This window comes from Macaca nemestrina, chromosome 20 (assembly GCF_043159975.1).
Source record: "Macaca nemestrina isolate mMacNem1 chromosome 20, mMacNem.hap1, whole genome shotgun sequence".
NCBI lineage: Eukaryota > Metazoa > Chordata > Mammalia > Primates > Cercopithecidae > Macaca > Macaca nemestrina.
In genome coordinates, this window is record NC_092144.1 from 63,880,726 (window position 1) to 63,983,716 (window position 102,991).

At 51.1% G+C, this 102,991-nt stretch overlaps 3 protein-coding genes across 4 annotated transcripts; all 3 read left to right on the top strand.

Moving 5' to 3' along the window:
* The first annotated feature begins 29,022 nt into the window (after positions 1 to 29,022).
* On the top strand, positions 29,023 to 39,675 carry LOC105497022 (myeloid associated differentiation marker). Of its 2 annotated transcripts, none has more exons than XM_011767690.3 (3): positions 29,023 to 29,213; positions 32,927 to 33,011; positions 36,776 to 39,675. In XM_011767690.3, exon 3 carries the CDS (start codon positions 36,778 to 36,780, stop codon positions 37,744 to 37,746), a length of 969 nt encoding a protein of 322 aa, XP_011765992.1. In that variant the 5' UTR covers positions 29,023 to 29,213; positions 32,927 to 33,011; positions 36,776 to 36,777; the 3' UTR covers positions 37,747 to 39,675. The 2 variants fall into 2 exon arrangements, with proteins under 2 accessions (XP_011765992.1, XP_011765990.1); XM_011767688.2 differs by lacking the exon at positions 29,023 to 29,213 and adding an exon at positions 30,605 to 30,745.
* Positions 39,676 to 45,579: 5,904 nt separating this feature from the next.
* On the top strand, positions 45,580 to 70,672 carry LOC105497021 (protein kinase C gamma). The gene is made up of 18 exons (XM_071087767.1): positions 45,580 to 46,047; positions 46,546 to 46,577; positions 47,538 to 47,620; positions 53,015 to 53,126; positions 53,251 to 53,382; positions 54,717 to 54,873; positions 55,543 to 55,677; positions 56,024 to 56,111; positions 56,398 to 56,427; positions 60,664 to 60,816; positions 61,147 to 61,335; positions 62,797 to 62,888; positions 62,983 to 63,045; positions 63,176 to 63,314; positions 65,975 to 66,055; positions 67,597 to 67,704; positions 69,325 to 69,465; positions 69,714 to 70,672. The coding sequence occupies exons 1-18, from the start codon at positions 45,878 to 45,880 to the stop codon at positions 69,900 to 69,902; spliced, it is 2,094 nt and encodes a 697-aa protein (XP_070943868.1). The 5' UTR covers positions 45,580 to 45,877; the 3' UTR covers positions 69,903 to 70,672.
* A 1,759-nt stretch (positions 70,673 to 72,431) lies between these two features.
* Positions 72,432 to 102,501, top strand: LOC105497325 (calcium voltage-gated channel auxiliary subunit gamma 7). The gene is made up of 6 exons (XM_071087768.1): positions 72,432 to 72,527; positions 75,574 to 75,798; positions 77,287 to 77,373; positions 78,133 to 78,273; positions 100,516 to 100,661; positions 101,082 to 102,501. The coding sequence occupies exons 2-6, from the start codon at positions 75,603 to 75,605 to the stop codon at positions 101,337 to 101,339; spliced, it is 828 nt and encodes a 275-aa protein (XP_070943869.1). The 5' UTR covers positions 72,432 to 72,527; positions 75,574 to 75,602; the 3' UTR covers positions 101,340 to 102,501.
* Positions 102,502 to 102,991: the final 490 nt, after the last annotated feature.

The following is a 102,991-nucleotide window of genomic DNA, read 5'->3' on the forward strand; positions in this document are numbered from 1 at the left end:
TTCAAGCGATTCTCCCACCTCAGCCTCCCGAGTAGCGGATTTCAGGCACCCGACACCACACCCGGCTAATTTTTGTGGTTTTAGTAGAGACAGGGTTTCACTATGTTGGCCAGGCTGGTCTGGAGCTCCTGAACTCAGGTGATCCACCTGCCTCGGCCTCCCAAAGTGCTGGGATTACAGGTGTGAGCCACCATGCCTCGCTTTTTTTTTTTTTCCCCTTTGAGACAAGAGTCTCACTCTGTCACCCAGGCGGGAGTTCATTGGCGTGATCTCAGCTCACTGCAACCTCCCGGGTTCCAGCGATTCTCCCACCTCAGCCTCACAAGTAGCTGGGACCACAGACGTGCGCCACCATGTCCAGCTAAGTTTTTATAGTTTTGGTACAGATGAGGTCTCATTATGTTGTCCAGGCTGGTCTCGAACTCCTGAGCTCAATCTGCCCACCTCAGCCTCCCAAAGTGCTGGGATTACAGGTGTGAGCCACCGAGCCCAGCCTCAGGGAGAAGTATTAAGGACCTCACATAGGGCCGCTATTTTTTCTTTTCTCTCAGTCACAACAGTGGCATAAGAGGGACTCTGTGGTAGGCAGGATAATAGTCCCCAGAGATATTCATGTCCTAATGCCCAGAACCTGTGACATTTCACCCTACATAGCAAAAGGGACTTAGCAGATATAACCAAATGAGGGCACTTCAGATGGGGACGTTATCCTGGGTTATCTGGGCAGGACCCGTGGAATCACAAGAGTCTTTCTTTTTTTTTTTTGAGATGGATTCTCGCTCTGTCGCCCAGGCTGGAGTGCAGGGGCGAGATCTCGGCTCACTGCAAGCTCCACCTCCCGGATTCACGCCATTCTCCTGCCTCAGCCTCCCGTGTAGCTGGGACTACAGGTGCCCGCCACCATGCCTGGCTAATTTTTTTTTTTTTAATTTTTAGTAGAGACGGGGTTTCACCATGTTAGCCAGGATGGTCTCGATCTCCTGATCTTGTGATCCACCTGCCTCAGCATCCCAAAGTGCTGGGATTACAGGCGTGAGCCACCGAGCCTGGCCACAAGAGTCTTTATAAGAGGAAGACAGGAGGGTTAGTGTAAGAGGGAGATGTGACTGAGTGCAATGGCTCACGCCTGTAATCCTAGCACTTGGGGAGGCCAAGGCAGGTAGATCGCCTGAGGCCAGGAGTTTCAGACCAGCCTGGCCAACATAGCGAGGCCCCATCTCTACAAAATATATGTTAGCAGAATTTATGAATTCTGATGGAGGAGCAAGTTTATGATTCCCTCTGTCTCCTGCATCATGCCAACTCTGTTTCATGCTTCTGATCAATTCAGACCTCTCAGACACACACACACACACACAAGTCTTCATAGCCAGGCGCAGTGGCTCACGCCTATAATCCCAGCACTTTGGGAGACTGAGGTGGGCAGATCACCTGAGGTCAGGAGTTCGAGACCAGCCTAGCCAACATGATGAAACACCATGTCTAAATTTTGTAAAAATACAAAAATTAGCCAGGCTTGGTGGCAGTCATCTGTAATCCCAGCTACTTGGGAGGCTGAGGCAGGAGAATTGCTTGAACCGGGAAGCAGAGGTTGCAGTGAGCTGAGATTGCGCCACTGCACTCCAGCCTGGGCAACAGGGCGAGACTCCATCTCAAAAAAAAAGAAAAAAAAAATTAGCTGGGTTTGGTGGCGGGTGCCCGTAGTCTCAGCTACTCAGGAGGCTGGGGCAGGAGAATCACTTGAACTCAGGAAGCAGAGGTTGCAGTGAGCCAAGATCGCGCCACTGCACTCCAGCCTGGGCAACAGAGTAAGACTCCGTCTCAAAACAAAACAAAACAAAACAACAACAACAACAGAAACCTTCACAGCTTTTTATGAGACATTCTCCCATGTCAAGTCCTTTCCAGGACTAATGTTCTGTTGCATGGCATGGAGCGGTTTTGAGCAGGGGAGGGATGGAGTCAGATCTGGGTTAAGGAAGATTCCTCACAGCCCCTGTGGAAGGCGGACCACACGGAGGAGGCCTGGACTGGGAGAGCGAGAAACTGAAGCCATGGAGATGGAGACAACGCCCGAGTGAGGGCGGGCGGTGGGTGTGTCCTGGGAGTGAGGGGATGGCAGTGATCATTGGAGGGGAGGAGAAAGGTGTGGCTCACCTGAATTCCCTACAGATCTGATTTGAGCGTCCTCAAGTGGCTCACGACCCAGGCTCCTTCCACGCCACTGCCGCAGGGGGCGGAAAAACTAATTTCTAGGAATTCGGAAGCGAGGGTTGGGAGAAGCTGAATCCACATCTGTCTACTTCATGCTTCCACTTTCAAGATAGTCCTTTCTCATGGGGAAAGAGGAGAATTGGCAACTTCTATAGCTGCTTCTGGGCTCAGTGCCATTTCTGGAAACACAAGAATGAATCTAAAGACAAGGAATGCAATTTTCCTTTTTTTTTTTTTTTTTTTTTTTTTTTTTTTAGTAGATGGGATTTCACCATGTCGCCCAGCATGGCCTTGAACTCCTGAGCTCAAGCAATCCTCCCGCCTTGGCCTCCCAAAGCGCTGGGATTACAGGCATGAGACACCACACCCAGCCCAATTTTCCTTTTTTTTTAAAAAATTTTTTGCTAGGCGCGGTGGCTCATGCCTGAAATCCCAGCACTTTGGGAGGCTGAGGCGGGTGGATCATTTGAGGTCAGGAGTTTGAGACCAGCCCGGCCAACATGGCGAAACCCCGTCTCTACTAAAAACACAAAAATTAGCCGGGTGTCGCGCACCTGTAATTCCAGCTACTCAGGAGGCCGAGGCGTGAGAATCGCTTGAACCTGGGAGGTGGAGGTTGCAGTGAGCCGAGATCCTGCCACTGCACTCCAGCCTGGGTGACTGAGTGAGACTCTGTCTCAACAACAACAAAAACTTAAAAATAAAATAAATAAAAATACAAAAGTCAGCCAGGCATGGTGGCGAGTGCCTGTAATCCCAGCTACTCAGGAGGCTGTGGCAGGAGAATCTCCTGAACCTGGGAGGCGGTTGCAGTGAGCCGAGATCGCACCACTGCACTCCAGCCTGGGCCACAGAGTGAGACTCCGTCTCAAAAAAAAAAAAAAATTACATATAGATGAAATATTTTATATAAGTTATAATAAGATGTATAAATATATAAATATAATATGTATATGAGATTGGCCCTCCCTAGACTTCCTGAATCAGAATCTTGGTAGGGCAGGGGCCATCAAACATATGTTTCTTTTTTCTTTTTTTCTTTTATTAGTGTTTTGAATAGAGATGACATCTCCTTATGTTGCCCAAGCTGGTCTGGACCCCCTGAGCTCAAGCGATCCTCCCACCTCAGCCTCCCAAAGTGCTGGGATTACAAGTGTGAACCACCGCGCCTGGCTAAATGCATGTTTTTATAATATAAAGCTCCCCAAGTGATTCTGCTGAGAAACATTTCTCTGTATCAGTACTATCAAGGCACAGAGAAATGCTTGTTTTTCTGTCAGCAGAATTTCCCTTTTGCCGTTCCGGAAGAGACCTGTTTCCTTTGAGGGAATACTTTGAAAAGTCACTTGAGTATGAAACCTGTTAACTGGAGAAATTTTGCAGTATGGTGTTTGCTTGTTTGCAGGTATAACTAAATCATTCAGGATAAAAAGGCGTTTTAGAAGCCATGTGGGGAAAGGCAGAAGGAAAGGAAATAGGAGGTGTCAGGTGCCTGGGAAGAACATTTGGTGGGTTTATGGAGATGACTAATAGGAATTTAAATTGCTTTACTAGATGGTGTATGATGAAAACTGTCTTCTATCCCAACCAAACCCATCATCAGTGAAATCTATGCTACTCGCTAACGTGTTGCAAACATGGATTTGCTGGTTTGTTTTTGTTTTTGTTTTTGTTTTGAGATGGGGTTTCACTCTTGTTGCCCAGGCTGGAGTGCAAGGGTACCATCTTGGCTCACTGCAACCTCCGCCTCTCGGGTTCAAGCAATTCTCGTGCCTCAGCCTCCGAGTAGCTGGGATTACAGGCGCCTGCCAGCACGCCCAGCTAATTTTTATATTTTTAGTAGAGATGGGGTTTCACCATGTTGGTCAGGCTGGTCTCAAACTCCTGACCTCAGGTGATCCACCCACCTCAGCCTGCCAAAGTGCTGGGATTACAGGCGTGAGCTACCGCGCCTGGCTTGGATTTGCTTTTACAGGCAATGTGACAAAATACTGTCTCTAACTGGCATTGACTGTCCCGTGGGAGGCCACATCTGAAGTTTCCGTTCCTCTTTGTTGTCACGTAGAGGGGACACCAAGTGCTACCCACCGTTCCCATCACCACCACCGGCATCACTAGCTCACCGCCAACCGGCTAGAAAATGGAAACGATCATGCTCCACGTACGAATGAGGAAACAGAGACTGAGAGGGAAGTTCTGACGGTGTGGCTTACACAGCAGCGCTGGAAAATGATGGAGATGACTCTGAAATCCAGGTCTGGCTCCAAACTTCAAGCAGCCAAAACCTTCATCAGTCTGTACGATGAGGCCAGCCCTCCAATTTGAAAGAGGGATAGGTTGAGGTCCAAAGTAGCAAAGTAGCAAAGTCACCTGCAGACTGTCACATAGCACTCAAAAGCTGCCCAGGGGCTACTCGGATGCAGTCTTTCTATTTTTTATTTTATTTTATTATTATTTTTTTAATGAGACGGAGTCTCACTCTGATGCCAGGCTGGAGTACAGTGATGTGATCTCAGCTCACTGCAACCTCCACCTCCCGGGTTCAAGCGATTCTTCTGCCTCAGCCTCCCGAGTAGCTGGGATTACAGGCACCCGCCACCTACACCCAGCTAATTTTTGTATTTTTAGTAGAGATGGGTTTCACCATGTTAGCCAGGATGGTCTCCATCTCCTGGCCTCGTGATCCACCCGCCTCAGCCTCCCAAAGTGCTGGGATTACAGGCGTGAGGCACTGCGCCCTGCCACAGTCACTTTCATCAAGGCCCGAGTGTAGGAGTTGTGAAACTTCCTGTGAGCCACGTCCTCACTTTTACCGCAGACCTTGGCAGGAAATTCATCCTGGCTGTGACCTTCCCTATGGGTTTTAGGAACAGTTGCACAGGTTCCAGCCCCACCACAGGCTCCACTATCCTTGTCCGGATCTATTGGAACGATTCAGCCACGGCTGATGATACTAAAACCTTTTTTTTTTTTTTTTTTTTTGAGGTAGAATCCCACTCTGTTGCTCAGGCTGGAGTGCAGTGGTGCCATCTTGGCTCACTGCAACCTCCACCTCCCAGGTCCAAGTGATTCTCATGTCTCAGCCTCCCTGGTAGCTGGGATTGCAGGCACCTACCACCATGCCTGGCTAATTTTTGTGTTTTTAGTAGAGATGAGGTTTCACCATGTTGGCCAGGCTGGTCTCGAACTCCTGACCTCAAGTGATCCACACCCCTTGGCTTCCCAAACTGCTGAAATTACAGGTGTGAGCCATCTCGCCCGGCCGAATGATACTAAAACTTAGCATCAGGGAGAAGTAGGTGGCACTTAAAGAAAATGTATTATGTTCCTTCCTTTTCAGACCAATAATCTCCCTCTGTATTTGCTAAGTTTCCTCAGAGAAACAGAATCAATGGAAGGGAGACATACACACACACAGCATTAGAAAGAAAGGGATTTATTATGGGGACCGGTTCACAGGCTTGCTGAGCCCTAGGAGTTGCACCATCTGCCATCGGCCAGCTGTAGAACCAGGAAGGCCGGTGTGGAATTCACTCCAGGACCGAAGGCATGGGAACCAGGCGCTCCGATGTCCTAGGACAAGAGATGGACGTTCCAGTTCAAAAAGAGAGGGCAGGTTGGACGCGGCAGCTCACTCCTGTAATCCCAGCACTTTGGGAGGCTGAGGTGGGCGGATTACCTGAGGTCGGGAGTTCGAGCTCAGCCTGACCAACATGGAGAAACCCCATCTCTACTAAAAATACAAAATTAGCTGGGTGTGGTGGCACATGCCTGTAGTCCCAGCTACTCGGGAGGCTGAGGCAGGAAAATCTCTTGAACTCAGGAAGCGGAGGTTGCAGTGAGCCGAGATTGCACCATTGTACTCCAGCCTGGGCAATAAAAGGGCGGGCCAGGCACGGTGTCTCAAACCTGTAATCCATTTTGGGAGGATGAGCCAAGAGGATAGCTTGAGCCCAGGAGTTTGAGACTAGCCTGGACCACATGGCAAAACCCCGTCTCTACAAAACATACAAAATTAGTTGAGCGTGGCTGCGCCTGCCTGTAATCCCAGCTACTTGTGAGGCTGAGGTGGGAGGATCACCTGAGCCCAGTAAGTCAAGGATGCAGTGAGCTGTGATCGCACCACTGCACTTCAGCCTTGGCAACAGAGTGAGACCGTGTCTAAACAAAACAAAAAAAAACCACCCCAAAACAAAAAAGGCAAATTTGCCCTTGTTCACTTGGCCAAGGTCACTCAGCCACAAGGTACGGGGGCAGACACTGGACTTGGGTCACACTGTAATCACAGCCGTCACCCCTATTCTGTCACATACAGGTGTCTGTCTAAAAATAAAATAAAATTACAATTACAATTACAAAAATAAAATAGGGCCGGGTGCGGTGGCTCACGCCTGTAACCGTGAAGTTACTTTGGGAGGCCAAGGCGGGTGGATCACAAGGTCAGGAGTTCAAGACCACCCTGGCCAATATGGTAAAGCCCCATCTCTACTAAAAATACAAAAAAATTAGCTGGGCGTGGTGGCGCATGCCTGTAGTCCCAGTTACTCAGGAGGCTGAGGCAGGAGAATCACTTGAACCTGGGAGGCGGAGGTTGCAGTGAGCCAAGATCGCACCATTGCACTCCAGCCTGAGCAACAAGAGCAAAACTCTGTCTCAAAAAAAAAAAAAAAAAAAAAAAAAAAAATTAAGACTGGGCACAGTGGCTCACACCTGTAATCCCAGGACTTTGAGAGGCCAAGGTGGGCCGATCACCTGAGGTCAGGAGTTTGAGACCAGCCTGGCCAACATGGTGAAACCCCGTCCCTACTAAAAATATAAAAATTATCTGGGCTTGGTGGTGCATGCCTGTAATCCCAGCTACTCAGAGGGCTGAGGCAGGAAAATCCCTTTAACCCGGGAGGCAGAGGTTGTAGTGAGCCGAGATTGCGCCACTGCACTCCAGCCTGGACGACAGAGCGACATTCCATCTCAAAAAAAAAAAAAAAAAAAAGAAAAAAAACAAGAAAGAAAAACCAAAATAGTACTATGTTTTGTTTTTATTTTTTTTATTCTTTTTTTTTTTTTTGAGACATGATTTCACTCTGTCACCCAGGCTGGAGTACAGTGGTGCAATCATGAGTCACTGAAACCTCAAAACACCTGGGCTCAAGCCATCTTCCTGCCTCTGTCTCCTGAGTAGTTGGGGTTTCAGGCATGTACCACCATATCTGGCTAATTTCTTTTTTTAATTTTTAGTAGAGATGAGATCTCACTATGTTGCCCAGGCTGGTCTCAAACTTCTGGGCTCAAGCAATCCTTCCTTCTCGGCCTCCCAAAGTGCTGAGATTACAGGCGTGAGCCACCGTGCCTGGTCCAAGACGGTATTACATTTTTGATCCAGGCTTCCTATAGTTTTATTGCCAAGAAGAGATATAATTTCTATAAAACAACTCTCCTATCTAGCTGGTTTTAGGAACACTCCTACTGGTCAAAGTTAGTCTATAAAACTACGGGGACCAGAGTTAGCTGTAACTACCTTAGGCTCCGCACATGCAGGTACTTAAGAAAATTAACGAACACTTCTTGTAAGGTAGAATGCATCTTTCACACCTGAGCAAATTGAGGCTTGGGTTACACAGCTCTGCCTGGGACACGTGATTTATTTTCTCTCCCTTTTTGTTTTTAAGACCTAATCTTGCTCTGTTGCCCAGGCTGGAATGCAGTGGCACGATCTCGGCTTACTGCAACCTCTGCCTCCCAGATTCAAGCGATTCTCCTGCCTCAGCCTCCCGAGTAGCTGGGACTACAGGCGCCCACCACCACGCCTGGCTAATTTTTTTGTATTTTTAGTAGAGACAGGTTTCCGCCATGTTGGCCAGGCTGATCTTGAACTCCTGACCTCAGTTGATTCCCCACCCTCCACGACCCTCGGCCTCCCAAAGTGCTGGGGTTACAGGCATGAGCCACCGCACCCGACCTGGGTAAGTGATTTCTTTCTGGGTAAGTGATTTCTTTCTGCCTGTCTAATCATTAACCGGTAACTGAAACTCAGAAACAATTTTAATCTGATGACCAATTTACCCAGCAGTCAATTCATGCAAGATACATTTTTTTTAAATTGAGGCTTCCGTGGATGGTGATAACCAAAATTGGAATGATTTTCATATGGGACAATGAAGAGCACCCCTTTTTGAGTTTTCTTTTCTTTTTTTTTTTTTTTTTTGAGACAGAGTCTCGCTCTGTTGCTCAGGCTGGAGTGCAGTGGCCACATCTCAGCTCACTGCAAGCTCCGCCTCCCGGGTCTACACCATTCTCCTGCCTCAGCCTCCCGAGTAGCTGGGACTACAGGCGCCCGCCACCTCACCCGGCTAGTTTTTTGTATTTTTTTTTTAGTAGAGACGGGGTTTCACTGTATTAGCCAGGCTGGTCTCGATCTCCTGACCTCGTGATCCGCCCGTCTCGGCCTCCCAAAGTGCTGGGATTACAGGCTTGAGCCACCGCGCCCGGCCACTTTTTGAGTTTTCTAGACTGACCTCTGACCTCTGTTTCGGAGGGCCTGGCAAGGCCTAGCCTGGGACTGCAGAGGATTTTGTTTTATTTCCTGCGGACTAAATTATGATAGGATTTTAGGCACCAGTAGAGGGCGCTGAGACACAGGTGGGCGAGCAGAAGGCAGGCTGTTCAAGGGGAAGTAAAGCTAATCGCGTTCCCTTTAAACTTTGAAATGACTCACCACTGAGTAAACTTGAGGAAGTGAAAGTTGATAGGAATAGTCTCAGTGAACAATGCCATAAATTGCCATGCAGCCAAGTGCCAAGCTCTGATAACAAATCAGTAAAAAATGCAAGTTAATGGATGCCATTGTTCCCTTAGCGGGGAATAAAAATATCTTCTTTGTTAAAGCCATTGATTACCAGCAGAGGGTAAGGCCTGTTCAGAAGGTCAGCCGGCAGTTTTGGAAATTAATATGGTCTCATGCATGAAAATTCTTAGGGTGATTCAACTCTGACAAAAGTAGCAGAGATGTTTTCTATTATTTATTTACCTTTTTGAGACGAAGTCTCGCTCCGTCGCCCAGGCTGGAGTGCAGTGGCAAAATCTGGGCTCACTGCAACATCTGCCTCCCGGGTTCCAGCGATTCTCCTGCCTCAGCCTCCCTAGTAGCTGGGATTACAGGCGCCTGCCACAGCGCCCAGCTAATTTTTGTGTTTTTAGTAGAGACGCGGTTTCACCATGTTGGCCAGGTTGGTCTTGAACCGCTGACCTCAGGTGATCTGCCTGCTTCGGCCTCCTACAGTGCTGGGATTACAGGCAATAGCCACCATGTCCAGTCACAAACTGTCTTATCAATGGCAACTGTCTCCTGATCTGTTGGCCTCATAATAACTGAATAATAAAACCTGTATCTTGCCAGGCTCAGTGGCTCATGCTTGTAATCCCAGCACTCTGGGAGGCCGAGGCAGGAGTATCACCTGAAGTCAGGAGTTTGAGATCAGCCTGACCAACATGATGAAACCCTGACTCTGCTAAAAATATAAAAATCAGGCGGGTGTGGTGGCAGGTGCCTGTAATCCCAGCTATACGGAAGGCCGAGGCAGGAGAATTGCTTGAACCCAGGAGGTAGAGGTTGCAGTGAGCTGAGATCGCGCCACTGTACTCCAGCCTGGGTGACAGAGCTAGACCCTGTCTCAAAACAAAACAAAACAAAACAAAACAAAACATAAAACCCCACCCCCCAAAAAACCCTACATCTTAAAACAAGAGGCAAAATTGCCCTCCATTGAGAACCACCTTTCTAGACTTAATCTGTTAGAGTCATTTATTTATTTTATGCAAAGAATAACTTTGCAAAGAGGAATGACTTTATATTTGTTCCAGATTATAAAATAATCTATGCAGTCTTCTGTGCAGGTTGAGATACTTAAAACTCTATCGGCAAAGGCCAGGTGCGGTGGCTCACACTTGTAATCCCAGCACTTTGGGAGGCTGAGGCAGGCGGATCACGAGGTCAGGAGATCGAGACCATCCTGACTAACATGGTGAAACCCTGTCTCCACTAAAAATACAAAAATTAGCCGGGCGTGGTGGTGGGTGCCTGTAGTCCCAGCTACTCGGGAGGCTGAGGCAGGAGAATGGCGTGAACTTGGGAGGCAGAGCTTGCAGTGAGCCGAGGTCATGCCACTACACTCCAGCCTGGGGGACAGAGTGAGACTCTGTCTCAAAAAACAAAACAAAACAAAACAAAACAAAAAAACGGCAAAGTCACAGCCATGGCTAATTATCGTAAGTTTGTTCGGCAAACTCACCTTCTTTTTGCAAACATAATTTACACCGTTTAATCAGGAGACTTTTTCACAAAAAAGATTCTAGCAAACATAGCTGTCCATAACCGTCATGGTTTCCAGGTTGCAAGTTCATAATCATTTGAATTATTCAAATGAGTCTCTAAATGCTACAAAAATATTGTCTTCTACAGTGGGAAGTTATGGTATAAATATATAGTTGATCCTAATTTCAGGACACTTGGTATGTAAATATTTGCTAACGTTTTTCTTTGTTACCTGCACAAAGACGAATGAGTAACCCAGTGCTCACTTACATCATAGCTGCTTTTTTTTTTTTTTTTTTTTTTTTTTTTGCTTTTTTATTTTTCTTTGAGACGGAATCTTGCTCTTGTTGCCCAGGCTGGAGTGCAGTGGCGTGATCTCGGCTCACTGCAAGCTCTGACTTCCAGGTTCAAGCAATTCTCCTGCCTCAGCCTCCTGAGTAGCTGGGATTACAGATGCCCACCACCACACCCGGCTAATTTTTTGTGTTTTTAGTAGTGACACTGAGTGACAGCTGTCAACTCATGTGCCCCATGTCTCGGGTATTCATGGAGAGCCCAGCTGGGCTCCATAACCCAGTCCTTGGGGATCTGTTTCCCAAATGTCTCTCTCCAAACGCTGCCGGCTGCCAGAGCTCATGTTTTACTCCTCTTCCCCTTGTTCACTCTCCTCCAGCACAGCGTTCATTTTACTCTTTTTAGAACAGGCAAAACACACTCCCACCTCCAGGCATCCGGATCTGCTCTTCCCTCCACCAGAGACGCTCTCCTTGGAGGCATTCGGGCTCCAGATCAAGCACTGTCTCTGGAGAGGCTTTCTGTCGTCGCCTCTCCTAGAATTGCATTGGTTACTCCTGCTCTCATGCCCAGCTTTTTTTCTTTATCAAGCACGTCACTGTCTGACATAGTGTGACATGTCTGTGTGTTCCTGTGGGTAATTATCGGTCTTCCCTTATAGTGCAGGAACCCTATGAAGACAGGCACTTTTTTGTTTTTAAGACAGGGTCTGGCTCTGTCACCCAGGCTGGAGGGCAGTGATGTGATCACGGCTCACTGCGGCTTCAACTTCCCTGGGTTCAAGCAATCCTTTCGCCTCAACTTCCTGAGTAGCTGGGACCACAGGCACATGCCACCATGCCCAGCTAATGTTTATAATTTTTTTGTAGAGACAGGGTCTTGTCACGTTGACCAGGCTGGTTTCGAACTCCTGGCTTCAGATGCACTGCCACCTCGGCCTCCCAAAGTGCTGGGATTACAGGCATGAGCCACCGTGCCTGGCTAAGGGGACTTTGTTCTTCTTCTTCTTCTTGGACTTTGTTCTTCTTCTTCTTCTTTTTTTTTTTTTTTGGAGACAGTCTCGCTCTGTCACCCAGGTTGGAGTGTGCAGTGGTGCGATCTCGGCTCACTGCAACCCTCTGCCTTCTGGGTTCAAGCAATTCTCCTGCTTCAGCCTCCTGAGTAGCTGGGACTACAGGCGCGTGCCACCGCGCTCAGCTAATTTTTTGTATTTTTAGTAGAGATGGGGGTTTTGCCATGTTGCCCAGGCTGGTCTTGAACACCTGGGCTCAAGTGATCCTCCCACCTCAGCCTCCCAAAATGCTGGGATTACAGGCATGAGCCACTGCACCCGGCCAAGAGGACTTTATTTTCTTCATGGCCCTATCTGCAGTGCCCGTCTGTACCAGGGCACAATACACTCTAGGATACTTGCCGAGTGAGGGAATTTCCCCAGTTAGCTAGTATAGTTTCATCTCTCCTGCTACCACCCAGGCAAGACCACCAGCGTCTTTCCCAAGGACCCCTGTCTTCTGTCCCCTTTTCACTTGACATCTTCACGAAGTTGGTATCTTTCCTCCACCCAGCAAGATTCTTTTAAAAACAGAAACCGGACTGTGTCATTTCCAATCCTAACAGCCCCTAATTGCTTCCTTTCCCACTTTGAACAAAAGCCAGATTCTTTACGTTTAACAGGAGCCATGATCTGGCTCCTGTTAGCCTTGGCTGCTTTCCTTCCTACCTCCAGGTTCCTCAGCCCTCCCTCTCTGATCCACCCCATTAGCCGCTGCGCTGTTTTTCATACACCGGAAAGGACGCCTTTACGCCGGGCTCTTAGGCTAACCCTTCCCTGTGTTGTAACATCCAGGCTTCCTTAGGATCTTCAGGTCGCCCCTCCTCCTCATTCTGCAGTTCTCAGCTTAGAGGTTACCACCTCAGCTTCCTCAAAAAATTAAAAATAGAAACACTGTATGATCCAGCGATCCCACTGCTGGGTAGTTTCCAGAGGAAATGAAATCAGTATGTGGAAGAGACATGTGGAATCCACCTAGGCTTCCACCAATGGATGAACTCGCCAAGAAAACGGGGTGTGTACGCACAATGGAATACTAGCAGCCTTAAAAAAGAAGGAAATCCTGGCTGGGCTCGCTGGCTCATGCTTGTAATCCCAGCACTTTGGGAGGCCGAGGCGGGCGGGTCATGAAGTCAAGAGTTCGAGACCAGCCTGGTCAACATAGTGAAACCCTGTCTCTACGAAAAATACAAAAATTAGCCGGGCGTGGTGGCGCACGCCTGTAATCCCAGCTACTCAGGAGGCTGAGGCAGGAGAATCGCTTGAACCCAGGAGGCGGAGGTTGTGGTGAGCTGAGATGACGCCACTACCCCCTGGCCTGGGTGACAGAGCTAGGCTCCGTCTACAAAAAAAAAAAAAAAAAAAAAAAAAGAAAATCTTGTCATTTGGAACAGCATGGATGAACCTGGAGGACACACAGTAAGTAAAGTCAAATACTGAAAAACAAATACTGCAGGATGGCACTCATATGTGACATCTGAAAACGTGGCACTCATAGAAGTAGAGTAGACTGGGGGTTCCCAGGGGCTGGAGGGAGTCTGGGGGTGGAGGGGAAGAGAGAGAATGGGAAGTTCTTTTTTGAGACAGAGTTGGCCATGCTGGTCTTGAACTCTTGACTTCATGACCCGCCCGCCTCAGCCTCCCAAAGTGCTGAGATTACAAGCGTGAGCCACCGAGCCCAGCCAGGATTTCCTTCTTGTTGCCCAGGCTGGAGTGCAATGGCACGATCTCGGCTCACTGCAACCTCCGTCTCCCGGGTTCAAGCGATTCACCTGCCTCAGTCTCCCGAGTAGCTGGGATTACAGGCATGCACCACCATGCCCAGCTAATTTTTATATTTTTAGTCGAGTTTCACCATGTTGGCCGGGCTGGTTTCGAACTCCCAACCTCAGGAGATCCGCTTACCTCAGCCTCCCAAAGTGCTGGGATTACAGGTGTTAGCCACTGAGCCAAGCCAGGGAATACAAAGTTCTTAGTCAGAGAATACAATGTTTCAGGCGAGGCACAGTGGCTCACACCTGTAATCCCAGCACTTTGGGAGGTCAAGGTGGGAGGATTGCTTGAGCTCAGGAGTTTGAGATCGGCCTGGGCAACACGGCAAAACCCCATCTCTACAAAAAATACAAAATTAGCTGGGCGTAGTGGTGTGCACCTGCAATCCCAGGTACTCGGGAGGCTGAGGTGGGAGGATCCCTTGAACACAGGGAGTTCAAGGCTGTAGTGAGCCATGATCACACCACTGCCCTCCAGCCTGGGTGACAAAGTGAGACTTTGTCTCAAAAAACAAAACAATACAAAAAGATACAAAGCTTTGGATACACAGGAGGCATAAGTTTTGAGATCCATGGAACAAGAAGGCGACTAGAGTTAATAATAATGAACCATATTCGGCCGGGCATGGTGGCCCACGCCTGTAATCTCAGCACTTTGGGAGGCCGAGGCAGACGGATCATGAGGTCAGGAGTTCGAGACTAGCCTGACCAACATGGTGAAACCCCATTTCTACCAAAAAAAAAAAAAAAAAAAATTGGCGTGGTGGTGCATGCCTGTAATCCCAGCTACTCAGGAGGCTGAGGCAGGAGAATCACTTGAACCTTTGAGGCAGAGGTTGCAGTTAGCCGAGGTCGTGCCATTGCACTCCAGCCTGGGCAATAGAGAGACTCCATCTCAAAAAAAAAAAAAAAAAAAGAAAAAAGAAAAATAATGAACCATATCTTGAAAACCACTGACAGTAGATTGTAAGTGCTCAAACCACAAAAAAATAAGTATATGAGGTAATGCACGTGTTAAACAGTTTGATTTAGCCACCCCACAATGTATACATATAGCAATACATTATGTTGTACACCATAAATACATACACTTTTCTTTTTTCTTTTTCTTCTTCTTCTTTTTTTTTTGAGACAGAGTCTTGCTCTGTGGACAGGCTGGAGTACAGTGGCATGATCTCGGCTCACTGCAACCTCCACCTCCCGGGTTCAAGCGATTCTCCTGCCTCAGCTTGCCAAGTAGCTGGGATTATAGGTGCCCACCACCATGCCTGGCTAATGTTTTGTATTTTAGTAGAGAAGGGGTTTTACCGTGTTGGCAGGATGGTTTTGATCTCCTGACCTCGTGATCCACCTGCCTCGGCCTCCCAAAGTGCAGGGATTACAGGCATGAGCCACTGAGCCTGGCCAACACTATACTTTTCATTTGTCTATTTAAAAAAAATCACTACTGGCCAGGCGCAGTGGCTCTCGCCTGTAATCTCAGGACTTTGGGAGGCCGAGGCGGGTGGATCACTTGATGTCAGGAGTTTGAGATCTGCCTGGCCAACATGGTGAAACTCTGTCTCTACTAAAAATATAAAAATTAGCCAGGTGTGATGGCCGGCACCTGTAGTCCCAGCTACTTGGGAGGCTGAGGCAGGAGAATCGCTTGCACCCAGGAAGCAGAGGCTGGCAGTGAGCTGAGATCATGCCACTGCACTCCAGCCTGGGCAACAGGGTGAGACTCTGTCTCAAAAAAAAAAAAAAAAAAAGAAAAGAAAAAAAGAAATCCTTGCCAATCCTGATATCCCAGAGATGTTTCCCAATGCCTTGCTCTTGAATATTTATAGTTTTATCTTTCACAGTTAGACACGTGAACCATCTAGAAATGTATTTGGGGTATGGCATAAGGTCGGGGTCATGGACCGAACACAGCTCCACAAAAATGTCTGTTCTCGACTGCAAAAAAAGCAATATGACTTTGTGCACAGATCGAGCGCATCTGTTTCTGAAATCTGTAGTATTCTGTGTCATCAGCCTGCATTTCCATGGTTGTGACAATACCACATTATCTGCCTCATTTCCTACCACAGTTTCTCAATCACTCTGAATTCAGCGGCACTAGCCTCATTGCTCTCGGATGAGCACACGTATTGTGTACCACTCAGGGCGCCTGTGTCTGGACCGGCAGCCTTTCTTAGATGCTTTGGGTGGTGGTTCTGTCTTATCCTTCAGCCGGCAGCTCAGAGTCCTGCCCTCAAAAGGCCTTTCCCTGACCGCTCCATCTAAAGTAGCTCACCCCAGTCCCCTATATCTTATTTTTTTTTAATAATGCACCAGAGAAGGTGATACAGGTACATTGACAGGCCTTCTTTTATTAGCTTGAGCCATTATTATTATTATTATTCTTTGAGATTATTATAATAATTATAATTATAACTTAATTAAATTATAATAATTATTATTATACACCCAGGCTGGAGTGCAGTGGCACGATCTCAGCTCACTGCAACCTCTGCCTCCCAGGTTCATGCCATTCTCCTGCCTCAGCCTCCTGAGTAGCTGGGATTACAGGCCCGACTAATTTTTGTAGTTTTAGTAGAGATGGGGCTTCACCATGTTGGTCAGACTGGTCTCTAACTCCTGACCTTGTTATCTGCCCGCCTTGGCCTCCCTAAGTGCTAGGATTACAGGCGTGAGCCACCGTGCCCAGCCTTATTATTATTATTATTATTATTATTATTAATTTGAAATGAAGTTTCTACCTGTCGCCCAGGCTGTATTACAGTAGGGCGATCTTGGCTCACTGCAACCTCCACCTCCCAGGTTCAAGCAATTCCCCTGCCTTAGCCTCCTGAGTAGCTGGGACTTTTGTATTTTTTAGTAGAGACGGGGTTTCGCCATGTTGCCCAGGCTGGTCTCAACTCCTGACCTCAGGTGATCCACCTGCCTCAGCCTCCCACAGTGCTGAGATGACAGGCATTAGCCACTACGCCTGGCCACCAGTCCCCTATATCTTTTTATGTTCTGGTACATTTTGCTATACAAAAACAACTTATGTGCGTGTTTGCTGACTCATTGTCTCTCTTGCATGTGTGAACAGAGCAGCAGCAATACTGTTTGCATGTTTTGTTCACTGGCCATGTCCCCTGGGCATAACCTACAGTAGGGAATTTGCTTTGGATGAAGAAAAATGACCCTCTTACACCCATTTAGGATGAACGCATTCTACCCTCAGAGTCCTCTAGGGGGCACCCTCACACGAATGCGCCCCTGCAGGGCACAGCTCTTGAGTTGCTTTTGTTTAACTGGCCTGCACCTGTTATTTTGTGTGTGTGTTTTGGTTTCTTCTTCTTCTTTTTCTTCTTCTTCTTCTTTTTTTTTTTTTTTTTTTTTTGTGATGGAGTTTCGCTCTTGTTGCCCAGGCTGGGGTGCAATGGTGCGATCTCAGCTCACTGCAACCTCTGCCTCCTGGGTTCAAGCAATTCTCCTGCCTCAGCCTCCTGAGTAGCTGGGATTACAGGCGCGCGCCACCACGCCCAGCTAATTCTGTATTTTTAGTAGAGATGAGGTTTCTCCATGTTGGTCAGGCTGGTCTCGAACTCCCGACCTCAGGTGATCCACCCACCTTGGCCTCCCAAAGTAATGGGATTACAGGCGTCAGCGCCCAGTCTTTTTTTTTTTTTTTTTAAAGATGGGGATCTTGCTCAATTTGCCCAGGCTGGAGTGCAGTGGTGCAGTCACAGCTCACTGCAGCCTCGCACTCCTGGGCTCAAGTGATCCTCCTGCCTCAGCCTCCTGAGTAGCTGGGACTATAGGCACAACCACCTTGCCTGGCTAATTGAAAAAAATTTTTTTTATTTTTATTTTTATTTTTTAGAGGCAGGGTCTTGCTATATTGGCAAAGCTGGTCTCAAACTCCTGACCTCAAGTGATTCTCCCACCTCAGCCTCCCAAAGTGTTGGGATTCCAGGCATGAGCCACCATGCACCAGGTCTGGCCTGCAGCTTTTAACTACACATTTAGAAAGAGAAACCACAAGTGGTAAAAGCCTGGGTTCTGCCCCAGATTACCTGAAATGAGCTATTTTTAGAGAAGCCTCCTGTGTGCAGGGGCCCATGCTAGGCCCCAAGGGCAGGCAGAGGTGGTTTTTTGGTTTTTTGTTTGTTTGTTTGTTTTCTTTTTCAGACAGGGTCTCACTCCGTCACCCAGGCTGGATACAGTGGTGCAATATCAGACCTGCAACCTCTGTCTCCCAGGTTCAAGGGATTCTCCTGCCGTGGCCTCCGGAGTAGCTGGGACTACGGGCGCGCACCACCACGCCCAGCTAATTTTTGTATTTTTAGTAGAGACGGGGTTTCACCATGTTGGCCAGGATGGTTTAGAACTCCTGACCTCAGATGATCTGCCCGCCATAGCCTCCCAAAGCGTTGGGATTACAGGCGTGAGCCACCGCACCTGGCCTAAGGCAGACGTTGTTGACTGGTCTAAGTTGCTGCCTGGAAGGGCCCCAGTCTCCTGCAGGGAGGGAGGGAGGATCCCACCGTGGCTCCCAGAATTTTGCTTCCCAGCAAGAGGCACTAAATCAATCCCATGCTTTAGGATGGTGGGCCCTGGGAGAAATCAATCTTGGCCTCCAAGTGTTCAGACTGTGTGGGGGATGCCTGCTATTTACATCTGTGAAATGGGGCTGGAGACCTTGGCCCAGGGATGGGCTCCATCTCATCTCCTCCTCGAAGCTTGACGGAGAAAAGCATCTACAGCCATTTGTTATCACTGGGCTCCTTGCCCGAAAGAGTATAAATACCTCATTTAAATATATACATACATAGTGATGTGTTTTGACTTGGTAATATATTTCAGGGTAGACGCAAGCCTCCTCAGCCACCCCTGTTTTCCAGTTGCCCACTGTTCCTCCCTTTCTGTTTTTACTGATTTCTTCTGTATCTTTCTGGAAATATCCATTGCATATATACACACACACAGATATATATATATATATATATGCACATATAAATGTGTGTGTGTATATACATATATATGTGTGTGTGTGCTGATATAAGACATTGTTTTAAGTATTTCACATGCATTGAGTCATGTAATATAAATATAATTTTATATTGCTAATATATTAATATGTCTAAAATGAGAAAATTACACAGGCCAGGTGCAGTAGCTCACACCTATAATACCAGAGCTTTGAGAGGTCGAGGCAGGAGGATCACTTGAGGCCAGGAGTTCGAGACCAGCTTGAACAACATAGGGAGACCCCTGTCTCTACAATGTATAAAATAAAATATAAAAAAATAAAACCGGGCTAGGCGTGGTGGCTTGCGCCTGTAATTCCAGCACTTTGGGAGGCCGAGGCGGGCGGATCACAAGGTCAGTAGTCCAAGACCAGCCCGGCCAACATAGTGAAACCCTGTCTCTACTAAAAATACAAAAAAAAAAAAAAAAAAAAAATTAGCTGAGCGTGGCGGCAGGCATCTGTAATCCCAGCTACTTGGGAGGCTGAGGCAAAGAGAATGGCCTGAACCTGGGAGGCGGAGGTTGCAGTGAGCCGAGATCACGCCACTGCACTCCAGCCTGGGCGACAGTGCGAGACTCTGTCTCAAAAAAATAAAAATAAAATAAATAAATAAAACCTGCCAGGCATGGTGGCTCATGCCTGTAATCCCAGCACTTTAGGAGGCCAAGGTGGGCAGATCACAAGGTCAGGAGTTCGAGACCAGCCTGGCCAACATAGTGAAACCCTGTTTCTGCTAAAAATACAAAAAAATTAGCTGAGCATGGCAGCGTGCACCTGTAGTCCAAGCTTCTCAGGAGGCTGAGGCAGGAGAATTGCTTGAACCTGGGAGGCGGAGGTTGCAGTGAGCCAAGATTGTGCCACTGCACTCCAGTCTGGGTGACAGAGCGAGACTCTGTCTCTAAAAAATAAGTAAGTAAGTAAGTAAGTAAGTAAATAAATAAATAAAACCCTAGCCAGGGGAGACAGCTGTGGTCCCAGCTACTCAGGAGGCTAAGGTAGGAGGATCTCTCGGACTTAAGAGGTCAAGGCTGCAGTGAGCTGTGATCATACCACTGCACTCTAGCCTGGCAACAGGGTGAGACCCTGTAATAAAATACATCAACAGTGATGTGTTTTGACTTGGTAATATATTTCTGGGCAGACTGTAAGCTTCTCATCCATCCCAGTTTTCCCATTTCCCAGCGTTCCTCCCCTTCTGTTCTTATTGATATCTTCTGTATCTTTTTGGAATATCCATGGCATATATATATATACGCACACATATAAATGTGTGAATATATACGTACTGATATAAGGCATTATTCTAAGAATTTTACTTTTATTTTTTTGAGACAGAGTCTCACCGTGTTGCCCAGGCTGGACTGCAGCAGCTGAGGCTCACTGCAACCTCCGTCTCCCAGGTTCAAGAAATTCTTGTGCCTCAGACTCCCAAGTAGCTGGGATTACAGGTGCCCACCACCACGCCTGGCTAAATTTTGTATTTTTAGTAGAGAAGGGATTTCACTATGTTGGCCAGGCTGGTCTTGAACTCCTGACCTCAGGTGGTCCACCCGCCTCAGCCTCCCAAAGTGCTGGGATTACAGGCGTGAGCCACCACGCCCGGCCTATTCTAAGAATTTTACATGCATTGAATCATGTAATATAGATATTATTATTATTTTTTTTTTTTGAGATTGAGTTTCGTTTTTTGTCCAGGCTGCAATGCAATGGCATGATCTCAGCTCACTGCAACCTCTGCCTCCCCAGTTCAAGCAATTCTCCTGCCTCAGCCTCCCAAGTAGCTGGGATTACAGGCGCCTCCACCATGCCCAGCTAATTTATTGTATTTTCAGTAGAGATGGGGTTTCACCATGTTGGCCAGGCTGGTCTCAAACTGCTGACCTCAGGTGATCCCCTGCCTTGGCCTCCCAAAGTGCTGAGATTACAGGTGTGAGCCACCACGCCCAGCCTGATATAATTTTATACAGCTAATACATTAATATGTTTATTTTATTTTATTTTTTTTTTTTGAGATGGAGTTTTGCTCTTGTTGCCCAGGCTGGAGTGCAATGGCGCAATCTCGGCTCACCACAACCTCCGCCTCCCGGGTTCAAGAGATTCTCCTGCCTCAGCCTCCTGAGTAGCTGGAATTACAGGCATGCGCCACCATGCCCTGCTAATTTTGTATTTTTAGCAGAGATAGGGTTTCTCTGTGTTGGTCAGGCCGGTCTCGAACTCCCGACCTCAGATGATCCGCCCACCTCAGCCTCCCAAAGTGCTGGGATTACAGGCGTGAGCCCCTGCACCCAACCAATATGTCTAAAATAGAAAAATTGTACAGGTCAGGTGCCAATTTTTTTTGTAGCGACAGGGTCTTGCTATGTTGCCCAGGGTGGTCTTGAACTATTGGCTTCAAGTAATCCTCCTGCTTTGGCTTCCCAAAGTGCTGGGATTACAGGCATGAGCTGTCCTGTCCTGCAGGCTCATTTTAACAATCAGCTCTCATGGGAACGAATAGAGCAAGAATTCACTCATTACCCTGAGAAAAGCGCCAAGCTCTTCATGCAGGATGGGCTCCCATGATACAAACACCTCCCACAAGGCCACAGGCCTCCAACATTCTGAATAAATTTTCTTTTTTCTTGAGACAGATTCTCACTCTGTTGCCCAGGCTGCAGTGCAGTGGCGCAATCTCGGCTCACTGCAACCTCCGCCTCCCAAGCTCAAGCGATTCTCTTGCCTCAGCCTCCTGAGTACCTGGGATTACAGGTGCTCGCCACCAAACCTGGCTAATTTTTGTATTTTTGGTAGAAAGGGGATTTCGCCATGTTGGCCAGGCTGGTCTCGAACTCCTGACCACAGGTGATCCACCCACCTTGGCCTCCCAAAGTGCTGAGATTACAGGTGTGAGCCACCGTGCCCAGCCCAGGATCAATTTTCTACATGAGATTTGGAGGGGACAAATAGGCAAACCATATATATATCCTTATTTTTGTGTTTTCTCACCTGTAAGATTGCATCCCCATGCATCATTTTGCATCTTGCCTTTTTCACTTAGGACTCCCTCCTAGAAAGCTTTTCATTTAGGTAAACAGATCTTCCTCATCCTTTTAAAAAGATACAGACACAGTTGCATTATCGAATCTGCCATCGTTCATCTCACCAGTCCCCTATAAGATGGAGTCTTGATCTATTTCCAGTCTGAGAAGTACATTCAGCAGGGGAGTTTTACAAATCAAATAGATTTCCTTCCTCGTTCCCCCCAAAAATGCAGCCTACGTCTTCAAAACAGAAGACTTCAGTCTATTTTGCTTAAGGATGACAAAAGTCACCATCTGTTAATCCAATCTGCATCACGAGGAAAATGCAAATCGTTTCATGAGCATGAAACCTCCTCTTGGGCTACATGAAGGGGAATTCCTGAGGGTCTCTTGCCATGCAGCAGGGAGAGCCTCTGGCTGTGGTGGCTCTTGTTTGCAGACCACAGACATCTCTGGATCCAAGAAGCAGAGGAGGAATGTGTTGAAGGACTTTGAGTAAAAGCAAAATAACCGAGTGCGGTGGTTCATGCCTATAATCCCAGCACTCTTGGGAGGCTGGGGAGGGTGGATCATCCGAGGTCAGGAGTTTGAGACCAGCCTGGCCAACATGGTAAAACTCCATCTCTACTAAAAATACAAAAAAAATTTAGCCGGGCATGGTGGTGCATGCCTGTAACCCCAGCTACTCGGGAGGCTGAGGCAGGAGAATTGCTTGAACCCAGGAGGTAGAGGTTGCAGTGAGCTGAGATCGTGCCATTGCACTCCAGCCTGGGTGACAGAGCGAGACTCTGTCTAAAAAAAAAAAAAAAAAAAAAAAACCCGCAAAGGATGCATGGAAAGGCTACGGAATCAGGCTCAGGAATGTGGCAGGAAGCCAAGAATAGACAGCAGCAAGAATGTTCCTAACGTCAGATGCGGCCACACCCCAGTGGAGAAGCCACCATTGCCACCGCCACCACTGGGCACTGCCCTCCTGACATTGACCAGTGACACCTTTGCCCTTGCAACTGTACTTTAATTTTTCTTTCTTTTTTTAAGACAGAGTCTCACCCCGTTGCCCAGGCTTGAGTGCAGTGGTGCAATCATAGCTCACGGCAGAATCGAACCCATGGGCTAAAGAGATCCTCCTACCTCAGCCTCCCAAGTAGCTGGGACCACAGGTGTACATGACCATGTCCAACTATTCAGTGTTTTTCTAAAAAAAAATTCACAGGGCCAGCTGAGGTGGCTCATGCCTGTAATCTCAGCCCTTTGGGAGGCCGAGGCAGGTGGATCACAAGGTCAGGAGTTTGAGAACAGCCTGGCCAATATGGTGAAACCCTGTCTCTACTAAAAATACAAAAAATTTAGCTAGGGCCGGGCACGGTGGCTCATGCCTGTAATCCCAGCACTTTGGGAGGCCGAGGCAGGCGGATCATGAGGTCAGGAGATTGAGACCATCCTGACTAACACAGAGAAACCCCGTCTCTACTAAAAATACAAAAAATTAGCCGGGCGTGGTGGCGGGCGCCTGTAGTCCCAGTTGCTCAGGAGGCTGAGGCAGGAGAATGGCTTTAACCTGGGAGGCAGAGCTTGCAGTGAGCCGAGATCACACCACTGCACTCCAGCCTGGGCGACACAGCGAGACTCCATCTCAAAAAAAAAAAAAAAGAAAAAAAATTTAGCTGGGCATGGTGGCCAGTGCCTGTAATCCCAGCTACTCAGGAGGCTGAGACAAGAGAATCGCTTGAATTTGGGAGGCGTAGGATGCAGTGAACCAAGATCACGCCATTGCACTCCAGCCTGGGTGACAGAGCAAGACTCTGTCTCAAAAAAAAAAACCAAAAACCAAAAAACATCAATACTAAATTTTGTCAAACACTCTTTTAGCACGTATAAGATGATCGTGCTGATTTTTTTTTTTACTTTGCTAATATGATAAAGGTGCATTAATTTTTTTTAATATTAACCATTCTGGGCTGGGTGCACTGGCTTATGCCCTTATCCCAGCATTTTGGGAAACTGAGGCAGGAAAATTGCTTGAGCCCGGGAGTTCAAGACCAGCCTGGGTAACATGGCAAAACCTTGTCTCTACAAAAAAACACCATGCTGGGCATGGTGGTACACACTTGTAGTCCCCACTACTCAGGAGGCTATGGAGGGAGGATCGCTTGAGGCTGGGAGGTTGAAGCTGTAGTGAGCTGTGATCACACCACTGCACTCCAGCCTAGGAGACCCAGAGAGACTCTGTCTCAAAAAAACAAAAACAAAAACAAAAATCCCATTTTGGCATTTCTAGAATAAACCCCAGCTGTTCACGTTGTATTATTTTTTACTCTACTGCTGGAGTCTGAATGCTAATACAGGCTGGCACACTCCAAAACACAGAGCTCTATTCTGAGCCTAAGGAGGCCACACAAAATGAAGGCTGTGCTACCCGCGCCATAGCCACAAAGAGCACTTGAAACCTGGCTAGTGAGACTGAGAAACCGAATTTTAAATTTTATTATTATTATTATTATCTTGAGACAGTTTCTCTCTTGTTGCCCAGACTGGAGTGCAATGGCGTGATCTCGGCTCACTGACACCTCTGCCTCCTGGGTTCAAGCGATTCTCCCGCCTCAGCCTCCTGAGTAGCTGGGATTACAGGCAGGAGCCACCACGCTCAGCTAATTTTGTATTTTTGGTAGAGACGCGGTTTCTCCATGTTGGTCAGGCTGGCCTCAAACTCCCGACCTCAGGTGATCTGCCCTGCACTACTCCAGCCTGGGCAACAGAGTGAGACCCTGTTGAAAAAAGAAAAAGAAAAAGGAAGCAGAAATGCATTCACAGGCTTTGCTGCTAGGTGGTTATTATTTTTTGTTTGTTTGTTTTTTTGTTTTTTGAGACAGAGTGTCAGGCACTCTGTCGCCCAGGCTGGAATGAAGTGGCGTGATCTCAGGTCACTGGAAACTCTGCCTCCCAGGTTCCAGTAATTCTTCTGCCTCAGCCTCCCGAGTAGCTGGGATTACAGGCGCACACCACCATGCCTGGCTAATTTTTGTATTTTTAGTAGAGACAGGGTTTCACCATGTTGGCCAGGCTGGTCTTGAACTCCTGGCCTCAAGTGGTCCGCCTGCCTCAACCTCACAAAGTGCTGGGATAACAGGCCTGAATCACTGCACCTGGCCAATCACTACTTTATGTCTCCAGAAAATTTTCTTCCTCCCAAAAAGAAACGTTCTACACTTGTATCAACCCCATCCCTTGAGTGTGGGAGGAATGTGTTACTTTCTTCTAACCAATACGGCATGGCAAAGGTGGTGCTTATATGTTGTAGAAGATTTCTTGCTAGCTGACACACCCTAGAGTCTCTCATCGCTGACTTTGAAGGAGCACGCACTGATGAGTTGATGAGTGTTTTAATTTTAATTTTTATTTTTTTGAGACAGAGTCTCGCTCTGTCACCCAGCCTGGAGTGCAGTGGCACAATCTTGGCTCACTGCAAGCTCCGCCTCGCGGGTTCACGCCATTCTCCTGCAGCCTCTCGAGTAGCTACGACTACAGGTGCCGGCCACCACGCCCGGCTAATTTTTTGTATTTTTAATAGAGATGGGGTTTCACCGTGTTAGCCAGGATGGTCTTGATCTCCTGATCTCGTGATCCGCCCGTCTGGGCCTCCCAAAGTACTGGGATTACAGGCGTAAGCCACCGCGCCCGGCTGAATTCCTTTTTTTTTTTTTTTGAGACAGAGTTTCACTCTGTCATCCAGGGGCTGGAGTGCAGTTGCGCGATCTCAGCTCACTCCAACCTCTGCTTCCCAGGCTCAAGCGATTCTCCAGTCTCAGTCTCCCCAGTAGCTGGGACTGCAGGTATGTACCACTAACACCTGGCTAATTTTTGTATTTTTATAGAGACATGGTTTTGCCATGTTGCCAAGGCTGGTCTCCTGAGCTCAAAACGATCTGCCCGCTTTGGCCTTCCAAACTGCTGGGGTTACGGGTATGAGCCACTCTGCCCAGCCCCTGATGAGTTCTAAAGTCACAAGGAAATAAATTCTGCAGCAAGCTGAGTCAATTTGGAAGCAGATCCTTTCCCAGTTGAGCCTCCAGATCAAAACTCAGTGCTGGGTCAGGCGTGGTGGCTCACGCCTATAATCCCAGCACTTTGGGAAGCCAAGGTGTGCAGATCACTTGAGGTCAGGAGTTCAAGACCAGCCTGACCAATGTGGTGAAACCCTGTCTCTACTAAAAATATAAAAATTAGCCAGTTGTGGTGGCATGCACCTGTGATCCCAGCTACTCAGGAGGATGAGGCAGGACAATCGCTTGAACCCGTCAGGCAGAGGTTGCAGTGAGCTGAGATCGGGCTACCGCACTCCAACCTGGGCGACAAGGTGAGACTCCATCTCAAAAAAAAAAAAAAAAAACCCAAAACTCAGTCCTGGCCAATACCTTGATTACAGCCTCACAGAGAACCCAGCTAAACTGTGCCAAGTTCCACAGAAACAGTGAGATAATAAATGCACACACATATAGATATGCATATATATGATATGTGTGTGTGTGTATTTTAAATCCAACGAAATATTCTTTGAGTGGGAACACTGACTATCAAAAAGAGAAGAAGAATTGTAATAGCAACAGTAAGGTTATGAGAAGAACATCTTTAGAGATGAAAAAGAGGAAAAGAAGAATTGACAGCCGGGCACGGTGGCTTACTCTTGTAATCCCAGCACTTTGGGAGGCTGAGGCAGGCGGATCACCTGAGGTCAGGAGTTCGAGACCAGCCTGGCTAACATGGTGAAACCCTATCTCTACCAAAAATATGAAATTAGCTGGGCGTGGTGGCCCATGACTGTAATCCCAGCTGCTCGGGAGGCTGAGGCAGGAGAATCACTTGAACCCAGGAGGCAGAGGTTGCAGTGAACAGAGATCGCACCACTGCACTCCAGCCTGGGTGACAGAGTGAGACTCCATCTAAAAAAAAAAAAAAAGAAGAATTGACATGAGATTAAAAACAAAACAAAACAAAACAAAACCAACCTCTCTGTTGTTAGAGGACAGTCCTAGAAATGTAGCCAGGTGGCCGGGCGCAGTGGCTCATGCCTGTAATCCCAGCACTTTGGGAGGCTGAGGTGGGCGCATCACCTGAGGTCGGGAGTTCAAGACCAGCCTGACCAACATGGTGAAAGCCTCACCTCTACTAAAAATACAAAAAAACCAAAAAACAACAAAAAAAAAACCAGGCGTGGTGGCGGGCACCTATAATCCCAGCTACTCCGGAGGCTGAGGCAGGAGAATCGCTTCAACCTGGGAGGCAGAAGTTGCAATGAGCCAAGATCACATCATTGCACTCCAGCCTGGATGACAAAAGCGAGACTCCGTCTCAAAAAAAAGAAAAGAAAAAACGCACACATTGGTGGTGTCAGACGTGTTGGGAGTGGAAACCAGTTCGTAATCTTTATCCCAAGGGAACTCTCCCCCTAAAACCTCTATTACAGAGAATGCTATGATGCCATGTGGTAGATCGGATGGCCACTCTGTGGCTCTGGATCAGCCTCTTTCCCTGGCGTCCTCAGGGCTTGCTCCATGAGCTCAGGAACAAAGTGGCCGAGGTGGACGACAACAGCTACGTCACCGATGAATGCCTACCTAGCTGGCAGTAGCAAGTGCTGAGCCCCCAGTGTGGTAGTTTCCAAGGAAGATCAGAGAGCCAAATACCTGGGCGTGTGAGGATTACACTGGGGCCCTTTCATCCTGGACTGGGCAGTGAGTTTCCTCCCTCGAATAAACAACTCTGGGCTTGTTATTTGCTTTTCTTGCCCTTTGCACTTCTGCCAACAGCAGCATCTGTGTCTGCACTGAATGGCCCTATTCACCCTCCTGTTACCCCGCACAGTATTGCTTCTGATCAAGGAGCTCCACATATTAGGAAGTCAGTGGGGGGCAGCGCATGTAGCCCGTTACCCCAAAGCAGCCAGCCTCATGGAACAGAGGCACAGCCTGTTTGAGACTGGGTTACAGGGCCAGTTTGGAGTCATCATCTTTGGGGTCAGGGGTGCTGCTTACGGCACGGGTAACCACTCTGAACCAGGGGCACATCCCAGATGATCCCAGATTACAGAGACCTGGGAACTCAAGAGTGCCATTTCTTTCTTTTATTTTTCTTTCTTTCTTTCTTTTTCTTTTCTTTTTTCTTTTCTTTTTTTTTTTTTTTTTTGAGACAGAGTTTCACTCTTGTTGCCCAGGCTGAAGGGCAATGGTGTGATCTCTGCTCACCACAACCTCTGCCTCCTGGGTTCAAGCGATTCTCCTGCCTCAGCCTCCCAAGTAGCTGGGATTACAGGCGCCTGCCACCACGTCCGGCTAATTTTTTATATTTTTAGTAGAGACAGGATTTCACCATGTTGGAGAGGCTGGTCTCGAACTCCTGACTTCAGGTGATCCACCCACCTGGGCCTCCCAATGTGCTGGAATCAGAGACATGAGCTGCTGCATCAGCCAAGAGTGCCATTTCTTAGGACCACACCCGATGACTCACTCTTCAAATTTTTGTTTTGTTGTTATTTTTTGCTTTGAGACAGTTTTGCTCAGTCACCCATGGTGGAGTGCAGTGGCACAATCTTGGCTCACTGCAACCTCCACCTCCCCAGTTCAAGCCATTCTCCTGCCTCAGCCTCCTGAGTAGCTGGGACTACAGGAGGCGCCATCAGGCTTCATTTTTTTGTATTTGTAATGGAGATGGGGTTTCATCATGTTGGCCACGCTGGTCTCAAACTCCCCACCTCAGGGGTGATCTGCCGGCCTTGGCCTCCCAAAGTGCTTAGGATGACAGAGGTGAGCCACTGCGACCGACCTTCACTCTTCAAATGTTTGCTTCCTGTTCCTGCTACCCTGAAGCCCGACGTTGAGGGGCCCTAGTGTCTACAGGGGAACCGCTGCCACCACAAGGAATAATACAGTAAGTTGTGTAAGTGGAGACCACCTCTGGGCCGTTTGGGGTACCTCGAGTGTGTCACTATGGGGTCAGGCAGTGACTGATTTAGGCAGGAAGGGAGAAAGATTTACTGCTACACTTGGGGCCAAGGAGGCCTGTGAGTGGAACCTAGAGGCGTCCCAGGGGAGTCTCCAGCTAACACCATGTCCCGACTCCCTATCCGTCCATAGCGCTCCCTCCTGGGACAAGGCCTGATCTGGACGCATTGAGACCTCCCTCCCCTGTGCAGGGCCCAGAATGACAGAGAGGGTCTTTACCTTCCTCTGCCCAACCCCCTCTCCACTCCTGCAGACCCCCCCCTTCCTGCAGTTCCCCCTCCGGCCCCTCCCCGCTCCGTAGGACACGTAGACCCGGATCCTCAGCTCCCGGACCCCTTCCTACTGCTCCCTTCGCCACTCGCGCGGCTTCCACTCCTGGTCTCGGCCTCAAAGCCTCTTCAGCTGTCGGCCCTGGAAGGTGCCCAGCGGCGGCAGCGCCAGACGCGCCCCGTTAGCTCAGCGTCGCTGAGCAGCCGCAGCCGCAGCCGCCACCAGGCCCCGCCCAGTGGCCGCCGCCAGCCAGGCCGCGCCCGGGACAACTGCAGAGCGCGGTGAGTGAGCGCGGCCAGAGGGAGGGACTCAGGCGTCCCGGGTCCCCGCCCTGCCCCTCCCCGGGGGCCCGACATCCCGACTCTCAGCTCCCTCTTTTTCTTTTGGCTCCGGCAGTGCGTTTTAGGGCCGCAGAGTCGCCTTTTAAAAACGCACCCGGCAGCCATTCCCTGCCCCGGGGACTTCGGGCCCACCAGCCCCTTGGATCCCTTCCCCTCTTGCAGGATCCAGGAATCCAGAGCCCCCAGCCCCAGCTCCAGCCCCATCCTCATTAAAATTCTGAGTCCCTCCCTCCATCCAGGAGTCAGGAATGTAGGCCAAAAATATATCTGCCTTCCAGACCCAGGCGGCTAGGCTTGCAACACCTGCTCTGAAAATCCAAGAGTCTGAGCTTTAATGGTTCTATTATTATTATTATTTACTTATTTTTAATAGAGCAGGGTCTCCCCCATGTTGCCCAGGCTGGTCTTGAACTCCTGGGCTCAAGGGATCCTCCCTCCTCAGCCTCCCGAAGTGCTGGGATTACAGGCGTGACCCACCGCGCCGGGGCCTGATTGTTCTTTTGAGTCAAGAATCTCGGCCTCAACCTAGGCATCCTGTGGAGCCCAGGAATCCGGGCCCCCAACTCCTACCGCGCTAGCTCCCGGGAATTTTGCCCCCAACACACCCCACCCCTATCCACTGTGATATCTGAGACCCGCGTCCAGCCGAGTCCCTTACCCTGCGGCGCCCGGTGCCAATGGGTACTAGGGGAGCATTTTGCTACCCCTTCAAGATCCTTAAATACAGGAATCTAGCCTCTGTTTCTTGGGGAGACCCAGCAGTCAGGGATTGTAGCCCAGAACCACCTAAGGCCCAGGAATACTGCTCTCAATTCTGCTGTCCCTCAGGGCTCCAAGAGACAGAGATCCTAGCCCACAAACCCCATTAAACTGAGGGGCCTGGTCCCCCAATCCGCTGCGACCCAGGTGTCTAAGCTTTCATCCAGCAAGGCAGGGGTGGGGGCGGAATAGACCAGGAAGGAGGGGGCAGGAAGGGAGCGGGAGAAAGGAGTGGGGTGAGACGGGGGTGGGGACCTGAGCTGGGGGGCTCTGTACTAAACAAACCCTAAACATGCGGGTTTCTATGGTAACGGTGTTCCCTGGCCTACCCTGGAGACTCCTCTAGGGCTGTGTCGAGGAGGGCAGCCCCCAGGAGTCTCCACGCCGCCAGCTGTTGTGTCTTCCTGTTTTGTCACCACGGCAACGGTGACCTCAGCTCTCCACCCTGCTCACTGGGGTGGGGCCGGAGCGCCGCGTTACTTTTTACCCGGGGGGCGTGGTCCGCTCTTGGCCCCGCCTCAGGGCGGAGCTGGGATAGCCCAGGCTCGGGGAAGTCCCAGTCCACCGCCCTGGCCTGAGCTGCGCCCCGCCCCGGCCCCGCCCCCGTCCCGCCCGCCCTGGCTCCCCAGCCCGCCAACCCCACCCAGCCCTCAGACCCTTCCAGCTGCAGCTGTCGTCTTTGCTTCAGCCTCAGCCGCCACTGGTTGCCTGAGGTGAGGTTGTGGGGACCCCAGAGGGCGTGAGCAACAGTCTAGGGTCCTTATGGCCAGAGGGAGGAATGGACTGTCTCAGAATATCTGGGTCCCTAGAAAGACTAGGGCTGGGCCAGGATTTTTGGGGTTCTGCAGAGAGGGCTGAGGACCCGGACTGTGGAGGTCATACGTCTGGAAGAGTGGGGAAGGGGACCTGGACTCCTGGGTCTGAGGGAGGAAGGGCTGGGGGTCTGGACTCCTGGGTCTGAGGGAGGAGGGGCTGGGGGTCTGGACTCCTGGGTCTGAGGGAGGAGGGGCTGGGGGTCTGGACTCCTGGGTCAGAGGGAGAAGGGGCTGGGGGTCTGGACTCCTGGGTCAGAGGGAGAAGGGGCTGGGGGTCTGGACTCCTGGGTCAGAGGGAGGAGGGGCTGGGGGTCTGGACTCCTGGGTCCGAGGGAGGAAGGGCTGGGGGCCTGGACTCCTGGGATGAGGGAGGAGGGGCTGGGGGCCTGGACTCCTGGGTCTGAGGGAGGAGGGGCTGGGGGCCTGGATTCCTGGGTCTGAGGGAGGAGGGGCTGGGGATCTGGACTCCTGAATCTGAGAGAGGAGGGGCTGGGGGCCTGGACTCCTGGGATGAGGGAGGAGGGGCTGGGGATCTGGACTCCTAGGTCTGAGGGAGGAGGGGCTGGGGATCTGGACTCCTGGGTCTGAGGGAGGAGGGGCTGGGGGCCTGGACTCCTGGGATGAGGGAGGAGGGGCTGGGTCTGCGGGAGTAGAGAGATGGGGACTCGTAGGTGCCCTAGTTGGAGGCTGGAATCTGGTACGTGGAGGTCCTTTAGGAAGGGAACAGCTTGGGTTTAGGAGTCCTGGGTTTGGGAATGAGAATGGAAGGAATTCAGAATTACTGACCCCTCCCCATCCAGGGGACAGACAGAATCGGAACTTTGGGCTCCTGAAAGGCCGAGGGAGGGGTGTTAAGATCCAGCCCCGTGCTCCCAAAGTGCAGAAGGAGCTGGGAAAGGAGGAGAGGACAGGGCTGCGTCCCGCATCTCTGGGTGCCGAGAGCCGAGGCTGGGGTTCTGGGGCCCGATTCTGAGCGTGAGCGATAGGTGTGGCGTCTGAAGTGGACGAGGGAGGACACTGAGGGGCTGGGTGTGGCCCGGGGAGTCCGGTGCTCAGCAAGGAATCCCGGAGGCCTGTTTCCACACCCTCCAGGCTCTGGCTGCGCATTCCTGAGCTCTGATCTCGGACGACTGCTGGAGGCCCTAAGGGCGGGGTGGACCCCTCCCCTCCCCTCCCCTCGGCGAGCCCCCTCCGCGGCTAGCCCACCTTCCGCGGGAGACTGAATGAGTGACGCCCTCGCTCGTCCTCCTCTCCTGCTTGGGACGGGGCAGTAGCCCGCCTTCTAGAGCACGGGACGCTGGGCCAGTCCCGATTTCCTTCTCCTTCCCGGGTCCTGGGGGGTCGTGAGGGCGAGGAGGTGCTCCCGCAAGCCCCGAAGCCCCCGCAAGCCCCGAATGCTCCCAGGTGCTCCCGCAAGCCCCGAATGGCGATCAGGGAGACCGTGGGAGGCGTGTCTGGGCCTCGGGCCTGACTCCAGCACCGCGTGCAGTTTCCAGCCCGGAGCCTGAGTCCCGGGTCCCTGCCCACTCCGGTCTTAGAGATGCTCTCGGAGGGCTCTCAGCCCATGTTTATAGGGATCCAGAAATACGGGCCTCCACTCCTCTCCTACTAGGGCCTGGGAGTCGGGGTCCCCACCCCCCGGAAATCCGGGAGAGGGCGGGCAGCCCCGGAGGCGGGCGGGGGTCTGGGCACCGCCTCCTGGTCCCTGACACATTCCAGATGGCTGGGCCGACTCGAAGCCCTTATAAGGCGCGGAGACTCCGGCTCTGGCTGGGCCTTCCGCCCCCGCAGCCGCCGCCCAGGGTTCTCTAACCACCGCCGCCTGCACCCCAGTCCCCCCGCCCCCGCGGGGTTAAGATCACACCCGCGCCCACGCCGGCCCGCGGGGCGTGCACTTTCGCTGGCTTCCATCGGCCGCAGCCCAGTTTACTGAACGGGAGGGGAAGGGGGCGGGGCTCGCCCGGGGTCACAGCCAGGCCCCTGCTGGGCTCCACGCCACGTTCCTGTCCCCGCGGGGCAGCGGATCTCGGGAGGGAGGAGCCTGTCCAAACGGACGCTAACGGCCTCCCTCCTCCTCAGGTGCTCTTACAGCCTGTTCCAGGTGTGGCTTAATCCGTCTCCACCACCAGATCTTTCTCCGTGGGTTCCTCTGCTAAGACCGCTGGTGAGTGGGCAGTGGGCTTGGACTCCTGGGTCTGAGGGAGGAAGGATTGGGTTCTGGACTCCTAGATCCTGGGAGAAAGACCAGGAAGCTTGGGCTCCAAGGAATAGGGCCCCAGACACTGAGATATCTGAGGAAGAAGCATGGCCAGGCCCTGGCTCCCTTGTCTCGGGGAGCTGCTGTGCTGGGACTGCCGGGAAGAAGTTAAGACCTGTGCTACTGCCCTGCAATGTGCCTGAATCTGAAAGGAGGAAGTTACTTTCCTGTGGGCTAGGAGAGGTCAACTTGGGTTTAGTGGTGTGGCTGCAATGAGACAGTTTACACCCTGAGGAAAGAACTGGGCACCTGGTTTCTAAGAGGACTGGCACTTGATTCCTGGGGGCCGTTAGGACAAGGAGGTGAAAGCTGTAGATTTTGCAAGGACAAAAGAAGCAAGTTGGTTTTCTGGAGTCTGGGGCATCTGGGATCCTTCAGGCTGAGGGCCCAGGGCCAGAGGTCTGACCCCTTATGACAGGACTGTGATGGCCAGGCGCAGTGGCTCATGCCTGTAATCCCATCACTTTGGGAGGCCAAGGCGGGCGGATCACTTGAGGTCAGGAGTTTGAGACCAGCTTGGCCAACATGGCGAAACCCCTTCTCTACTAAAAATACAAAAATTAGCCGGGCTTGGTGGCGGAAGCCTGTAATCCCAGCTACTCAGGAGGCTGAGGCAGGAGAATCGCTTGAATCAGGAGGCGGAGGTTGCAGTGAGTCCAGATTGCACCATTGCACTGCATCCTGGGTGACAGAGCGACTCCGTTTAAAAAAAAAAAAAGTAAAACAAACAAACAGGATTGTGAGGCCTAGAGAGTTCAGTGGAAGGGCCTGGGGTTCCTACTGGACAGTTGGAAATCTGGGGAGCTGAATTTCCCAGAAGCTGGGGGACCAGCTGGCTGGGTTTTGGGGAGAGAAGGTGGAGGCGGATGGACTCAGTGTGCGGGAGTGGGGAGGGGGAGGCTGAAACCAAACTTTTTGGGTTATAGTACTCCAGTCCTAAATTCCGGGTGGGAGTTAGACTGAGAGTGAAGGTCCTAATCTCCAAGGTTGGGGGTGGGGAGAGGAGGGGGCCACTGAGAGTTTAGGCTCCTTGCCAGAAGGGAGGGGAAATCTCTTGGTTTTCCGCGGCTGGGATCTCTATGAGAAGATATCCTTTATTGGGAGGTCGGAGCTCTTATTAGATGTGGGTCCCTGAGAATGGAAGCCTGGGGAGGTTGGGCCGTTTAGAGGCTGGAAATGTCTAGGTCACCGTTGGATAGAAGAAGGAAGTCTGCTCACAGGGTCTGGGGTGCAGAGCTCTGAATACTGAAAGAAAAGGAAGTTGAGAGATGGGGTTTTCAGAGTTCGTGGAAGACAAACGTTTTGTCCTGACTCTTGGGTTGTGGCAGGAGGCAGAAGGAGGACGCTTTATTATTATTATTATTATTTTAATTTATTTTTATTATTTTATTTTATTTTTTTGAGATGGAGTTTCACTCATGTCGCCCGGGCTGGAGTGCAGTGGTACGATCTCGGCTCACTGCAACCTCCGCCTCCCGGGTTCAAGTGATTCTCCTGCCTCAGTCTCCCGAGTAACTGGGATTGCAGGTGCATGCCACCATGCCCAGATAATTTTTGCATTTTTGGTAGAGACCGAGTGTCACCATGTTGGCCAGGCTGGTCTCCAACTCCTGACCTCAAGTGATCCACCTACCTTGGCCTCCCAAAGTGCTGGGATTACAGGCATGAGCAACCACACCCAGCCTATTTGTAATTTTAATTTTTTTTTTTTTTTTTTTTTTGAGTCGGGGTTGTTCCCGGCTGCACTGCCCAGGCTGGAGTGCAGTGGTGCAGTCTCGGCTCACTGCAACCTCCACCTCCTGGGTTCAAGTAATTCTCCTGCCTCAGTCTCCCAAGTAGCTGGGATTGCAGGTGCCCACCACCACACCCAGCTCATTTTTGTATTTTTAGTACAGGATTTCACCACATTGGCCAGGCTGGTCTTGAACTCCTGGCCTTAAGTGATCCACCTACCTTGGCCTCCCAAAGTGCTGGGATTACAGGCATGAGCCACCGCACCATATTATTATTTCTTTTTTTAAGGCAGAATCTGGCTCTGTTCCCCAGGCTGTTCCCCAGGTTGGAGTGCAGTGGTGCGATCTCGGCTCACTGCAACCTCCGCCTCCCGGGTTCAAGTGATTCTCCTGCCTCAGTCTCCCGAGTAACTGGGATTGCAGGTGCATGCCACCATGCCCAGATAATTTTTGCATTTTTGGTAGAGACTGAGTGTCACTATGTTGGCCAGGCTGGTCTCCAACTCCTGACCTCAAGTAATTCACCTCCCTTGGCCTCCCAAAGTGCTGGGATTACAGGCATGAGCAACCACACCCAGCCTATTTGTAATTTTAATTTTTTTTTTTTTTTTGAGACGGAGTCTCGCTGTATCACCCAGGCTGGAGTGCAGTGGCGCAATCTCGGCTCACTGCAAGCTCCACCTCCCGGGTTTACACCATTCTCCCGCCTCAGCCTCCGAGTAGCGGGGACTACAGGCGCCCGCCACCTCGCCCGGCTAGTTTTTTGTATTTTTAGTAGAGACGGGGTTTCACCATGTTAGCCAGGATGGTCTCGATCTCCTGACCTCATGATCCGCCTGCCTCGGCCTCCCAAAGTGCTGGGATTACAGGCTTGAGCCACCGTGCCCGGCAATTTTTTTTTTTTGAGTCAGGGTCTCACTGTCCCCGGCTGCACTGCCCAGGCTGGAGTGCAGTGGTGCATTACAGCTCACTGCAGCCTCGACCTCCCAGGCTCAAGCACTCCTCCCACCTCAGCATCCCGAGTAGCTGGGACCACATGTACACACCACCACACCCAGCTACTTTTTAATTTTTTTTTTTTTTTTTTTTGGTAAATGAGGTCTCCTTAGGTTGCCCAGGCTGGTCTCCAACACCTGGGCTCAAGCAATCCTCCTGCCTCAGCCTCCTGGAGTGCTGGGATTACAGGCATGAGCCACTCCCATGCCTGGCCAGAGGGATGGTGCTGTAGAGTACAGAGTGCTAAATGGCTGAGTTACTGAGTCCCTGGGGGAAGAAGGGAAAGAGGGAAGCCTGGTATCTGGAGTGGGAAGCAAACAGTGTAGTTGTACAGTAGTTAGGTCTCGAAAGAGAGAAGAATCTCTTGGGAAGGAGGAAAATAGGTGCCTGGACTCCTGCGTTCTGATACGGGTAGGGGAGGAGTGAGTCTAGAGCTGGAGGGGACAGGCTCATCCCTGTATGCGGAGGACAGTCCCCATTTGAAAACCCAAGGCTGGGCGCAGTGGCTCATGCCTGTAATCCCAGCACTTTGGGAGGCCAAGGCCAACGGATCACCTGTGGTCAGGAGTTCGAGACCAGCCTGGCCAACAGGGCAAAACCCTGTCTCTACTAAAAATAAAAATTAGCTGGGCGTGGTGGCACGCATCTGTAATCTCAGCTACTCGGGAGGCTGAGTCAGGAGAATCACTTGAACCTGAGTAGCGGAGGTTGTAGTGAGCCGAGATTGTGCCACTGCACTCCAGCCTGGGCCACAGAGCAAGACTCTGTCTCAAAAGAAAAAAGAAGAGAAAGGGAAACAAGAAAGAAAACCGGAAGCCCCACATCTTGGGAACTCCCTAACTAGAGCTCATATTCATTTGTCCCTGCGGTAGGCAATGGCTAAGGGACCTGGATTCCTATGTTTGTGACCTTGTAAGGACACTGTCTTTCCCCTTTTTGCAGCCATGCCAGTGACGGTCACCCGCACCACCATCACGACCACCACGACGTCGTCCTCGGGCCTGGGGTCCCCCACGATCGTGGGGTCCCCTCGGGCCCTGACACAGCCCCTGGGTCTCCTTCGCCTGCTGCAGCTGGTGTCTACCTGCGTGGCCTTCTCACTGGTGGCTAGCGTTGGCGCCTGGACGGGGTCCATGGGCAACTGGTCTATGTTCACCTGGTGCTTCTGCTTCTCCGTGACCCTGATCATCCTCATCGTGGAGCTGTGCGGGCTCCAGGCCCGCTTCCCCCTGTCTTGGCGCAACTTCCCCATCACCTTCGCCTGCTACGCGGCCCTCTTCTGCCTCTCCGCCTCCATCATCTACCCCACCACCTACGTCCAGTTCCTGTCCCACGGCCGTTCCCGGGACCACGCCATCGCCGCCACCTTCTTCTCCTGCATCGCTTGTGTGGCTTATGCCACCGAAGTGGCCTGGACCCGGGCCCGGCCCGGCGAGATCACTGGCTACATGGCCACCGTGCCCGGGCTGCTGAAGGTGCTGGAGACCTTCGTGGCCTGCATCATCTTCGCGTTCATCAGTGACATCAACCTGTACCAGCACCAGCCGGCCCTGGAGTGGTGCGTGGCGGTGTACGCCATCTGCTTCATCCTAGCGGCCATCGCCATCCTGCTGAACCTGGGGGAGTGCACCAATGTACTGCCCATCCCCTTCCCCAGCTTCCTGTCGGGGCTGGCCTTGCTGTCTGTCCTCCTCTATGCCACTGCCCTTGTTCTCTGGCCCCTCTACCAGTTCGATGAGAAGTATGGCGGCCAGCCTCGGCGCTCAAGAGATGTAAGCTGCAGCCACAGCCATACCTACTATGTGTGTGGCTGGGACCGCCGACTGGCTGTGGCCATCTTGACAGCCATCAACCTACTGGCGTATGTGGCTGACCTGGTGCACTCTGCCCGCCTGGTTTTTGTTAAGGTCTAAGACTCTCCCAAGAGGCTCCCATTCCCTCTCCAACCTCTTCGTTCTTCTTGCCCGAGTTTTCTTTATGGAGTACTTCTTGCCTCTGCCTTTCCTATGTTTTCCTCTTCCTGTCTCCCCTCCCACCTTTTTCTTTCCTTCCCAGTTCCTTGCACTCTAGTTCTTGGATGCATCTTCTTCCTTCCCTTTCCTCTTGCTGTTTCCTTCCTGTGTTGTTCTGTTGCCCACATCCTGTTTTCACCCCTGAGCTGTTTCTCTTTTTCTTTTCTTTTTTTTAAGACAGAGTCTCACTCTGTGGCCCAGGCTGGAGTGCAGTGGTTGAATCTTGGCTCACTGCAACCCCCGCCTCCCGGGTTCAAGCAATTCTCCTGCCTCAGCCTCCCAAGTAGCTGGGAGGACAGGTGTGAGCTGCCGCACCCAGCCTGTTTCTCTTTTTCCACTCTGTTTTTTTTAAAATCTCTTTTCTGGGTTTCCTGTTGGCTTTCTTAACTGCCTGTTTCCCAACCACCTTCTCCTATGTCCTTGGGAGCCCTGAGACTTCTTTCTCTTCCTGCCTCCACCCACCTCCAAAGGTGCTGAGCTCACACATCCACACCCCTTGCAGCCGTCCATGCCACAGCTCCCCAAGGGGCCCCATTGCCAAAGCATGCCTGCCCGCCCTCGCTGTGCCTTAGTCAGTGTGTACGCGTGTGTGTGTGTGTGTGTGTTTGGGGGGTGAGGGGTGGGTAGCTGGTGATTGTGTCCCCTTTCTCCCAGTGGAGGAAGATGTGCAGTGGACTTCCCCTTTAAATTAAAAAAATATATATATACATATATATGTGTGTATATATATTTTTTATATATATATATATTTGGAGGTCAGTAATTTCCAATGGGCAGGAGGCTTTAAGCACAGACCCTGGGTCCCTAGGCCCTGCCTGGCACTCAGTCTTGCCAGAGATCGGCTCCAGAATTTTTGCCAGGCTTACAAAACACCCATTGCCTAGAGGCCGCCTTAAAGGAAGCAGGGGCTGGATGCCTTTCATCCCAACTATTCTCTGTGGTATCAAAAAAAAAAATTCAGGGCCGGTCGTGGTAGCTCACGCCTGTAATCCCAGCACTTTGGGAGGCCAAGGCAGGCAATCACCTGAGGTCAGGAGTTCAAGACCAGCCTGGCCAATACGGTGAAACCACGTCTCTGCTAAAAATACAAAAATTAGCCAGGCGTGGTGGCACGCGCCTGTAATCCCAGCTACTTGGGGGACCGAGACAGGAGAATCCCTTCAATCCGGGAGGTGGAGGTTGCCGTAAGTCTAAGATGGCGCCACTGCGCTCCAGCCTGGGCGACAGAGCGAGACTCCATCTCAAAAAAAAAATAAAAAAAAAGGAGTCGGACAAAGAACCACAGGATGTTGAAGACAACTGTCTGAAGTATTTGTGAGGGACAGGGATGTGGCCCTCTGTGTTAAAAATAACGTGTCCTGCTTTGGCAAAGAGAAGAACACGGCCACTGCCCGCTTTCAAGGCAAGATCAGCCTTTTTTGTTTTGTTTTTCTTTCTTTTTCCTGGTCATGAGGACGAAAATTACTGAGTAGCCCTTAAAGAGGGAAGTTTCTTTTCAGCTGTTCTCTTTTGCCTGTAGGTGGGAGGGTGCGGATTGCTGCCGTCCTAGCTAGAGGAATGGCTTTGCTTGAATGTGTAGCGCACACGCATGGGTGTTTCTGTGTGCTAGTTGCTTCTTGCTGCTGCTTCCTGCTTGTCTGGGACTCACATGCATAACGTGAGATATATATATATATAAATGTATAAATATATATTTTATTTTTTTTTAATTCCCTGGAGCTTTTGGTTCCAATCAGTTCCTGTTGTTAGTCATAGAAGCCTTGTCCCTTCCCCCATTCCCGTATCCATCATGTTCTTTTTCCTTTAACTATCAATATAAAGATAAAAGAAGGACTTGTACTTTATTAATGGGGAGGGCGGCCAAGCACGGTGGCTCATGCCTGTAATCCCAGCACTTTGGGAGCCCAAGGCAGGCGGATTACTTGAGGTCAGGAGTTTGAGACCAACCTGGCCAACATGGTGAAATCCTGTCTCTACAAAAAAAAAAAAAAAAAAAAAAAAAAAAAGGGGGGGAGGGCTCTTGGAGAAGGGCAAGGGTCAGATTCTTGGGCCTAGTGGGAGAATGGGGTTGGGGGCCAAGACAACCTTGGCCTCATCAGAAGATACTAGCTGAGTCACGGTCTTCTAAATGACTTCCTCAAACCAGGAGGGCTGGGTGGGATAGAAACGAACTAGACTTCACCCTCCTCAGAGTCCGTCCCCTGAGCACCTCACAAATACAATGTCCCAATTTGAGTGAAGGAGCTTTCCTCCCAAATCACCTCTTCCTCCCAGGCTCCCCATTTCAGTAATAGCCTCTCAGAGCTGAGAACCCAAGCATATGGTGGTACCTTCCCCCCTCTCCTCAGTCAGTCCCTCATCAAACACTGTCTGTTTCTTCCTCCTAAATACCATTTCCACCGCCCTCTTCTCCAGGTTCCTGGCCCAGCTCGAGTTCCACTTTGTTTCACCTGAGCTACTGCCCCAGCCTCGTCCTCCACCATCCCACCCTGGATCCAGAGGGATTCTTCCCTCATGGAGATCTGATCCTGCCCTTCCCTGCTGAAGTCGTTCCGTAGCCCATGCCATATTGCCTATAGGCACTATCAAAGCCCCTGGGTCTGGCCTTCATGATCTGATCCCACCTACGTTCCCACTATCAGCTCCCTTCTTACCCTCCAGTCTAAGCCTCTGAATATACCTGGTCAACAGAAGACCTTCATAAAGATCAAATGAACTACTGCAACCAATCTCTGCCCCACAGAAGGCCATCTTGTCCATTTCTGTAGGGGCCAGCCCTACGGGGCTTAGCGGGTGTTCTCCCCGTGTGCGGAGATGAGAGATTGTCATAAATGAAGGCACTAGACAGAGATAAAGAGAAAGCAGCTGGGCGCAGGGGACCACTACCATCAAGATGCGGAGACCGGTAGTGGCCCCGAACGGCTGGGCGCGCTGATATTTATTGCATACAAGACAAGGGGGCGGGGTAAGGAGGGTGAGTCTTCTAAGTGGTTCACAAGGTGAAGCAAGTCATGTGATTACAGGATGGGGGCCCTCCCCTTTTAGGTAGCCGAAGCAGAGAGAGAAGGCAGCATACGTCAATGTTTTCTTCTATGCACTTAAAGAAAGAGCAAAGACTTTAAGACTTTCACTATTTCTTCTACCGCTATCTGCTACGAACTTCAAAGAGGAACCAGGAGTACGGGAGGAACATGAAAGTGGACAAGGAGCGTGACCACTGAAGCACAGCACCACACGGAGGGGTTTAGGCCTCCGGATGACTGCGGGCAGGCCTGGATAATATGCAGTCTTCCACAAGAAGCTGGTGGAGCAGAGCGTTCCCTGACTCCTCCAAGGAAAGGAGACTCCCTTTTGTGGTCTGCTAAGTAACAGGTGCCTTCCCAGACACTGGCGGTATCGCTTGACCAAGCAGCCCTCAAGTGGCCCTGATGAGGGCGCGACAGAAGACTCACCTCTCGCCTTCTAGGTCACTTCTCACAATGTCCCTTCAGCACCTGACCCTATACCCACTGGTTATTCCTAGGTTACATTAGTAATGCAACAAAGAGTAATGTTAAAAGCTAATGATTAACAGTATTTATAATAATGATTGGTAATTGTCCATGATCATCTCTATATCTAATTTGTATTATGACTATTCTTATTCTAACTATTTTCTTTATTATACTGAAACAGTTTGTGCCTTCAGTCTCTTGCCTGGGCACCTAGGTAATCCTCCGCCCACACATTTTTCCCCCCTCCTCAGGAGAATCACAAATACACAAATATATATAAGCCCTACAAAACTCCCGGATCAGGCCGGGTGGGTGGCTCACGTCTGTAATCCCAGCACTTTGGGAGGTCGAGGTGGGTGGATCACGAGGTTAGGAGATCGAGACCATCCTGGCCAACATGGTGAAACCCCGTCTTTACTAAAAATACAAAAATTAGCCAGGCGTGGTGGCAGGTGCCTGTAGTTCCAGCTACTCATGAGGCTGAGGCAGGAGAATCGCTTGAACCTGGGAGGCGGAGGTTGTAATGAGCCGAGATCATGCCACACTGCACTCCAGCCTGGGAGACAGAGCGAGACTCCATCTGAAAAAAAAAAAAAAAAAAAAAAAAAAAAATTCCATGATCAGCCGCCGCGGAGGCTCACGCTTGTAGTCCCAACCCTGGGAGGATAAGGCGGGAGGATCGCTTAAGCCCAGGAGTTCAAGACCAGCCTGGGCAACACAACAAGACTTCGTCTCTATTAAAAACAAACAAACAAACAAAAAAAGTTTTAAAGAAAATTCGATGATCGCACAACCCCCTATCTGCATCTACATCCGCAAAAGCAATTGGGGAGAGACACCGAAAGGGAGGGAAGGGTTCCCGTGGAAGGGGAGAAGGAAGGGCCAGCTGGGGCACACACTCTCGTTGGATGAGGAAAGGCCTCCTTTTCATTTCTGCAGCGTCCACTTTTGAGCTCCAGCCCACTCCATCGCTGTCTTCTTCTTTTTCTTTCTTTTTTTTTTTTTTTGAGACGGAGTCTTGCTTTGTCGCCCGGGCTGGATTGGAGTGCAGTGGCGCGATCTCGGCTCACTGCAAGCTCCGCCTCCCGGGTTCACGCCATTCTCCTGCCTCAGCCTCCCGAGTAGCTGGGACTACAGGCGCCCGCCGCCACGCCCGGCTAGTTTTTTGCATTTTTAGTAGAGACGGGGTTTCACCGTGTTAGCCAGGATGGTCTCGATCTCCTGACCTCATGATCCACCCGCCTCGGCCTCCCAAAGTGCTGGGATTACAGGCGTGAGCCACCGTGCCCGGCCCATTGCTGTCTTCGTAAAGGACTCCTCGCCCACCCTTCTCTCCCATCCCATGCCTGAATCCCTTCTGGAAAGCACCCGAGAGAATAGCTATAGAACTCTGGGGTGATACGTTGGTTAACTCGGGAAAGAACCCAAGGGCACTGGACTAGAACGTGGTGGGATTCCCAGGTCAGTTTCGGGGCATTCCCGCCGCCTATCCTTCGCCCTAGGTCACCTGGAGGTGGCTGGAAGGTCAGTGGTCTCCACATTTAGGGAGAGTGGTTACGAGAGGACTCGGATTCCCCCACCTTCCCTTCGGCTTTGGGAATCCCAGGAAACCCGCCCCAACCCCTAAAAAGTACCAGAGAAGGTGTGCTGGACGTCCAGAGTCCCTCCCAGGCGCCGCCGCACCGTCCCGCCCAGCCTCGCGGGGCACGCCGGGAGACGGAGTTCTCGGCCACGTCCCGAGAGTGGCTGGTCCGCAGACTCGGACTACCAGTCCCAGAAAGCACTGCGCCCGCAGCCCGGGGCGGGCCGTGGTTGCCCCTGGCAACAGAGCCGGTCTCCCCGGAGCGGGGACTGGGAAGCGCTCCAAAGCCGGGGAGGCGCAGAGCCAGACCAGAGAGAGGCGGGGACGCGGGTAGAGCGACCAAGAGGTGGGGAAGCCGGAAGAGACTGACCGCGCCGGCCCTCGGAGAGACCCCCTTCCTGAGAGGGGGCGCACAGAGAGGATGCCGGAGCCAGCGAGATCTAGAGAGAGGAAGACAGGGATTGAATCACAGAGACACTCAGAGGGAGGGAGAGCCCTCAGAGACAGAGAGATTCACAGGGCCGGAGAGACACGAAGAGTGGGTCAGAGAAGAGGGCAGAGGACAGAGGCATAGAAAAGAAAGGACGGAGAGAGACTGAATCACAGATACACAGGGAGCGAGGGAGAGACCGCAGAGATGGAGAGAGACTCACAGGGCCAGGTAGACACATGGAGTGGGTCAGAGAAGGGGACAGAGAGAAACAGAGACACAGACACAGAAGAGGGAAGAGGGAGAGAGACTGAATCACAGAGAGACAGAGAGGGAAGTCTCTAGAGCCCCTCAAGAGAGACTCAGAGAGCCAGAGACAGAGACTCAGAGAGCCAGAGACAGAGATTCAGAGAGCCAGAGACACGGAGAGATCATAGAGACATAGAGAGAGATTCAGAGAGCCTGAACTACGATTCACAGAGCCAAAGAGCCAAACAGAGGATTCATAGAGCCAGAGACACAGAGAGATTCAGAGTCAGAGAGACATAGAGAGACATTCATAGAGCCAGAGACACAGAGAGATTCAGAGTTAGAGAGACATTCATAGAGCGAGAGACACAGAGTCAGAGAGACATTCAGAGACAGAGACGCAGAGAGATTCAGAGTCACAGAGACATAGAGAGACATTCATAGAGACAGAGACACAGAGATTCAGAATTAGAGAGACATTCATAGAGCGAGAGACACAGAGTCAGAGAGACATTCAGAGACAGAGACGCAGAGAGATTCAGAGTTAGAGAGACATGGAGAGACATTCATAGAGACAGAGACACAGAGATTCAGAATTAGAGAGACATTCATAGAGCGAGAGACACAGAGTCAGAGAGACATTCAGAGACAGAGACGCAGAGAGATTCAGAGTCACAGAGACATAGAGAGACATTCATAGAGCCAGAGACACAGAGAGATTCAGAGAATCAGAGAGACAAATAGATTCAGAGAGCCAGAGACACAGAGAGAGTGAATCACAGACACAGAGGGACGGGGAGATCCCCAGAAACAGAAGGAGATTCACAGAGCCAGAGAGACAAACAGAGATTGGGTCAGAGAGAAAGGGACAGAGACAGAGAAGAGAGGAGGGAGAGAGACCCCCCTAGCGTCAGAGAGAGAGAGATCAACAGAGCCAGAGAGGGACAGGCACAGAGAAACAGATGGAACCAGAGAGATATGGGAAGAGACAAACAAAAACAGAGACGAGTTGCAGAGCCGGAGGAAGGGAGAGAGACAGAGACAAAGGCATTTATAAAGACAGGGGTGGAGGTGAGGAGAGAGAGGGAGAGACAGGGCAAGCATTTAGAGAGTGACCCCCAGAGAGGAAGACAGAGATGAACTCCCAAAGAGATCAAGTCGCAGAGGGAGGGAGAGACAGAGTCGCAGCCTTAGAGAGAAGAGAGATTTACAGAGCCAGAGAGACAAATAAAGACAGGGAAAGGAACAGACTCAGGGAGACAGGGGTGGAAGAATTTATCAGACATAGAGGGAGAAACAGAGGGAGACTGACTCACAGTCAGACAGACCAAGACCCCGAGAAGGACCACAACACCAAGACCCAGAGATGGCGACAGATACAGATGGAGACACACAGCCGAGGAAAGAGAGACATAGAAAGAAATAGAAACAGCATTTCTCGGAGACAGGGAAAAGAAAACAGATCCACTGAGAGGCAGAAAGAGAGACACGTCGAGAAAGGTCGCTCCAGGAATAGAGGGAGAGGGACAGAGGTCACAAGAAAGATACTCGCGGGCAGAGAGAGCCACACAAATAATGGAGAAGCCAAGGGGAGAAATAAAGACTCAGCCGGCATCAGAGAAGGCGAGAACCCCAGCAGCCTCCCTGTCCACTGCTGGACCCCTAGCGTGGAGCATAAAGTTTGTTGAAGGAAGGAGAGGGGCAGGGTCAGACACAGGGACCCCAGGGCGCCCACAGGACACACGAGGCACCCTAGTGGGGGAGGAACACGGGGCAGGATGACAGATTGCAGGGTAGTGGGGGGGAGCCAGGCTCAGAGGATGCCCCTCCCTCCAGCCAGCCCCCGGAGTGGGTGTGTGCACGTGTAGGGGGCAGGGAGGGAGGACATTTGTCCCGTGTCTCCGGGAGGGGAGCGCCTTTAAGCTGAAACCCCGCCCTCTCTGTCGTCCTGGCAACGCCTCCCCCTACCCGGGGCTCCCACATTTCAGCAGGTGCCGGAGCTGGAGCTCCCACCGCCGCCGCCCGTGCCTCCGGCTCCCGGCGCCGTGCCTTTGGCTCTTCCTCCCCACTCGCCCGCTCCCCCTGGCGGAGCCGGCGCACCCGGGGGTGCCGCTCCCTGCCTGGCGCGCTCCGCACCTGGAGGTGCCTTGCCCCTCTCCTACCCACCTCGGAATTTCCCTGTGGCTCCTTTGATCCTTCGAGTCTCCGGCTCCTTTCCCTTCCACCTGTTTCCCCCAAGAAAGGCAGGATCCTGGTCCCTGCTACGTGTCTGGGGCCATGGCTGGTCTGGGCCCCGGCGGAGGCGATTCAGAGGGGGGACCCCGGCCCCTGTTTTGCAGAAAGGGGGCTCTGAGGCAGAAGGTGGTCCACGAAGTCAAGAGCCACAAGTTCACCGCTCGCTTCTTCAAGCAGCCCACCTTCTGCAGCCACTGCACCGACTTCATCTGGTGAGGGAAGGGGGCTAGGGGACTGGGGGAGGAGGGGACTAGGGGTGCAGACCCCTGTCACGCCGACCCCTGTGGAAGGAAGAAGGAGGGGGCTGTAGCCCCGACTCCCAGGTTCTAGGATGGCCGGGGAACGCTGGGAGCCTCGACTCCTGGGTTTGAGGGAGGAGGAGGCTGGTTCCTGGAGTCCTGGGTCTGAGGGAGGAGGAGGCTGGAGGACGGAGGTCCTGGAGTCTTGGGTATGAGGGAGGAAGGGGCTGGGGGGCTGGGAGCCTGGATTCCTGGGTCTGAAGGAGGAAGAAACCGGGGGCTGAACTCCGGTCTAAGGGAAGAAGGGCTGGGGGCCAAAATTCCTGGGTTCTAGAAAGAGGAGGCGGCCGGGGCTTGGACACCTGGGCCCTGTGGGAGGAGGGTCAGAGACCGCAGGCCCCCTGTGGCTCGCAGAGGTTGGGGGTCCAGGTACCCCTTTCTGCACTGACCTAGGATCCCTGACTTTTCCAGGGGTATCGGAAAGCAAGGCCTGCAATGTCAAGGTAAGAACTGGGGACCAGGGCTCCTGGGACCCTCAGGCGGGTGGAGGCTGGGCCCTCACAGCTGAGGCTGCTTGACACACGTGTTCTCTGGTCCCCAGAGAGGCGCGGGGGAGCCCGGGGCGGGGGGTGTGGCAGACACACAGCCTGTGGCGGGGAGGGAGCTCTGATGGTGGGGCCACCGCGGAGGTGGTGCTGGGGGCCCCTCCCTCGGCCGGCTCCAGGTGGGGACAGATATTTGGAGAATCTGTTGCCATGGGAACAGGGAGATTTGGAAAAGGGGAGCTGAAGGGGGGAAGGGGGAGGGGGCTGGAGATGCAAAGTCAGAGCCCCCCCCACCCCAGACTGCTGTCGCCATGACAACACCAGCCGTCCTAGGCAGGGGCAGGCCGGGTGGGGTCACCGATGGGCGAGTGGGGGCCGGGCGGGGCCGGCAGTTCTGGGGGGCGGGAGAGGGGGGCGAGTCCTTGAGCACCAGCTGCCACTGCTGAGAACAGAGTGAGTCAGGGTGGGGGGCGGGCCGGCACAGCGCCCCCAGACTCACTTCTGCCCAAGTTGCTGCTTCCTGGGCTGCGTCTGAAGATATTTCGGTTTTTGCTCTTTGAATCTGTCTGCCTCTCTCCTCGCTTTCTGATCTCGGTCCGTGGGCCTGTGTCTGTTTGTCAATGGGATCTTATTTTCTTTCTCTCTTTTTCCATCTCCCTTCCCTGGGCTCTGTGCTCTGTGTCTCTCTGTGAGTCTCTGCGTCTCTGTTTCTGCCTCTGAACCTATCTCTTGGGTTTCTGTCTCCTGCTTCTCTCTCTGGCCTCCGATTTTCTCTCTGTTGGACTCTCTGTGTTGAGATCCCTCTTTCTGGTTTTCTCTGTTTCCGAGTTCTGCTCTCTCTTTCCAATTTTCTGTCCGCTGGGGTCTCCCTCTGGATCGATCCATGCCTCCATCTGTGTCTCTGATTTTCACCTTTAGTCTGCAGCTTTGTGGTTCATCGACGATGCCACGAATTTGTGACCTTCGAGTGTCCAGGCGCTGGGAAGGGCCCCCAGACGGACGTGAGTGCCCGGACACCTGGTTCTCCTCCTTGGGCCGCGCCCCCGCCCTCACCCCCTCGGCGTCCGTCCCAATTTCTCCTGCTATTTTTATGGCTGGGAGGGGAGGGGGGCTGGAGAGATAGGGGGAGCTATTTGGCCCAGATTCCTTGCCCTTGGCCTGGAAAGGGGGAATGCGAGGGGGACTGACAGGCTGGGGACACAGGTGGGGGACAGAGAGGAGGCCGGGGTGAGGAGACTGAAGATGGGTACTGCTGGGGGTGGGCTGTGATCCAGGGATGAAGGGATTTAAAAATTGAGAGCTGAGGAGCACACAGAGAAAAATACCAATGCAGGTGCGGAGATCCCAACATAAGACAGAGGCAATCTCAGGAAGAGGAACAGAGTCACAGAAAAAGACAGAGACCCAGGAGAGATTGAAGATGAGGCAGAGAGAGAGACGGAGCAGAGAAAGAACCAGGGAGAAAGAGGGGAATTCGGAGGCACCAAAAGATGGACAGAGAAAATCCAAGAGACGGAGACAAAGACACCTGGAGAGAGAGACTAAAATAGAAAATGGTGGATACAGACAACAGCTTAGGAGATGCTGAGAAGAGACCCAGGGAAGTCCCACAGTACACTTGCACACATGTGCGTGCGTGTACGGATGCCCCTGTCATCACAGATGGGCAGCATGCAGAGACACACAGCCTCTCCCCAAACCCTCTCTCTCCATCAGAGGCTCACAAGACCAGTGAACCCTGAGTGCCCATCCCCGTTCTCTTTTCTGCTTTCTCTCTGAGCCTCAGTTTCCTCCCCTATAAAATGGGGCTGATGATCTAGCATTGACCAACAGAACTGTCTACAGTGACGGAAGCATTCTGTACATGCACTGTCCAATAGGCAGCCACCAGCTCCATGTAGCCAGTGAGCACTTGAAACAGGGCGACTCTGGCTGAGGAACAGAAATTCCATTTCATGTCATTTGAATTGACTTACGTTTATTTATTTTTTTTTAATTTTTATTTTTTGAGATGGAGTCTTGCTCTGTTGCCCAAGCTGGAGTGCAGTGGCGCAGTCTCGACTCAATGCCACCTCCGTTCCCTGGGTTCAAGCGATTCTCCTGCCTCAGCCTCCTGAGTAGCTGGGACTACAGGCACGTGCCGCCACGCCCGGCTAATTTTTTTGTTTTTTTAGTAGAGATGGGGTTTCACCATGTTGGCCAGGCTGGTCTCGAATTCCTAACCTCATGATCCACCCACCTCAGCCTCCCAAAGGGCTGGGATTATAGGCGTGAGCCACCGCGCCTGGCCACATTGACTTAAATTTAAACAGCCACATGTAGTTAGTGGCCACCGAGTGGGACAGCACACATCTGGACATTTCCTGGCTTATTTTGAAGTCGGGTGGGTTCAGAGTTTCGCCCAGGGTTTGACACAAGATTGGAGACAGTTTTATGATGTACAGATGGAGAGGCAGAGAGAGAGAGAGATCCACAGAAGTCCATGAGGCGTTTTACCAGCTTATCAGCCGAAAATAACAGAAGTCTACATAGAAGATGTGACTTCATAGAACATATATTGAACACCACTGTCTACCAGCACGTGTATGTGATTGATGACCCGCCTCATTCACTCACCTCCGCCACCAACACCAGACTAAGTCTGATGTATCCAATCCTCGTTGGGTACACTCATCAAGATTTTTCTGGTTTTTCGCCTGTAATCCCAGCTACTCAGAGGCTGAGGCAGAATTGCTTGAACCTGAGTGGCGGAGGTTGCAGTGAGCCAAGATCACGCCACTGCACTCCAGCCTGGGCAACAGAGCGAGACTTTGTCTCAGAAAAAAGAAAAAAGATTTTTTTGTTTTTGTTTTTTGTTTGCTTTTGGGGTATTTTTTAGATGGAGTCTCACTCTGTTGCCCAAGCTGGGGTGCACTGGTGCGATCTCGGCTCACTGAAACCTCCACCTCCCAGGTTCAAGCGAGTCTCATGCCTCAGTTTCCCGAGGAGCTAGGACTAGAACAGGCATGTGCCACCATGCCCGGCTCATTTTTATATTTTCAGTAGAGACAGGGTTTCACCATGTTGGCCAAGCTGGTCTTGAACTCCTGACCTCAGGTGATCCACCCACCTTGGCCTCCCAAACTGCTGCGATTACAGGCATGAGCCACTGCACCCAGCTGATTTTTGTGTTTTTTTGAGACAGGGTCCTGCTCTGTCACCTAGACTGGAGTACAGTGATGGGATCATAGCTCACTGCAGGCTTGAATTCTCCAGGCTCAAGTTCTCCTCCTGCCCCAGCTTCCCAAGTCGCTGGGACTACAGGCACAAACCACAATGCCTAGCTAATTTAAAAAAATGTTTTTGTAGAGATGGAGTCTCACTTACTATATTGCCCAGGCTGGTCTTCAACTCCTGGTCTTACTCGATCCTCCTGCCTCAGCCTCCCAAAATGATGGGATTACAGGCATGAGCCACTGCACCTGGCCTCAAGTATTTTATATACAGTATAGGATTGGATCCACACAACAGCTCATGTGGTTAAGTTAGATATTTTTCCTGTCCCTATCTGGTTTGAATCCCAGCTCCACCACTTTTGGTTCTGTGACATTTCCTGAGTTAATTTACCTCTCTGCACTTCTTGAATCCCTTGTCTGTAAAGTGGAGATAATAATTATGCTCACTATGGATTGGTTCGAAGATTTAGTGAGTCAGACATTTGGGATGGTCTCTGACACATAGCAAGAGCCAAAATATTATCTTTTGTTATTGTTAAAATTATTATTATGACCAATGAGGAAACAAGTGAATAGTGAGGAGGAGATCTTTCCTCTGCAGCACTTGGTTTTTTTGTTTGTTTTGTTGTTTTACTATTGAGACAGGGTCTCACTCTGTTGCCCAGGCTGGAGTGCAATGTGCGATCACTGCTCACTGCAGCCTTGACCTCCGGGGTTCAAGTGATTCATTGCCAGCAGTTGATCTTCTTAAAAGTAACATGCAGGCCACGCGCAGTGGCTCATGCCTGTAATCCCAGCACTTTGGGAGGTCGAGGTGGGCGGATTACCTGAGGTCGAGAGGTCGAGTTCAGCCTGACCAACACGGAGAAACCCCGTCTCTACTAAAAATACAAAATTAGCTGGGCGTGGTGGTGCTCACCTGTAATCCCAGCTACTCAGGAGGCTGACGCATGAGAATCACTTGAACCCAGGAGGCGGAGGTTGCGGTGAGCTGAGATTGTGCCACTGCACTCCAGCCTGGGCAGCAGGAGCAAAAGTCTGTCTCAAAAAAAGCAACAACAAAAAAACAAAGCAAGGTAACATGCCTCGGCCGGGCACGGTGGCTCACGCCTGTCATCCCAACTCTTTGGGAGGCTGAGGCAGGTGGATCATGAGGTCAGGAGATTGAGACCATCCTGGCTGACATGGTGAAACCCCGTCTCTACTAAAAATACAAAACATTAGCCGGGCTTGGTGGCATAAGCCTGTAGTCCCAGCTACTTGGGAGGCTGAGGCAGGAGTATCGCTTGAACCTGGGAGGCAGAGGTTGCAGTGAGCGGCGATCACACCACTGCACTCCAGTCTGGGTGACAGAGTGAGACTCCATCTCAAAAAAAAAAGAACATGGATCAAGAGCTTAAGATGTGCTAAGGGTTTGGCAAGTATGATTTCATTTAGTCCTCAGGGAGGGCACATGGCCCCACTTTTCAGACGGTAAACCTGAGGCTTTGAAAAGGGGCAGGCGTGGTGAGGCCACCTAGCTGGGTAGGGGGTAGAGGCAAGATTTGAACTCTGATGTATGTAACCAGGGCCTCCGTGCTGTCTCCTTTTTAACAGTGACGTTCACTTTTGAGAATAAGAACAGCAGCCTCTGTCTGTGGATGGCTTGTGTGTCAGGCACCCTGCTGAGAGCCTTCATACACAGCATCTTATTTAGTGCGGCAGGAACCCTTTGAGTTAGGGTCAGTGGAAGACATTTAGAAGCTCAGCACATTGAAAGGGATCCTGGAAACTGCCAACACCCTCCTCTACCCAAATATATATTCAAACTAGAAACCCCGCTAACATAAATGAAAATCCAAGAATGGCCTAAATTTTCACCCTGTGATAATCCTTTTAATGGATTCTTAGAATCAAGTTATTTAACAAGCAGATATTGTCCCAGGGGTAGAGGGTGGCAGGGGAGAAGGAGAAGCTTCACTGATGTCCTGCATTCGTGTTTAAGGGACTCTGGAAATTTAGCATTGCTTCAAAATATAGATTATTTATTTCCACTTGACAGAGGAGGATGCTGAGGCTCAAAATTAGGAAAGAACTTGCCCCAAATCACACAACTGAGAAGTGGCCTAGCTCTTACTTAAATTCAGGGCTATGTAGGAACTGCAATAAAATCCCTAATAATAACCACAGGAAGAGTAATAGTATTGGGAGCGTCTAACATGGTAGGCACAGCTGTGTTTTATACACCAATTATTTTATTTAGGCCTGCTGGGTTCCTGTTATAACTGAGGGGTCATGTTCTCCATTCCACCTGGAGCTCAGAGAAAGCATACCATGTGGACACTGGCAGAAGCTGCCAGTGAATGAGCTGGGGTTCAGGGTGGCCCACAAGTCCTCAAATACTAACTTGTGGGAGTTGGGGGGATGGGAACTATGGGATGTTGGAAGCTCCTGCCTCCTTCACATTCTGCCTGGATACCATTTTGTCAGCGAGGCCTCCCCACCACACACTGTTTGTTTTGTTTTGGTTTGGTTTTTTGAGCCAGAATCTTGCTCTGTCGCCCAGGCTGGAGTGCAGTGGCACAATCTTGGCTCACTGCAACCTCGGCCTCCTGGATTCAAGCGATTCTCATGCCACAGCCTCCTGAGTAGCTGGGATTACAGGCGTGCACCACCATGTCCGCCAAATTTTTGTATTTTTAGTAGAGACAGGGTTTTGCCATGTTGCCCAGCCTGGTCCCGAACTCCTGAGCTCAAGGCAATCCGCCCACCTCAGCCTCCCAAAGTGCTGGGATTACAGGCATGAGCCACCACGCCCGGCCAGGACCACCGTATTTAAAATTTCAATCCCCCAACTTCTGGTGGTCCCCATCCCTGTCTCATTTTTCTCCAGAGCACCCATTACCAACCATCAAACTATATGTTTTATTTATTTACCATGTTTACATTCTGTCTCCCTCCACTAGGAAGTAAACTCCATGTGACAAAGAGGTTTTTTTTTTCATTTGTTTAATGCTGGGTCCCCACACCAAGAACGGTTCCTGGCACACAGCAGGTGTTCAATTATTGGTACATGGAGAGAAAAAGATGGAGTCTCAGGATGACCTAGAGAGTAAGGCAGGAGGAAAAGATAAAAGGGCTCCTCCCCTGGGGTTTTAGGACCCTCCCAACGCCCCCTAAGCCAGTCTTCTCTGCTCCCAGGACCCCCGGAACAAGCACAAGTTCCGCCTGCATAGCTACAGCAGCCCTACCTTCTGCGACCACTGTGGCTCCCTCCTGTACGGGCTTGTGCACCAGGGCATGAAATGCTCCTGTGAGTGAACTGGGCGTTGCCAGGGCCCTTCCAAAGCGCCTGGGAAATGCCCGGGATGGGGTGGGGGGTGGAGGCTTGGCTTGGGGGCGGGGCCTGAGGTGCTACCCGCAGCTTTCTCCCGCAGGCTGCGAGATGAACGTGCACCGGCGCTGTGTGCGTAGCGTGCCCTCCCTGTGCGGTGTGGACCACACCGAGCGCCGCGGGCGCCTGCAGCTGGAGATCCGGGCTCCCACTGCAGATGAGATCCACATAACGGGTGAGGTCCCGCCCCCTCGCCTTGCCCCGCCCCTTCCCCAAGTGTGAGGCGAGGCTGACCCAAGGCACTTGTGCTGGCCCAGCCCCACCCCAAAGATGGGGCCACGCCTCTCTCGATAGTCACGCCCACACTTCCGACCCCACCCCAAAGGCCCTGCACACCCCGCCACGCCCCTTTTGGCTCAAAGCTCCGCCACCAGCCTGGCCTCTTGCAATTTTCAGCGCCTGTTAATGACTTTGACTTTCTTTGTTTTTTTTTGAGGAGGGCAGAGTTTCGCTCTTGTTGCCCAAGCTGGAGCAGCGATCTCAGCTCACTGCAACCTCCGCCTCCCGGGTTCAAGCGATTCTCCTGCCTCAGCCTCCCAAGTAGCTGGGATTGCAGGCGCCTGCCACCATGCCCTGCTAAGTTTTTGTATTTTTAGTAGAAACGGGGTTTCACCATGTTAGCCAGGCTGGTCTCGAACTCCTGACTTCAGGTGATCTGCTCGCCTCGGCCTCCCAAAGTGCTAGGATTACAGGCGTGAGCCACCGCATCTGGCCAATGGCTTTCTTTCTTGTTTTTGTTTTATGTTTATTAAGACGGAATCTTGCTCTGTCGTCCAGGCTGGAGTGCAGTGGTGCAATCTTGGCTCACTGCAACCTCTGCCTCCCGGGTTCAAGGGATTCTCCTGCCTCAACCTACAGAGTAACTGGGATTACAGGTGCCCGCCACCACATCTGGCTATTTTGTTGTTGTTGTTGTTTTTTGAGATGGGATCTCACTCTGTTGCCCAGGCTGCAGTGCAGTAGGGCGATCTCAGCTCACTGCAGCCTCCGCCTCTCAGATTCAAGCAATTCTCCTGCCTCAGCCTCCTGAGTAGCTGGGACTACTGGTGTGTGTCACTGTGCCCAGCTAATTTTTGTATTTTTAGTAGAGACGGGGTTTCACCATGCTGGCCAGGCTGGTCTCGAACTCCTGACCTGAGGTGATCTGTCTGCCTCGGCCTCCCAAAGTGCTGGGATTACAGGTGTGAGACACTGCGCCCAGCAATGGCTTTCTGGGTATAAGCATCTTGAGAAGGGTGAGTACCTGGTTCTGAGGTAGGCTGAGGTTCAGTATTGGTGACATGGCCAGGGTCCAAACTCTGGTTCCTAATGGAGAGAAGGGCTCTGGTCTGATTTCGGGGTCACTGTTTGGGGAAAGGGCTCTATGCCCTGTCTTCTGGGTACTGGAGAGGTAAGAAGTCATGAGAAATGAGACTGAGAGCTTGGAACTCTTGACTGCTGACTGGAGGAGGGCTGGGAGCCCCTTCCTGGATATCTAACCCATCACGCTCTTCCTCACTTCCCATTTAGTTGGTGAGGCCCGTAACCTTATTCCTATGGACCCCAATGGTCTCTCTGATCCCTATGTGAAACTGAAGCTCATCCCAGACCCTCGGAACCTGACGAAACAGAAAACCCGAACGGTGAAAGCCACGCTAAATCCTGTGTGGAATGAGACCTTTGTGTTGTGAGTCTGGGGTGCAGGGAAGGCAATGATAGCTGACAGAGAATGATCTGAGGGTCCTAGTGGTCCCCAGAGAGCAGCTGATGGGAGGGGTTAGGATAGAGGGAACCCAGAAAAGGCAGAAGATGATGGTGGGAAAAAGGAATAGAGCGATTGAGGGAGTGGAATGGAGATACAGAAACAGAGACAGCCAAACCACTGTATAATTAGTCTCCATTGAAGCCCCCAACTTTAGAGTTAGACAGAGATGAGAGAGAGAAGAGAGAGCCTCAGACGAGGCAGAAACCCAAAGAGAGACACAGAGGGAGAGGGAGGGGAGAAGACGAGGGATGGCAGGGAGACAGAGGTCAGCTGACAGAAAGACAGCGACAGAGACCCAGAGAGGAGAGAAAGGTGCAGAGACTCAGAGAGAGATCTCGAGAGACAAGAGACAGGGATGGGAAGGGCGGAGAATGCAGGAAGAAGGGAGGGAAGAGCTCTCCGGGTTTACTTCAGGCCCCAAAGCCCTAGCTGGGGAGAGAGCCCCACTGGGAAGGTCAGAGGTCGGAGACAGACAAAGCAGGAGAGGAACCCCAGCTGCCTGGGTTTGCCCCCACCTTTAGCACCAAGGATGGGGAACCGAAGGGAGCCATGAGCTTGGCCCCGCACCCCATTCACCCCACCTTCCTGCAGCAACCTGAAGCCTGGGGATGTGGAGCGCCGGCTCAGCGTGGAGGTGTGGGACTGGGACCGGACCTCCCGCAACGACTTCATGGGTGCCATGTCCTTTGGCGTCTCAGAGCTGCTCAAGGCGCCAGTGGATGGCTGGTGAGGAGCAGGGCTGGGGCCTGGGGATGGAGCGCAATATTACCATCTCCATCTGTGTGTGGTCTCTCCTCCAGGCCACTGTCCTTCCCTACACCTCCCAGCACACACACACACACACACACACACACACACACACACACACACACCTCTCTCTCTCTCTCTCTGTATCTCTTCTTCTCTCCTTCTCACCTCCCTTTCTCCCTCTCCCTCTCTTTTTATCTCACTCTTTCTCTCTTCCATCTCTGTGTCCGTCTCTCTGTGTCTCTTTCCTCCCTTCCAATGTCTTTGCCTCTCCCATGGGTGCCCCGTCCCCGCTGTCCGCCTCTGGTCTCCGTCTGTATGTCAGGTACAAGTTACTGAACCAGGAGGAGGGCGAGTATTACAATGTGCCGGTGGCCGATGCTGACAACTGCAGCCTCCTCCAGAAGTTTGAGGTACCCAGACCCCGGCTTCCTCAGGGGAGCCCAGCCCAGCCTCCCATAGTTCAGAGCTGGCCTTTCCTTCCACCCCTGAGTGCCTGCTGGTCCTGGGACTACAGTTCCCAGAAGACCCTAGGACTCCCTCCTCTGCTCTTCTAGGGGACTCGAGCCCCAGGGTCTGTTGGGAATTATAGTTCCTATCCATTGCCATGGCTTGAGGGTACTACGGGCCACCAGCCCCAGCTCTAGGGCGATCCCTTGCCTCTCTTGGGACCCTGACTCTCTCTTTCTTTTCTCCCAGGCTTGTAACTACCCCCTGGAATTGTATGAGGTGAGTAGAACAACCAAGGCATTGAATGGAGGCAGTTTCAGCCTGCGTGTCTGATTTCTTATCCCTCCTCTGACTTCTGTCTTCAATTCTACACACACGAGTTGAGCACACATTTGCGCTAGGTCTGTCTTGTGCTTGCTGAATAATCCAGGATCCAGAGGTGAATCTGACCCTCAGGCAACTCCCCAAGGTAGGGACACAGTCACAGATACTTAAAATACAGGAAGATGTGCTAAATTAGAGGTAGCCCAGGGCACTGAAGAGGCCTAGAGGAGGCATTAACACAGCCTCGGGGAGGGTGGTCAGGGAGAACTTCCCTGAGGAGGTGACACCTGAGTTGATATTCTCGAGGTGTTTTTCTTTTTTGGAGTCAGAGTCCCGCTCTATTGCCCAGGCTGGAGTGCAATGGTGCAATCTCGGCTCACTGCAACCTCCACCTCCCAGGTTCAAGCAACTCCCTTGCCTCAGCCTCCTGAGTAGCTGGGATTACAGGTGACCGCCACCACACCCGGCTAAGTTTTTTGTATTTTTAGTAGAGACGGGATTTCACCATGTTGGCCAGGCTGACCTCAAACTCCTGACCTCAGGTGATCCGCCTGCCTTGGCCTCCCAAAGTGCTGGGATTACAGGCGTGAGCCATGCCCAGCCGATTCTTGAGTTTTAAAAAATCTATCAAGCATGATGACCTTAATCTCTCCATTCATTCATTCACTCATCGAATACCTTTTTTTTTTTTTTTTTTTTTTTTTTTTGAGACAGAGTCTCGCTTCATCACCCAGGCTGAAGTGCAGTAGTGCAGTCTCGGCTCACTGCAACATCCGCCCCCCAGATTCAAGTGATTCTCCTGCCTCAGCCTCCTGAGTAACTGGGATTTCAGGAGCGCACCACCACACCTGGCTAATTTTTGTATTTTTAGCAGAGATGGGGTTTCAACAGGTTGACCAGGCTGGTCTCGAACTCCTGACCTCAAGTGATCCGCCCACCTTGGCCTCCCAAAGTGCTGAGATTAGAGGCGTGAGCAACCACACCCAGACGAATACCCATTTTCTTTCTTTCTTTTTTTTTTTTTTTTTTGAGACAGTTTCGCTCTGTCGCCCAGGCTGGAGTGCAGTGGCCGGATCTCAGCTCACTGCAAGCTCCACCTCCCGGGTTCACGCCATTCTCCTGCCTCAGCCTCCCGAGTAGCTGGGACTACAGGCGCCCGCCACCTCGCCCGGCTAGTTTTTTGTATTTTTCAGTAGAGACGGGGTTTCACCGTGTTAGCCAGGATGGTCTCAATCTCCTGACCTCATGATCCACCCATCTCGGCCTCCCAAAGTGCTGAGATTACAGGCTTGAGCCACCGCGCCCGGTCACGAATACCCATTTTCTAGGGTGTCATAAGCCAGACCCTGTTCTGGGAATAGAATCAGGCCATTCCCTGGGGGAGCTCTTCTTCTAGTGGAGGACAAAGTTACAAACCCAGACATTCACAACGAGGAGCAATGCTGCTGTAATGGAGATAGCCTCAGGCACTGGGGCGTCCCTGGCACAGCCTGAGTCAGAGAAAGCTTCCCAGAGAGGTGAGACCTGGTGGAAGGGCGGGATTTCCCAAAGGAGAGACCAGATTTTCAGGCAGAAGGAAGTAATGCTCTCTCCCTCATTTACCCTTTCAAAAAATACTTTACAGAGCGTCTCTGTGTGCAAGGCGTGGCTCTACTCACTGGGGATATAGAGAGAGCAGGGAAAGAACTAACAAAAAAAAAAGTTCCCTTCCTCATGGGATTTACACCAGGAGGAAGACATCAAACAAAATATATAAGCATATGATAGGCCGGGCGCCGTGGCTCATGTCTGTGATCCCAGCACTTTGGGAGGCCAAGGCAGGCAGATCACTGAGGTCAGGAGTTTGAGACCAGCCTGGCCAACATGGCAAAACCCCATCTCTACTAAAAATACAAAAATTAGCCGGGTGTGGTGGTAGGTGCCTGTAATTCCAGCTACTCGGGAGGCTGAGGCAGGAGAATTGCTGGATTCCGGGAAGCGGAGGTTGCAGTGAGCCAAGATTGCTCCACTGCAGTCCAGCCTGGGTGATAGAGGGAGACACTGTCCCCCCCAAAAAAAAAAAAAAAAAGAAAGACAAGAATCTTCAAGATTCAACAACAGCAACTACATGCTATAGTCTTCCCTGGACTCTTACAGAAACTTTCCCCCGAGTTTTAAATGTTCCGTGTAGGGGTTCATCTGCATCAGAATTCCTAGAGTGCTTGCTTTTAAAAGCATATTCCCCGGCCTTTCTGCAGACCCACTGAGTGAGGGTCTCTCTGAAGCCTCAAATGTCTGCATACGAAATTAATTCCTCAGGTGATCCTTTTGCAAAGTTAAGTTGGAGAACAGGCTCTGCAGGAGACAAGGGTACCAGCGGGAGGAAATTCTGAGCCAAAGAGGTAGAGTCTTTTGAGATCAGCGGGGATGATCCTCCCATGCAAACCCAAGAAACCCAGCAGGGCAGAAGGTGGGCAAAGGCCTAGGGGCAGGGAGTGTGTGCCTGTTGTGGTTCACAGTGCTCTCCCACAGTTCAGCAGGCACCACTTAATATTACCAGTGAACACCAACTATGTGCCAAACCTTGAGCTAAGTACGGGGCTAACAACACAGCAAACAGAAACAGCCATTAATATTATTATTATTATTATTATTATTATTCTGTATTTATTTATTTGAGACAGAGTCTCGCTGTGTCGCCCAGTCTGGAATGCAGTAGCGCGATCTCGGCTCACTGCAACCTCCGCCTCCTGGGTTCAAGCGATTCTCCTGCCTCGGCCTCCCAAGTAGCTGGGACTACAGGCATGTGTCACCATGTCCTACTAATTTTTATATTTCTAGTAGAGATGGGGCTTCGCCATGTTGGCCAGGCTGGTCTTGAACTCCTGACCTCAGGTGATCTGCCCACCTCAGCCTCCCAAAGTGCTGGGATTACAGGCATGAGCCACCACACCTGGCCCTCAACAAATATTTATGTAGCCTCAATGATGTAGGCAGAGTTACTGTGTCTTAGCGAACAAAGCAGACCCCTGCCTTAGGGAGCTCACAGGCAGAAAGCAGATAGTCACACAGATAGATGTAAATTACTAAGAATAAAAGTGCCAGGAAGGTGCTGTCCATGGTGACCAAGGGGTGGTAAGAGAGGCATCTGACCCAGTTTAAAAAGTCAGGCATGGCCTCTATGAAGTGATGCTTGAGTCAAGGTCTAAAGGGTGTTTGGGAGGCAACTAGGAGGGAAGGGGAGGGGAAAGCTTTACAGAAAGACCTGACAGCATATCCAGAGGCCCCGAGGAGGGAGGGAGGACAGCGTGTGTCAGGCCAGGGTGGCTAGATCATGGAGCCCCCAGGAGAGAGAAGAACAACCTGCAGGGTCAGTCACAGCCTGGCTCTGCAAGTCACATGGAACAAAATCTTAACACAGACAGAGCAGTTAAAGGGTTTACAAGCATAGGGGAGACATGACCTGGTTTATTTATTTTTAAATTGGCTCCTGTGCCTGCTGAGTAGAGAATGCATTCGAAAGGGCAGCCGTCCATGTGGAGGGACAAGTGTGGAAGCTGTGACAGCAGCTTAGTCGTGGGCCCCCTCCCTGGGGGGCCAAGGCAGGAAAAGGTAGAGAAGGGACCTTAGCTGAAAGCCAGGAGTGCTCCCTGGACTGGCAGCACCCATGTCACCCAGAAGCTTTTTACGCATACCAATTCTCACGTCCCATCCCAGATTTATAGAGTTAGAAAATCTGGCACTGGGACCGAGCAATCTGTTTTACCAAACCCTCTAGGCGATTCCGGCTTAGAGGCTAAGAGCAACCAGACTCTAGAGCTGAACTGCTTGGGTTTCGTTTCTAGCTCTGCTCTTTACCTGCTGTGTGACTTGGGGCAAGTTACTTAACGTCTCTGTGCTAATTTCCTCTTCTGTAAAATGGAAACGATAGCAGGGTTTTCGGGAGATAGCATATAAGCATCTACTAAAAAAAAAAAAAAAAAAAAAAAAGAGAGACAGAGAGATCTAAGTGTTTGTTAAATAATAAATAAACCCTCCAGGCTATGGGAGTCAGAGAAAATTAAGCCAAGGATGGAATAGGAGGGTGGCCATTTTCCTCTCTCTAGCTAGTCTCATCCTTTTCTTTCTTGGGTGCTGTCTCTCTCGGGGGGCATCTCTTTATCACTGTATAAGGTCTAACTGCCTCTGGCACTTTCTTTCTCCTTTCCACAGCGGGTGCGGATGGGCCCCTCTTCCTCTCCCATCCCCTCCCCTTCCCCTAGTCCCACTGACCCCAAGCGCTGCTTCTTCGGGGCAAGCCCAGGACGTCTGCACATCTCCGACTTCAGCTTCCTCATGGTTCTAGGAAAAGGCAGTTTTGGGAAGGTTGGATTCCTGGGGTTCCGGGGGAAAGGGAGGATGTCTGCGGGGAGGTCAGATTTCTGGTTCTTAGGGAGGAAGTAGGGGTGGGAAGACACTGGGCTCCTGCATCTTCAAATATGGTTAGGCTGGGCCGTTCAGGTTCCTGGAGAGGAGAGGTTTAGAGATGCGGACACTCTCCCTGAGGGGGCAGGCGGCAAGTCAGGGCTGTCAGTCCCTTAAGAGATGGAGGGAGGACCTGGGATCCCATTTCCCTGCGTCCCTGAAAGGAAGGGGGCAGGTCCTGTACCACTGGGTTCCCAACACGGACTGGCCCTTTTGGAACTGTGTGCATAGGTGATGCTGGCCGAGCGCAGAGGCTCTGATGAGCTCTACGCCATCAAAATCCTGAAAAAGGACGTGATCGTCCAGGATGACGACGTGGACTGCACGCTGGTGGAGAAACGCGTGCTGGCGCTGGGGGGCCGGGGTCCTGGCGGTCGGCCCCACTTCCTCACCCAACTCCACTCCACCTTCCAGACCCCGGTAAGGATGGAGGGGGCGGAGGCTGGCCTCGGGGCCCTGCCTCATCCAGTTCTGGACAGATCCGGCATCTGCGTTGGGATTCTGAGTTTAGGGCGAGGCAACAGAACCTTGTACTCTCTGAGTGGGCGAGGCCAGGAGGATGGGCTCCTCGGGGGCCAGGCGGAAGGGCCCCTCGAGGGGCGTGGCCAGGTGGAGGGGTCCTCGTTGGGCGTGGTCAGGCGGAGGGACTCATCGGGGGCGTGGCCAGGAGGAGGGGCTCCTCGCGGGGCGTGGTCAGGCGGATGAAATCTTTCGGGAGTTTGGAGGGCGGACTTTGTCAGGCGATGCATCATTAATAGGCGTGACCAGGCAGATTGGCTCCTTGAGGGCGTGGCCAGGCAGATGACATTATGAATGAGCGTATCCAGGCAGGTAGATTTTTCGGGGGGCGTGGCCGGGCGGATGAGCTCCTAGGGGGCGTGGCCAGGCGGTGAGCTCCTTGGGGGCGTGGCCAGCTGGATGGGCTCCTGGGGGGAGTGGCCAGATGCCTGTTTCCCTGGGGAGCTTGGTCTTAATTGGGTGTAGCCAGTGCTCTGGAATTTTGAGCAAAGGAGCACAGCGGAGGAAAGTGCGTTCCTAGTGGGCCTGCCCAGAATTGGGCTCCGAGTGACGGGGTCATCACTTTTGGATTCTGACTGAAGGACACATCAGAAACAGGGCACTTCCCTAGGATTGCGACGTAGGGGCAGAGAGTCAGAACCTGCAGGATTTTGAGAGGGCGTGACTTTACTTCCAGGGACTCTGAGTGAACGTGGCCAGCTACCTGGATTAAAATTTATATGTGAGCAACTTTGATTCCTTTTTTTTTTTTTTTTCCCGAGACGTATTTTCGCTCTTGTCCCCCAGGCTGGAGTGCAAGGGCGCGATCTTGGCTCACTGCAACCTCCACCTCCCGGTTTAAGCAATTCTGTCGATTACAGGCATCCGCCACTGCGCCCGGCTAATTTTTGGTATTTTTAGTAGAGACCGGGTTTCACCAGGTTGGTCAAGCTGGTCTCGAACTCCTGACCTCAGGTGATCCACACGCTTCGGCCTCCCAAAGTGCTAGGATTACAGGTGTGAACCACCACACCCGGCCGCAACTCTGAGTCTTGGTATGAAGCCAGAATTGCATATGTGTGTGAGTGGCTGTGGAAAGAGATTTTGGTGTCCCCAGATTTCGAGCGAAAGGTGGGCTTCAGTCTTCATTCTGAGAAGGCGGGGCCAGAACAGGTGGTCTGATAGCTGGGAGTGGTCTGGCGGGTGGAGATTCTGAGGTAGCAGGGTTAGCACCTTAGGGCCCTTCCAGGGATGTGGCTAGGTGCTCTGATTTCTGGTTGGGTGCATCCAGAACCTTCCACATCTGTCCTGAGTGATCAGGAAAGAACTTCTCCTACCCCGGGTAGATGAGTCCCGCCTCTAAGCCCATGCACTCCTCCGCAGGACCGCCTGTATTTCGTGATGGAGTACGTCACCGGGGGAGACTTGATGTACCACATTCAACAGCTGGGCAAGTTTAAGGAGCCCCATGCAGCGTGAGTCTCGGTCAACAGAGAAGGGACGGGGTGGCGGAAGGGGGCAGGGTCCAGCCACTGACCCTCTGACGTCCTCACCCACCCCGTCCTCCAGGTTCTACGCAGCAGAAATCGCCATCGGCCTCTTCTTCCTTCACAATCAGGGCATCATCTACAGGTGAGCAGCCTCAGGACTTTCCACGGAGGAAATCACGCCCCTGGAAGGGAAGGGATTTGAATATGCGGCTCCAGACTGCTGAACTCAACCCTTCTTGCAATTCCTACCCTACCCGCCCCGCTTCGTCCAGGGACCTGAAGCTGGACAATGTGATGCTGGATGCTGAGGGACACATCAAGATCACTGACTTCGGCATGTGTAAGGAGAACGTCTTCCCCGGGACGACAACCCGCACCTTCTGCGGGACCCCGGACTACATAGCCCCGGAGGTAACCCCAACCCTGCTGGTCTGGCCACGCTTTGAGATCCCTTAGAGGGTGTGGCTGATGGTCCAGTATTCATCGCGGGGGGAGGCCTGACCCTCGGGCCTTGTCGTGCGTTGTGGCCTTCTTACCCAGCCAGGCGTTCCTCCAGCCTCCAGCACAGGTGAGCTTGTGCACTGAGCCTGCCAGGTGGGCCCAGCTGGGTCTCTAAATAGGTAAGGTGGGCGGCACCTGTGGGTGAACATTCCAGGAGAGTGGGACCAGCTTGTAGGAATTCCGAGTAGGGCCTGATCCTGGACCCTTCTGACAAGGTGCAAGCGATTTCTAGTGTACTCTGAGTGGGTGTGGCCTGTCCCCTGCCAACACTGAACATGTCTGGACTATGTCCTGAATACTCTTAACTGGGCAGGGCTCTCCCTGGAGTATTCCGTTGGATGGAAGCTTATTTCCTAAGTGTTGTACGTGGTTCTCTGATCTAAGTGGGTTGGACTTCTGTGCTGCATTTTTTAAGAGGGCAGGATTAGGCGCGATGGCTCACACCTGTAATCCCAGCACTTTGGGAGGCTGAGGCGGGTGGATCACTTGAGGTCAGGAGTTTGAGACAAGCCTGACTAACATGGTGAAACACCGTCTCTACTAAAAATACAAAAATTAGCCAGGCGTGGTGGTGAGTGCCTGTAAACCCAGCTGCTTGGGAGGCTGAGGCAGGAGAATTGATTGAACTCGGGAGGTGGAGGTTGCAGTGAGCTGAGATCACACCACTGCACTCCAGTCTGGGCAACAGAGTGAGACCCTGTCTCAAAAAAAAAAAAAAAAAAAAAAAAAAGAACACAAAAAGGGCAGGGTGAGATCCCTAAGGTTCTGGGACAGCAAATGCTGTCCTATGAGTATTTTAATTTTAAGTGGGTGGGGTATTACCTGACTTTGTTAAAGGGGAGGGGCTGATGTTCTGAACGTACATATAAATGGATAAAGCACATGCCTGTAGTCCCAGCTACTTGGGAGGACGTGCCTGACTTGTGCCCAAATAATCAACGTCAGTGATCACAAAACCTGGCTGGCAATCAGAATCATCTGTAGAAAATTTGAAAACTGAGGCCAGGCATGGTGGCTCATGCCTGTAATCCCAGCACTTTGGGAAGCTGAGGTAGGCGGATCAGTTGAGGTCAGGAGTTCAAGACCAGCGTAGCCAACATGGTGAAACTCTGTCTCTACTAAAAATACAAAAATTAGCTGGATGTGGTGATGTGTGCCTGTCATCCCAGCTACTCAGGAGGCTGAAGCAGGAGAATCACTTGAACCCAGGAGGTGGAGGTTGCAGTGAGCCAAGATTGCACCACTGCACTGCAGCCTGGGCTACAGAGTGAGACTCCATCTCAAAAAGGAAAAAAGAAAAGAAAATTTGAAAACTACACACATAGCCGGGCGTGATGGCTAACGCCTATAATCCCAGCACTTTGGGAGGCTGAGGTGGGTGGATCATGAGGTCAGGAGTTCAAGACCAGACTGGCCAACATGGTGAAACCCTGTCTCTACTAAATACAAAAATTAGCGGGGCGTGGTGGCGGATGCCTGTAATCCCAGCTATGCAGGAAGCTGAGGCAGGAGAATTCCTTGAAACCAGGAGGCGGAGGTTGCAGCAAGCTGAGATCCTGCCACTGCACTCCAGCCTGGGTGACAGAGCAAGACTCTGTCTCCAAAGAAAATAAGAAAAAGAAAAAAACAAAAACAAAAACTACAGACATATTCCTGACTCTGACACAAATATTCTAGGTGGTTGCAACTAGTGACTTGGACCTTAGGTAGTGTTTCTATTTGAGGCCAAATGAATGTTTGAAGTAGGTATGCTTTGTTTCCAGAATATTCCAAAAGGTAGATCCCTGGCCAGAATATTCAGAGTGGAGGCTGGGCGTGGTGGCTCACTCCTATAATCTCAGCACTTTGGGAGGCTGAGGCAGACAGATTGCTTGAGTCCGGGAGTTGAGACCACCTGGGTAATATAGTGAGGTCCTCTCTCCACTAAAAGTGCAAAAATTAGCCAGGTGTGGTGGTGCACACCTGTAGCCCACCTACTTGGGAGGCTGAGGTAGAAGAATTACCTGAGTCTGGGAAGTTGAGGCTGCAGTGAGCTGTGATCACACCACTGCACTCTAGCCTGGGCAACAGAGTGAGATCCTGTTGAAAAAACAAAATGAAACAAAAAATCACCTGACCAGCCGGGCGCGGTGGCTCACACCTGTAATCCCAGCACGTTGGGAGGCTGAGGCGGGCAGATCACGACGTCAGGAGATTGAGACCATCCTGGCTAACACGGTGAAACCCCGTCTCTACTAAAAGTACAAAAAAATTAGCTGGGAGTGGTGGCAGGCGCCTGTAGTCCCAGCTACTGGGGAGGCTGAGGCAGGAGAATCGCTTGAACCTGGGAGGCAGAGTTTGCAGTGAGCTGAGATCGCACCACTGAACTCCAGCCTGGGCGACAGAGCTAGACTTCATCTCAAAAAAAAAAAAAAAAAAAAAAAAAATCATCCGACGAAATAAATATTCAGAGTGGGAAGAGCTTGTGCTGAAAGCACTTAAAGTGGGTAGCGCTCCCAGGGGTTGAGGCCAGAGGGGTCCTAGGCTTCTTAAAGAATGGATCGTGATTACCTGCCTTCCACCTCCCCCAGATCATTGCCTACCAGCCCTATGGGAAGTCTGTCGATTGGTGGTCCTTTGGAGTTCTGCTGTATGAGATGTTGGCAGGACAGGTAAGGGAAGGTGGGGAGAAGCTGGCTTGGCTAAAAGAGGCAGAGTGGGGCACCTGGATCTCAGGAGGAGCGGGTTAGAAAGGAGCCTGGAAGGTTGTGCCCGAATAGCGCTGTCCATGGTTCTGAAGTGTTGTCTTACTGTAGACCAGGTTTTTTGTTTTGTTTTGTTTGTACCATGGATTCTTTCTCCCTAGATGCTAAAGTAGCAGTCTGGTTAAGCTTATGGATCCCTTCTCAGAAGAATCTTTTTCAGTGCACAAAATAGAATAATACATACACAGAAAACCAACGTTCAAATCCTCACTTTGCCACTTACTGGCTGTGTGAGCTTAGACAATTACATACATTCTAAATCAGCTTGATTGGATTCCTGGACTGCTGAGTGTACTAAAGCTAAAAAAGATTGGGTGCCACCCTCTTGATCATCTTCTTAGCTGGCTATGGTAGTGGGCACCTATAGTCCCAGTTACTGCGGAGGCTGAGGCAGAAGGGTCACTTGACCCCAAGAATTCGAGGTTACATTAAACTATGACTATGCCACTGTGTTCCAGACCAGGTGACAGAGCAAGACCCCATCTCAAAAGAACAAACAAACAAACAAACAAAGGAAATCAATTATTTTGAAAGATAGTCACCAAAACTTTTAAAATTTAATTGAATCTAACAACCAACTAAATTAAATGTATACAGTTGTCTAAATATTTTAAATTGGAATATGGACATATGTGCAATTTCTTATTCATTAAGTAGTAGGTTCTAATGGTAATAAAGTTAAAAGGAGCTCTCACAGTAATTTTGAAGTAGCAATGGCTAATAATTTGAAATATCTGCAACTCTCATGTGATGAGAAAATACCTGTGATTTCTATTGATAATGAAGCCACAAGCACTGCTGCTGCCTGCATTCATAACTGAAGGGAATGCTAAATTTTAGTTAGAAGTTAAAAAAAATTTGGCTGGGCATGGTGGCTCACACCTGTAATCCCAGCTCTTTGGGAGGCTGAAGTGGGCAGATCACTTGAGGTCAGGAGTTTGAGACCAGCCTGGCCAATATGGTGAAACCTAGTCTCTACTTAAAAAAACAAACAAAACAAAACAAAACAAAAAAAAAAAAAAAAAAGGAAAAGAAAAGGAAAGAAAAAAAATAATGCCTGGTATCATTTTTTTGTAACCTCAGAAGACTGTGAACCACTCATCCAACCAGGAGAACGCTTTTAGAGTGTTTCCTGCAGTTTTTCCTCTCTTCTATTTAACGGACATGTTGTGTAATTAACACCCTGCCGACTTACATAGCAGATAAAAAGAGGCAGAATAGTACAGAGATGCACAGAGCTGAGGCATCTGAGATAGGAAATGAGAGAACCTGAGAAGGAGAGAGATCAAGCTTTGGTGGTTTGGTTCGGTCTTTCCTGAGGGTGTGGTCGGGTGTGTATGTGGGGGTGTGATGGGTCAGGTATGTTCACGGTGGGGTGAGGAGGGTGTGGAAGGTTTGGGGAAAGGCAGTTGGGCAAGTCTCTGACTCTATCCCCTCCACTTTCATAGCCTCCCTTCGATGGGGAGGACGAAGAGGAGCTGTTTCAGGCCATCATGGAACAAACTGTCACCTACCCCAAGTCGCTTTCCCGGGAAGCCGTGGCCATCTGCAAGGGGGTGAGAGCCCCCTGACTCCCAGCTTCTCCAGGCTCACAATCCACACACCCCATTGCTGTCTCTGTGCCTATTAGAAAAAGGCTCTCATTCCTGAAGTCACTTTATTTCCATCTGTTGGAAAAGTTGATATAATACACAGGTTTTTGTTAGAACAGTGGTTTCTGGCCCTCTTGCCACCAGGCCTGGAGATGGCCTCTGTCCCATCCTTGTCTGTGACACCCACTCCCCAGCTCCCTGCTTGCAGGAAGTGCTGAAAGTCCAGGGTCTGTCTTTCCGGAACTGGGTGGGTCAGGTAAACCCAACTTCTGCAGCTTTTCTTCCTGTGGGATCTTGGGTGACTCACCAAAACTTTGTGAGCTTAACTCTCTTCAGGGGTTATGGAGTTGACACAGAAGAAAGCATCTGGCCCATAGCAGATTTTCAGCCCATGTCAGCACCTTATGCGTCTAGCTGCTCTCTCTGCATCTCCCTGACGGTCTCTCTGGTTTCTGCCTTATACCTCCCCTCCATCTGCATATGACGGGGCTCTCTGTGTTTCTTCCTTTTCTCTTTGTCTCCTTCTGTATCTCCATCTACACTTTTGGGCCTTTGTCCAACCCCCCCCCACCCCACCCCCGTCTCTGTTCCCTCCTGTGTCTGCTCTCATACACACACTGCATCTCACCGTCCTCTCCTGCTGGCTTTCTGTCCTCCCCTTTCTCTGGGTCTCTGTCCCCATATTTGGTCTTTATTCCTCCCTCTGGGTGTGTGTTTCCTGGGTCTCTATCCTTCTCTCTCTCTGAATCTCTGTCCCCTGGGTCTCCTCTGTCTCCTCCCTTCTCTGGGTCTTCTCACCTGGGGTGTCTGTACCACCCTCTGAATTTCTATTTCCCCCTTTCTCTGAGTCTGCAACCTCTTTTCCCCATTCCTTTCCTCTTCCCCTTGTCTCCTCTCCCCTTCCCTCCCTCCCCCTACCCACTTCCCTCTCTCCTTCACTCTTCCCCTTCCCTCCCTCCCCCTACCCCTCTCTCTCCTCTTCCTTCTCCTCTTCCCTCTCTCCCCCTACCCCCTTTCCCTCTCCCCTTTGCCATCTCCTTCATTCTCTTCCTTTCCCTCTCCCTCTGGGATCCTTCCCATATCTTTCCTCTTTCTTGGGTTCTCTGCCCCTCACAACCTCACACCCTGATTTGTTCTGTTTCTGTGTCCCTGGGTCTCTGGGTATGAATTTCGTCTACTCCCATTGTCATGTATCCTCCCTCTTCCTCTTTCTCTCTCTCTCTCTCTCTGTCTCGCTCTCTCTCGCTCTCGCCTTCTCTGTCTCTCTTTTCCTCTCTCTCTCTGTCCCTCTTCCTCTCTTCTCTCGTCTCTCTCTGCATCTATCTCTCTGTCTCTCTTTGTCTTGTTCGTCGTCGTCTTCTCTCTCTCTGCCTCTCTTTCTCTCCCCTTTCTTTTCCCTTCTTCCCTCCCTCTGCCTGTTTCCCCTGGCTGTTCTTATCTCTCTGGGTCTCATGCCTGTGTCTCTTGGTTCCTCCATCTGCTTGTCTCTGTCTATTTCTTCCTCGTTCTCTGGGTCTCCCTGTCTGGGACTCTGTCTGTCTGTCTGTCTGTCTGTCTATCTGTCTCTCTCTGTGTTTCCCACAGTTCCTGACCAAGCACCCAGGGAAGCGCCTGGGCTCAGGGCCTGATGGGGAACCTACCATCCGTGCACATGGCTTTTTCCGCTGGATTGACTGGGAACGGCTGGAACGATTGGAGATCCCGCCTCCTTTCAGACCCCGCCCGGTCAGTCACCCTCCAGGCAACAAAAACTTGGTCCCTAATGGGGTGGGGTTCCCGTGGGTCTCAATATACCTGTATGTGGGGGTGGGGCTCCCTCTGCAGAGCCCTGCCGCCCCCTACAAAAGGAGGTGCAGAGACCGTGAAGCATGCATAGAGATTCTGCACGAGACAGGAGATGAGACCGGGGTACTCAGGGGCACGCGAGGAACCCTTGGAGCTGCTTAACCTTCCCTCCCCCACGTCTCCCACAGTGTGGCCGCAGCGGCGAGAACTTTGACAAGTTCTTCACGCGGGCGGCGCCAGCGCTGACCCCTCCAGACCGCCTAGTCCTGGCCAGCATCGACCAGGCCGATTTCCAGGGCTTTACCTACGTGAACCCCGACTTCGTGCATCCGGATGCCCGCAGCCCCACCAGCCCAGTGCCTGTGCCCGTCATGTAATCTCACCCGCCGCCACTAGGTGTCTCCAACGCCCCCTCCGCCGTGCTGGCGGCAGCCCCCACTTCACCCCCGACTTCAACACCTCCTGCCCCATTCTAGATCCTGCACCCCAGCATTCCGGCTCTGCCCGCGCGGGTTCGAGACGCCCCTCCTGAGCGTTCCTGGCCTTCTAAACTCCATACAGCCTCTACAGCCGTCCCGCGTTCAAGACTTGAGCGGAGCCCGATATTCTCCCCGACCTTAGCATTCTGGACTCTGCCCCAATCGGGTCCAGAGACACCACCACACCACTAACCATCCCCAACTCCATGGGGTTCGAGACTCCATCTTGGTAGTTCTATGCCTCCCCCCAGACCCCGCCCCTGGGGAAATAGCCTCACGGGGTTGGCTGTTCCAGACTCAGGTTCCAGAACAACCCTCAGCCTCCGAGGCCCGCCCCCCACCGCCTCCACTCCAGTTCTAGATGAGTGGGAGGCATGCCCCCCTCCTCCAGTACGTCCCGCTGCTGTGCTCTGGGGATTTCTGGGATATATGGAGGATTCTTCCCCCAGCGGCTCCCAATCAGCTTTTGTTCTAGACTTCCCCATCCCGAAGCCATCACTGCTCCCCGCAGCCTGCCTGCCGTGCATGGCTCCTGTCTGGCTCGGACCCACCCCAACCCTCCCCAGTGCCTGCCACTCTCTGGGACTCTCCTCCTCCCCTCCTCTTCCCTTAGCCTCTCCCACCCCGCCACAGCTGCTGGAGAATAAATTTGGGATGCTGATGCTGAAGTGTTTGGATATTTTCTTGTAAGCTTGGAGAATGAAGGGGGTGTGGAGGCGGGACAGTGACTGTCCATAGAAACAAACAGAGACGGAAAGCATGGAGACCTACAAAGTGAGAGGGGAGACACCCACAGCAAGGGAGCAAGCAGAGAAAAGCGCACACACACAGGCAGGAGACCCGGACAGACAGGAAGAGAAAATATCACAGAGGGCACCAACGTCGACAGTGCACAGTGAGAGAGGGGCACGGAGATCACTGGGAGTGCCAGGTGGCGACCCCGGCGCAGAGACCCAGCTCGTCCGTGTTCACCACAGCAGCCACGCAAGCTCACATGCACACCCAGGCTCAGACACTGGGGAGAAGTCCTTCCCAAGAGGGGAGATCACAGTCTCGCCTCCTCTTGAGAGACCTAGAGACCCGATCAGAGGAAGAGATCCCCTCGTCAGAGCAACCAAAACCGGCCAGAACCCGTGAGCCTAGGGATCGGTGACGGAGGCACACGGCAGCCAGACGCGCCTTCTGGGCCTCTTTCCCTTGACCCACTTGCAAGTCTGGGGAGTGCCGGGGACGGTGCAGATGCACTACATTTCCCAGCAGGCCCCGCGGCAGACCCTTCCCCCAAGTGCGGCTCCTCGCTGCCAGGGCTGATGGGAAATGTAGTCTCCGGACAGGGCCAGACCAGCGGAGCGGAGTGCCTTGTCTGTGTGTTTGGAGGGGACTGAGCCCCAAAGCTTCGTAGGCTTCCTTGCGGACCCGGGCACTTCTTCTTCCCTGCAGGCTCCTGGGTTTCTATGTCCCGGTCCAGCTGGATGCTGGGGCTTCCCGTCTTTCCCCCATCACCGCCGCGACACCCCCATCCCGTGCCCGCAAGCCCCAGCCCCCGCTCCGACCCTCGGCGGGCGGCCTGCCCCTTTAAGAGTGGCCCCGCTGACATCACGGCGGGGGGGGGGGGGTGGGCTGGCCCGGCTCCCGGCTCCGCGGCGGCTGCAGGACCCGACTCCGCTCTGCGCCCGCCCGCTGCTGTAGGGACCCCGGCCCGGGACGCCCCCTCCCGCCTCCTGCAGTCGTCCAGACCCCAGGCTCCGCCCCAGGCCTGGCTAGAGCCCCAGTCCTCGTCAGGGGACCCCCAGGATTGTCCCTGCTGTCTCTCCTTCTCAGAGTCTCTCTCTCTCTCTCTCTGTCTGTCTCTCTCTCTCCGCCTCTGTCTCTTCTCCAAGCTCAAGGTCTCTGGGTCTCAGCATCTCTCAGCCCCAGGCCTCTGGGCGTCCCCCTGTCTCTTTCTGTCTCTTTCTGGTCTCTGACCTCTCCACTTCCCGGGCCTCAGAATCTCTGCGCCTAGGTGGTGAGGGGTGGTCCTAAACTCTGTCTCTCTCCCTCCTTATCTCTCTCTGTCTCTGTGTCTCCTTCAGTCTCCAGACCTGAGTCCCTGGACTTCTCGGCCTCAAGGTCTCGGCGTGACTTTCTCTCTCTGCCCTGTCTCTCTTTGTGCCTCTGCCCCTCTCGGGCTCTCTGCCTCTGTTTCTATTCTCTCTCCCTCTCTGCCTCCCCCATCCTCAAGGCCCATCTCCCTCCCTCGCTGCATCCTTCCCCCCTTCCCTCCCCGCCCCTCCCCTCCTCCGCAGTAGCCAATGAGCGGCCGCCGGTTCCTGCTCCCGGCTCCGTCCGCCGAGTGAGGCCGCGGGCGCGGGGGGTGGGGGGTGGGAGGCCGGGAGGGGGCCGGGACGCCGGGCTCCGGGGCGGGGGCGGGGGGCGCGGGCACCGGCGACCCCGGTGGCGGCGGCGGCGGCCGGGGGAAGCCGCGGGGCCGGTCATGCGGCTGCGGGGCCCGCGGCCCGGAGCGTCCGCCCAGCCCTGAGCGAGGTGAGCGCTAGAGGAGGGTCCTGGGAGGAAGAAGGGGCGCCCCTCGAGGTGTCTGCGAGCCGGGTTTGGGGCGACAAAGGACCCGAGGGGCTCCAGGGGTGGTGGGATCCTGGCAGTCGGGACGCCCAAATTCGGGCGGCTATGGGGGATGCAGGGACACCTGGGCCTGGCGATCCTGGAGGACGGGGTCCGAGGGTCCCGGAGTGGGAAACTGCACGCTTCATGTCCGAGTCGCAGCGACCGTGGGCTGGGGAGGGCAGAGGCCGGGTCCTTGAGGAAGGCGGTACGGGGCGAGGGCGGAGGACCCAGGCCGGCCAGAGCAGGGTGTGGGTCTGGGAAGGGGTCCCCAGAAAGGCGGAGTTACAGTCTCCCGAGAGATGGAAGGGAGATGGAGTTTGGGCTTAGGACTTGCAGAATGGGACCCCAGAGATTCAAATGCCTGAATCCGCGAAAGGGTGGGAGAAAGAGGGAGAAGAGGAGGCTCCAGGCCTGGGGGGAGGGTCCCAAAGGAGGAAAGGTTGGAGGAATAAGGAGATCTGGGCTGGCCAGTGAGAGTGAGGAGGAATTGGAGCAAGATTGGGTTTTAAAACGGGGTGCAAGAATGTGGAGGAGAGACGAGGTCCCAGCTGGGAGTCAGAGGGGCGAAAGGGGAAAGCTGAGATCGGCTACCTGGGACGGAGGCAACCAGGGTGGCCGGGGTAATGGTGCCCGTTTCCGGGCCCACAGGGCTGCCAGAGGACCAGGCAGCTCGCGGTCAAACCCCCGAGCCGCCGGGCGGGGGATGGGAGGAAAAGCTGGCCAGAGCCTTCCCAGACTCTGGATCTGGGAGGCCTCCAAGAGGCTGGGGGGGAAGGAGAGGGGATCTGGAGGCTGGGAGTGCGGGGTGGAGCGGGGAGGAGAGAAGGTTGTCTCAGACTCCAGAGTCTATTCAGGTGGAGCAGAATTGCAAGGCTAGAAGAATTCTGGTTAGGGAAAGTGGAGTTTATGTCTTGATTACTTTGTTGGGGAGAGTGTTTAGGGGACTCAAGCTTCACAGTTAAAAATATCCCGGGTATTCAGGCATGTAGCCGTCTCTGGTTGATACAGGCTGAGGGTCCCAAGTAGAGACCCCCAAATCATGGGATTGTGTGGCTTGGGGAAAACTCTTGCAGGGGTCGGGGAGAATCGTGGGTAAGGAATTGCAAGTCCTTGAGCTCTGGGTTGAGGAGCTCCCTCGTTGGAATCTCTAGGTTCCTAAGTGGAATTGGGGAGGCCACCGATATGAACTGGGGATCTCCTGTTTGGAGTCTAGTGTTATGAAATCGGGGCTCCATGCTGGATGTTGAAGAGGATCTGTGATTGGAAGTCCCAGCATGGGAAACCGAGGTCCAGAACCTCTGGTGGGAAGTGTTAGGGGAGGCGGTTTTGGGACTCCTGCTTGGGATTTTAGAGTTCAGGGCACTGAATCCTAGTTGGAAGGATGAGAGTCCGATGTTTGACTGGGGTGCTCTGATTAGGATGCTGGATTGGTGGTGGTGGTGGTGGTGGTGGTGGGTTCCCAGCTCATTCATGATTTTTTTTTCTTTCTTTTGAGATGGACTTTCACTCTGTCACCCAGGCTGAAGTGCAGTGGCGCGATCTCGGCTCACTGCAACCTCGCCCCCTGGGTTCAAGCTATTCTCCTGCCTCAGCCTCCCAAGTAGCTGGAATTATAGATGTGAGCCACTGTGCCCAGCTAATTTTTGCATTTTTAGTAAAGACAAGGTTTCACCATGTTGGCCAGGCTGGTCTCGAACTCCTGACCTCAAGTGATCCACCCACCTCAGCCTCCCAAAGTGCTGGAATTACAGGTGTGAGCCACCTCACCCAGCCCCATCTCCTGATTTTGACATTCTGGAATCTCTAATCGAGATTCTGGTTCTATGTCTCTGGGTTCCAATGTTCTGGGACTCAGCAGCCTGTGAAGATGTTCCAGCATTCCAGGTCCAGGGGCCTGCCTAGATGTGGGAGGTTAGAATTACCGTTCTGGTGCTAGGATCTGGGTTGTGAGATGTCATCTCAGATTGGGGTATCAAATGAGGTCAAGGCACAGGATCAGAGTTAGAAGGTCATGAGTCAAGTTCTTGGTGTTAGAATTGGGTGTTAGGCTCAAGATACAAATCCAAGAGGCTAAACTTAAGTGGGGGCCTCTGCTCAAAGTCTTAGGGCAGAGGTCAAGGGTGTGAAGCCCCGGTATGGGGTTAGACATCCTTGGTTAGTGACCCACTTTGGGGATTTCTGGGTGCAGTTCAGAGACAGGGTGCAAGAAAATGTATCAGGGTATCAGATTAGGGCAGGGAGTTAAGACTGGGTAGCCTGGGTTAGAGTTTCTGGCCAGCTCAAGTTGTAGAGCATCCAGGGTTCAAGCCCAATGCCCTGTGCTCTGGGATCTAAGTCCTGACTCAGAGTTCAGGTTATTGATTCTTGTTGGAGTCTGATGTTCACAACTGGGGGCTTCGATCGGCGCACAGAGACCGGGCTGTGGGATGCCAGGTCCTAGAGGTGAAATCATTGATTGGCCTAATAGTTTCTGACTCACTGACCCACACTCAAGGTTAGGGACTCTGGTGGCATCCGATTTCTAAGTTAGGGTCTCAGGTCAGCAGGTGAGGTTAGGTTTAGGCAGGGAGACCTGGTTCTGGGGTTCAGAATCTCAAATTAGAATTTCTGCTCAGAGTCACAATATTTGGGACACAAGTCCAAACACGGTTGGAGCCAAGATTCAATCTCTGGGCCTGGGCTGAAAGTTAGGATCAGAAATCTAATTCTGGGGTTGGGATCAGGATCTGGAGCCAGAGCACAGGCAGCAGGTTTGGGGAGCTCAGTCCTGAGGCTGAGGCTCAACAGTTGGTGTCTCTGGTCAGAGTCTAGGGTTGGGGTCATGGGTCAGGCCAGGGAGGTCAGATCTGAGAGAGTTCCATTTGGGAGTCGGTGTCTCTGGCTAGGACCCAGCATCCCGGGTTGCTGCATGGGGTCAAGCACTCTGGTCGGTCCCATGGAGCTCTGCACTGCAGCTTCCCTCTCACAGGCCCCGCAGGGCGCCCCCTGCCTCTGAGGATGAGTCACTGCAGCAGCCGCGCCCTGACCCTGTTGAGCAGCGTGTTTGGTGCGTGTGGCCTGCTCCTGGTGGGCATCGCGGTCAGCACTGACTACTGGCTGTACATGGAAGAGGGCACAGTGCTACCGCAGAACCAGACCACCGAGGTCAAGATGGCCCTGCACGCCGGCCTCTGGAGAGTCTGCTTCTTTGCAGGTACAGCCCTCACCTGTCTTCCACTCAACAGTTTCTGCCTTGCCTGGGGTCTGAGAGTCTTAGCCATAGTCCCATCCATTGGGTTCCAGAAATCCAGAAATGGATCCTGATTCTCTCCCGGAAGTTCAAATTTCTACATGGAGTCCCAATGACTAGCCCTTTATTCCTGGATCTAGGAGCCCCAGTGCTGCAGGTCTGTAACCCCTAAGGAATTATGGAGTCCTTCCTTAAAGTTTGTAGTCTAGGTTTAGAACTTGTCCACCGCACAATTTCAGTGCTGAATGGGCAAGATTAAAAAAAAAAAATGCATGGGACGGGCGCGGTGGCTCACGCCTGTAATCCCAGCACTTTGGGAGGCCAAGGCGGGGAGGTCCCTTGAGCTCAGGAGTTTGAGACCAGCCTGGCCAACATGGTGAAACCCCATCTCTACTAAAAATACAAAAATTAGCTGTACGTGGTGGCGCACCTCTGTAATGCCAGTTACTTGGGAGGCTGAGGCAGGAGAATCGCTTGAATCCGGGAGGTGGAGGTTGCAGTGAGCCGAGATCACGCCCCTGCCACTGCACTCCAGCCTAGGTGACAGAGTGGGACTCCATCTCACTCTGCCTAGCTCTGACTGGTGGCGTGCACCTGTAGTTCCAGTTATTCAGGAGGCTGAGGCGGGAGGATTGCTTATGTCCAGGAGTTCGAGGCTGCAGTGAGCTATGATAGTGCTGCTGCACTCTAGCCTGGGTGACAGAGCAAAACCCTGTCTCTAAAGAAAACAAAAAACAAAAAAAGAAACAAACAAAAAAAATATGCCTCCCAGGGACCACAAAGACCCATTCATTGTAAGAATCCTGGCTCCCCAGACCTCGTCCCCTTTAGGGACCATGAGTTCTGATCTACAGATCTTTCGTTGTTTAGGACCTAGAATTCCAGCCTTGTCCTCCTCCAATCAGGAATCTCTAGGGCAGCCAGAAAGAGGAGTCCCAGGCCAGGCGCAGTGGCTCACGCCTGTAATCCCAGCACTTTGGGGGGCCAGGACGGGCAGATCACAAGGTCAGGAGTTTGAGACTAGCCTGGCCAACATAGTGAAACCCCGTCTCTACTAAAAATACAAAAATTAGCTGGGCATATTGGCATGTGCCTGTAGTCCCAGCTACTCAGGAGGCTGAGGCAGGAGAATCACTTGAACCCAGGAGGCAGAGGTTGTGGTGAGCCAAGATCGTGCCACTGCACTCCAGCCTGGGCAACAGAGCGAGACTCCATTTCAAAAAAAAAAAAAGAAAAGAAAAGAAGAGAAAAGAAAGAGGAATCCCAGACAGACATCCACCCACCCCCTTTCCCAACACCCCTGGAGTGGTACAGCTTGTAACCCTTGGGCTAGGCCTTGCACCCCCAACCTGGGGTCTCCCCTCTGTCCATCCTGCCCCCACCCCCACCCCCACAGCCTCTCTAGAGCTTAGGAGCCTCTCATCCAGGCCCGTCTGTTTCTCTTCCCCCCAGGTCGGGAGAAAGGTCGCTGTGTGGCCTCAGAATATTTTCTTGAACCAGAGATCAACTTGGTGACGGAAAACACGGAGAATATTTTGAGTGAGGGGATGTGGGGGTGCCAAGGCACAAGAGAGCAAGATCACAGTCAAGTCCTGGAGTCCTGGGAGGGGGCAGGACTAGGGAAATGGTGGGGTCCAAGGGAAGGAGGGGAGGCTTGAAAGAAGGCAGAGTGGGTCAGGCGTGGTGGTTCACACCTGTAATCCTAGCACTTTGGGAGGTTGAGGTGGGTGGATCACCTGAGTTCAGGAGTTTGAGACCAGCCTGGCCAACATGGTGAAACCTTGTCTCTACTAAAAATACAAAAATTAGCTGGGTGTGGTGGCACGCGCCTGTAGTCCCAGCTACTCAGGAGGCTGAGGCAGAAGAATTGCTTGAATCTGGGAGATGGAGCTTGCAGTGAGCCGAGATTTCGCCACTGTACTCCAGCCTGGACAACAGAGTGAGACTCTGTCTAAAAAAAAAAAAAAAAAAAAGGAAGAAAGAAAGAAAAGAAAGAAAGAAGGCAAGGCAGAGTGGTTAGGTAAGGAGAAAAGGCAAGGTTGAAAGGGTGAGGTCCGGTTGGTGAGGAGCAGTTAATCAGAAAGGGGGCGGAGTTAAGCCCAAGGAGGTGTGGCCTATGTGAGGGGGCGTGGCAGGCTTGTGTCCACGGAGGAAATATCAGGGGAAGGGGAGGAGTCAGTGGGGAAAGGGAGGAGCCAAACAAAAATGCAGAGGTGGCGACAGCAGAGGTCAAGGAATGGGGAAGTGACCCACTGGAGATTCCCTCCTCACTCCTGTCTCTCCCCATCCCCTCCCCAGAGACAGTGCGCACAGCCACCCCCTTCCCCATGGTCAGCCTCTTTCTCGTGTTCACGGCCTTCGTCATCAGCAACATCGGCCACATCCGCCCGCAGAGGACCATTCTGGCTTTCGTCTCTGGCATCTTCTTCATACTATCGGGTGAGCCTAAGGACTTGTGGGCTGGGGGACCATTTCCAGTTCCAGGGACCTGTGGTTCCTTTTCCACTTAGCCACTTCTTTGCTGTGTGGCCTGGGAGGAGTTGCAGACCCTCTCTGAGCACCACTTTCCTTCTATGTGCAATGGAAATAGCAGTGCCCATTGCAAAGCGTCCTTTAGAGGACCACATTATAGCGAGGGCTAACTGGGTGCTAATTAGGTACCAGGCTCTGTTCTGATACTCACAACAACCTTGTGAGGTAAATCCTATTAATAGCCCATTTTACAGATACGGAAACAGACACTCGGAGGGATGAAGTCATTTGCTCAGGGCCATACAACTAGTGAGAGGCAGAGCTGGGAGTGAAACTCACGCAATTCGCCTCCGGAGGCTGTATTTTTAACCACTGCTGATAAACTGCAATTAACAGTTTAAAGGACTCTTTATTTTCTGTGCAATATTTTGTTCTAAATTTTTTCAAATAAATGGAAAAGTCCAAAGAATTTTATAGCGAACACCCATGTAGCCACCACTTAGAGTCAAACATTAACAGATCACTAGACTTGCATGATCTTGCGTCTGTCCATCTGTCTATATGTCCAACCATCCATCAATCTACCTTATTGTCTAGATGCATTTCAGAGTAAGTTTCAAGCATCAGTACACTTCACCCTACTTACATCATCATACATGTGATTAGCTAGAGTTCAATATTTGTTTACGGTTATTTTTTTTTTCTTCTTTTGAGGCACAAGCCTCTTTTGCATATGTGAAATCACACCCATCTCCTAACATCACTACCTAGGAGTTATTATTAGCACTCACTTGATAAAATGGGGGTTCCAATGCCCAGAATTGCAGAGAGTTGCCCAAGATACCAACATAAACTATTTCCAGAGGACTTGAGTGTCCAGAGTTCCAGTAAAGCCTTTTTTCTTTTTTCTTTCTTTTTTTTTTTTTTTGAGATGGAGTTTCGCTCTTGTTGCCCAGGTTGGAGTGCAGTGGCATGATCTCAGCTCACCACAACCTCTGCCTCCTGGGTTCAAGCAATTCTCCTGCCTCAGCCTCCCAAGTAGCTGGGATTACAGGCATGCACCACCACACCCGGCTAATTTTCTATTTTTTTTAGTAGAGATGGGGTTTCTTCATGTTGGTCAGGCTGTCTCAAACTCCCGACTGCAGATGATCTGCTCGCCTCGGCCTCCCAAAGTGCTGGGATTACAGGCGTGAGCCACTGTAACTGGCCTTTCTTTCTTTCTTTTTTTTTTTATTTGAGACGGAGTCTCCCTCTGTTGCCCAGGCTGGAGCCCAGTGGCGTGATCTCGGCCCATTGCAACCTCTGCCTCCCAGGTTCAAGCGATTCTCCTGTCTCAGCTTCCCGAATAGCTGGGATTACAGGTGTGCACCACCACGCCCAGCTAATTTTTGTATTTTTAGTAGAGATGGGGTTTTGCCATGTTGGTCAGGCTGGTCTTGAACTCCAGGCCTCAAGTGATCCTCCTGCCTTAGCCTCCCAAAGTGCTGGAATTACAGGCATGAGCCACCATGCCTGGCCTAAAACCTTTTTCTTGAGTGTTAATCTCCTCCAGATTTCAGCTGAGTCCAATCCAATTCAGTCCAATTCAGCTAAAATCAGCCCAAATCAACTCAGCTCGAGTACATTTAACTCCATCCATCCAACCCAGCTAACCCCGATTCATTCTGACTCAATTCTTCAGTTCAATTCAAATGAATTCAACATAATTTAGTTAAACTCAAATCAGATCCTTGTAATTCAGTTGATGGTTTATGAACAAACCCCACTGCATGTCCTGTCTCCATTCTGTCCCCTGGGGCCAGCACTCAGCTCCCTCTTTTCAGTGGCTGTGCAAATAGTTGAAAAGGGATTCTCCAACTAAGCAACTGAGATCCAAAGTGCCTGATCCAGGATCCCCTCCTCCAGTCTCTGCTCCTCACCCGGCCTCCTCTGGGTTTAACCTCCCCCATGCCTTCAACCTAACCTGAAGAGACCTTTCCCAGGGAAGGCAGGGTGCAAGCTCCGTGCAAACTTGAATCACAGCGTGTGGAGCCAGACACTGAGCTAAAATAAGACGTGGAGAATATCACGATCCTAGAGTGTCAGAGCGGAAAGGTCTCATCATTTTTCAAATGGAAAAATAGTGGCCTAGAGAGAAAAAGTGGGGCAAGAGTAGATAGCATGGGGATTTTTATTCAACCCGTCAAAATCATTATAAGGAAAGTCTCACTGTTTGCGGTTCACAGGAACAGAAACAGGGGCTTGCAGAGGCGACATAGCTCGTCAGTGGCAGAACTGGGATTGAAATCTAGGGTATTCTGATTCCTAAATCCATGCTTATACCACCCACTGCACCAGGAACTGACTGCCCAAGGTCACGCTGAGGATCAGTGGTGCAGGCAGGCTGGAAGTCACGTCTCTAGGGTAACAATAGAGTAATTTGGAAGAGATTGAATCCAACTGCCTGAATTCCTTCCTAGCATTCATTTCACCTATGCACTCCACCCCAAGGTATCCAGGCGTGTGCTGCCAAGCTTGTGGGGTGTAGTGGCTGAAGGCCACATGTTGTGAACCTAGAAAGAACTGGGTTCAAATCTTGCCTCTATCACTTACTCATGGTTTAAACCAAAGCCTTCTTTTGTGGAGTTATTGAGGGGACAAATCTTGGTCAGCGGTTGGCAAGCTTTTTCTGCTTAGGGCCAGATAGCAAATATTTTAGGCTACGTGAGCCATAGGTTCTCCAATGCAACTATTCAACTCTGCTGGGAGGCAATTGGCCACTGTAGTGCAAAAGCTGCCAGGTTAAGCAAATGGGAGTGGCTATGTTCCAGTGACTACTCGTGGACTCTGAAATTTGAGTTCAATGTAATTTTCATGTGCATGAAATAGTCTTCTTCTTTTGATTTTTTAAGTCAAATTTTTAAATTTAATTTATTTAAATTTTTGTTTTTTTAAATCAAAAGAAGAATAATAGGTAAAAATCATGCTTAGCTCGCAAACCATACAAAAGCAGACAGTGGGCCAGGTCGTCATTTGCCAACCCCCGATTTAGATCATGAGTGTAAAGCATCTGACCCAGCGCCTGACTGTAACAATAAGTGCTCAACACTTGTTGTTTTAAGTAAATAAATAAACATAGTAATAATAGTGGTAGTACTAGCGGTGGTGGTGGTGGTGATAGTAGTAATAGTACTAGCAGTAACAACCAACTTTTTAATTTTTTTTTTTTTTTTTTTTGAGACGGAGTCTTGCTCTGTCACCCAGGCTGGAGTGCAGTGGCCCGATCTCAGCTCACTGCAAGCTCCGCTCCTGGGTTTACGCCATTCTCCTGCCTCAGCCTCCCGAGTAGCTGGGACTACAGGCGCCCGCCACCTCGCCGGGCTAGTTTTTTGTATTTTTTAGTAGAGACGGGATTTCACCATGTTAGCCAGGATGGTCTCGATCTCCTGACCTTGTAATCCGCCACCTCAGCCTCCCAAAGTGCTGGGATTACAGGCGTGAGCCACCGTGCCCGGCCTAACTTTTTAATTTTTATTTTACTTTTTTATTTTTTATTTTTTTGAGATGGAGTTTTGCTCTTGTTGCCCAGGTTGGAGTGCAATGGTGCAATCTCAGCTCATTGCAACCTCTGCATCCCAGGTTCAAGCGATTCTCCTGCCTCAGCCTCCCGAGTGGCTGGGATTACAGGCATGTGCCACCACACCCAGCTAATTTTTTGTGTTTTTAGTAGAGACAGGGTTTCACTGTGTTAGCCAGGATAGTCTCGAACTCCTGACCTCAGGTCGCCCTCGGCCTCCCAAAGTGCTGGAACTGCAGGCGTGAGCCACCGCACCTTGCCCTTATTTTTATTTTTTAATTTTTTCCCCTTCTGGCCAAATTTCAGCTCACAACAACCAACTTTTTTGGGGGTCCAGACAGTTCTAGGGGCTTTATACATATTAAGGTATTTATTTTTATCCACCCTGTAAGGCAGGTGCCATTAACATCCCCGTTTTACCATTGGGAAAACAGAAACATGCAGAGGTTACGTTGTTCCATAAGGGAAGCAAGATTCCAACCCAGGCTTCTCACCATGGCATTATGCTGCCCCACTAAGGTTAAAGCATAAAAAAGGAGGAGATTTAAAATGAGAGGTTAAGGACAGAAATAGTACCAATGCCTTGGGACTTGGAATGGAATAGCCTGGTGTGACTGCCTCCTGTTCCCAATGAGGAAACCAGGGCTCAGAGAGAGAAAGACAGGGATTGCCTCAGGCCTGGTCATTGGTGGAGTTGTCCTCAGGCCTGGTCATTGGTGGAGTTGTCCTCAGGCCTGGTCATTGGTGAAGTTGCCCCAGGTCTGGTCATTGGTGGAGTTGCTCCAGGCTGGTCATTGGTGGAGTTGCCTGAGTCTGGTCATTGATGGAGTTGTGCCAGGCTGGTCATTGGTGGAGTTGCCTGAGTCTGGTCATTGATGGAGTTGTGCCAGGCTGGCCATTGGTGGAGTTGCTCCAGGCTGGTCATTGGTGGAGTTGCCTGAGTCTGGTCATTGGTGCAGTTTCCCCAGGTCTGGTCATTTGTGGAGTTGCCCTAGTCTGATCATTGGTGGAGTTGTCCGAGGTCTGGTCATTGGTGGAGTTGTCTGAGGTCTGGTCATTGGTGGGGTTGTCCCAGGATGGTCATTGGTGGAGTTGTCTGAGGTCTGGTCATTAGTGGAGTTGCCCCCGGTCTGGTCATTGGTGGAGTTGCCCCAGGCTGGTCATCGGTGGAGCTGCCCTGGGCTGGTCATTGGTGGAGCTGCCCGAGTCTGTTCATTGGTGGAGTTGCCCCAGGCCTGGTCATTGGTGCAGTTGCCCGAGTCTGGTCATTGGTGGAGTTGCCCGAGTCTGGTCATTGGTGGAGCTGCCCCAGGCCCGGTCATTGGTGGAGCTGCCCCAGGTCTGGTCATTGGTGGAGCTGCCCTGGGCTGGTCATTGGTGAAGTTGCCCGAGTCTGGTCATTGGTGGAGCTGCCCCAGGTCTGGTCATTGGTGGAGTTGCCCCAGGCTGGTCATTGGTGGAGTTGCCCCAGGGCTGGTCATTGGTGCAGTTGCCTGAGTCTGGTCATTGGTGGAGCTGCCCAAATCTGGTCATTGGTGGAGCTGCCCTGGGCTGGTCATTGGTGGAGCTGCCCCAGGTCTGGTCATTGGTGGAGCTGCCCCAGGGCTGGTCATTGGTGGAGCTGCCCAAATCTGGTCATTGGTGGAGTTGCCCCAAGTCTGGTCATTGGTGGAGCTGCCCTGGGCTGGTCATTGGTGAAGTTGCCCGAGTCTGGTCATTGGTGGAGCTGCCCCAGGTCTGGTCATTGGTGGAGTTGCCCCAGGTCTGGTCATTGGTGGAGTTTCCCCAGGCTGGTCATTGGTGCAGTTGCCCGAGTCTGATCATTGGTGCAGTTGCCCGAGTCTGGTCATTGGTGGAGTTGCCCCAGGCTGGTCATTGGTGGAGTTGCCCCAGGCTGGTCATTGGTGGAGCTGCCCCAGGTCTGGTCATTGGTGGAGTTGCCCGCGTCTTGTCATTGGTGCAGTTGCCCCAGCTCTGGTCATTGGTGGAGCTGGCATTCAATTCTAGAGAAACCAGTGGAAGGACTAGGGCAGGAGGGATAGGGTCACAGCTGGGCATTAAATGTCTCACAGGGACCTGTGCTGGAGATGGACTAGAGGGAAAGAGACTGGAAATGTACAAACTGAGGAGGCTTGTTTAGTGGCCCAGGCCATAGCAGACAAGGTCTGTGCTGGGGCTGGAGATGTGAGGAAAAGGCAATTGGATGGCCATGTGAGAGAGGGATATTGATGGAAGAATCAATAGAATCAGATGACTGACTGGATGTGGTTGGTGGGAGAAGTGGGAGGAAGCTAGACAGGCATTGATTTTTTTCCAGGTCATAAGAGGCTTGCGCATGCATGTCCCACATTAGCCCCTGATCATTAAACATGATCTGTGCATATGTTAATTCATTCAGTCTTCAGATATCCTGTATACCAGGCCCTGTCCTTGGCACAGAAGACACAATTAAATCCTCATGTATAACTCAGATGCACTCACTCACAGAACAGCTCTTGACTACCTGTCAGTCAAGGCTTTTCACACTTTTTCTTAAATTCCTTCAATAGATTCCCATCGCACTTAGAATATACCCAAATGCCTCAGTCTGGCCTCCAAGGTCTTCTATGATTTGGCTACCGCTCAGATCTCTGACCTCATCTCCTCAGCCACTAGCACTCTCCGCATTGCTTATAAGTTCAGCCTACACTGGCCTCATTCTTCTCCTTGAAAATGCGAATCACAGCCTCACCTCAGGACTTGGTACACTCATTATTCTTCCCTGCTTGGAAGTCCCTTCCCCACCTCCAACTCCATCCGACCCTGATTCTCAGAAGCCTCAAACTTTTTTCTCTTCAGAGTTGCTTTCTCTGACAACAGTACCTAGTATTCCCTTACCCCTGCTGTACTATCACATGCTTTGTTTTATATTTTTAAATAGCATTTATTGCTACTGTTGTGATATTTGTTTTCTGTCTTTTTGTACCAGAATGTAATCTTCAAAAGGGCTGAGACAGGCCAGGCATGGTGGCTCACGCCTGTAATCCCAGCACTTTGGGAGGCCAAGGTGGGTGGATCACTTGAGGTCAGGAGTTCGAGACCAGCCTGGCCAACATGATGAAACCCTATCTCTACTAAAAATACAAAAATTGGCTGGGCGTGGTGGTGGGCCCCTGAAGTCCCAGCTACTTGGGAGGCTGAGGCAGGAGAATCACTTGAACCTGGAAGATGAAGGCTGGAGTGAGCAGAAATCATGCTGCTGCACTCTAGTTTGGTCTACAGAGCAAGACTCTGTCTCAGAAAAAAGAAGAGTGAGGAGGATGCTGAGACCTTTTCTTTCCTTTCTTTTTCTTTTCTTTTCTATTCTTTTCTTTTCTTTTTGAGACAGAGTCTCGCTTTTTTACCCGGGCTGGAGTACAGTGGCGCAATCTCCTGCCTTAGCCTCCCGTGTAGCTGGGATTACAGGAGCCCGCCGCCACGCCTGGCTAATTTTTGTATATTTAGTAGAGACGGGGTGTCGCCATGTTGGCCAGGCTGGTCTCGAATTCCTGACCTCAAGTGATCCACCCACCTCAGCCTCCCAAAGTTCTGGGATTACAGGCATGAGCCACTGCGGCCCAGCGGGCTGAGACCTTTTCAAACATGTTCTTGTTTGTGTCTTAGAGCCTAGAAGTGTTGTTTGTATGAAGTGCAAACTGAACTATTTCCAGAATGAGTGAGGGCAGAATGGATGAGTGACAGTCCTGGGTATTCTGAGAAAAGGGATGATGCATTAACCTGACATAGTAGGGTGCTGTGGGGAGGGTGAGAGAGACCAGGGAGGGCTTCCAAGAAAAGGTGACAGCTAAGTTGATGCCGAAAGGGTCAGGGGGAAATTTTCAAGTCCAGAAAGAAAGGAACTGGTTTGGAGATGGAATTCACAGCATGCGATAAGGCCCTAGAGAGGAGCTAGGACAGGCCAGGCACTGTGGCTCATCCCTGTAATCCCAGAACACTAGGAGGCTGAGGCAGGCAGGTCACCTGAGGTTAGGAGTTCGAGACCAGCCTGGTCAACATGGTGAAATCCCGTCTCTACTAAAAACACAAAAATTAGCCAGGCATGGTGGCAGGCGCCTGTAATCCCAGCTACTTGGGAGACTGAGACAGGAGAATCGCTTGAACCTGGGAAGCGGAGGTTGCCATGAGCCGAGATTGTACCATTGCACTCCAGCCTGGAAAAACAAACGAACAGGTTGCCGTGAGCCAAGATTGTACCATTGCACTCCCCTGGAAAAACAAACGAACACACACACACACACACACACACACACACACACACACACACACACACACACACGAAAGAAAGCAAGCAGGCAGCTAAGACAGAGGTCGACGCCAGTGCACCTGTCCATGGTCCTGAAACCCAGTTGCTTTCAAGCCAGGATGGTTCTATTCAGCTTGGAATGTAGGTGACTCTTGCCTACTGTGCTTTAAGAATTACAAAGCAGATGAAGTTGAGGGGGTGGGAAGAGAGTAAGAGAGTTGGATTGCAGAGAGAGAAAGGGGGAAGGGAGGGAGAAAAAGAGAAAGGAAAAAGACATTATTTTTGGAGAACCAGGGCTAATGCAAAATGGCCAGAAAGAAAAAGGGATGATAAGAATGACTTATTACAAAGAAAAAAGAAAACAAAATATTTTCCTCAGTGGAAATATTTCTTTCTTTCCCATCAGACCCTGGTCCTGACTCTGCTTATAGAGACTGGTATTTATTTATTTATTTATTTATTGAGGCAGGGGAAATCTGCCTCTTGGTCTGTTGCCCAGGCTGGAGTGCAGTGGCACAATGTTGGCTCACTGCTACCTTCACCTCTTGGGTTCAAGCAATTCTCATGCCTCAGCCTCCCGAGTAGTTGGGATTACAGGTGTGCACCACCACACCTGGCTAATTTTTTTCGTATTTTTGTAGAGATGGGGTTTCACCATGTTGGCCAGGCTGGTCTTAAACTCCTGACCTCAAGTGATCTGCCCACCTCAGCCTCCCAAAGTGCTGAGATTACAGGCATGAGTCACCACACCTGGCAGAATGTTTGTTATTTAGAGCTGTAACGTGAAACTTGGGCCTTAAGTCTGGGGTTGGAGTGAACTGTGAGGCAGGTGTTGTCAGCAGGAACAAGATCACAGACAGCCTGGAACGACAGGCTGAGTTGTTTCTCCTGTGGACAATGTGGAACCAAGGAAGGGTTCTGAGCCTGGAGGGATAGAGTCTGCTTTGGGTTTCAGAAAGGGAGATGAAGACTTTGGAACAATGGTACAAACATGCAGAATAAGGCCTGAAGGCCGGGCACGGTAGCTCACGCCTGTAATCCCAGCACTTTGGGAGGCCGAGGTTGGTGGATCACAAAGTCAGGGGTTCAAAACCAGCCTGGCCAACATGGTGAAACCCCATCTCCACTAAAAATACAAAAATTAGCCGGGTGTGGTGGCACATGTCTGTAATCTCAGCTACTCAGGAGGCTGAGGCAGGAGAATCACTTGAACCCAAGAGGCAGAGGTTGCAGTGAGCTGAGATGGCACCATTACACCAACTCCAGACACAGAGAGACTCCATCTCAAAAAAAAAAAAAAAAAAAAAAGAGAGAATAAGGCCTGATCTGGGGCAAGGGACTTGGGGAAGCAAAAAGGGGGTTATATTTATGAGAAATTCAGGAAGTAAAACAGACACAATTTGATTGTCCTTCAGTGACCATCCGTGATGGATGAGAGAGAGAAAGAGGGAGAGAGAGAGAGGAAAAGAGGAATGAAGCTGATTCCCCTGCATTTGCGTTAGGCACTGCAGTGAGTGCGATTTCTGGGCTTCCTTCAATCTTCCTTTCCTATAAACCTGCTCATATTTCAAGACCAATCTCAGTGCGTTTTCACCATGTAATGCTTCATGATCACTTTCTTTTTTTTTTTTTTTTTTGTTTCTATTTTTTGAGGTGGAGTCTCGCTCTGTCACCCAGGCTGGAGTGCAGCAGCATAATCTCAGCTCACTGCAACCTCCACCTCCCAGCTTCAAGCAATTCTCCTGCCTCAGCCTCCCGAGTAGCTGGGATTACAGGAGCCCGCCACCACGCCTGGCTAATATTTGTATTTTTAGTAGAGACAGGGTTTCACCATGTTGGCCAGGCTGGTCTCAAGTGATCCACCCTCCTTGGCCTCCCAAAGTGCTGGGATTCCAGGCCTGAACCACCACATCTGGCCTATAATCACTCGCTTACTGCGTCTCAACATTGTGGAATACTAGAAGTTGAAAGTGTTATGGAAGTTCAGAGCAAGGAAAAGTTAATTCTTGGAAGGGATAGAGGAATGGTGGGATTTAGAGTGAATGAGCTTTTCTAGTCATTCTAGCTGCATGGCAAGTATATGCATTCATTCAAACAGTATTGACTAGTTGCTGGAGAATAATAAAGAACAAGGTGGACTCGTTTCTAGCATCATGGAGTTCCTAGCATCCAACTGGGGATGGAGGAGATGTCTAATAAAAAAGTAACAAATAGATAACATAATGTTAGATGGTGCTACATGCTACAAAAAAATAAATAAATAAAAATAAAAAATAAAAAAAAAAGCAGGTTAGGAGAAGGAGAGTGATGGGGAGGGGTTATTATATTATCCCACCCACCTGAATTTTTTTTTTTCTCTCTCTCTCTATCTTTCCCTCCTACCTCACCTTTTTTTTTTTTTTTTTTTTTTTGAGACAGAGTCTCACTCTGTCACCCAGGCTGGAGTGCAATGGCGCCATCTCTGCTCACTGCAACCTCTGCCTCCTGGGTTCAAGTGATTCTCCTGCCTCAACCTCCCAAGTACCTAGGACTACAGGCGGGCACCACCATGCCTGGCTAATTTTTTTTTTTTTTGAGACGGAGTCTCACTCTGTTGTCCAGGCTGGAGTGCAGTGGCTCAATCTCAACTCACTGCAACCTCCGCCTCCAAGGTGCACAAGATATTTCCTACCTCAGCCTCCCGAGTAGCTGGGATTACAGGTGCCCGCCACCACGCCCCACTAATTTTTTGTATTTTTAGTAGAGACGGGGTTTCATTGTGTTAGCCAGGATGGTCTCGAACTCCTGACCTCGTGATCTGCCTACCTAGGCCTCCCAAAGTGCTGGGATTACAGGCCTGAGCCACCACACCCGGCCAATTTTTGTATTTTTAGTAGAAATGGGGTTTCACCGTGTTGACCAGGCTGGTCTTGAACTCCTGACCTCAGGTGATCTTCCCTTCTCAGCCTCCCAAAGTGCTGGGATTACAGGTATGAGCCACTGTGCCTGGTACCACCTCACTTTTTAAACACACCACACACAGATTTTTTTGGCTTTAGCATTTGAAAGTAAATTGCAGACATGTTGATAGTTCATCTCTAAAATTAAGTGTTAGTATGCGTCCTTTAAGGATAAGGGTCGGGTGGTGTGGCCTCACTTTGGGAGGCCGAGCTGGGCAGATCCCTTGAGCTCAGGAGTTCAAAACCAGCCTGGGTGACGTGGCAAAATCCCGTCTCTCCAAAAAATACAAAAGTCAGCCGGGCATGGGGAATGCGCCTGCAGTCCCAGCTACTCGGGAGGGTGAGCTGGAAGGATGGCTTGAGCCCAGGAGGCAGAGGTTGCCATAAGCTGAGATCATGCCACTACACTCCAGCCTGGGCAACAGAGCCAGATCTTTTTTTTTTTTTTTTGAGACGGAGTCTCGCTCTGTCGCCCAGGCTGGAGTGCAGTGGCGCGATCTCGGCTCACTGCAAGCTCCGCCTCCCGGGTTCCCGCCATTCTCCTGCCTCAGCCTCCCGAGTAGCTGGGACTACAGGCGCCCACAACCGCGCCCGGATAATTTTTTGTATTTTTAGTAGAGACGGGGTTTCACCGTGGTCTCGATCTCCTGACCTTGTGATCCGCCCGCCTCGGCCTCCCAAAGTGCTGGGATTACAGGCGTGAGCCACCGCGCCCGGCGCCAGATCTTGTCTCTAAATAAATAGAAGAATAATGACATTCTTCAACGTAACTACAACAACATTATCAGACCTAGAAATTTTATAATTCCATAATATAATTTAATACATTTTTAAACTGTCTGGCTATTTCAAGAATGTCTTTTATAACTGTTTCCCCAGAACCAGGATTCAATCTAGGTCCATGCGTGACATTTAGTTAATAAGTCTCTTTTTTGGCTGGGTGCAGTGGCTCATGCCTATAATCCCAGCACCTTGGGAGGCCGAGCTGGGCGGATCATTTGAGGTCAGGTGTTTGAAACCAGTCTGACCAACGTGGTGAAACCCTATCTCTATTAAAATACAAAAAAGTTAGCTGGGCGTGGTGATGGGTGCCTGTAATCCCGGCTACTCAGGAAGCTGAGGCAGGAGAATGGCTTGAACTCGGGAGGCGGAGGTTGCAAGTGAGCTAAGATCGCGCCACTGCATCCAGCCTAAGTGACACAGTAAAACTCTGTCAAAAACAAAACAAAACAAAACAAAACCTAATTCCACTACTATTTGTTTTCACAACACTGACTTTTTTTTTTGAGACGGAGTCTCGCTCTGTCGCCCAGGCTGGAGCGCAGTGGCTCGACCTCGGCTCACTGCAAGCTCCGCCTCCCGGGTTCACGCCATTCTCCTGCCTCAGCCTCCTGAATAGCTGGGACTACAGGCGCCGGCCACTACGCCCGGCTAATTTTTTTTTTTTTTTTTTTTTTTTTTTGTATTTTTAGTAGAGACGGGGTTTCACCGTGTTAGCCAGGATGGTCTGGATCTCCTGACCTCCTGATCCGCCCGCCTGGGACTCCCGAAGTGCTGGGATTACAGGTGTAAGCCACCGCGCCCGGCCAACACTGACGTTGTAAATATTTCTCATTATTAAAATATAAAAAAAAGCCAAGCACAGTGGCTCGAGCCTGTAGTATTAGCTCCTCTGGAGGCTGAGGTGGAAGAATCACTTTGAACCCTGGAGATGGAGGCTACGCTGAGCTGTGATGGTGCCACTGCACTCCAGCCTGGGCGACAGAATAAGACCCTGTCTGAAAAAAATAAATAAATAAAAATTGAAATAAAATAGAGAAAGAATAGTATAATGAAATTCATGGATCCTGTACTCAGTTTCAACAATTACCAACATATGGCAAATCTGTTTTTAGTCATATTGCCATGTCCTCTTCTGCATTTCACTACATTATTTTAAAGCCAGTCTCAGACATCATTTTATTCACAGACATTTCAGTATATCTCTGAGTTATAAGTAGTCTTTTATTTACTATAACCACAATGCCATGATCAAGCCGAAGCAAATAAGAATATTCACTTCCTATTATATCTAGTTAATGCTCACTCTTCCCCACTGGCCTCATAAATGCCTTTTCATAGTTCATTTGTTGCAAATCAGATCCAAGTTCCACATATACATTGAGTTGATAGATCTCTGAAGCCTGTTTCAACCGAAAACGGTCCCTCTCCTATTTTTTTCTCGCCATTTATTTTTTTGAGAAATTTGGATTTTTGTTGTATGGAATTCCCACATTGCAGAGCTTTCCAATGGAATCCTCTGTTGTGGTTTAATATGTTCATCTCTTCCAGTGTTTTATTTCTTTTCTCTCTCTCTCTCTTTTTTTTTTTTTTTTTTTTTTTTTTGAGACAGAGTTCCGATCTTGTCGCCCAGGCTGAAATGCAACGGTGCAATCTCGGATCACTACAACCTCCGCCTCCCAGGTTAAAGCGATTCTCTGGCCTCAGCCTCCCAAGTAGCTGGGATTACAGGCACCTGCCATCACACCCGGCTAATTTTTGTACTTTTAGTAGGGACGGGGTTTCACCATGTTGGCCAGGCTGATCTCAAACTCCTGACCTCAGGTAATCCACCCACCTCAGCCTCCCAAAGTGCTGGGATTACAGGCGTGAGTCACTGAGCCCGGCCTTTTCTTTTTTTGAGACGGTCTCACTCTGTCGTCCAGGCTGGAGTGCAGCGGCGCAACCTTGGCTCACTGTAACCTCTACCTCCCAGGTTCAAGTGATTCTCCAGCCTCAGCCTCCTGAGTAGCTGTGATTACAGGTGCCCACCCCCACGCCTGGCTAATTTTTTTTTTTTTTTTGAGATGGACTGTCACTCTGTTGCCAGGCTGGAGTGCAGCGGTGAGGTCTCAGCTCACTGCAACCTCTGCCTCCCAGGTTCATGCAATTCTCCTGCCTTAGCCTCCCGAGTAGCTGGGACTATAGGTGCCCAGCACCACACCTAACTAATTTTTGTATTTTTAATAGAGAGGGGGGTTCATCATGTTTTGGACAGGCTGGTCTCAAACTCCTCAGGTGATCTGCCCGCCTCAGCCTCCCAAAGTGCTGAGATTACAGGTGTGAGCCAATGCACTGGCCTATTCCTGTATTTTCTTGTAAGCCAAGATCTAAAGGAAGCTTAGATGGATGCAGGTTTGATTTTTTTTTTTTTGGCAAGAACACTTTACAGATAGGTGGTGCTATTCACATCCTGTTGTGTCTATTACATCAGGAGACACGGAATGTCTGATTGTCTCTCTTTTTGAGATATTAGAGTTGATCGCTGGTTTGAGTGTCATTAGCTTGGTCCATGTCATCGTTTTTCTGAAGACTGAGGGACAGGGTATCCTGGTGAATGTCCTGCATCTTGGATTTATTGTTTAATTCATTTTTATTTTTATATTTATTTATTTATTTTTTATTATTAATTTTTTTTGAGACGGAGTCTTGCTCTGTCACCCAGGCTGGAGTGCAGTAGCCGGATCTCAGCTCACTGCAAGCTCCGCCTCCCCGGGTTCAAGCAATTCTTGTGCCTCAGCCTCCCGAGTAGCTGGGATTACAGGCCTGCACCACCATGCCCAGCTAATTTTGTATTTTTAGTAGAGGTGGGGTTTCTCCATGTTAGTCAGGCTGGTCTTAAAGTCCCGACCTCAGGTGATTCACCCGCCTCGGACTCCCAAAGTGCTGGGATGACAGTCGTCAGCCACTGCTCCCAGCCGCATCTTGAATTTATTTGGTTCTTCTTCGTAACATTTCATTTGTTCCTCTTTCCTTGTATTTTCTGTAACCTGGAAGTTCTGTATAGACTAGAGGCTCGATACCATTCACGTTAAACATCATGGGCAAGAAAAGCCAGAGGTGCCGCCATGTACTTTGTATCCCATTACTCCAGGGAGCAAATAATGTCAGGTTGTCCTACTATGAGTGGTACCAGCTCGAACCCTTGGTAAAGGTGGTGTCCATCAGAGCTCCCAGGGGAAAAGGTAGGTTTTTCTTTTTACAGTGAAAAAGCAAGGCCAGGCACAGTGGCTCACGCCTGCAATCCTAGCACTTTGGGATTCCGAGGCGAGAGGATTGCTTGAGCCTAAAAGAGTTTGAGACCAGGCTGGTCAACATATTGAGACCCTGTCTCTCCAAAAACAAAAAAAGCAAAACAAAACAAAAAAGTTAGCCAGGTGTGGTGGTGCATACCTGTTGTCCCAGCTACTCCAGAGGCTGAGGCAGGAGGATCGCTTGAGCCCAGGAGTTTGAGGCTGCAGTGAGCCATGATCATGCCATTGCACTCTAGCCTGGGCCATACAGCGAGACCCCATCTCAATAAATAAATAATGAAATGAAATACTAGTGTGCAGGTAATACTTTAGCACTTTGAAAAAAAAATCTCTGGTTTGGGATACTCATATTTTAAACTTTTTATTTTGGAAAAATTTTAACACTGCAGGATGCTTGCAAAAATAATACAATGAACTCTCATATCCTTCACCTAGCCCAGTTTTTCAACATTTTACCACGTGTGCCTTTCTGTCTGTCTCTCGCTCCATATATACATATGATCTATATACACATATGTATACACATGTTACATATACATATATACATATGTATACACATGTTATATATATACACACAAATATATACATATGTGTGCACAAAAAATATATATATACACACATTGATGCAACCACTTGAATATAAGTTGCAAACACTTCACTAGTTCAGCAAGTATTCCCTAAGAACAAGGGCATTCTCTTACCTAACCACAGTACAATAATCAAATTCAGGAAGTTTAAGGTCTATAAAATACTATAGCTAATACCTAGTCCTATATTTAAATTTCACCGATGCGAAATTTTTTTTTTTTTTTTTTTGAGACAGTCTTGCTTTGTCACCCAGGCTGGAGTGCAGTGGCTCAATCTTGGTTCACTGCAACCTCTGCCTTCTGCCTCAGCCTCCTGAATGGCTGGAACTACAGGCTCATGCCACCAAGCCTGGCTAATTTTTGTGTTTTTAGTAGAGACAGGGTTTCACCATGTGGGTCAGGCTGGTCTCAAACTCCTGAGCTCAAGCGATCCACTCACCTCGGCCTCCCAAAATGCTGGGATTATAGGCGTGAGCCACCACCCCCACCCTCCAATATTGTCTTTTTTTTTTTTTTGAATTGGAGTTTCACTCTTGTCATCCAGACTGGAGTGCAATGGCACAATCTTGGCTCACTGCAACCTCGGCACTTCCTGGGTTCAAGTGATTCTCCTGCTTCAGCCTCCCGAGTAGCCGGGATTACAGGCACCCACCACCACACCCAGCTAATTTTTTTGTATCTCTAGTAGAGACGGGATTTCACCATGTTGGTCAGGCTGGTCTCGAACTCCTGACCTCAGGTGATCCATCTGCCTTGGCCTCCCAAAGTGCTGGGATTACATGTGTGAGCCACCGCGCCTGGCCTTTTTGTTTTTTGTTTTATTTTGTTTTGTTTTTGAGACAGTCTTGCTCTGTCACCCAGGCTGGACTGCAGTGTGCAATCTTGACTCATTGCAACCTCCACCTCCTGGGTTCAAGCAATTCTCCTGCCTCAGTCTCTCAAGTAGCTGGGACTACAGGCATGCGCCATCACACCTGGCTAATTTTTGTACTTTTAGTAGAGACAGGGTTTCACCCTGTTGGCCAGGCTGATCTTGAACTCCTGACCTCGAGTGATCCACCCACCTTGGCCTCCCAAAGTGCTGGGATTATAGGCGTGAACCACCACGCCCGGCCCAATGCTATCTTTTTTACTGTCACTTTTTCCTGATTCAGGATCCGATCTAAGATCACTCTTTGCATTTCCCTATTGTGTCTCTTTAGTCTCCTTTCATTTTTTTTTTTTTTTTTTAGTACGTGGAGGATACCATGTGAACCTTTCATTTTTTATGGAGCTCTGCTGCCTTTTTTTTTTCTCTTTTTCAATCTTTCATGTTGACGTTTTTGAAGAGTGCAGCCAGTTGGGCTGTTGAGTGTCCCACTGTCCTCATGAGTGGATTCAGGTTACACATTCTCAGCAGGAACACGACACAAAGGAGGTAGTGGCTTGCTCAGCTCTCTTCTCCGGAGGCCCGTGGTGTCGGTCTGCCCTGTTGCTGGTGATGTTAACTTCGATCGCTTGGTTAAGGCGGCATCTGCCATGTGCTTTCAGCGTAAAGGAAGCTTTTTCTCTCTGTAATAATTAATAGATCTGTGGGGAGTTTCTGTCATCCAGCGATGGAGCATCCTCTTGTGACTCTTGCCTGAATCTGACATTACTACTAGGATTGCAGGATGGTGTTTTCTTCTAACTCTGTTATTCCACCTACATGGATAAATTGGTGTGCTACTGAAAAGAACTTTCTCTTTTTTCTTATTTTAAATATATCAGTGTGGACTCATGTATTTTATCTTATTTTGTTTGTAATTTAGTTGTTTTTTTTTTTTTTTTGGAGACAGTCTCACTCTGTCACCCAGGCTGGAGTGTGGTGGTGCGATCTCGGCTCACTGCAAGCTCCGCCTCCCGGGTTCAAGCAATTCTTGTGCCTCAGCCTCCCGAGTAGCTGGGATTACAGGCATCCACCACCACGCCTGGCTAATTTTTGTATTTTTAGTAGAGACCAGGTTTCACCATGTTGGCCAGGCTGGTCTCAAACTCCTGACCTGAAATGATCCGCCCACCTTGGCCTCCCAAAATGCTGAGATTATAGGCGTGAGCCACCGTGCCCGGCCTAACTTAGTTTTTTGAGACAGTCTCGCTCTGTCACCCAGGCTGGAGTGCAGTGGCGCAATCATAGCTCACTGCAGCGAACTCCTAGGCTGAAGGGATCCTCCTTCCTGAGCCTCCCAAGTAGCTAAGACAACAGGAACTAATTATTTATTTTTAGTAGAGATGGGGTCTCACTATGTTGTCCAGGCTAGTCTTGAGCTGCTGACCTCAAGTGATCTGCCCACCTCGGCCTCCCAAAGTACTGAGATTCCAGGTGTGAGCCACTGTGCCCAGCCTCCATTCTTTTTCTTTTCCTTTTCTTTTTCTTTTTTTTTTTTTTTTTTGAGACAGAGTCTTGCTCTCTCCCAGGCTGGAATGCAGTGGCGCAATCTCAGCTCACTGCAAGCTCCACTTCCCAGGTTCACGCCATTCTCCTGCCTCAGCTTCCCGAGTAGCTGGGACTACAGGCGCCCGCCACCTCGCCCGGCTAATTTTCCGTATTTTTAGAGAAAATTAGAGTAGAGACGGGGTTTCACCGTGTTATCCAGGACGATCTTGATCTCCCGACCTCGTGATCCGCCCGCCTCGGCCTCCCAAAGTGCTGGGATTACAGGCATGAGCCACCGCACCTGGCCTCCGTGTGTGATTTTGTTAGATGCTACTAAATCCCTTTTCACGTGGCGGCACCATTTGGCATTCCCACCAGCAATGCAGAAGAATGTCCATTCTCTCAGCCTCCCCAAAAAAGTGTACTGTGAAGCTTTTAAACTTCTGACTACCTGGTTGATGAGAAGTGGTAGCTCGTCATATTTTTCATCTGCATTTCTCAAATTTTGAGTGAGGGAAATATACTTTTTTCAACAAGGAGATCATAAAAGACCCCTCCCCTCCCTCCCTCCCTCCTTCCCTCCTTCCCTCCCTCCTTCCTTCCTTCCTTGACAGAGTTTTGCTCTTGTTGCCCAGGCTGGAGTACAGTGGCACGATCTTGACTCACTGCAACCTCTGCTTCCCAGGTTCAAGCAATCCTCCTGCCTCAGCCTCCCCAGTAGCTGGGATTACAGGTGTGTGCCATTGCACCCGGCTAATTTTTGTATTTTTGGTAGAGACGAGGTTTCACCATGGTGGCCAGGCTGGTCTCAAACCCCTGGCCTCAAGTGATCCTTTCGCCTGGGCCTCCCAAAATGCTGGGATTACAGGTGTAAGCCACTGCGTCTGGTCTATAGAAGGTCTTTCTAAAGAGGCAACAAGTGAAGAGAGATCTAAGTGACAGAGACAGACATGGGGAAATCTGTGGGAAGAGCATTTGGGGTAGAAGGAACAGCAAGACCAAAGGCCCTGAGGCAGAAGTGAGCTTGAGGAGTGCAAAGAAGAAAAAGAAAGTTAGGTGTTCTAGGCTGAGTGTGGTGGCTCATGTTTGTAATCCCAGCACTTTGGGAGGCCAAGGTGGAAGAACTGCTTGAGCCCAGGAGTTCGAGACCAGCCTGGGCAACATGGGGAGACCCTGTCTCTACAAAAAAATATAAAAGTTAGCCAGGTGTGGTGGTGCATGCCTGTTGTTCCAGCTACTCATGAGGCTGAGGTGTGAGGATCGCTTGAGCCAGGGAGGTGGAGGCTGCAGTGAGCTATGATCACACCAGTGCACTCCTGCCTGGACAACAGAGCAAGGCCCTGTCTCAAAAAGAAAAAAATAATAAAGTAAAGAAACTTTGGTGGTCTAAGAAGAAGAAACAAGGAGAAACTGATCAGAGATGGTGTGGGCCAATACCAGATTGTTTATGTACTGTAGTCTGAAAGGTCAGCGAAGTTTTCTGTAAAAAGCCAAATAATAAATATCTTCAGCTTTATTGGCCACCCAGTCTCTCTTGCAACTGCTCAGCCTTGTGAGATGTGAGGCCAGGCACAGTGGCTCACGCCTGTAATCCCAGCACTCTGGGAGATGAGGTAGGCAGATCACTTGAGATCAGGAGTTCAAGACCAGCCTGGGGAACATGGCAAAACCCTGTCTCTGCAAAAACTACAGAAAATTAGCCGGGCATGGTGGTGTGCACCTATGGTCCCAGCTACTAGGGAGGCTGAGGTGGGAGGATCACTTGAGCCTGGGAGGTGAAGGCTGCAGTGAGCCATGATTGCCCCAGTGCTCTCCAGCCTGGGCAACAAAGCAAGACCCTGTCTTCAAAACAAAACAAAACAAAAAAGGCTGGGCATGGTGGCTCACACCTGTAATCCCAGCACTTTGAGAGGCCAAGGTGGGCAGATCACTTGAGGTCAGGAGTTTGAGACCAGCCTAGTCAACATTGTGAAGCCCTGTCTCTACTAAAAATACAAAAATTAGCCAGGCATGTTGGCAGGTGTCTGTAATTCCAGCTACTCAGGAGACTGAGGCAGGAGCATCGCTTGAGTCCAGGAGGCAGAGGTTGCAGTGAGCCGAGATTACACCACTGCGCTCCAGCCTGGGTGACAAAGCAAGACTCCGTTTCAAACCCCCCCTTTCCTCCCCAAAAATTGAGATGTAATTCACATACTATAAATTTCATATAATTCAGTGATTTTTAGTACATTCACAAGGTTGTGCAACCATCTCCATGAGCTAATTTCACAACATTTTCATTATTCTCAAAAGAAACCTCACATACCTTAGCAGCCAGACACAATTTCCCCCTCCATCCTATTCCCTGGCAACCACTAATCTACTTTCCATCTCTGTGGATTTGCCTATTCTGGACATTGCATATAAATGGAATCACACAATATGTGATATTTTGCATCTGGCTTCTTTTACTTAGCTTGCTTTCTAGGTTCATCCCTATGGTAGCATGAATCAGTACATCGTTCCCTTTTTTGGCTGAATAGTATTCCTGTATATGGATATACCACATTTTGTTTATCCATTCATCAGCTGATGGGCATTTGGGCTGTTTCCGCTTTTTGGCTATTACGCATAACACTGTTACAAACATCCGTGTATGAGTTTTTGTATGAACATATGTTTCCACTTCTCCTGGGTACATACCTAGGAGTGGAATTGCTGGGTCATATGATAATTCTATCTTTAACTTTTTGAGGCACTGCCAAATGAAATTCATATACTTTTTATGTGCCACAAAATACCAGTCTTGTTTTGATTTTTAACATCATTTACTTATGTGAAAGCCATTCTTAGCTGGTGGGCCATACAAAATGAGGGGGTGAGCTGGGTTTTGTCCATGGACCATGGTTTGCCGACCGCTGGTGTAGACAATGGAAGGAATTTGGGCTTATTCTGTGTGTGCTGCACACAGAATGTTTATTTGTAGGATTCTAGGGGAAGAGGTTGATAGGGATTAGTTAGATACATTTAAGGCAGGGAACTTTGTAGCCTCCTTAAGCCACTCTTGGCATGGTTACTGTTTAGAGGAAATTTCATCTGGAGAAAATTATAATCGCCTCTTAGAAATTCTCAGATCGGACCTCTCCTCTGCACACTGTCCATATGCTGTATTTCCTCAATTGTAAATGGTGTTAAAAATGTACCTCCTTCAAAGAGGTGTTGTGAAGTTTGAATGAATTTATATATATTCAACACCGAGAACAGTGCCTGGCACAGACCAAGACCTATATAAGTCGTTGCTATTATTATTGCTATTGTTGCAATTATTATCCACACAGCCTCAGCTCAGGCCTCATCCTCTTCCCCCTGGAATATGTCTCCCTCCAGTCTGTTCCCAGCACCAACCAGCCCCCAAGCGTTCTTCTAACACTGGGATCTGGCCCTGTCCTTCCTCTGCTACAAACTTTGTGTAGCTCCCTAGTACCCTTGGTGTCAATGCCCAGCTCCTGGGCCGGGCATTCGAGGCTTACCATGGCTATACCTTCCCCTTTCTCTAACCTCATTTCTTGTGGCTACAGCTCATGTTACAGCTACATGGGTGGACCAGCTCTATCTTCCCTCCTTCTCAAACCTTTGCCCATGCTGTGCACTCTGCCAGTATGCCCTTATTCTTCCCTGGGCCTCATCCTTAAGACTTGAACAGGCCAGGCACGGTGGCTCACGCCTGTAATCTTAGCATTTGGGAGGCCGAGGGGGGCGGATCACCTGAGGTCAGGAGTTCGAGACCAGCCTGGCCAACATGGTGAAACCCCGTCTCTACTAAAAATACAAAAAAAAATTAGTCGGGCATGGTAGCGGGCACCTGTAATCCCAGTTACTTGGGAGGCTGAGGCAGGAGAATCACTTGAACCCGGGAGGTTGAAGGCTGCAGTGCGCCGAGATTGGGCCACTGCACTCCAGCCAGGGCCACAGAGTGAGACTCCGTTTCAAAAAAAAAAAGAAAAAAGAAAATAAGACTTGAACAAAGTAATCTTTCCTTCATTTCTCTTGCCCCTGCGCCAGGTGGGTTTGGCGCCCCTTCCAGAGTCCCACAGAGCTCCGTGCTACTTCCTTGTAGCACCTATCACCTTCTATGTGACTTGATCAGTGTGTTCCAATTTTCCTTCTCCAATTGCATTGTGAGCTCCTGGATGGCAGATTTAGGGGGGTAAAGGGGGAGGTGGTTGTTGATTCATCTCTGGGTTCCCTGCACCCAACCAAGGCCCAGCACACAAGGGGCTTCCGCGAAGTTAGTCCAGGACAGAATGGGGAGGAGGGGAAGACAGTGAGGTGGGGCTGGGACTGGGAAAAGGGGCCCACTTCTAATGGACGAGGGCACCCCCTCTACTCCCCTAGGCCTCTCCTTGGTGGTGGGCTTGGTTCTTTACATCTCCAGCATCAACGACGAGGTCATGAACAGGCCCAGCAGCTCTGAGCAGTATTTTCATTATCGCTACGGGTGGTCTTTTGCCTTCGCCGCTTCCTCCTTCCTACTCAAAGAGGTGATGTCCCTGGGACCTAGACTCTAGAGTTCTGAATGGACAGAGGTCTTGGGGGCCTGGTTCCTGAGTCCAGGAGGAAGGAGAGGCTGGAGATGCAGACTCTGGCGTCAGAGGGAGGTGGTAGCTGAGGGTCTAACCCCTGGGTCCTGGAGGAAGAGGGGTCTGAGAGCTCCAACTTTGGGGATCCTGGGGGAGGAGGGGTCTGGAGACTGGGACTCCTGGGTCTTGAGGGAGGGGCCAACCCGAGGGCTTGGGCTCCTGAGGTCCTGGGGAAAGAGAGGGTTGGAGTCCTGATCCTGGGTCCTGGGATAGGAAGGGGCTTGGGGTGGGGACTCTGAGTCCTGGAGCGAGAGGAGATGAGTCGGGGTCCGGGGATGCGCGGGGGGGCGCCCCTGGGACTCTGACCTTGCCTTGCTGCAGGGGGCCGGCGTGATGTCCGTGTACCTGTTCACCAAGCGCTACGCGGAGGAGGAGATGTACCGTCCACACCCGGCCTTCTACCGCCCGCGTCTCAGCGACTGTTCCGACTACTCGGGCCAGTTCCTGCAGCCCGAGGCGTGGCGCCGCGGTCGGAGCCCCTCCGACATCTCCAGCGACGTGTCCATCCAAATGACGCAGAACTACCCTCCCGCCATCAAGTACCCGGACCACCTGCACATCTCCACCTCGCCCTGCTGAGGCCCGCCCCTCGGAGCGCCCCATGCCTCCTCTTCCTCCTCGTCCTCGGGGGTCTCCCTGCAATGCAGCGCCCCCTTCGGTCCTCGGGACTCCTCGCTCCCACCCGGAGGAGGCTGCGCCAGCTTTAGGCCCCGCCCTCTCCCCATGGCTCCGCCCACACCCTCCCCTATTTCAATAGCCGCGCCCCCTTTTCCCGACCTCTCCTTTTCATTGGTCCCTCTCCCTCACAAATGACTCCGCCCCTTCGTTGCCCCGCCCCTTTCATCTGGCCCCACCTCTCCAAGAAAATTAGCTCCTCGCTCTTTCTCCACCAGCTGTGCGCTGGGAGCAGCCCGGGGGAGTGCAGGCGCCCAGCTGCCAGGAGCTCCCCAGCCTCCGACCTCACTGCAGGGGCTCTGAGCTGGAGAACAGGTTCGGGCGGCCGCTGGGAATGCCGACCATCCTCTTCTCCCTTCTGCCCTGGGCTTCCTTTTTCCCTGCCTAATCTCACCTCCTGACCTGCTGGGTCCTCCGGTGCAGTGGGAGGGCCGGCTGGCTCCACCCGCAGCCCCGGGGTGGCGTAGGGTTCCCTCCCCATCTCCCCGACTTCCCTGGAAGGTCCCATTCTTTCTCACCGGCTGGGCTCTTTTCTGCTTCCTGAAGGTTACCTGCCTTTTAGGGGGCTCTTGTCTAAAGGATCTTCTTGCTTTCTCAACTATTCTTGGTTTCTTTTTCGTCTTCCTCCTCCTTTAACTTTCTCTCCTTTCCTCCTTCCACCTGCTCGTCCCAAGCCGCTGGGTGCATCCCGCCCTAGGCGCACACCAGACGGCCAGAATGGGGACCCTAGGGTGGAGGGAATTCCCACACGCCATCTCCACACCTGTGCCCGCCTCTCCCCCCTCGAGGCCCCGTCGAGGGAGGGAGGGGCAGTAGCGGGGGTCGACACCCCCCCCAAAACGTCTAAGTCTTCCATTTTCTGGCTCTCCTCCTCATTGACGTCCCTCTTCCCCCCTCAGAACCCCAACTCTGGCCTCTTTCAAGGGCCCGTCCGCCCCGTTGGACAGATTTTGGGGGGAGAGGAGGTCACCAGGAACTCGCCCACCCCCCCTTATTAGGGAAAGAGGGGCGAGGTAGCACAGTGCTGTACACGGAACCGGAATGGCCCCCGGGGTGGGGGGAGGGGGGCAGGGGAGGGACGGGGGCTTTTAGTTTGCATCGGAGGGGGGAGGGGGGAGGGGGACCCGCCGCAGTTAACCTGACTTTACGCAGCGATTTTTAACGAGGCTGGGGGGAGGGGGGCACTGGGGGTGGGGACAGGGTGGGGTGGGGGGCCTGGCTCTGTTATTTACCGTGTATCATATGTAAATATCGACAGAAACTTCAATAAACTTTATTTCAAACACGTCTCCGCCTGCCCAGAGGGAAGGGATTGGATACAGGGGCCTTAGTCCAGGTCTCTGCTTTTAGGGTTGCAGGCCTAAAGTACTGCAGAATAACATTAGATAGGTCGTTGTTAAATGACTTATAATTATCAACGACAGCGCTTTATACTTCAGTCCGTGTAAAGCATGCAGGACCGTAAATGATACTGGTCAGGATCAATAAACACATTTTCCTGATATTCTTATGACCCCGCAGAGTACTGTTGCTATGACTCGCCTTCTTTAGACATG

Bases quoted from the DNA above. Each gene is read 5' to 3' on its own strand.
- LOC105497022 (XM_011767690.3), top strand. From the start codon at position 36,778: ATGCCAGTGACGGTCACCCGCACCACCATCACGACCACCACGACGTCG.
- LOC105497325 (XM_071087768.1), top strand. From the start codon at position 75,603: ATGAGTCACTGCAGCAGCCGCGCCCTGACCCTGTTGAGCAGCGTGTTT. The intron at 77,374-78,132 runs GTGAGGGGATGT...TCCCCTCCCCAG, and splicing joins AAACACGGAGAATATTTTGA to AGACAGTGCGCACAGCCACC. The intron at 100,662-101,081 runs GTGATGTCCCTG...GCCTTGCTGCAG, and splicing joins CCTCCTTCCTACTCAAAGAG to GGGGCCGGCGTGATGTCCGT.
- LOC105497021 (XM_071087767.1), top strand. From the start codon at position 45,878: ATGGCTGGTCTGGGCCCCGGCGGAGGCGATTCAGAGGGGGGACCCCGG. The intron at 56,428-60,663 runs GTGAGTAGAACA...TCCTTTCCACAG, and splicing joins ACCCCCTGGAATTGTATGAG to CGGGTGCGGATGGGCCCCTC. The intron at 63,315-65,974 runs GTAACCCCAACC...CACCTCCCCCAG, and splicing joins CGGACTACATAGCCCCGGAG to ATCATTGCCTACCAGCCCTA.